The sequence below is a fragment of the Haliotis rufescens genome, unplaced genomic scaffold (genome assembly GCF_023055435.1).
Source record: "Haliotis rufescens isolate VD_foot unplaced genomic scaffold, xgHalRufe1.0.p SCAF_12, whole genome shotgun sequence".
Lineage (NCBI taxonomy): Eukaryota > Metazoa > Mollusca > Gastropoda > Lepetellida > Haliotidae > Haliotis > Haliotis rufescens.
Genome location: NW_025963802.1, coordinates 6,955,143 through 7,089,780, shown reverse-complemented (window position 1 = coordinate 7,089,780; position 134,638 = coordinate 6,955,143). Strand labels below are relative to the sequence as shown.

General features: G+C 37.5%; 8 protein-coding genes and 6 long non-coding RNA genes across 14 annotated transcripts; all 14 read left to right on the top strand.

Moving 5' to 3' along the window:
- Window positions 1-3,677: 3,677 nt before the first annotated feature.
- LOC125378387 (chorion peroxidase-like) lies at window positions 3,678-4,436 on the top strand. The gene is made up of 3 exons (XM_048393856.1): window positions 3,678-3,792; window positions 3,944-4,299; window positions 4,413-4,436. Exons 1-3 carry the CDS (start codon window positions 3,678-3,680, stop codon window positions 4,434-4,436), a joined length of 495 nt encoding a protein of 164 aa, XP_048249813.1.
- Window positions 4,437-19,379: 14,943 nt separating this feature from the next.
- Window positions 19,380-21,940, top strand: LOC124141284 (peroxidase-like protein 3). The gene is made up of 5 exons (XM_048393855.1): window positions 19,380-19,494; window positions 19,647-20,310; window positions 20,438-20,607; window positions 20,860-20,965; window positions 21,250-21,940. The coding sequence occupies exons 1-5, from the start codon at window positions 19,380-19,382 to the stop codon at window positions 21,308-21,310; spliced, it is 1,116 nt and encodes a 371-aa protein (XP_048249812.1). The 3' UTR covers window positions 21,311-21,940.
- Window positions 21,941-32,854: 10,914 nt separating this feature from the next.
- LOC124141285 (peroxidase-like protein 3) lies at window positions 32,855-75,066 on the top strand. The gene is made up of 9 exons (XM_048393854.1): window positions 32,855-33,011; window positions 33,141-33,207; window positions 33,506-33,600; window positions 33,763-33,858; window positions 33,982-34,074; window positions 34,202-34,865; window positions 34,987-35,156; window positions 73,967-74,072; window positions 74,356-75,066. The coding sequence occupies exons 1-9, from the start codon at window positions 32,855-32,857 to the stop codon at window positions 74,414-74,416; spliced, it is 1,509 nt and encodes a 502-aa protein (XP_048249811.1). The 3' UTR covers window positions 74,417-75,066.
- Window positions 39,092-48,123, top strand: LOC124141286 (chorion peroxidase-like). The gene is made up of 13 exons (XM_046509259.2): window positions 39,092-39,174; window positions 42,647-42,677; window positions 43,712-43,823; window positions 43,948-44,081; window positions 44,248-44,421; window positions 44,573-44,639; window positions 44,949-45,043; window positions 45,206-45,301; window positions 45,425-45,517; window positions 45,663-46,326; window positions 46,454-46,623; window positions 46,835-46,940; window positions 47,257-48,123. The coding sequence occupies exons 1-13, from the start codon at window positions 39,112-39,114 to the stop codon at window positions 47,315-47,317; spliced, it is 1,866 nt and encodes a 621-aa protein (XP_046365215.2). The 5' UTR covers window positions 39,092-39,111; the 3' UTR covers window positions 47,318-48,123.
- LOC124141287 lies at window positions 58,169-58,599 on the top strand. Its single transcript, XR_007220105.1, has 3 exons — window positions 58,169-58,179; window positions 58,303-58,395; window positions 58,543-58,599. It is a non-coding gene; the product is annotated as an uncharacterized LOC124141287 (long non-coding RNA).
- LOC124141290 lies at window positions 71,724-72,335 on the top strand. Its single transcript, XR_007220106.1, has 3 exons — window positions 71,724-71,771; window positions 72,049-72,143; window positions 72,297-72,335. It is a non-coding gene; the product is annotated as an uncharacterized LOC124141290 (long non-coding RNA).
- An 8,181-nt stretch (window positions 75,067-83,247) lies between the features above and the next one.
- LOC124141310 lies at window positions 83,248-84,444 on the top strand. Its single transcript, XR_006862032.2, has 4 exons — window positions 83,248-83,423; window positions 83,680-83,710; window positions 84,016-84,105; window positions 84,412-84,444. It is a non-coding gene; the product is annotated as an uncharacterized LOC124141310 (long non-coding RNA).
- A 961-nt stretch (window positions 84,445-85,405) lies between these two features.
- LOC124141288 (peroxidase-like protein 3) lies at window positions 85,406-88,112 on the top strand. Its single transcript, XM_048393853.1, has 8 exons — window positions 85,406-85,562; window positions 85,741-85,807; window positions 86,085-86,179; window positions 86,333-86,428; window positions 86,551-86,643; window positions 86,788-87,451; window positions 87,579-87,748; window positions 88,003-88,112. The coding sequence occupies exons 1-8, from the start codon at window positions 85,406-85,408 to the stop codon at window positions 88,110-88,112; spliced, it is 1,452 nt and encodes a 483-aa protein (XP_048249810.1).
- Window positions 88,113-97,475: 9,363 nt separating this feature from the next.
- LOC124141311 lies at window positions 97,476-98,152 on the top strand. The gene is made up of 3 exons (XR_006862033.2): window positions 97,476-97,567; window positions 97,876-97,987; window positions 98,102-98,152. It is a non-coding gene; the product is annotated as an uncharacterized LOC124141311 (long non-coding RNA).
- A 305-nt stretch (window positions 98,153-98,457) lies between these two features.
- LOC124141312 (peroxidase-like protein 3) lies at window positions 98,458-101,908 on the top strand. Its single transcript, XM_048393852.1, has 8 exons — window positions 98,458-98,614; window positions 98,793-98,859; window positions 99,169-99,263; window positions 99,417-99,512; window positions 99,875-100,538; window positions 100,666-100,835; window positions 101,090-101,195; window positions 101,479-101,908. The coding sequence occupies exons 1-8, from the start codon at window positions 98,458-98,460 to the stop codon at window positions 101,537-101,539; spliced, it is 1,416 nt and encodes a 471-aa protein (XP_048249809.1). The 3' UTR covers window positions 101,540-101,908.
- An 8,841-nt stretch (window positions 101,909-110,749) lies between these two features.
- LOC124141313 (myeloperoxidase-like) lies at window positions 110,750-114,619 on the top strand. Its single transcript, XM_048393851.1, has 12 exons — window positions 110,750-110,779; window positions 111,036-111,066; window positions 111,372-111,461; window positions 111,768-111,878; window positions 112,180-112,291; window positions 112,406-112,539; window positions 112,745-112,918; window positions 113,097-113,163; window positions 113,441-113,535; window positions 113,689-113,784; window positions 113,907-113,999; window positions 114,144-114,619. Exons 1-12 carry the CDS (start codon window positions 110,750-110,752, stop codon window positions 114,617-114,619), a joined length of 1,509 nt encoding a protein of 502 aa, XP_048249808.1.
- Window positions 114,620-114,998: 379 nt separating this feature from the next.
- On the top strand, window positions 114,999-115,972 carry LOC125378345. Its single transcript, XR_007220211.1, has 3 exons — window positions 114,999-115,103; window positions 115,358-115,463; window positions 115,747-115,972. It is a non-coding gene; the product is annotated as an uncharacterized LOC125378345 (long non-coding RNA).
- An 8,884-nt stretch (window positions 115,973-124,856) lies between these two features.
- LOC125378396 lies at window positions 124,857-126,053 on the top strand. Its single transcript, XR_007220236.1, has 4 exons — window positions 124,857-125,032; window positions 125,289-125,319; window positions 125,625-125,714; window positions 126,021-126,053. It is a non-coding gene; the product is annotated as an uncharacterized LOC125378396 (long non-coding RNA).
- A 1,321-nt stretch (window positions 126,054-127,374) lies between these two features.
- Window positions 127,375-130,243, top strand: LOC125378344 (peroxidase-like protein 3). The gene is made up of 8 exons (XM_048393792.1): window positions 127,375-127,416; window positions 127,694-127,788; window positions 127,942-128,037; window positions 128,160-128,252; window positions 128,397-129,060; window positions 129,188-129,357; window positions 129,612-129,717; window positions 130,001-130,243. Exons 1-8 carry the CDS (start codon window positions 127,394-127,396, stop codon window positions 130,059-130,061), a joined length of 1,308 nt encoding a protein of 435 aa, XP_048249749.1. The 5' UTR covers window positions 127,375-127,393; the 3' UTR covers window positions 130,062-130,243.
- Window positions 130,244-134,638: the final 4,395 nt, after the last annotated feature.

Here is a 134,638-nt window from a genome sequence, read left to right as displayed (position 1 = left end):
GTCACGTGACATATTTTGTGGAGAAGATCCTTAGAGATTGTTGGATACATTAATTATTTTATTAGTTTCTTAGGTCAATAAACAAGAAACTGATACATTCTCCAGTTTCAGTTCTTAGTTTTACACTACTATGACATATAATCATAACAATGCATGTCAATAATACCCTCTGATGAGAAGCTGTTTACCAACTGCCACACCAAGAACAATGGCGGTGATGACGCTGCTCCGGGATATTCAGCCTGCCTCCACATAATCCAAAATGTTTAGTTCCCCATGCAGATGTCGGATTATACCCACCAGGGGAGAGTGAATTAAAGGGTAATCTGTGTTGATTTAATCCAGGAATATGAGTATAAATACACGGTCCCATCTTTGGTGTATCAGACATTCCCACTTTGTACTGGACAGAAGCAGAAACGATGAAAGTTGTGTTGTTTGTGTGTATGTTGACCGCGGTCACTGCTGGAGAGGCGGACACAGAGGTAGGTTGTTTTTTGGTTCTTCTTCTTCTTCTTCTACTTTTTCTTTTTCTTCTTTTTCTCATTATCGGTATTAGTATTAATCTGGATACTGAATGTCTGTAGAAAATCAGTACATATAAGAAATATTATGTAATTTCTTACTATGGACTTATGGTTCTAAAACTGCTTTCTCTCATCATGTTCAAACTTACGGGTGGCCTACGGTGTTTGAAATTATCACATCTGTTTTACCCTAGACCAATTATTTAACCGATGTTCACTCATTTCCTTATAGGTAAACAACATCAAATCCGTCATTGAGCAACGTGAGTATAGTCTTTTAAAAATAATGAAATATATAATGACAAGCAATAGTGAAGGACCGAATAATACTATTTTAGTTCCTTCTGCTTGGGTGTAACTCACGCAATTGGGATCATGTTACATGCTGAAATAAAGAGTAACAGTTCTAAACATGCCAACCCTTCTGCTTACTATTATGCTTAGTCCTTCATTGTAGTGACGTAAATTTTTAAATGAATTTTACTAAATATAATTGGAATGCATTAAAGTATAGATATCATATTTTGTGAGCTGAGCTTTTTAAGTAAACTACCTTTCCTTCAGTCCAGGCAATACAATCAGATCTGTTTGGAATGGACCGTGAGACCAACAAGAAATTCCCTGATTTGTCCAAAACGAACAGTAAGTTCACACCGGGTACATTGTGACAAGTCGAGATATACATTTGATGTAACGATGGTTGGAGATAATAATGTTGTATTGAATTCTAAGATTGAAAGAGATATACAGACATAAGATGTGTAAATATGGTTTTGGATATACCCTGAACGATGCACATGAAATCTTTCTAACTTGAATGTTTTTTCGATTGCATTCATAATCTATGACAGCCCTATTTCTCTAAGCTGATGTTCAAACTTACTTACTTACCTATTAGATTATGTTGCTGGTGCGACACAAAGTTCACCAACGACGTGGGTTGACCACCAAGGAACAGTTAAAAGACAAACGCTGGACAGAGAAATCAGAATAATGGACATGATGTTCAGACTCCTGCATGGTAAGAAGTTTAATGTTCAACATTAACGGAATCACTATCCATGTTTTAGCGATTTGTTTTAACTGACAAATCTGATCATACTGTCTTATTTGTCAGTAAATACATTGAATTGGTCCCTACTTTAGTCCAGTTTTCATTATATTGTGAAGCATTATACCATGCTTGAGATATTCACTTTGTTTTGAAACAATATAACTTATATGTGTATACTTCAAAGGATTTATTGCATCTGAGTTATACCGATTACAAAGTCTGATTATTTAAAACAAATATTTTGCTGATACGCGTTCTCAAACATCATTATACAATATAGACCATCAAGTAGTTCAGATAGGGCGACCTTTGATAAGAATTACGAAGTAAAATGACACTTAAATTGTCCCATGATAGTAAGCAGTGTGTTGATGCCTTTACTTTGACGTAGGTGATGACGAAGACAATTATGTTGTTTGTACACTGGCTGACGCCGCCGAGACGTCTCAGATCTCTTTAGATGACATCAGCACATCCAAGTATCAAGACAAACACACCATTAGGTCAGTTTCGTACTAATTCCTTCGTTTGTGGTTGAGAGTTTAATGTAGTTGATACCTACACCAATTACCATCAGATTTGATAACAGCATTCACTTCCTCAGACGGCGCTCTATCGACTGCAAACAAGACGTCGGCTACCGGACAATGGACGGAAGTTGCAACAATGCTCGCTGGCCAGCCTGGGGATCCACCAACCAACCATTCAAGAGATTTATTGATCCTGCATATGATGATGGTAAAGAGCAGGTTTTCTTCTGATATCATATTGATATAAGAACTTAAAAATCATTGTTTCATGCTAATAACCATGGCAACTCATTAATAAACCAGACCGTTTGATAGCAAGTCTTGTAATTATTCCATTGACATTAAGTTATGCCCTTTCAATATCACACAACTAACCATGCACAAGGGAACTTTTAAAGCAAAGGTTTGGCTTTCCAGGCAAGTTCGTTCCCCGAATGAGAGGCGTTGATGGTTATCCCCTTCCCAGTCCACGTGCCATCAGTGTGGCCGTACATCCGGGAGTTGACAGTCCTTCTAACGACCACACGGTGATGGTGATGCAGTGGGGGCAGTTTGTGGACCATGATCTCACCGGAACTCCTCTCCATGCAGGTAGGTGCCAAGTGGCCAAAACTCTCTGCCTATTAAAGTGACCAGAAGTGTGATGTTGAAATCAGATAAACTGTGATATTTGTTTTTGTAATCCATATTTTTCGAACCTATTTTCATCATTAAGCTATCCATCTGTGAACTTTACAAATCCTCAAATTCCTTCAAGGTGATGTTCACTCCAAATGTTGCGATGGTCACACAATAGGAAAGATGCATTCTGATGTACAAGCTGGGTAAGCAATCAACATTCTATATTTTCCACACTTAATCATTATGTTTCGGTTAATCGAAATTACTGGTCGTCATATTTAGAACAGACTTTGAAATTACGTGGCATTGTAGACATTATTATAATTGGGATGAAAGAGAAAAAAGCCTTTCCATCACCATAAACCTCTACTGTAAAATCCCGAGTACATCACATACATGTGCTTGTGCATCATAACATATCATAAGCATTATCATAACAATGTTTGATTGGAACAAGGAAATATGTTAATTCTTTTGCTATTTCGCTGTTCCAGCGGCCCTTGTTTCCCGATCACCATGCCAGTAAATGAAGGACATTTCCAAAAGAAATGCCTGGAGTTCAAAAGATCAGCCCCAGCACCTGGAAGGAGTGAGTATATGAATACTAAGCTGTGAAGGTTACCTCATCTCAACATTGGGTTGTTCAGTCATTATTTATCTGTTCTTTCTAACATAACGTATTAAGTAACGAAGCCATAAACAGCACTGTATGATAATACCCATGTTTAATTGAAAATGTCACTTCCAGATACCCGGGAACAGTTGAACCTACTGACGTCCTTCGTGGACGCCTCTAACGTGTACGGCCTCAGTCAGGATCAGATCAATCACCTCAGGAACGGACGTAAGTCAGGCAATATTTAGTAATGAATTATAATTTGTGATAAAAGAAATATGTTACATTTTGACAGCATACCCCCGAGAGTAATTTTTACATACAAATTAATGTCGTCATTCAACTTTTCAGCCTACTTAAAAATCAAGGGAGATAACCTGTTGCCAGAATCCAACCAAGGCAACTGTCGAACAAGCAATACCAACGAATGGTGTTTTGAAGCTGGTAAATACAACTTATTAATGTATTTGAAGTAATATTTTCAGAGTCTGTTCATAAAGTACTTCACACATGACTATTTGGTACAATTGAAATGATATGGATAATTCATTTCACAACATTGTCACAACTTCTTTATAACTAACTTCATCATTAGGTGACGACCGTGTGAACGTGTTCCCTGGTCTGGCCGTGCTACACACCGTGTTTGTCCGAGAACACAACCGTCTTGTCAAAGAACTTGCTGATGTCATGCCATCGACCACTCCTGATGATGTCTTGTTTGAGGAGGCCAGAAAGATCGTGTCAGCCATCATCCAACAAGTCACCTACCGCGAATGGTTGCCCATTATTGTTGGGCCCTTGGCCATGAGGAAGTACAGACTGACCCCTGGCTTCAGCTTCAGGTACAACATCACCCAAAACCCCACCATCTACAACGTCTTTGCCACCGCCGCCTTCAGATACGGCCACTCCACCATTCCACGTTTCCTGACCCTCGGAGATCGACATGTACCCATAGAACAGCTCTTCAACAGACCTTCTGAAGTCATCAAAGATTTGGACACCGTGCTGAAGGCTATCCTCAAGGACAGACATCAGGAGGTTAACCGATTCATCAACAGTGGGATGACGGAGCATTTGTTTGAGACGTCGGGCAATAACGGCTTTGACATCGTGTCCTTAAACATTCAGAGAGGTCGTGACCATGGCCTGCCATCATACAACAACTTCCGCAAGGCATGCCAGCTATCGGAAGTGACTTCATTTGATGACAGTGTATTTGGTAAAGCAGGACCTGCTTTGAAAAGTGTATACAGGTTTGTCTTATTTAATTTACTCTTATATGTGAACAGAATTAGTGTAACAAATTTAAAAAATAAAGATAGTTTAACTCTTCTCTGACATTTCTCAAGATCTCCTTACATATGTGTATTCTTGCTTCAGTTCCCCTGATGACATCGACATATTTACCGGTGCAGTAGCTGAACAACACTTGCATGGCGGTGCAGTGGGCCCACTCCTCGCTTGTCTGATTGGTCAACAGTTTCATGATCTGAAATATGGCGACTCATTCTGGTTCGAAACATCTCATCCAAGAAAGGGCTTTACATCAGGTACTGTCAAATCTGTTTGTATTTCTGCGTGCTTGTATGGTTTGTTAACATATTTGTTTTATGTCAAAATATGTACTTATTAGATAACCTAACATACCTTTAAGATGAAAACGCTATACAATTTTGTTTGTGTGACGTTTCATTCTATTCATCAAAATGTTTTGCTGTTTCACTGACAATAGTGTGGAAAGATACTCTCTTGTTCTCCGAAGTGATTGTACATATAAATAATAATGACATTTTCTATTTCAGGGCAACTGTCTGAGATCCGACGAATGCGCTTTGCTAAAATTCTTTGTAGGAATTCAGGAGTGAAGTCCATCCAAAGAGATCCTTTTACAGTGTACTCAAAAGAAAGGTAGGCAATGAAGACATCTAGCTTCATCATTTGTCAGTAATTAATCATTTCACACAGACAGAACTCATATCAACATGCGACAGGGTATATCTGGCGTACTTCATTTAGTGAACATTGATCAGAATTGTATCCTGGATCCATTTACACCTCGTGACACACTTTGAATGTAACATATTCAGGCTCATTCAGTTATATAGGATACGAATGTCAAACCTGATCACATGAAGTATGTTGCTATCTTAATGGGATGACATAATTTTTGTATTTTACAGCAATCCCATGATACCCTGCAACGATCTTCCAACAATCGATTTAACCAAATGGCGGAGATGAGAAGTTGCTTGGCCTGTCCTTAGGTTCAACAATGAACCCGATTACTTGAAACATAAGATTTCTTGCGTGTGAGGTGTTCCAACACGTATATCCCACACTACTGGTCGTGGTTTGTAAGATGCATAAATCACAGAGGACATTACATTTTTGACATTTTTGTTCAGTTGTCTTCATTGTAAATATGTAATGCTAAGAACATTTGGGTAAAGCATTTCACTAATAATGCTGGAATAATTAAATAAAATGTCAGTTAACATTATACCTGATTATAATGCCTACACTTAATGAGAACAAAACAAATTGGTAACTAATTAAGTGTGTGAATCCATCAGTCACACCATCAAAGCGTTTAATCACAGTATACAAGTTGCATTAATATTGGCAGTGTATGTTTATGGCATTGTATAATATATTTGTCAAGGGCATAAACATATTCTACATGTTTGACTTGCACTATTTCATAGATCTATGAAGGAGGTGTATTTTATTCTTTATCATTGTATGATATTGTATAATATATTGTTGATGTCGTGCTTAAAAATTTGGACCCGTGAAGATTCCGGGGTAGAATAGGTCTTCAGCAACCCATGCTTGCCGTAAATGGTCACTATGCTTGTCGTAAAAGGCGACTAACGGGATCGGGTGGTCAGGCTCGCTGACTTGGTTGATGCATGTCATCGATGTCAATTGCGTGGATCGATGCTCATGATATCAATCACTGGATTGTCTGGTCCAGACTCGATTATTTACAGACCGCCTTCATATAGCTGGAATATTGCTGATTGCGGCGTTAAACAACAAACCAACCAACCAACCAACTTAAAAATTTGAAAATTTATATATAAAGTTCAATAGAAACAATATTGAACAATACTTGTATTCTATCATATATCACATTCAATTGTATTTGTTAATTTTACAACCGTTTTGTAATAAACACGTTCTCTTTTGTATTTCTGATTCATGATCTGTTAATTTCTTGGTTTCGCGCATTCATCTACCGTTTGGTTGGCTGATTGGCACATTGATACGTTTCACATTTGTGTTAATGTTTGGTATCATGGCATAGTGTCCAGGTTCTAGATACATATTGTTTCTAACCGAGCAGTGCCTTCTGTATGTGTATAGATCACATTGTCCCATACAGTACTTCCGATACAGGTATATAGCTCACATTGTCCCAGACAGTGCTTCCTATACACGTATTACACTTCACATTTCGCCGTCAGTGCTAACAACACACGCAGATAGTTCACATTATTCCAGACAGTGCTTTCTATAGATGTACATGTATATACTTCCCACTATCGCTTTCAGTGCTTCCTACAAACGCAGATAGTTCACATTGTCGCAGCCAGTGTTTGCTATACGTGTATATACAATGTAGTTTATTCTTTATATGTTTATTCTTCATATTGTCACAGATCATGTTTCCAATACGCGAATATATATATATATATATATATATATATATATGAAACAAACATAAAATATAAAAGATACATTAAATACATTGAAAGCACTGAACGTGCTATAGAGGGATTCAGATGCACATGTAGGTTACTCAACGAAGCAATGATTGTATTAATAGTTGACATATGCGGGTGGATAGATCGGGCATGGTTCTTACATATTTGGACAACCATGTTTGCCATATAAAGAAAAACAGATTATCCCGTAATCCGACTTCATGTTTACAATGAGAGCCATACAACAACCAGCTATATCGCGGAGTAAAATAGTTCCTCAAAAAGAGAAGTGGCATGAGCGTATGGATGTACAACTTGCTCTTCAGAAACATCTTACGCAGCACATGTCTTCAAATCATATCCTCATTAGATGAGAAAGTTCTGTAAAGAACTACCTCATTAAGTCAGTCACAATGACAGCGCGTCGTAATACATTTACAACAAGTACAAGACGTCAAAATGGCTGACACGATAAACGTGACGGGAGAGATTTCCGAAGTTGTTAATGAACTTGTGGCGGTTACATGTGTTAGTCATCATTGATCAACTGGCCGATCATTGAAAGGTGAATAAAGATGCGTCAAACAGACACAAAGGTAATTTCATAGATTGCTGGAGACGGTCATTGTCAGCCGAAGAGACGGATCGAGTCGATACTATGATAGTTTAGATGTGCATTTCTTCGTTTATTCATTAGGATAGGCCGTGGCGAGGATATTCGTAAACAATCATGTAGTGACGCTCTCTGACATTTCTCAATGTATACTGAAACGCTGAGATCAAGAATAAAGGTTCTAAATGATCATATAGAACACTTATGTATGTTTTCGTGCTGGGGAATTCCCAGGGGTTTCCCCAGGAATGTGGAAGTAGTCCGTCAGTGTTGACGTCATTTCAAGAACACGGTCTCGTGAAAAACGTATGAACGTCAAATTGTGTCGTTCATACACTTATGAACGTCAATTTCGAGGTCATGTGACCGTCCTCTCGTCCAATGGAAAAGCCGTATATCGTGTAAACTTCAAATTAAAAAAATATTACTGAATAAACGCTGTCATCAAGTGATCGATATATGGTCGTCTTTGAGTGAAAATAACTACAATTGATATCATTATTCCACACATATAATCATTCATTATCCCGTTGTCAATGAACACGATGAGCAGTTGTCGTGAGTTGGTGCTCTTCCATTGATCTGATTCGTTCATACGATAAGAATAAAGTTTATTGTTGCGTCACACGACATACCTTAATCAAGTGAAAATTGTAATACATGCATCTATTAAATATGTCAACATAGATCGTGTATTGTCCAGCCAAAACGACCTAAGAGACACATAAATGCAAATAATTTCATACTTTGAAGTTTACACTGTTTCTTTCATGCTGATTGGCTGAATGGGTAGTCACGTGATCTGTTTGGAGTTCACACACCTGTGAACGGACAAAAAAAAGTTCACACGAGGTGAACAATTTTTTGCGAAATTGATCGTGTGAACTTTTGCCGGAACTACTTTCCGGGGTTGCCCCGAATTTTCGATCGGTGTTTACGATCAACTCGTTTTTTCTATTTTCTCTACATTTATCAGCAATGTAATTAATTTAGTATTTTTGCTTGGTCTTGTAACATTTCATCTGACTATCAATGAATAAATGCTTTGGTTCTGGTGTTTGATGTCTAGCTGCTACATGAAACCAAATGGATTGTCCTTATGGTGATTTGGATATGGAATGGCTATCTTTCAATACTAATAATGCAAGAAAAGAAAATTAATTCTGTAAAATTACTGATGTGAACGAAATTGATTTATTGAGCGATATTGACTTTGATGCCTTGTTTTCAGAAATGACAGGAATCTAGCAACAATGAAAACAATGTAGTACCCTGCTCAGATGTAGCCGCTGACACAGAGCAAAGACTGCTTCTGATCAATCCCAAACTAAAACCTGATTCACTATCGCATCGGGAAAAAAATCTAAGCTTTTGAGAAACCATAAAACACCAACATAAATTTAAAAAAAACCCCAAACACTTGCCTGTTTTACCGATTGGTCAACGGAGACGAGAAAATATCCGCAGACGAAATTAGAAATATACTATTCCGGTTTCTGAGTTGGCCGACCTTCTCCGTGCATTCTAGGCCGAGAACCGGCGGCACACGAGGAGTGACGGGCCCAGAAATGAAGCTGGTCATACAGTAGGTCCATCTCAGGTGGCAAGAAACACCAGCTAGGCAAAATATTACAGCACACGCGACAAATCCCAAACTCCAAATATACACACTCTGACGTTGAAGATGTACACAAAACACATAAGTTTCAGAGCACTCGGTTCAATCCCCACCACTGCGATTATCCAAACACAAGCAACACATTCATAAATCGGTAATATTCCCAATTTGCTAGTGCTATGAGAGGGTTCACGCGCCGGGGTGTTTTCCATAACTGCCCCATAAACGTCATTTTCAACAGCATTAAGTATAAATTTCATCCATATGCTCCCGTTCGACTCGAAATGCTCCTCTTTACAAACTTATGTGATGTCATATATATAAATCCGCACTTGAAGGTTGATCTCGCCTCGGTGCATCGAGGCAATGTTTATATTTTTGTTAACCTTCCTGTAACCTATTGTTAAGATTTGATTTATCCCAAATATTGTTTGTTAATTTGGGGAAACGTATGTGACCGAGAGCCAGGAAATACCGGCAAAATAACATTGTTGCAATGTTCTTCGGCGAAACCAGAGGACTTCAAATTTAAGCAAACATTATTACGATATTATTCGGCGAGACTAGTAAACTACAGAGTATGAAATAATAAGAAGCCCGGGGGTTCACACAGTTTAACCACCGCTATTAAATCGTTCACACTTCAATGAACCCATCCAAACTGACGTTCAATTCTTAAGTAAATGCATATATATACATATATATAATTTATAAAGTGGAAAGACAGTATAATGACCACTCCCGCATTCATCAATGTATTTGCTTACATTTATACAACGTACATTTGGATCTAGAATTTGTTGTCTGTGTAGAGGGATTCGGTCTTTTAGTTGCATTCCAGTTTCTCCAATATAATGCTCACCACATCTCGCACATGTTAAAACATATATGACATCTTTACAGTGACAATTCATGTTGTTTTTAACAGTAAATAGTTTATCGTGGAAAAATTTAAATTTACAGTCTTCAATTATTATTGGGCAAGTTCCACATCGAGGTGTGTTCCACTTTGTTACACTGACGGTATTTGTATTTTGTGAGTATTTGGATGTACAGAGAACTTAAACTAGAACTTGGAGATTTTTAGGCTGTCTAGTACTGCCTATAAGTTTACACTTAGATAAACATGTTTTCATAGTTTTACTTTGCTGTAAAATTGGAATATTGGCTTTTATAAAGGGCATAATGTTACAGTTTCTAGGATTGTAGGTACACACAAATGGAAGAATGTCCGTGTCTGTATCTGTTTCTTTTGTTTTCATTAATGTTTCTCGTGGAATTTTCATTGCTTTATTTACAGCGTCTTTAACCACTCCACATGGATATCCTTGTAGTTGGTGATATGTCTTAATTCTTCTAATCCTCGGTTTCTTGTGTCCACATCCGAAACAATAGTACACACTCTTCTTGCCATCGAATATGGAATATCAATTTGAGTGTGCCGCGCATGACATGAATTGAATTGTAGGTATTGATGCATGTCCGTCGGCTTGTGGTATATATCTGTTTTCAATTGGACGCCCTGCTCAATGACTTTCACGTCAATAAATGAAATCTCATTGTGGTCACATTCCATAGAGAATGGATCGGATCCAGAATCTTCCGGAAACTCTTTCACTGTTTAGAACCAAATAATAAAACTGTCGTCCAGATATCTTCTCCATGTTTCACAAATATGTTTAGCTGTATTTACATCCACTACATCTGATAGAAATGGAGATTTTACTTTTGTCTTCCATACTGGGTGTAGTACTGTTGACTACTTTATTGTATCATCTGAGGTTTTCGCTAGGGTTATTGATTTGGTGTTTTTTAAAAGAACCTCGCGAGTCTGACCACTTGTCGATTCTATGTAGTATGGAACATGTCTTCACGTCAGAGTTACAAAGTAAGCAAGCTACACTGTTGGTATTACCCTCACTCCTGTTCCTAAATATAGGCTTCCTATAGACAGAATACCAGCATATCAAGAATATGTTTTTAGCAGAGAAAGCAGTCGAATGTTTGACGATTTTATTTCCGTTTTGCAAACTGACATAAACGCTGCAGTTATGAAATTAGCTGATATACTTATCTAGTGTGGGGAAAAGGCGGTGGCAGTCTGCAGATGGTCTAGAAATAAAACCTGTGAAGAGCAACCGTTATGGTTTGATGCAGAGTGCTGTCAACTTAAATCTAAGAAATACATGCTACTAAATCGTTTCAGATCATTCAAGAGTGACTCAAACTTAAAAGACTATTTATGTGCAAAAACTGAATTCAGAAAGAAGTGTAAAACTAAACAAAATGAGTATAAAATGCATATGAGTCAGAAATTAACCGAGGCTGCAAATATGGGTGATTGTAAAGAGTTCTGGAAGACTATAAAGCACTATTTGAGAAGTAACGCACGACAAGGTGATAAAACCTCTGACACTTGGTTTAGATATTTTAAGGATTTATTAAATCCAGCTTTTAACAGAGATGTGAATGAATTTGATAAATCAGTTCAGGAATTTGTAGATTCCCATTCATGTCAACATTGTAATAATATGCCTTTTACTGACCAGTTCTTATCAGGTGAAATTACTGAAAATTAAATTAAACAAGCTTTAAATGAGTTAAAAGTGGATAAAGCAGCTGGTGAGGATGGTATACCCCCTGAATATCTGAAAAGTATAACAAATATCATAAACACTTATCTCAGGCAGCTTTTAAATAAAATTCTAGATACTGGTGTTTTTCCAGATTCCTGGAATAAAGGAATGATTATTTCTGTACATAAATCTGGAAACATATCTGATCCAAGCAACAACTATTTCTCTCTTAAATGTGACTGGCAAATTGTTTTCTGTTGTAATTGAAAAAAAGTATTAGAACATGGTTAGATGTGAATGACCTGTTATCGGAATCCCAAGCTGGATTTAGACCCAACTATTCTCCATCAGACAATATATTTATTCTTCAATCTTTGTGTACAAAATATCTTAAAAAGGGACGTTTTTATTGTGCCGTTATCGATTTCAAAAAGGCTAAATTACTAAAGGATCAACAGGCAAATTGTCAAACGTTCTACATGCATGTACTCATCAGTTAAGGCATGTATCAAGACAGATAAAGGAATCACTGAATGTTTTGGAACTTCAGCTGGTGTAAGACAGGGCTGTGTACTCAGCCCTGTCCTATTTATATTTTTCATAAATGAACTTGTAACTGAAATGTATCATGAATGTGATTACGGAGTCTTTGTGTCACAAGATATAATGAATATAATGCTGTTACTATTTGCTGATGATATTGCTTTATTATCATTTTCAGTTAGTGGCCTCCAGAAACAGTTAAATGTTCTCAAGCTATATTGTGAGAAATGGGGCCTTGAAGTAAATTTGAAAAAGACAAATGTTATTGTTTTCAGAAAAGGTGGTATTTTAAATAAATTTGAAAAAGTGACGTGTGGTAATAAGACAGTCAATGTTGTTTCATATTATAAATAATTAGGATTGACTGTATTTTCTCGATTTTCATGGTCAACAGCATGTAAGCAGTTGGCTCTGCAAGCATCTAAAGCCTTGATTCCTGTCTATAGAGCTTTTAAAGAAAACAAATGTATATCTTTCCGAGTTGTTTCGGACATTCTTGACAGAAAAATAGCACCAATTCTTCTGTATGGTTCAGAAATATGGGGATGTCATTATAATGATTCCATAGAAAAAAATCATGCCATGTACTTTAAACGTTTTTTTAAGTGTCGGTAAATATGCCTCTAACAAAGCCATTCTAGGAGAAACTGGTCGTATCAGTCTTTTTGCTTCATCCCAGCTACGGGCAGTTAAATATTGGATAATGCTACTTCGTATGAATTCAAATAGATTTCCTCTTCATGGTTATAATATGTTAAAAGCCTTGGATGAAAATGGTAAATATTGTTTATGGGTGTCTGATATCAGGAATATTCTTTGTTTGTCTGGTTTTTCTCTTGCATGGATATCTCAAGGTGTTGGAAATGCTAAATTATTTATCTTCATGCTTAAGCAAAGATTACTTGATATATTTTCACAAGATTGGCACTGTCAAATATCATCCTCAAGGTTTTTATGCCATTATACGAATATAAAATCATTACTTGTTCCTGAAAATTATGTATCTGTACTTCAGGATAGAACTTTGAGAAGATCTTTGTGTAAATTACGTATATCATTACATAATTTTAATGTTAATAATCTCAGAAAGAAAAATGTACAAGATAAAGAAAGTAGTTTATGCCGTTATTGTAATGAAAGCTATGTTGAGGATGAGTTTCATGTACTTCTCATTTGTATTATCAGTTTCTCAGAAATAGATACCTCCCTATGATTTCAACTATGTACAAAGATGAACAGCTGATGAAAAATTTGTTGAACTCCCGCAATGCTAATACAATATCATCTCTGTCAATATTCCTGAAGAAGATTTTTGAAATTAGACATTAATATCATATGTAAACTTATTATTACCTTCACGTGACTGTACAATGTTGATACAAAACAAACCCCACTTCTGTACTATAGGTCATATGGCCTAAAATATTGAATAAACTTCTGTCTGTCTGTCTGTCTGTCTGTTTGAATATGTTTAGCTGTATTTACATCCACCAAATAATCTGCTTTGGAATATAACATTTCTTCTAAGTATCCCATTACCAGAGTGGCGTATGTGTGTGCTACTTTGTTCCCATGGCTGTTCCGTTTATTTGCTGATAAAACTTGTTGTTGAAATAGAACGTGCTGTTCTCCAGTATACATTTCAAAGATTCCATGATGAACGTATGCGTGAAATTTCAGTCAATGGCATCTGGATGCTTATTCAACTAATATTGCACTGCTTCAAGTCCTAGATCATGGGGTATATTAGTATACAAACTTTTCACATGAAAGGATACATTAAATACATTGAAAGCACTGAACGTGCTTTAGAGGGATACAGATGCACATGTAGGTTGCGCCACGAAGCAATGATTGTATTATATGAGAGTGGATAGATCGGGCATGGTTCTTTCATATTTGGACAGCCATGTTTGCCGAATAAACAAACACAGATTATCCCGTAATCCGCTGATGCTGATGATAATCCGTGATAAGTTTACATCTTGTTTTCACAACAAATCCGGGATTATATCAATGAATGGTGTTGATGTGGGCGTGTCGTCATCAACTGTAATTGAGTGGTATAATAATGCTGAGACAATTGGTAATTCGCTTCTCATCAGGAGTTATTCTTGACATGCTTTGTAGACAAGTGTTGGGACACATTGAAATAGTTTCCACGTTTTGTGTCTGGAGGATTTTCTAGTCCCCGCGTGTAATGAAATAACACATACAGGGTCAACTTTTGAAAATAATTGTCCATCATCGATATTGCTAATAGTAACTGACAATTCAATGTAATCGTAAATTTTCCACTTATTCATAAACACGAAGTCCAGTCGTACATTTTATGTTGTACACACATATCTCAATAATAATTCTGGAAAGTTAGTACTGGTTGTCAACGTTGATATATGCAACAGTCAGTATGTATGTTTCATCGAGTATGGATAAGCGAATCTTTGGCAGATAACATGGGCACGTGATACTTGAGACACGTATTGGATACCACTACTAAAACAACAACAAACTACTACTACTACTACTACTACTACTACTACTACTACTACTACTACTACTACTACTACTACTACTACTACTACTGCTACTTGAAAACTTAGCTGTGTGAATAAAAATGAATTTGAAAGATTTGCTTGTTTGATTTGTTGTTTTGTGTCCAGGCCAGACATTCCTGTAATTGACATTTTGATCATATTGGATACCACTACTGCAACATCGCAACTAAAACAACAACAACTACTACTACTTCTGCTACAACTACTACTACTACTACTACTACTACTACTACTACTACTACTACTACTACTACTACTACTTGAAAACTTCTCTGTGAAAATAAAAATGAATTAACCGCACTGAGCAGTATTCAAGCTATATGACGGCAGTCTGTAAATAATCGAGTCTAGACCAGACAATCCAGTGATTGACATTATGATCATCGATCTATGCAAAAGGGAAACGATGACATGCATCAATTATGTCAGCGAGCCTGATCATCCGATCCTGTTAGTCGCCTCTTACGGAATAAGAAAGAGATGGTGTATTGAAAATATGTCCTCAAAGTATATTATGAAAACGATTAAATTTACAGTAGCAAGTTAAAGTGAATATACTGATTAGATCCTTGTGATGTTCAAGCTAAAATAACTACATATCTGAAGGGAAGGGTCACGTGACATATTTTGTGGAGATGTTCCTTAGAGATTGTTGGATACATTAATTATTTTATTAGTTTCTTAGGTCAATTAACAAGAAACTTATACTTTCTCCAGTTTCAGTTCTTAGTTTTACATTACTATGACATATAATCATAACAATGCATGTCAATAATACCCTCTGATGAGAAGCAGTTTACCAACTGCCTCGTTATTGGTGTTTATACACCACACCAAGAACAATGGAGGTGATGACGCTGCTCCGGGATAATCAGCCTGCCTCCACTTAATCCAAAATGTTTAGTTCCCCCATGTAGATGTCGGATTATACCCACCAGGGGAGAGTGAATTAAAGGGTAATCTGTGTTGATTTAATCCAGGAATATGAGTATAAATACACGGTCCCATCTTTGGTGTATCAGACATTCCAACTTTGTACTGGACAGAAGCAGAAACGATGAAAGTTGTGTTGTTTGTGTGTATGTTGACCGTGGTCACTGCTGGAGAGGCGGACAAAGAGGTAGGTTGTTTTTGGGTTCTTCTTCTTCTACTTTTTCTTTTTATTCTTCTTCTCATTATCGGTATTAGTATTTATCTGGCTACTGAATGTCTGTAGAAAATCAATTCACATAAGAAATGTTATGTAATTTCTTACTATGGACTTATGGTTCTAAAACTGCTTTCTCTCATCATGTTCAAACTTATGGGTGACCAATGGTGTTTGAAATTATCACATCTGTTTTAACCTAGACCGATTATTTAACCGATGTTCACTCATTTCCTTATAGGTAAACAACATCAATTCCGTCATTGAGCAACGTGAGTATAGTCTTTTAAAAATAATGAAATAAATCTTGACAAGCAATAGTGAAGGATCGAATAATACTATTTTAGTTCCTTCTGCTTGGGTGTAACTCACGCAACTGGGATCATGTTACATGCTGAAATAAAGAGATATCAGTTCTAAACATGCGAACTTTCTACTAACTATTATGCTTAGTCCTTCAATGTAGTGACGTAAATTTTTAAATGAATTTTACTAAATATAATTTGAATGCATTAAAGTATAGATATTATATTTTGTTTAGCTGAGCTTTTTAAGTAAACTACCTTTCCTTCAGTCCAGGCAATACAATCAGATCTGTTTGGAATGGACCGTGAGACCAACAAGAAATTCCCTGATTTGTCCAAAACGAACAGTAAGTTCACACCGGGTACATTGTTACAAGTCGAGATACACATTTGATGTAACGATGGTTGGAGATAATAACGTTGTCTTGAATTCTAAGATTGAAAGAGATATACAGACATAAGATGAGTAAATATGGTTTTGGATATACCCTGAACGATGCACATGAAATCTTCTTAACTTGGTTTGATACTGCCAGATTGTTTCACATATCCGGTTTAACACAACTAGACAGAAGAAAATATAGGGTGGCGGAGTATGAATGTTTTTTCGATTGCATTCATAATCTATGACAGCCCTATTTCTCTATTCTGATGTTCAAACTTACTTACTTACCTATTAGATTATGTTGCTGGTGCGACACAAACTTCACCAACGACGTGGGGTGACAACCAAGGAACAGTTAAAGGACAAACGCTGGACAGAGAAATCAGAATAATGGACATCATGTTCAGATTCCTGCATGGTAAGAAGTTTAATGTTCAACATTAACGGCATCACTATCCATGATTTGGCGATTGGTTTAACTGACAAATCTGATCATACTGTATTTATTGTCAGTAAATACATTGAATTGGTCGCTACTTTAGTCCAGTTTTCATTATATTGTGAAGCATTATACCATGCTTTAGATACTCACTTTGTTTTGAAACAATATAACTTATATGTGTATACTTCAAAGGATTTATTGCATATGAGACACACCGATTACAAACTCTATTTATTTGAAACAAATATTTTGCTGATACGCGTCTTCAAACATCATTATACACTTTATAACATCAACTAGTTCAGATGTTGGGACCTTTGATAAGAATTCCGAAGTTAAATGACACTGAAATTGTCCCATGATAGTAAACAGTGTGTTGATGCCTTTACTTTGACGTAGGTGATGACGAAGACAAGTATGTTGTTTGTACACTGGCTGACGCCGCCGAGACGTCTCAGATCTCCTTAGACGACATCAGCACATCCAAGTATCAAGACAAACACACCATCAGGTCAGTTTCGTACTAATTCTCATCTATGGACACCTTCGTTTGTGGTTGAGAGTTTAATTTAGTTGATACCGACACCAATTACCATCAGATTTGATAACATCATTCACTTTCTCAGACGGCGCTCTATCGACTGCAAACAAGACGTAGGCTACCGGACAATGGACGGAAGTTGCAACAATGCTCGCTGGCCAACCTGGGGATCCACCAACCAACCATTCAAGAGATTTATTGATCCTGCATATGATGATGGTAAAGAGCAGGTTTTCTTCTGATATCAAATTGATATAAGAACTTAAAAATCATTATTTCATGCTAATAACCATGGCAATTAATTAATAAACCAGACCGTTTGATAGCAAGTCTTGTAATTATTCCATTGACATTTAGTTATGCCCTTTCAATATCACAACTAACTATGCGCAAGGGAACTTTTAAAGCAAAGGTTTGGCTTTCCAGGCAAGTTCGTTCCCCGAATGAGAGGCGTTGATGGTTATCCCCTTCCCAGTCCACGTGCCATCAGTGTGGCCGTACATCCGGGAGTTGACAGTCCTTCTAACGACCACACAGTGATGGTGATGCAGTGGGGGCAGTTTGTGGACCACGATCTCACCGGAACTCCTCTCCATGCAGGTAGGTGCCAAGTGGCCAAAACTCTCTGATTATCAAAGTGACCAGAAGTGTGATGTTGAAATCAGACAAACTGTGATATATTTGTTTTTGTAATCCATATTTTTCGAACCTATTTTCATCATTAAGCTATCCATCTGTGAACTTTACAAATCCTCATATTCCTTCAAGGTGATGTTCACTCCAAATGTTGCGATGGTCACACAACAGGAGAGATGCATTCTGATGTACAAGCTGGGTAAGCAATCAACATTCTATATTTTCCACACTTAATCATTCTGTTTCGGTTAATCGAAATTACTGGTCGTCATATTTAGAATGAAGAACAGACTTTGAAATTACGTGACATTGTAGACATTATTACAATTAGGATGAAAGAGACAAAAGCCTTTCCATCACCATAAACCTCTTCTGTAAAATCCCGAGTACATCACATACATGTGCTTGTGCATCATAACATATCACAAGCATTATCATAACAATGTTTGATTGGAACAAGGAAACATGTTAATTCTTTTGCTATTTCGCTGTTCCAGCGGCCCTTGTTTCCCGATCACCATGCCAGTAAATGAAGGACATTTCCAAAAGAACTGCATGGAGTTCAAAAGATCAGCCCCAGCACCTGGAAGGAGTGAGTATATGAATACTAAGCTGTGAAGGTTACCTCATCTCAATATTGGGTTGTTCAGTCATTTTCTATCTGTTCTTTTTAACACAACGTATTGAGTAACGAAGCCATAAACAGCACTGTATGATAATACCCATGTTTAATTGAAAACCATGTCACTTCCAGATACCCGGGAACAGTTGAACCTACTGACGTCCTTCGTGGACGCCTCTAACGTGTACGGCCTCAGTCAGGATCAGATCAATCACCTCAGGAACGGACGTAAGTCAGGCAATATTTAGCAATGAATTATAATTTGTGATAAAAGAAATATGTTACATTTTGACAGCATACCCCCGAGAGTAATTTTTACATACAAATAAATGTCGTCATTCAACTTTTCAGCCTACTTAAAAATCAAGGGAGATAACCTGTTGCCAGAATCCAACCAAGGCAACTGTCGAACAAGCAATACCAACGAATGGTGTTTTGAAGCTGGTAAATACAACTTATTAATGTATTCAAAGTAATATTTTCAGAGTCTGTTCATAAAGTACTTCACACATGACTATTTGGTACAATTTGAAATGATATGGATAATTCATTTCACAACATTGTCACAACTTCTTTATAACTAACTTTATCATCAGGTGACGACCGTGTGAACGTGTTCCCTGGTCTGGCCGTGCTACACACCGTGTTTGTCCGAGAACACAACCGTCTTGTCAAAGAACTTGCTGATGTCATGCCATCGACCACTCCTGATGATGTCTTGTTTGAGGAGGCCAGAAAGATCGTGTCAGCCATCATCCAACAAGTCACCTACCGCGAATGGTTGCCCATTATTGTTGGGCCCTTGGCCATGAGGAAGTACAGACTGACCCCTGGCTTTAGCTTCAGGTACAACATCACCCAAAACCCCACCATCTACAACGTTTTCGCCACCGCCGCCTTCAGATACGGCCACTCCACCATTCCACGTTTCCTGACCCTCGGAGATCGACATGTACCAATAGAACAGCTCTTCAACAGACCTTCTGAAGTCATCAAAGATCTGGACACCGTGCTGAAGGCTATCCTCAAGGACAGACATCAGGAGGTTAACCGCTTCATCAACAGTGGGATGACTGAGCATTTGTTTGAGACGTCGGGCAATAACGGCTTTGACATCGTGTCCTTAAACATTCAGAGAGGTCGTGACCATGGCCTGCCATCATACAACAACTTCCGCAAGGCATGCCAGCTATCGGAAGTGACTTCATTTGATGACAGTGTATTTGGTAAAGCAGGACCTGCTTTGAAAAGTGTATACAGGTTTGTCTTATCTAATTTACTCTTATATGTGAACAGAATTAGTGTAACAAATTTAAAAAATAAAGATAGTTTAACTCTTCTCTGACATTTCTCAAGATCTCCTTACATATGTGTATTCTTGCTTCAGTTTCCCTGATGACATCGACATATTTACCGGTGCAGTAGCTGAACAACACTTGCATGGCGGTGCAGTGGGCCCACTCCTCGCTTGTCTGATTGGTCAACAGTTTCATGATCTGAAATATGGCGACTCATTCTGGTTCGAAACATCTCATCCAAGAAAGGGCTTTACATCAGGTACTGTCAAATCTGTTTGTATTTCTGCGTGCTTGTATGGTTTGTTAACATATTTGTGTTATGTCAAAATATGTACTTATTAGATAACCTAACATACCTTTAAGATGAAAACGCTATACAATTTTGTTTGTGTGACGTTTCATTCAATTCATCAAAATGTTTTGCTGTTTCACTGACAATAGTGTGGAAAGATACTCTCTTGTTCTCCGAAGTGATTGTACATATAAATAATAATGGCATTTTCTATTTCAGGACAACTGTCTGAGATCCGACGAATGCGCTTTGCTAAAATTCTTTGTAGGAATTCAGGAGTGAAGTCCATCCAAAGAGATCCTTTTACAGTGTACTCAAAAGAAAGGTAGGCAATGAAGACATCTAGCTTCATCATTTGTCAGTAATTAAAAATTTCACACAGACGGAACTCATATTAACATGCGACAGGGTATATCTGGCGTACTTCATTTAGTGAACATTGATCAGAATTGTATCCTGGATCCATTTACACCTCGTGACACACTTTGAATGTAACATATTCAGGCTCATTCAGTTATATAGGATACGAATGTCAAACCTGATCACATGAAGTATGCTGACGGAAATGTTGCTATCTTAATAGGATGACATAATTTTTGTATTTTACAGCAATCCCATGATACCCTGCAACGATCTTCCAACAATCGATTTAACCAAATGGCGGAGATGAGAAGTTGCTTGGCCTGCCCTTAGGTTCAACAATGAACCCGATTACTTGAAACATAAGATTTTTTGCGTGTGAGGTGTTCCAACACGTATATCCCACACTACTGGTCGTGGTTTGTAAGATGCATAAATCACAGAATACATTACATTTTTGACATTTTTGTTCAGTTGTCTTCATAGTAAATATGTAATGCCAGAACATTTAGGTATGGCATTTCACTAATAATGCTGGAATTATTAAATGAAATGTCAGTTAACATTATACCTGATTATAATGCCTACACTTTATGAGAACAAAACAAATTGGTAACTAATTAAGTGTGTGAATCCATCAGTCACACCATCAAAGCGTTTAATCACAGTATACAAGTTGCATTAATATTGGCAGTGTATGTTTATGGCATTGTATAATATATTTGTCAGGGGCATAAACATATTCTACATGTTTGACTTGCACAATTTCATAGATCTATGAAGGAGGTGTATTTTATTCTTTGTCATTGTATGATATTGTATAATATATTGTTGATGTCGTGCTTAAAAATTTAGACCCGTGAAGATTCCGGGGTAGAATAGGTCTTCAGCAACCCATGCTTGCCGTAAATGGTGACTATGCTCGTCGTGAAAGGCGACTAACGGGATCGGGTGGTCAGGCTCGCTGACTTGGTTGATGCATGTCATCGATGTCAATTGCGTGGATCGATGCTCATGATATCAATCACTGGATTGTCTGGTCCAGACTCGATTATTTACAGACCGCCTTCATATAGCTGGAATATTGCTGATTGCGGCGTTAAACAACAAACCAACCAACGAACCAACTTAAAAAATTGAAAATTTATATATAAAGTTCAATAGAAACAATATTGAACAATACTTGTATTCTATCATATATCACATTCAATTGTATTTGTTAATTTTACAACCGTTTTGTAATAAACACGTTCTCTTTTGTATTTCTGATTCATGATCTGTTAATTTCTTGGTTTCGCGCATTCATCTACCGTTTGGTTGGCTGATTGGCACATTGATACGTTTCACATTTGTGTTAATGTTTGGTATCATGGCATAGTGTCCAGGTTCTAGATACATATTGTTTCTAACCGAGCAGTGCCTCCTGTATGTGTATAGATCACATTGTCCCATACAGTACTTCCGATACAGGTATATAGCTCACATTGTCCCAGACAGTGCTTCCTATACACGTATTACACTTCCCATTTCGCCGTCAGTGCTAACAACACACGCAAATAGTTCACATTATTCCAGACAGTGCTTTCTATAGATGTACATGTATATACTTCCCACTATCGCTTTCAGTGCTTCCTACAAACGCAGATAGTTCACATTGTCGCAGACAGTGTTTGCTATACGTGTATATACAATGTAGTTTATTCTTTATATGTTTATTCTTCATATTGTCACAGATCATGTTTCCAATACGCGAATATATATATATATATATATATATATATATATATATATATATATATATATATGAAACAAACATAAAATATAAAAGATACATTAAATACATTGAAAGCACTGAACGTGCTATAGAGGGATTCAGATGCACATGTAGGTTACTCAACGAAGCAATGATTGTATTAATAGTTGACATATGCGGGTGGATAGATCGGGCATGGTTCTTACATATTTGGACAACCATGTTTGCCATATAAAGAAAAACAGATTATCCCGTAATCCGACTTCATGTTTACAATGAGAGCCATACAACAACCAGCTATATCGCGGAGTAAAATAGTTCCTCAAAAAGAGAAGTGGCATGAGCGTATGGATGTACAACTTGCTCTTCAGAAACATCTTACGCAGCACATGTCTTCAAATCATATCCTCATTAGATGAGAAAGTTCTGTAAAGAACTACCTCATTAAGTCAGTCACAATGACAGCGCGTCGTAATACATTTACAACAAGTACAAGACGTCAAAATGGCTGACACGATAAACGTGACGGGAGAGATTTCCGAAGTTGTTAATGAACCTGTGGCGGTTACATGTGTTAGTCATCATTGATCAACTGGCCTCAATGTATACTGAAACGCTGAGACCAAGAATAAAGGTTCTAAATGATCATATAGAACACTTATGTATGTTTTCGTGCTGGGGAATTCCCAGGGGTTTCCCCAGGAATGTGGAAGTAGTCCGTCAGTGTTGACGTCATTTCAAGAACACGGTCTCGTGAAAAACGTATGAACGTCAAATTGTGTCGTTCATACACTTATGAACGTCAATTTCGAGGTCATGTGACCGTCCTCTCGTCCAATGGAAAAGCCGTATATCGTGTAAACTTCAAATTAAAAAAATATTACTGAATAAACGCTGTCATCAAGTGATCGATATATGGTCGTCTTTGAGTGAAAATAACTACAATTGATATCATTATTCCACACATATAATCATTCATTATCCCGTTGTCAATGAACACGCCTTGTTTTCGGAAATGACAGGAATCTAGCAACAATGAAAACAATGTAGTACCCTGCTCAGATGTAGCCGCTGACACAGAGCAAAGACTGCTTCTGATCAATCGCAAACTAAAACCTGATTCACTATCGCATCGGGGAAAAAATCTAAGCTTTTGAGAAACCATAAAACACCAACATAAATTTAAAAAACCCCCAAACACTTGCCTGTTTAACCGATTGGTCAACGGAGACGAGAAAATATCCGCAGACGAAATTAGAAATATACTATTCCGGTTTCTGAGTTGGCCGACCTTCTCCGTGCATTCTAGGCCGAGAACCGGCGGCACACGAGGAGTGACGGGCCCAGAAATGAAGCTGGTCATACAGTAGGTCCATCTCAGGTGGCAAGAAACACCAGCTAGGCAAAATATTACAGCACACGCGACAAATCCCAAACTCCAAATATAACACACTCTGACATTGAAAATGTACACAAAACACATAAGTTTCAGAGCACTCGGTTCAATCCCCACCACTGCGATTATCCAAACACAAGCAACACATTCATAAATCGGTAATATTCCCAATTTGCTAGTGCTATGAGAGGGTTCACGCGCCGGGGTGTTTTCCATAACTGCCCCATAAACGTCATTTTCAACAGCATTAAGTATAAATTTCATCCATATGCTCCCGCTCGACTCGAAATGCTCCTCTTTACAAACTTATGTGATGTCATATATATAAATCCGCACTTGAAGGTTGATCTCGCCTCGGTGCATCGAGGCAATGTTTATATTTTTGTTCACCTTCCTGTAACCCATTTTTAAGATTTGATTTATCCCAAATATTGTTTGTAAATTTGGGGAAACGTATGTGACCGAGAGCCAGGAAATACCGGCAAAATAACATTGTTGCAATGTTCTTCGGCGAAACCAGAGGACTTCAAATTTAAGCAAACATTATTACGATATTATTCGGCGAGACTAGTAAACTACAGAGTATGAAATAATAAGAAGCCCGGGGGTTCACACAGTTTAACCACCGCTATTAAATCGTTCACACTTCAATGAACCCATCCAAACTGACGTTCAATTCTTAAGTAAATGCATATATATACATATATATAATTTATAAAGTGGAAAGACAGTATAATGACCACTCCCGCATTCATCAATGTATTTGCTTACATTTATACAACGTACATTTGGATCTAGAATTTGTTGTCTGTGTAGAGGGATTCGGTCTTTTAGTTGCATTCCAGTTTCTCCAATACAGAGAACTTAAACTATAACTTGGAGATTTTTAGGCTGTCTAGTACTGCCTATAAGTTTACACTTAGATAAACATGTTTTCATAGTTTTACTTTGCTGTAAAATTGGAATATTGGCTTTTATAAAGGGCATAATGTTACAGTTTCTAGGATTGTAGGTACACACAAATGGAAGAATGTCCGTGTCTGTATCTGTTTCTTTTGTTTTCATTAATGTTTCTCGTGGAATTTTCATTGCTTTATTTACAGCGTCTTTAACCACGCCACATGGATATCCTTGTAGTTGGTGATATGTCTTAATTCTTCTAATCCTCGGTTTCTTGTGTCCACATCCGAAACAATAGTACACACTCTTCTTGCCATCGAATATGGAATATCAATTTGATTGTGCCGCGCATGACATGAATTGAATTGTAGGTATTGATGCATGTCCGTCGGCTTGTGGTATATATCTGTTTTCAATTGGACGCCCTGCTCAATAACTTTCACGTCAATAAATGAAATCTCATTGTGGTCACATTCCATAGAGAATGGATCGGATCCAGAATCTTCCGGAAACTCTTTCACTGTTTAGAACCAAATAATAAAACTGTCGTCCAGATATCTTCTCCATGTTTCACAAATATGTTTAGCTGTATTTACATCCACTACATCTGATAGAAATGGAGATTTTACTTTTGTCTCCCATACTGGGTGTAGTACTGTTGACTACTTTATTGTATCATCTGAGGTTTTCGCTAGGGTTATTGATTTGGTGTTTTTTAAAAGAACCGAGTCTGACCACTTGTCGATTCTATGTAGTATGGAACATGTCTTCACGTCAGAGTTACAAAGTAAGCAAGCTACACTGTTGGTATTACCCTCACTCCTGTTCCTAAATATAGGCTTCCTATAGACAGAATACCAGCATATCAAGAATATGTTTTTAGCAGAGAAAGCAGTCGAATGTTTGACGATTTTATTTCCGTTTTGCAAACTGACATAAACGCTGCAGTTATGAAATTAGCTGATATACTTATCTAGTGTGGGGAAAAGGCGGTGGCAGTCTGCAGATGGTCTAGAAAAAAACCCCCTGAAGAGCAACCGTTATGGTTTGATGCAGAGTGCTGTCAACTTAAATCTAAGAAATGCATGCTACTAAATCGTTTCAGATCATTCAAGAGTGACTCAAACTTAAAAGACTATTTATGTGCAAAAACTGAATTCAGAAAGAAGTGTAAAACTAAACAAAATGAGTAGAAAATGCATATGAGTCAGAAATTAACCGAGGCTGCAAATATGGGTGATTGTAAAGAGTTCTGGAAGACTATAAAGCACTATTTGAGAAGTAACGCACGACAAGTTGATATAACCCCTGACACTTGGTTTAGATATTTTAAGGATTTATTAAATCCAGCTTTTAACAGAGATGTGAATGAATTTGATAAATCAGTTCAGGAATTTGTAGATTCCCATTCATGTCAACATTGTAATGATATGCCTTTTACTGACCAGTTCTTATCAGGTGAAATTACTGAAAATTAAATTAAACAAGCTTTAAATGAGTTAAAAGTGGATAAAGCAGCTGGTGAGGATGGTATACCCCCTGAATATCTGAAAAGTATAACAAATTTCATAAACACTTATCTCAGGCAACTTTTAAATAAAATTCTAGATACTGGTGTTTTTCCAGATTCCTGGAATATAGGAATGATTATTTCTCTACATAAATCTGGAAACATATCTGATCCAAGCAACAACTATTTCTCTCTTAAATGTGACTGGCAAAATGTTTTCTGTTGTAATTGAAAAAAGTATAAGAACATGGTTAGATGTGAATGACCTGTTATCGGAATCCCAAGCTGGATTTAGACCCAACTATTCTCCATCAGACAATATATTTATTCTTCAATCTTTGTGTACAAAATACCTTATTAAACCTAAGGGCCGTTTTTATTGTGCCGTTATCGATTTCAAAAAGGCTAAATTACTAAAGGATCAACAGGCAAATTGTCAAACGTTCTACAGAGCATGTACTCATCAGTTAAGGCATGTATCAAGACAGATAAAGGAATCACTGAATGTTTTAGAACTTCAGCTGGTGTAAGACAGGGCTATGTACTCAGCCCTGTCCTATTTATATTTTTCATAAATGAACTTGTAACTGAAATGTATCATGAATGTGATTACGGAGTCTTTGTGTCACAAGATATAACTGATATAATGCTGTTACTATTTGCTGATGATATTGCTTTATTATCATTTTCAGTTAGTGGCCTCCAGAAACAGTTAAATGTTCTCAAGCTATATTGTGAGAAATGGGGCCTTGAAGTAAATTTGAAAAAGACAAATGTTATTGTTTTCAGAAAAGGTGGTATTTTAAATAAATTTGAAAGAGTGACGTGTGGTAATAAGACAGTCAATATTGTTTCATATTATAAATAATTAGGATTGACTGTATTTTCTCGATTATCATGGTCAACAGCATGTAAGCAGTTGGCTCTGCAAGCATCTAAAGCCTTGATTCCTGTCTATAGAGCTTTTAAAGAAAACAAGTTTATATAATTATTATCTTTCCGAGTTGTTTCGGACATTTTTGACAGAAAAATAGCACCAATTCTTCTGTATGGTTCAGAAATATGGGGATGTCATTATAATGATTCCATAGAAAAAATTCATGCCATGTACTTTAAACGTTTTTTTAAGTGTCGGTAAATATGCCTCTAACAAAGCCATTCTAGGAGAAACTGGTCGTATCAGTCTTTTTGCTTCATCCCAGCTACGGGCAGTTAAATATTGGATAATGCTACTTCGTATGAATTCAAATAGATTTCCTCTTCATTGTTATAATATGTTAAAAGCCTTGGATGAAAATGGTAAATATTGTTTATGGGTGTCTGATATCAGGAATATTCTTTGTTTGTCTGGTTTTTCTCTTGCATGGATATCTCAAGGTGTTGGAAATGCTAAATTATTTATCTTCATGCTTAAGCAAAGATTACTTGATATATTTTCACAAGATTGGCACTGTCAAATATCATCCTCAAGGTTTTTATGCCATTATACGAATATAAAATCATTACTTGTTCCTGAAAAATATGTATCTGTACTTCAGGATAGAACTTTGAGAAGATCTTTGTGTATATTACGTATATCATTACATAATTTTAATGTTAATAATCTCAGAAAGAAAAATGTACAAGATAAAGAAAGTAGTTTATGCCGTTATTGTAATGAAAGCTATGTTGAGGATGAGTTCCATGTACTTCTCATTTGTATTATCAGTTTCTTAGAAATAGATACCTCCCTATGATTTCAACTATGTACAAAGATGAACAGCTGATGGAAAATTTGTTGAACTCCCGCAATGCTACTACAATATCATCTCTGTCAATATTCCTGAAGAAGATTTTTGAAATTAGACATTAATATCATATGTAAACTTATTATTACCTTCACGTGACTGTACAATGTTGATACAAAACAAACCCCACTTCTGTACTATAGGTCATATGGCCTAAAATATTGAATAAACTTCTGTCTGTCTGTCTGTTTGAATATGTTTAGCTGTATTTACATCCACCAAATAATCTGCTTTGGAATATAACATTTCTTCTAAGTATCCCATTACCAGAGTGGCGTATGTGTGTGCTACTTTGTTCCCATGGCTGTTCCGTTTATTTGCTGATAAAACTTGTTGTTGAAATAGAACGTGCTGTTCTCCAGTATACATTTCATAGATTCCATGATGAACGTATGCGTGAAATTTCAGTCAATTGCATCTGGATGCTTATTCAACTAATATTGCACTGCTTCAAGTCCTAGATCATGGGGTATATTAGTATACAAACTTTTCACATCAAAGGATACATTAAATACATTAAAAGCACTGAACGTGCTATAGAGGGATACAGATGCACATGTAGGTTGCGCCACGAAGCAATGATTGTATTAATATTTGGCATATGAGAGTGGAAAGATCGGGCATGGTTCTTACATATTTGGACAGCCATGTTTGCCGAATAAACAAACACAGATTATCCCGTAATCCGCTGATGCTGATGATAATCCGTGATAAGTTTACATCTTGTTTTCACAACAAATCCGGGATTATATCAATGAATGGTGTTGATGTGGGCGTGTCGTCATCAACTGTAATTGAGTGGTATAATAATGCTGAGACAATTGGTAATTCGCTTCTCATCAGGAGTTGTTCTTGACATGTTTTGTAGACAAGTGTTGGGACACATTGAAATAGTTACCACGTTTTGTGTCTGGAGGATTTTCTAGTCCCCGCGTGTAATGAAATAATACATACAGGGTCAACTTTTGAAAATAATTGTCCATCATCGATATTGCTAATAGGAACTGACAATTCAATGTAATCGTAAATGTTCCACTTAATCATAAACACGAAGTCCAGTCGTACATTTTATGTACAGTTAGTACTGGTTGTCAACGTTGATATATGCAACAGTCAGTATGTATGTTTCATCGAGTATGGATAAGCGAATCTTTGGCAGATAACATGGGCACGTGATACTTGAGACACATATTGGATACCACTACTAAAACAACAACAAACTACTACTACTACTACTACTACTACTACTACTACTACTACTACTACTACTACTACTACTACTACTACACTACTACTACTACTACTACTACTACTACTTGAAAACCTAGCTGCGTGAATACAAATGAATAGGAAAGATTTGCTTGTTTGATTTGTTGTTTCGTGTCCAGGCCAGACATTCCTGTAATTGACATTTTGATCATATTGGATATTGCTATTTTTACTACTACTACTACTACTACTACTACTACTACTACTACTACTACTACTACTACTACTTGAAAACTTCTCTGTGTAAATAAAAATGAATTAACCACACTAAGCAGTATTCAAGCTATATGACGGCAGTCTGTAAATAATCGAGTCTAGACCAGACAATCCAGTGATTGACATTATGATCATCGATCTACGCAAAAGGGAAACGATGACATGCATCAATTATGTCAGCGAGCCTGACCATCCGATCCTGTTAGTCGCCTCTTACGGAATAAGAAAGAGATGGTGTATTGAAAATATGTCCTCAAAGTATATTATGAAAACGATTAAAATTACAGTAGCAAGTTAAAGTGAATATACTAATTAGATCCTTGTGATATTCAAGCTAAAATAACTACATATCTGAAGGGAAGGGTCACGTGACATATTTTGTGGAGAAGTTCCTTAGAGATTGTTGGATACATTAATTATTTTATTAGTTTCTTTGGTCAATTAACAAGAAACTTATACTTTCTCCAGTTTCAGTTCTTAGTTTTACATTACTATGACATATAATCATAACAATGCATGTCAATAATACCCTCTGATGAGAAGCAGTTTACCAACTGCCTCGTTATTGGTGTTTATACACCACACCAAGAACAATGGAGGTGATGACGCTGCTCCGGGATAATCAGCCTGCCTCCACATAATCCAAAATGTTTAGTTCCCCCATGTAGATGTCGGATTATACCCACCAGGGGAGGGTGAATTAAAGGGTAATCTGTGTTGATTTAATCCAGGAATATGAGTATAAATACACGGTCCCATCTTTGGTGTATCAGACATTCCCACTTTGTACTGGACAGAAGCAGAAACGATGAAAGTTGTGTTGTTTGTGTGTATGTTGACCGTGGTCACTGCTGGAGAGGCGGACAAAGAGGTAGGTTGTTTTTGGGTTCTTCTTCTACTTTTTCTTTTTATTCTTCTTCTCATTATCGGTATTAGTATTTATCTGGCCATTGAATGTCTGTAGAAAATCAGTACATATAAGAAATGTTATGTAATTTCTTACTATGGACTTATGGTTCTAAAACTGCTTTCTCTCATCATGTTCAAACTTATGGGTGACCAATGGTGTTTGAAATTATCACATCTGTTTTACCCTAGACCGATTATTTAACCGATGTTCACTCATTTCCCTATAGGTAAACAACATCAATTCCGTCATTGAGCAACGTGAGTATAGTCTTTTAAAAATAATGAAATAAATCTTGACAAGCAATAGTGAAGGATCGAATAATACTATTTTAGTTCCTTCTGCTTGGGTGTAACTCACGCAACTGGGATCATGTTACATGCTGAAATAAAGAGATATCAGTTCTAAACATGCGAACTTTCTACTAACTATTATGCTTAGTCCTTCAATGTAGTGACGTAAATTTTTAAATGAATTTTACTAAATATAATTTGAATGCATTAAAGTATAGATATTATATTTTGTTTAGCTGAGCTTTTTAAGTAAACTACCTTTCCTTCAGTCCAGGCAATACAATCAGATCTGTTTGGAATGGACCGTGAGACCAACAAGAAATTCCCTGACGATGTCACTGATTTGTCAAAAACGAACAGTAAGTTCACACCGGGTACATTGTTACAAGTCGAGATACACATTTGATGTAACGATGGTTGGAGAAAATAATGTTGTCTTGAATTCTAAGATTGAAAAAGATATACAGACATAAGATGAGTAAATATGGTTTGGGATATACCCTGAACGATGCACATGAAATCTTCTTAACTTGGTTTGATACTGCCAGATTGTTTCACATATCCGGTTTAACACAACTAGACAGAAGAAAATATAGGGTGGCGGAGTATGAATGTTTTTTCGATTGCATTCATAATCTATGACAGCCCTATTACTCTATGCTGATGTTCAAACTTACTTACTTACCTATGAGATTATGTTGCTGGTGCGACACAAACTTCACCAACGACGTGGGGTGACAACCAAGGAACAGTTAAAGGACAAACGCTGGACAGAGAAATCAGAATAATGGACATCATGTTCAGACTCCTGCATGGTAAGAAGTTTAATGTTCAACATTAACGGCATCACTATCCATGATTTGGCGATTGGTTTAACTGACAAATCTGATCATACTGTATTTATTGTCAGTAAATACATTGAATTGGTCGCTACTTTAGTCCAGTTTTCATTATATTGTGAAGCATTATACCATGCTTTAGATACTCACTTTGTTTTGAAACAATATAACTTATATGTGTATACTTCAAAGGATTTATTGCATATGAGACACACCGATTACAAATTCTATTTATTTGAAACAAATATTTTGCTGATACGCGTCTTCAAACATCATTATACACTTTATAACATCAACTAGTTCAGATGTTGGGACCTTTGATAAGAATTCCGAAGTAAAATGACACTGAAATTGTCCCATGATAGTAAACAGTGTGTTGATGCCTTTACTTTGACGTAGGTGATGACGAAGACAAGTATGTTGTTTGTACACTGGCTGACGCCGCCGAGACGTCTCAGATCTCTTTAGACGACATCAGCACATCCAAGTATCAAGACAAACACACCATCAGGTCAGTTTCGTACTAATTCTCATCTATGGACACCTTCGTTTGTGGTTGAGAGTTTAATTTAGTTGATGCCGACACCAATTACCATCAGATTTGATAACATCATTCACTTTCTCAGACGGCGCTCTATCGACTGCAAACAAGACGCCCGCTACCGGACAATGGACGGAAGTTGCAACAATGCTCGCTGGCCAACATGGGGATCCACCAACCAACCATTCAAGAGATTTATTGATCCTGCATATGATGATGGTAAAGAGCAGGTTTTCTTCTGATATCATATTGATATAAGAACTTAAAAATCATTATTTCATGCTAATAACCATGGCAATTAATTAATAAACCAGACCGTTTGATAGCAAGTCTTGTAATTATTCCATTGACATTTAGTTATGCCCTTTCAATATCACAACTAACTATGCGCAAGGGAACTATTAAAGCAAAGGTTTGGCTTTCCAGGCAAGTTCGTTCCCCGAATGAGAGGCGTTGATGGGTATCCCCTTCCCAGTCCACGTGCCATCAGTGTGGCCGTACATCCGGGAGTTGACAGTCCTTCTGACGACCACACAGTGATGGTGATGCAGTGGGGGCAGTTTGTGGACCATGATCTCACCGGAACTCCTCTCCATGCAGGTAGGTGCCAAGTGGCCAAAACTCTCTGACTATCAAAGTGACCAGAAGTGTGATGTTGAAATCAGACAAACTGTGATATATTTGTTTTTGTAATCCTTTAAACTTTACAAATCCTCATATTCTTTCAAGGTGATGTTCACTCCAAATGTTGCGATGGTCACACAGCAGGAGAGATGCATTCTGATGTACAAGCTGGGTAAGCAATCAACATTCTATATTTTCCACACTTAATCATTCTGTTTCGGGTAATCGAAATTACTGGTCTTCATATTTAAAATAAAGAACAGACTTTGAAATTACGTGGCATTGTAGACATTATTATAATTAGGATGAAAGAGAAAAAACCCTTTCCATCATCATAAACCTCTACTGTAAGATCCCGAGTACATCACATACATGTGCTTGTGCATCATAACATATCATAAGCATTATCATAACCACGTTTGATTGGAACAAGAAAACATGTCAATTCTTTTGCTATTTCGCTGTTCCAGCGGCCCTTGTTTCCCGATCACCATGCCAGTAAATGAAGGACATTTCCAAAAGAACTGCATGGAGTTTAAAAGATCAGCCCCAGCACCTGGAAGGAGTGAGTATATGAATACTAAGCTGTGAAGGTTACCTCATCTCAATATTGGGTTGTTCAGTCATTATTTATCTGTTCTTTCTAACACAACGTATTAAGTAACGAAGCCATAAACATCACTGTATGATAATACCCATGTTTAATTGAAAACCATGTCACTTCCAGATACACGAGAACAGTTGAACCTACTCACGTCCTTCGTGGACGCTTCTAACGTGTACGGCCTCAGTCAGGATCAGATCAATCACCTCAGGAACGGACGTAAGTCAGGCAATATTTAGCAATGAATTATAATTTGTGATAAAAGAAATATGTAACATTTTGACAGAATACCCCAGAGAGTAATTTGTACATACAAATTAATGTCGTCATTCAACTTTTCAGCCTTCTTGAAAATCAAGGGAGATAATCTGTTGCCAGAATCCAACCAAGGCAACTGTCGAACAAGAAATACCAACGAATGGTGTTTTGAAGCTGGTAAATACAACTTATTAATGTATTCGAAGTAATATTTTCAGAGTCTGTTCATAAAGTACTTGAAATGATATGGATAATTCATTTCACAACATTGTCACAACTTCTTTATAACTAACTTCATCATTAGGTGACGACCGTGTGAACGTGTTCCCTGGTCTGGCCGTGCTACACACCGTGTTTGTCCGAGAACACAATCGTCTTGTCAAAGAACTTGCTGATGTCATGCCATCGACCACTCCTGATGATGTCTTGTTTGAGGAGGCCAGAAAGATCGTGTCAGCCATCATCCAACAAGTCACCTACCGCGAATGGCTGCCCATTATTGTTGGGCCCTTGGCCATGAGGAAGTACAGACTGACCCCTGGCTTCAGCTTCAGGTACAACATCACCCAAAACCCCACCATCTACAACGTCTTTGCCACCGCCGCCTTCAGATACGGCCACTCCACCATTCCACGTTTCCTGACCCTCGGAGATCGACATGTACCAATAGAACAGCTCTTCAACAGACCTTCTGAAGTCATCAAAGATCTGGACACCGTGCTGAAGGCTATCCTCAAGGACAGACATCAGGAGGTTAACCGCTTCATCAACAGTGGGATGACTGAGCATTTGTTTGAGACGTCGGGAAATAACGGCTTTGACATCGTGTCCTTAAACATTCAGAGAGGTCGTGACCATGGCCTGCCATCATACAACAACTTCCGCAAGGCATGCCAGCTATCGGAAGTGACTTCATTTGATGACAGTGTATTTGGTAAAGCAGGACCTGCTTTGAAAAGTGTATACAGGTTTGTGTAATTTAATTTACTCTTATATGTGAACAGAATTAGTGTAACAAAGATTAAAGATACTTTAACTCTTCTCTGACATTTCTCAAGATCTCCTTACGTTTATGTATTCTTGCTTCAGATCCCCTGATGACATCGACGTCTTCACCGGTGCAGTAGCTGAACAACACGTGCATGGCGGAGCAGTGGGCCCACTCCTCGCTTGTCTGATTGGTCAACAGTTTCATGATCTGAAATATGGCGACTCATTCTGGTTCGAAACATCTCATCCAAGAAAGGGCTTTACATCAGGTACTGTCAAATCTGTTTGTATTTCTGCGTGCTTGTATGGTTTGTTAACATATTTGTTTTATGTCAAAATATGTACTTATTAGATAACTTAACATACCTTTAAGATGAAAACGCTATACAATATTGTTTGTGTGACGTTTCATTCAATGCATCAAAATGTTTTGCTGTTTCACTGACAATAGTGTGGAAAGATACTCTCTTGTTTTCCGAAGTGATTGTACATATAAATAATAATGACATTTTCTATTTCAGGACAACTGTCTGAGATCCGACGAATGCGCTTTGCCAAAATTCTTTGTAGGAATTCAGGAGTGAAGTCCATCCAAAGAGATCCTTTTACGGTGTACTCAAAAGAAAGGTAGGCAATGAAGACATCTAGCTTCATCATTTGTCAGTAATTAATTATTTCACACAGACAGAACTCATATTAACATGCGACAGGGTATATCTGGCGTACTTCATTTAGTGAACATTGATCAGAATTGTATCCTGGATCCATTTACAACTCGTGACACACTTTGAATGTAACATATTCAGGCTCATTCAGTTATATAGGATACGAATGTCAAACCTGATCACATGAAGTATGCTCACGGAAATGTTGCTATCTTAATGGGATGACACAATTTTTGTATTTTACAGCAATCCCATGATACCCTGCAACGATCTTCCAACAATCGATTTAACCAAATGGCGGAGATGAGAAGTTGCTTGGCCTGCCCTTAGGTTCAACAATGAACCCGATTACTTGAAACACAAGATTTTATGCGTGTGAGGTGTTCCAACACGTATATCCCACACTACTAGTCCTGGTTTGTAAGATGCATAAATCACAGAGTACATTACATTTTTGACATTTTTGTTCAGTTGTCTTCATAGTTAATATGTAATGCCAAGAACATTTGGGTATGGCATTTCACTAATAATGCTGGAATTATTAACTGAAATGTCAGTTAACATTATACCTGATTATAATGCCTACACTTAATGAGAACAAAACAAATTGGTAACCAATTAAGTGAGTGAATCCACCAGTCACATCATCAAAGCGTTTAATCACAGTATACAAGTTGCATTAATATTGGCAGTGTATGTTTATGGCATTGTATAATATATTTGTCAGGGGCATAAACATATTCTACATGTTTGACTTGCACTATTTCATAGATCTATGAAGGAGGTGTATTTTATTCTTTGTCATTGTATGATATTGTATATATATATTGTTGATGTCGTGCTTAAAAATTTAGACCCGTGAAGATTCCGGGGTAGAATAGGTCTTCAGCAACCCATGCTTGCCGTAAAAAGGTGACTATGCTTGTCGTAAAAGGCGACTAACGGGATCGAGTGGTCAGGCTCACTGACTTGGTTGATGCATGTCATCGATCCCAATTGCGTGGATCGATGCTCATGATATCAATCACTGGATTGTCTGGTCCAGACTCGATTATTTACAGACCGCCTTCATATTGCTGTAATATTGCTGATTGCGGCGTTAAACAACAAACCAACCAACCAACCAACTTAAACATTTGAAAATGTATAAATGATGTTCAATAGAAACAATATTGAACAATACTTGTATTCTATCATATATCACATTCAATTGTATTTGTTAATTTTACAACCGTTTTTTAATAAACACGTTCTCTTTTGTATTTCTGATTCATGATCTCTTAATTTCTTGGTTTCGCGCATTCATCTATCGTTTGGTAGGCTGATTAGCACATTGATACGTTTCACATTTGTGTTAATGTTTGGTATCATGGCATAGTGTCAAGGTTCTAGATACATATTGTTTCTAACAATACATGTTTCATATACATCTCACTGTTCCGAGCAGTGCCTCCTGTATGTGTATAGATCACATTGTCCCATACAGTACTTCCGATACAGGTATATAGCTCACGTTGTCCCAGACAGTGCTTCCTATACACGTATTACACTTCCCATTTCGCCGTCAGTGCTTCCAACACACGCAAATAGTTCACATTATTCCAGACAGTGCTTTCTATAAATGTACATGTATATACTTCCCACTATCGCTTTCAGTGCTTCCTACAAATGCAGATAGTTCACATTGTCGCACAGACGTGTATATACAATGTAGTTTACATTGTCACAGAAAGTGTTTCCTTTATATCTATATTCTTGATATTGTCACAGATCATGTTTCCCATACGCGAATGATAGTACACATTATCCTCGACAGTACTTCCTATACATGCATATATGTCTTTTCACCCAGATAGTGCTTATATATATGAAACAAACATAAAAGATAAAAGATACATTAAATACATTAAACGCACTGAACGTGCTTTAGAAGCATTCAGATGCACATGTAGGTTACTCAACGAAGCAATGATTGTATTAATAGTTGACATATGCGGGTGGATAGATCGGGCATGGTTCTTACATATTTGGACAACCATGTTTGCCATATAAACAAAAACAGATTATCCCGTAATCCACTGACGCTGATGATAATCCGTGATAAGTTTACATCTTGTTTTCACCACAATTCCTGGATTATATCAATGAATGGTGTTGATCTGGGCGTGTCGTCATCAATTGTAATTGTTCAAAGAGGGGTATAATAATACTGAGACCGTTGGTAATCCGCTTCTCATCACGAGTTGTTCTCGAAAGCTTTGTAGACAAGTGCTGGGAGACACACACATTCCAGTTGTTGCTACGTTTTGTGTCTAGAGGATTTTCTAGTCCCTGCATATAATGAAATAATACACATAGAGTCAACTTTTGAAACTATTTTTCCATTATCGTTCATTTGTTAACAGGACCTGACAATTGAATGTAATTGTTAATTGTACAGGTACTAATAAACACGAATTTGAGTCGTACATTTTATGTGGTACATAAATATCTCGATAATAATTGTAGAAAGTTTGTACTGGTTGTGAGCGTTGATACATGCAGCAGTCAGTTTGTTTTATCGAGTACTGAAAAGCGAAACTTTGGCAGATGACAAAGGCACGTGATACTTGAGACACATATTAGATACCACTACTGCAACAGCGCTACTAAAACTAAAACAACAAACCACTACTACCACAACTACTACTACTACTACTACTACTACTACTACTACTACTTCTTGAATACTTAGTCTAGACCAGACAAGCCAGTGATTGACATTATGATCATCGACCTACGCAAATGGGAAACGATGACATGCATGAACTAAGTCAGTGAGCCTGACCATACGTTCCTGTTAGTCGCCTCTTACGGAATTAGAAAGAGATGGTGTATTGAAAATATGTCCTCAAAGTATATTATGAGAACGATAACAGTTACAAAAGCAAGTTAAAGTGAATATACTAATTAGATCCTTGTGATATTCAAGCTAAAGGAACTACATATCTGAAGGGAAGGGTCACGTGACATATTTTGTGGAGAAGTTCATAAGAGATTGTGTGAGATATGAATTATTTTATTGGTATTTTAATCAAATTAACAAGAACCATACACTTTCTCCAGTTTCCTTGTGATATTCAAGCTAAAGGAACTACATATCTCAAGGGAAGGGTCACGTGACATATTTTGTGGAGAAGTTCATAAGAGATTGTGCGAGATATGAATTATTTTATTGGTATTTTAGTCAAATAACAAGAACCATACACTTTCTCCCGTTTCAGTTATTATTCATATATTACTATGATATATAATCTTAACAACACATGTCAATAATACCCCCTGATGAGAAACAGTTTACCAACTGCCTCGTTATTGTTGTTCCGGGATAATCAGCCTACGTCGACATAATCCAAGATGTTCAGCTCCAACATGTAGATATGTCGGATTATGCCCACCAGGCGAGAGCGAATTCTAGGGTAATCTGTGTTGACTTAATCCAGGAATATGAGTATATATACAAGGCCCCATCTTTGGTGTATCATACTTTCCCACTTTGTCCTTGACAGAAGCAGAAACTATGAAAGTTGTGTTGTTTGTGTGTATGTTGACCGTGGTCATTGCTGGCGAGGCGGACACAGAGGTAGGCCGTTTTTTTGTTCTTCTTCTTATTATTAACATGATATTTTATTGTCCCAAAAGGCAAAGGGATTGGGCACAAGTGCAACACTTATTACCGCATTCTCCCTATATGCAGTTAAACATAATACTAGTATTTCACAATTTACAATTGAAGCTTGACATTGTTAAAACATTGTGCGCAATATTGATTCAGTGCTCATATAAAGGATATGTACAATGTGCTGGAAAGTGAAGACAGTGTGCATCTCATTCATATGCAAATATTATATATTTTAGTTTTTACATATAGATTTAACAATACTAATGATTAACAATTTGGAAACAATAACATGCTATCTACTGAATCTGTGAGTCGTTTCTATATATTTGTGTACAGACAAGAATATTTTGTATTCAGGAAACCATTTAGGTTTGGGTGACCAAATAGAGTAATATGTAGAGTTTTTTGTCTTTCAAGATTATCGATAGCTGTCAGTAATGTCTCCCTAAAATCATCATATAAGGTACATTCGAAGAAGAACTGGAATGTATTTTCACAAGGAGCTCCGCATTTACAGTAAATAGTATCAGATAAGATAAAACGAAACAGGTCGGAATTTTGTGTGCTACAAATGTGTCTCCATCAGGTGTGCAATATGTTTGTATATCTCTTACCGCAATTATAGTGCATAGGTGGTGATGTAGGCTGCTCAGATGCGACAGAAGATATTGACGAACTATCCCTTATTTCTGATGGTAGATTATTCCATTGACCTAATGTATCTATAACATAAGACCTTTTAAACGTAGATATCCGTGCAAATGGTACTACATAATCACGGCGGTTTCTGAGATTATAATTGACGTTCTGTAACACAGGTGGTGGTATAAGATCAGTTTTATACGAAGGGCATTGCTTATTTATTGTTTTATACATAGTTACAAGTTTGTTGACGTTTCTTCTATACGCTAAAGGCTGCCATCCAGTTTCGTGATATAGGCTGCGACGGGAGGAAATTTTAGTTCATCCTTTTACTATTCTCATTTCATAGCATATGTCATTAATATAACTAAAAAATAACAATGTAACGTCAAAAACTGACCCCCTCTGCCAAACTCAGTCAAGTGCTTTAGAAATGTCACAGAAATCCATGCAAAATTATTCATGTATGTAGTTGAAAGGTAGTTGAGTGTCCTGGTACAAATCCTGATTGGTATTTACACAGCAAGTTATGACCGAAAAGATGATTATACAACCTCTTGAAAACGAGTCGCTCAAGAATCTTACTGAAACATGATAGTAGTGATACAGGTCTATAATTGTAAGGTGAAGTTTTATCCCCTTTCTTATATATAGGAATGACATATGCCAATTTCCATAAGTGTGGAAATTCGTGCTTAAGCACAGACAAATTGAACAATATTTTGCTATTGCATGGTCAATATGATTTAATAAGCGATGATTAATGTTATCTGGACGACTAGCCTTGTTTACTGGAAGTGACTTTATCAAATCGATTATCTCTTTATGTTCAACATGAAAATCTTGATGGATAGCATCACATTTGTTATAAGTATCAGGTAACACATGGTTACAATTATTGATATTTGTGACTGAACTGAAATGTTTATTTTGGAATCTGAAAAAGCGGGTGGCATACTTGAAACATCAGTGACCAAAGTGGGTATTGTTGTAGTTCCAGAATCCTTCAGAATAATCTAAGTAATTTCCAATAGTTGGAGTTATTTTCTTTTGATACAGTTGATAAAACCACATCTAAGTTACAATGAAAGTCCTCTTTTGCTTGTTTTCGGAGATTATTGACAGTGTTTTGTTTTTTTGTACCTTAGAAAGTCATTTGGTTTGCAGGATAATTTTATCGTATTTCTGAGTCTGTCTCTGATGTAGATTGCTCCTCCAATATGTGGAAACAATAAACTGGTTTAGTCGTTGATAATCACCTTGCTTGTAAAGTAAAGCATCTCTTACATAGGACTTTGTTAAGTTGACACAATTGGATAGAGTGACAAAAAACCACTTGTCGTCACTGATATCGACGCTAAAGTCTAAAACGCCGGCTTCTACAGTTTCGCTGTCCTGGCTTGTAACAATAGGGTCAATCAGAGTAGCAGAGGTTTGTGCAATACGCGTGTTTAATGAGATTACGTAGATCTTTACTCACCATTATATCGTGAAGGTGGTGTACATTGTTATTCAATCGTCGTTAAGATCTCCAATTAGAGCTGTACTTGATGAAATGTCCAGAGCTGTTTCCACTGAGTTGTCAAGATAATCCCATTATGATGTAGGGATGTTTGGCGGGCGATAAGTAACACACAATAACAAAATCTTTTGAGGCAGATATATTTGGAACCACATTATTTCATAATTGTGTAATTCTAAATCTATTCTATGTTTAACACTCAACGAATCACGAAAAAAGACCGCAATGCCTGCCCCAAAACATTCTCTATGTCTCTAAAACATTCTAACTTGGAACAGTAACTATCTATCAGTAGATCCGATGATTTTACAGATGTAGCTAAATGTGTTTCACTGACTTCTTCTACGTTTTCTTTGCATTTTTCTTCTCATCATTAGTGTAAGTATTTAACTGGCGATTGATGAATGTCTGTAGAAAATCAGTATATATAAGAAATATCATGTAATTTCTTACTATGGACCTATGCTTCTAAAAAACTGCTTTCTCTCATCATGTTGAAGCCCCACCTTGACTTTAAATAGCCCGCAAATAGCCGTGTGTATTACGTTGTTGAATTCAACTGACCAGGAAGATTGTTGAGGCATTGGCATTATGACAGATGCTCGTCATGGATGGAGAAAAAATGTATCTGAGAGAAACATTGTTGCTTTGAGCTTCGAGACAAAACATGTGTTAATGCCGAAGTAGTTTACAAGAGAGGATGATCTGTGTAGCCAGCGACCTGAATAAGCTTGATGAAAATGATTTTGAAATCCATTTTCACACACGTAACAGTAGTAATGTGAACAAACATTTATCTGAACATCGTTTCGAAGTACATGAGGCTGTCCGTATTTAAATATTTTTATCTTCATTGCGACGTGAAATAATATAATGTTTTCATTCCACGGTATCATTTAATGAAGATGTGAAGACGACATGGTAGGTAGGTTTTGAAAATAAAGACCTACGTGTTTGATGAAAAGTCTTGGAATTGTTTGATGGATATTTATTACTATTAAAAGTTACGTCCTTGTTGTCAAACGGCCCACGTGGATGGGTGTTTACATGACGTCTCCCGTTTACGCATTAACCAATGAAATTCGTGTGTCATCATGACGTCATATTGACCTGTCAGATCACGCGTATAAGCTCCGCCCACTAGAGTGCGGTAGCGACTACCGCAGAGGAGGTCTTAAAAAGCAACAGGAAGCTTACTCTTTTGGAAATTATCACATCTGTTTTACCCTTGGCTGATAATTTAACCTATTTTCACTCATTTCTTTTTAGGTTAACAACATCAATTCCGTGATTAAGCAACGTGAGTATAGTGTTTTAAAAATAGTGAAACAAATCTTGACAAGCAATAGTGAAGGATGGAATAATACACCTCTGCTTGGGTATAACTTACGCAACTGGCATCATGTTACATGCTAAAATAAAGAGACACCAGTTCTAAACATGACAACCTTTCTACTTACTATTGTACTTAGTTATTCAATGTAGTAACGTACATTTTGTGATATCAATTTTACTAATATAATTTGAATGCTTTAGTGTCCGGATATTATATTTAGTGAGATGAGACGGGGTACACATTTGTTGGAGAGAGTAATGTTGTCAATAAAAGTCAAGTTTCCACTCTTGCCGAACTAGGCTGGTATTATGGAGTTACATTTTGGCTGGACTAACGAGTCTATGCATAGTCCAATCAAAATAGTGCACCGAAATCGAAATCCGGTTAGTAGAGTGTCATGCAGATTTCGGTCGACTGCAGGATTTGCAAAGCATGTGCACAGCTAACTCGTTGTCAACAGATATTTTCTTAATCTTTTCATGTTTTTAATCAAGGTGCTCACGTGATTTGATGCACTTCGCAATGTAAGACTCGTTTTATCACAATATAGATCTTGATTATCGACCAGATCGTCTTGACTGGGCGCCACCGTTTTGTTTGAAACAAAGGCAAGTGATATTCAAGCCTAGTTCGGCAAGGGAGGAAACTGGACATTTAAAGTCAGTTAACTCTCTTGCCTCGGGAAGATGAGAGAAAACATACTACTGGACATCACGTTCAGACTCCTGCATTGTCCTACATTATCGGCATCACTATCCATGATTTGTCTATCTGACAAATCTGATCATACTTATACTCATACGTTTCAGAGGATTTATTGCATATTCGACATATCGATGACTAATTCCGATTATCTAAAACAAATATTTTGCTGATAAAAACATCATTATACAATTTAAAACATCAACTAGTTCAGATGTTGCGACTTCCGAAGTTAAAGGACACTGAAATTGTCCCATGATAGTAAGCAGTGTGTTGATGCCTTTACTTTGACGTAGGTGATGGCGAAGACAAGTATGTTGTTTGTACACTGGCTGACGCCGCCGAGACGTCTCAGATCTCTTTAGACGACATCAGCACATCCAAGTATCAAGACAAACACACCATCAGGTCAGTTATGTTCTAATTCTCACATATATTGACACCTTCGTTTGTATGTGAGAGTTCAATGTAGTTGATACTTACACCAATTATGATTGGACTAAAGGCTTGATAACATCATTCACTTTTACAGACGGCGCTCTATCGACTGCAAACAAGACGCCCGCTACCGGACAATGGACGGAAGTTGCAACAATGCTCGCTGGCCAACCTGGGGATCAACTAACCAACCATTCCAGAGATTTATTGATCCTGTATATGATGATGGTAAAGAACAGTTTTTTTTCTGATATCATATTGATATCAGAACTTAAAGTCATTTGGTAGAAAGTCTTGTAATTATTCCAATGGGGACATTTAGTTATGCCCCCTTATCAATATCACAACTAACCATACGTTAGTGAACTTTAAAAGGATAGGTTTGGCTTTCCAGGCAAGTTCGTTCCCCGAATGAGAGGCGTTGACGGTAATCCACTTCCCAGTCCACGCGCTGTCAGTGTGGCCGTACATCCGGATGTTGACAGTCCTTCTGACGACAACACGGTGATGGTGATGCAGTGGGGCCAGTTTGTGGACCACGACCTCACCGGAACTCCCCTCCATGCAGGTAGGTGCCAAGTGGCTAATACTCTCTGACCATCAAGTGACCAGAAGTGTGATTTTAAAATCAGACATATTTGTTTTTGTAATCCATATTATGTTTTAATCATTACGACATTCATCTCATTCTTTGTATTAACTTTACATCTTCTTTGGAGGTGATGTTCAATCTAAATGTTGCGATGGTCACACACCTGGAGAGATGCATTCTGATGTACGAGCTGGGTAAGCAATTAACATTCTATATTTTCCAAGCTTAAACATTTTGTTTGAGTTGGGGGAAATATCTATTCGTCATATTTGAAATAAATGAATCATAAACAATAGACTTTGAAATTACGCGACATTGTATACATGCTTATAATAAGGATGAAAGGGACACAGCCCTTTCCATAATTATAAAAGTCTACTGTAAGATTCCGACTTCATCATAAGCATGTGTTTGTGTATTATATCATATCATAAACATTATCATAACAATGTTTGATTGGGACAAGAAAACATGTTAATTCTTTTGCTATTTCGCTGTTCTAGCGGCCCTTGTTTCCCAATCACAATGCCAGTAAATGAAGGACATTTCCAAAAGAACTGCATGGAGTTCAAAAGATCAGCCCCAGCACCTGGAAGGCGTGAGTATATGAGTTCTAGGCTGTGTAGAGTACCTCATCTCAATATAGGATTGTTCTGTCATTATGTATCTGCTCTTTCTAATACACCTTATTAAGAAACGAAAACCACAAACAACACTGTATGATATACCCATGTTTAATTCAAAACCATGTCACTTCCAGATACCCGAGAACAGTTGAACCTACTGACGGCGTTCGTGGACGCCTCTAACGTGTACGGCCCCAGTCAGAATCAAATCAATCACCTCAGGAAAGGACGTAAGTCAGACACAGTTTTGTATTGAATTATAATTCGAAATAAAACAAATATGTTAAATTTCAACAGAATACTTAAGAGTCTAATTGGTAAATACAAAATAATGTCGTCATTCAACTTTTCAGCCTACATAAAAACCAAGGGAGATAACCTGTTATCAGAATCCAACCGAGGCAACTGTCGAACAAGCAATACCAACGAATGGTGTTTTGAAGCTGGTAAATACAACTTATTACTGTATTCGTAGTAATATTTTCAGAGTCTGTTCATAATGTACTTCACACATTACTATATGGTACAATTTCGAATGATATGGATAATTTATTTCACCACATTGTCAACTATAACTAACCTCATCATCAGGTGATGGCCGTGTGAACGTGTTCCCTGGTCTGGCCGTGCTACACACCGTGTTTGTCCGAGAACACAATCGTCTTGTCAAAGAACTTGCTGATGTCATGCCATCGACCACTCCTGATGATGTCTTGTTTGAGGAGGCCAGAAAGATCTTGTCAGCCATCATCCAACAAGTCACCTACCGCGAGTGGCTGCCCATTATTGTTGGGCCCTTGGCCATGAGGAAGTACAGACTGACACCTGGCTTCAGCTTCAGGTACAACTTCACCCAAAACCCCACCATCTACAACGTTTTTGCCACCGCCGCCTTCAGATACGGCCACTCCACCATTCCACGTTTCCTGACCCTCGGAGATCGACATGTACCAATAGAGGAACTCTTCAACAGACCTTCTGAAGTCATCAAAGATCTAGACACCGTGCTGAAGGCCATCCTCAAGGACAGAGATCAGGAGGTCAACCGCTTCATCAACAGTGGGATGACTGAGCATTTGTTTGAGACGTCGGGCAATAATGGCCTTGACATCGTGTCCTTGAACATTCAGAGAGGTCGTGACCATGGCCTGCCATCATACAACAGCTTCCGCAAGGCATGTCAGCTATCAAAAGTGACTTCATTTGATGACAGTATATTTGGTAAAGCAGGAGCTGCTTTGAAAAGTTTATACAGGTTTGTCTAATTTAATTTACTCTTATATGTGTACAGAATTAGTGAAACAAATTTATAAAATAAAGATACTTTAACCCTTATCTGACATTTCTCAAGATCTCCTTACATGTATTTATTCTTGCTTCAGTTCCCCTGATGACATCGACGTCTTCACCGGTGCAGTAGCTGAACAGCACGTGAATGGAGGCGCAGTGGGCCCTCTCCTCGCTTGTCTGATTGGTCAACAGTTTCATGACCTGAAATATGGCGACTCATTCTGGTTCGAAACATCCCACCCAAGAAAGGGCTTTACACCAGGTATAGATCAAATCTGTTTGTATTTCTGCGTGCTTGTGTGTTTTGTTAAGTTCATATTTTGACATCAAGAAAATATTTGATCAAATAATTAACATGCCTTCAAGATAAAAACGCTATACAATATTGTTTGTGTGAATTTTAATTCAAATCATCAAAATTCACTGACAATAGTAATTGTACATATAAATATTAATGGCATTTTCTATTTTAGAACAACTTTCTGAGATCCGACGAATGCGCTTTGCCAAAATTCTTTGTAGGAATTCAGGAGTGAAGTTTATCCAAAGAGATCCTTTTACAGTGTACTCAAACGAAAGGTAGGCAATGAAGCCATCTAGCTCGATTATATATCAGTAATTAATTATCTCATACAGACAGAATGCATTAAAACAAGAAACAGAGTATATTTGGCGTATTTCGTTACATGTTGTCACGTGATATGTCAAAATGTATATCAGTGTACAGTAATCAGAATTGTATCCTGGATCCATGTACAGCACGTGCCACACTTTGAATATGACATGTTAAGGCTCATTCAGTTATATAGGATACGAATGGCAAACCTGATCATATGAGGTATGCTCACGGAAATGTTGATATTTTAATGGGATAATACATTTTTGTATTTTACAGCAATCCTATGATATCCTGCAACGATCTTCCAACAATTGATTTAACCAAATGGCGGAGATGAGAAGTTTCTTGGCCTGCCCTTAGGTTGGACAAAAAGCTCCGAAAACTTTTAACATAATATTTTCTTCGTATGAGGTGTTCCAACATGTATAGCCAACACTACTGGTCCTGATTTGTAAGATCCATAAATCACCGAACACATTACATTTTTGACATTTCTGTTAAATTGTCATGATACTAAATATGTAAGTACATTTAGGTATAGCATTTCACTAATAATGCTGAAATGATGAACTGAAATATCAGATAAAATCAGTGACACTATCAAAGTATTTAATGATGGTATACAAGTAGCCATTGTATGATGTCCAATTTTTCTTAGGTTAATATTGGCAGTATATGTTTATGGTATTGTATAATTTATTCACATAAGAGCATAAACATATACTTCATGTATGACTTGCACTATTTCACAGATCTATAAAAGAGATGTTTTTCATTTCATGTCATTGTATGATATTGTATAATATATTTTTTGATGTTGTGCTAAAAACAACTATTGATATATGTGATCATGTGTGAGTGAGTGAGTGAGTATGGTTTTACGCCGCTTTTAGCAATATTCCAGCAATATCACGGCAGGGGACACCAGAAATAGGCTTCACACATTGTGCCCATGTCGGGAATCGAAGCGAGCGAACGCTTTAACCGCTAGGCTACCCGACCGCCCCTCATTATGTGTGAAAATTCATATATCGTGTTTAATAGAAACAATATTGAATAATACTTGTATTCTAACATGTATCACATTGAATTGTATTTGTTTGTTTTACAACTTATTTTGTAATAAACACCTTCTCTTTTGCATTTCTGTTTCATGGTCTCTTAATTTCTTGGTTTAATGTCACTCATCAACCGTTTGGTAGGCTCATTGGCACATTGATACGTTTCACATTTGTGTTAATGTTTGGTACCATGACATAGTATCCAGGTTCTAGATACATATTGTTTCTGACAATACATGTTCCATACACATGTCATTGTTCCGAGCAGTGCTTCCTGTAAGTGTATAGATCACACTGCCCCATACAGTACTTCCGATACATGTATATAGTCTACATTGTCCCAGCCAGTGCTTCCTATACATGTATTCCACTTCCCATTTCCACCGCCAGTGCTTCCCACACACGCAAATAGTTCACATTGTCCCAGACAGTGCTTGGTATACGTGCATGTAGTTTACATTGTCCCATTGTACATAATAGTTCTCATTCTCCAAGAGAGTGCTTCCATACAGGTACACCCTTACAAGTATACAATCATAAGACCAGGTGTTCGCATTCAGGGTGAGTATGTCCTGCCTTACCAATAGCTCTTTTCGAGACAATGTCAACCATATAAAAGCAATGGAAGCATGTGCACTTTTCAGGACAATGTGAACTGTATACGTGCATGGGTGTTACAGCCCGGGACAATACGTAATAGCATACTTAATGTGTATACGTATATTGCGCCAAATCCACCCATTGAAGCTTGCTGAAAGTGCACATTACCGTCTCTTAATATGTGTTTCAATGCTTGGCAGGACCAAAGCCCCCGAAACTCGCACAAGTCAAGCTGCCAAACACGATCATCCACCCATTCACTCCGCATGACCAACGCTGCTTAACGTCGCCTGATTTATGACTTGTGCTTTGTACACAGGACGACGTACCACAAATTTGAACTATATGTAAGGGGTAATAATGTTGGCATACAAAAATATCTCGCCAAAACTTTAGATTAGATTTTACATCATCTTCTTTGACTTTTCAAAGGCATTTGATAGAGTTAATCATGAAGTTTTATTAAAGAGTTTCAGAAGAGTAGGTCTTAAAGTCAAATTACCTGTATGTGTGTATTCAAATCTATCAGCATGTGTAAGGACTCCAACCGGTTTATCTGATTACTTTAGTGCGACGTAGGAACCCGTCAGGGAAGGTTCTTAAGCCCCACATTATTGGTAAACTTAACAAATGAATTAATATCTGATCTGGAAAGGAATGGGGAGGAAGCCATCTTTATAGCGGCTGATTTTGCAAGAACTTTGGCTTTTCTATATGCAGATACTGCTTTACAATTACAAATTAAATTAAATGTTTTAAGGAACTGTGAGCAATGAATATAAAAGGCACACGTCTTGAGGTTGTTAACTTTTACAGATATTAAGGGATTGTTTTTACCCCCAAATTATCATGGAGTAAAATCATTAGCTACCTCACTTCTCAGGGCAAGAAATCATTCATCAACATCAATAATTATCAAAAGAAATATGGGTATTTGTGATACGAAGACAACTTCAAAATATTTGACGGTATGATAGTTCCAATATAGTGTTATGGTTCTAAAATCTTGGGAAGTTCATATTACAATTCAATTGAAAATATGCAGACTTTATTCTGTAGAAGAATACTTTTAACAACATGGTAATAACATGGAAAGTGTGGCAGACTGGTTGACAATTTATTTACATGACAATAGCAATAAAATACCGGAGTAAATTAATTTACCTCAACAATAATAGACTACCATACATTACATTATGCTTAAATCTATTGATGCTGCTGGAAGACACACATGGGTTACTTCAATTAAGAATATTGTATTTCGCCTTGGATTTGGTGTAGTCTGGATTCAGCAGAACATGGGAAATGCTGATATGTTTTATGTGAAATTAAACGAAGCTCTCCAACAATTAATATCATCCTTGGAACATCATCGACGTGGAACTACTATGAACAATACATATCACGGTATTCGAAACCGGTATTGGAAACTGTTCCCTTGTGTCCAAACGCCATTACTTCACTGTTTTAATTCTCTTGTGGATGCAGGGGATGTTCCGCCTTGGTTCTGCAAAGGGCGAACAATACTTCTCCCAAAGAAAGGTGATCTGACTGACCCTAAAAACTTCCGCTCAATTACTTGTTTTAACACACAGTACAAACTATTTACAGGGTGTCTTACAGATCTCGTGTCATCGTACTGCGCTTCGAATGACATTATCTACATGGAGCAGTAAGGAGCCAGAAAGGGATGTTGGGGTTGTAAGGATCAATTGCTGGTTCAGAAATTGATCCTTAAAGAGGCTAAAAACTTACCACCGTAACCTCTCAATGTGTTGGATAGACTACAGAAAAGCTTATGATTCTGTACCTCACGAATGGATTTTGAAGTCACTGAAATGTATTGACCTCCCCGTGCGACTACTTGTTTTACTCAAGTCTTTAATGAATTGCTGGAACTCAACTTGAGATGTATTCGCATGGGCAGGTGGTGACTTCTGAACCTATTTCTACTAGACGAGGAATATTTCAGGTCGATTCTTTCAGTCCTTTGCTTTTCTGTTTGTCATTAAATCCTTTAAGCTTTTTGCTTAGCAAAGAGGAAGGTTATCATCCTGGACCTCCTCAGCACAGATCCCCAATACCCCTTACTCACCGCCTTTACATGGATGACATTGAACTTATTGCTAATGGAGGATCCACAATAAAAACAACAACCAGATTCTCCTTGCCGAGTCCTTTTCTAATGATATCGGCATGTCCTTTGGACTCAACATATGCAATATTCTTCATCTGGCAAGGTACAAGAGGGAGGATCAGTCAGTTAACTTGGAGGAGGAGTTATTGACCATCTCGTGGAAGGTCAGGCCTACACGTACTTAGGGATGCAGATTAGGGACAAACTCCAGAATGCCCATATCAAGGAAAAACTTCGGGCACAGTACAAATGTAGACTTTAGAAAATCTGGAGTTAAGAGCTGAAAGCTCGCAATAAAGTAAAAGCCACAAATACTTATGCTGTACCCGTCCTTTCATATTCTTTTGGTGTTGTTGATTGGATGAAAGAAGAAATAGGGTGTTGTCGGGGTAATGACACCCTCACACGAAGAATCATGTCAGACAATAGATCCCACCACCCTCGTTCTTCCCTCAATCGCTTATATTTACCAATCATTATGTGAGGACGTAGTTTGATTAACGTTGGGGCTCTTCATGATAGAATTTGTTTTGTGCACTTTTGCAAACATTTATTTGTCTGATGATCCTCTTGTGAAGCATGTCAAGACTCATGATGAAAACAAGGCATTCCACAGTTTTCTAAAACGAGCCAAGGATGTAGGACATAATCTCAATGTCGATGTTGATTTTGTTGATGGTTCTGCACTGCAGAAATGAGTGTCAACCAAGCGAAGTGACATATCAAGTCGGCCCATAATCAGTTTTTCAAGGAGAGGCTTTCTGAACGACCACTGCATCGAGTTTATGTGCAGTGTGCATAAAGATCAGCAATCCTGCAGAGTCCTTCGCTTGGATGAAGTCGCCTGGCCTGAAAAAGGAAACTGAAGGCTTTCTGTTTGCTGTCACTTCCCACTCGAAACCGTCAATGTGTGATTTTGCATCAAAATGTAAATATGAAATGTACATTATGTAATGAATTGAATGAGACTGTCCAACACATTGTCAGTGGATGCCCAATTTTGGCACAAACACAGTATCTTAAACGACGACATGATGGTGTAGCTCGATCGTTTTATTACCGTCTTCGCCATGCTTGTGGTTTTGACATAGAGGTCCACCCATGGTACGACCCAGAATATGTAGAGGGCGTCATAGAAAATGATAAATACAAAATTCTTTGGAAAAGGCCCACTTACAGCCTTAGACGTTTCCAGGCCAACAAACCTGATCTTGTCCTTTTTGATAAAACCAATGAAATCATTTATATCATTGAATTTTCTGTCCCCTTTGACACTAATGTGATTGAAAAGATTGAGGAAAAACATGGCAAATATACGGATCTCGCTTTCGAAATGTGACGCTTGCCGCGCAAGTACCAACTTGTCCGACTCCCCATTGTTCTCGGTGCCTTAGTTTAGGTACCTCCCAGTCTGTTGACTGACATCGGGAGAGTACCCGGGTTTGCTACCTGGAATACAGCCCTTCTGACAATCTGGGTAATGCAGAAGGCTGCAGTGTTGGGGAGTCTTCACATTCTCCGAAAGGTTCTGTGTGAGTTTGACTAGGCAGCGCTTCCTGGGAGAAGTCCCATTCACTGTCTGGGCTGCGTGTAGAGGGGGCGAGGGCCCTGAGCTGATGATGAGCCAAACCAGCCTGACTGTGCCAGGATCACCCAAACCCCTCTTTGCTGCATTTTGTTATTTTACTCTGAAAATAATAACAATGAATCATGTCTAACAATAAACATACCCCATTATATTAAGAGGCATGTATCAAAATTTAGATGTAATAATTTTGGATTATATGTTGAGATTGGAAGACACGATAATGTTCCTCATGATGAAAAATATTGCGAATTCGATTTGAAGAAAAATAAGACGATTTTAGAAGCTGAATACCATGTGATGAGGATGTGAAGGATACTCTCAGCTCATAAAGCAATATGTACATGAAAATCCATTTTATACAGATTTTCCAACAATTGCAAAATGTAACAAATGTCATATTTGGGATAACACTTTCTTAGTAAAGTACAGATTCTCGTATTTTTTGTGGTTGAGTCTTGTTACATTTGACCACTTTATAAATGGCATTGTGTATTCATAACTGAAAAATGTATCCACCTTATGAATTCATCAGAGAGACTTGTTATATTTAACATGAGTTTATTCTTAACTAAAACGTTAACAATGAGAAATGAGAAAACACTTATTTAAGACCTTTGTGTGTAGGATATTTAAATATTAGTATTATTCTATTGTGGGTCAATGGCCTTTGTTACTGAATAAACATGTCCCTCTGTGTGTTTTATATAGGTATTGCAATTCTCTGTCATCAAATCTTCGATATATAGTCACCTTTGAATGAAAATAACCACAATTGATATCATTATGTCACACAGGACATTACATGATGTGACTATAATCATTCATTATCCAGTTGTCAATGAACATGATGAGAAGTGGTAGTGCGTCGGTGCTCTTCCGTTGATCTGATTCTTTAATACAATAAGAATATAGTTTATTGTTGTGACACACGACATACCGTAATCATGTGCATATACTAATTCATGTATATATTAAAAATGTCAATATAGATGGTGTGTTGTCCAGCGAAAATGGCATATATGGGCACATAAAAGCAAGTAAATTCATGTATATCTTTATAAAGATACATCAAATATATTTACATACCTGTCAACTCTCACGCATCTCGCGTGAGTCTCACGCATTTATCACCTATGTCACGCTCGCACGCAAGGTTGGGAAATTCTCACGCATTCATATAAAAAGTAGATAAAAATATAATTTTTCAGAATACATGCTCTCTAAGTCCATTAAAATGGTCTTAAAATCATTCAAAACCAGTTTTCGCCCCCCTGCGCCCCCCACCAGGGTTTAGCCCTGGACCCAGCGGGGCTTGCAGCCCCTGCACCCTGGCTTCTCACTCATTTAGACATCCAGGGGTTGACAGCTATGTATTTAGAGCACTGAACGTGCTATTGATGGATACAGATGCACATGTATGTTGCTCTAAAAAGCAATGATTGTCTTAATATTTGACATATGAGAGTGGATAGATCGGGCATGGTTCTTACATATTTAGACAGTCATATTTGTTGAATAAACAAAACAGTTTATCCCGTAATCCACTGACGCTGATGAAAATGCATGATAGACTTTCATCTTGCTTTCATCACGAATCAGGGATTATATAAATGAATGGTGTTGATCTGGGCGTGTCGTCATCAATTGTAATTGTTCAAAGAGTGGTATAATAATAATGAGGCCGTTGGTAATCCGCTTCTCATCACGAGTTGTTCTTGACAAGCTTTGCAGACAAGTACTGGGAGACAAATGCATTGAAGTGGTCACTACGTTTTGTGTCTGGAGGATTTTCTAGTCCCTCAATGTAATGAAATAATACATATAGGATCAACTTTTTAAACTAATTGTCAATCATCGATATTGCTAATAGGAACTGACAATTACATGTAATTGCAAATTTTCCACTTATTCATAAACACGAAGTCCAGTCGTATATTTTATGTGGTACATACATATCTCAATTATAATTCTAGAAAGTTACTACTACTACTACTACTACTACTACTGCCACTACCACTACCACTACCACTACCACTACCACTACCACTACCTCTACCACTACTACTACTACTACTTAACTGCGAATAAAAATGAATTCGGGAGAGATGGTGTACTGAATATATGTTCTCAAAGTACATTAGTTTAGCGATTACAATAGCAAAACCGAATACAAAAACATGAGTACCATTAAAGCGAATACACTGATAAGGTTCTTGTGATGTTCAAGCTAAAAGAACTACATATCTCAAGCGAAGGGTCGCGTGACATATTTTATGGAGAAGTTCATAGAGATTGTGCGAAACATGAATGATTTTATTAGTATTTTTAGTCAATTAACAAGAAACTTACATTTTCTCCCGTTTCAGTTATTATTAATATGTTACTATTATATATAATCTCAACAATGCCCTCTGATAATACCCCCTGGTGGGAAACAGTTACCAACTGCCTCGTTATTGATGTTTATACACCACACCAAGAACAATGGCGGTGATGACGCTGCTCCGGGATAATCAGCCTGCCTCCGCATAATCCAAGATGTTTAGCTCCCCCATGTAGATATGTCGGATAATACCCAGCAGGGGAGTGTGAATTCTAGGGTGATCTGTGTTGATTTAATCCAGGAATATGAGTATAAATACAAGGTCCCATCTTTGGTGTATCAGACATTCCCACTTTGTACTGGACAGAAGCAGAAACGATGAAAGTTGTGTTGTTTGTTGGTATGTTGACCGTGGTCACTGCTGTAGAGGCGGACACAGAGGTAGGTTGTGTTTTGTTTCTTCTTTAATCTTTTCTTCTCATTATCAGTATTGGTATTTATCTGGCTAGTCATGAATGTCTGTAGAAAATCAGTATATATAAGAAATGTCATGTAATTACTTACTCTGGGTTTATTGTTCTGAAACTTCTTTCTCTCATCATGTTCAAAGTAACGGGTGGCATACGGTGTTTGAGATTATCACATCTGTTTTACCCTAGACCGATTATTTAACCTATGTTTACTCATTCCCTTATAGGTTAACCACATAGATTCCGTCATTGAGCAACGTGAGTATAGTGTTTTAAAAATTATGAACCAAATCTTGACAAGCTATAGTGAAGGATTGAATAATACTATTTTAGTTTCATCTGCTTGTGCGTTACTCACGCAACTGGCATCATGTAATATGCTGAAATAATGAGATATCTGTGTTAAAAATGCCAACTTTCTACTTACTATTATGCTTAGTCCTTCAATGTTGAGAAGGACCTTTGATGAAATCAATGTCACTAAATATAGTTTGAATGTTTTAATGTACGGATATTATATTTTGTGATACTAGTTGTTTGACTAAACTACCTTTCCTTCAGTCAAGGCAATACAATCAGATCTGGTTGGAATGGATCATGAGATGAACACGAAATTCCTTGACGATGTCACTGATGAGTCATCAACGAACAGTAAGTTCACACCGGTTACATTGTAACACTTCGGGGTACACATTTGAAGAAACGATTGTTGGAGATAATGATATTCTCTTGAATTCTAAGATTGAGAGATAAGATGAATAAATATGTGTTTGGGTATACCCTGAACGATGCACATGCAATGACTTGTGTTGATATTTCCAGACGGATTCAAAAACCCGGTTTAACGCCACTCGATAGAACAAAATATGGGGTGGCGAAGTATGAAAGTTTTTGTGATTGCATTCATAATCTGTGACAGCTCTATTTCTCTATACTCTGTACTTATTTTCCTATTAGATGTTGCTGGTGCGACACAAACTTCACCAACGACCTGGGGTGATCACCAAGGAATAGTTGATGGACAAACGCTGGACAGAGAAAACAGAATAATGGACATCTTGTTCAGACTCCTGCATGGTAAGAAGTCTCATTATTCAACATTGACGGCATCACAATCCAAGATTTGTCTATTGGGTTAACTGTCAAATCTGATCATACTTAAACTTATATGTTTCAGAGGATTTATTGCATATGGGACATACAGATGACAAATTCCGATTATTTAAAACAAATATTATACTGATACGCGTTCTCAAACATCCTTTCAATATAGAACATCATCCAGTTCAGATGGTGCGACCTTTGATCAGACTTTCGAAGTTAAAGTACTCTGAAATTATCCCATGATAGTAAGCAGTGTATTAATGCCTTTACTTTGACGTAGGTGATGACAAAGACAAGTATGTTGTTTGTACACTGGCTGACGCCGCCGAGACGTCTCAGATTTCCATAGAAGACATCAGCACATCCAAGTATCAAGACAAACACACCATCAGGTCAGTTTCGTACTAATTCTCATATATGGACACTTCGTTTGTGGTTGAGAGTTTAATATAGTTGATACCTACACCAATTATCATTAGACGTGATAACACCATTCACTTTAACAGACGGCGCTCTATCGACTGCAGACAAGACGCCCGCTACCGGACAATGGACGGAAGTTGCAACAATGCTCGCTGGCCAACCTGGGGTTCAACCAACCAACCATTCAAGAGATTTATTGATCCTGCATATGATGATGGTAAAGAACAGATTTTCTTCGCATTGATATTAGAACTTAAAAATCATTATTTCATGCTTATAACGAAGGCGATTTTCATAAATAAATCAGACCGTTTGGAAGCAAGTCTTGTAAGTATTCTAATGGGGACATTTAGTTATGCCCCATCAATATCACAACTAACCATACTTTAGTGAACTTTAAAAGCAAAGGTTTGACTTTTCAGGCAAGTTCGTTCCCCGAATGAGAGGCGTTGATGGTTATCCCCTTCCCAGTCCACGCGCCATCAGTGTGGCCGTCCATCCGGGAGTTGACAGTCCTTCTGACGACCACACGGTGATGGTGATGCAGTGGGGGCAGTTTGTGGACCACGATCTCACCGGAACTCCTCTCCATGCAGGTAGGTGCCAAATGGCCAATACCCTCTGACCATCACAGTGACCAGACGTGTGATGATGAAATCAGACAAACTGTGATATATTTGTTTTTGTGATCCATATTTTTCGAACCTATTTCAATAATTACGATATGCATCTAAATCTTTGTATTAACTTAACAAATCCTCATATTCCTTCAAGGTGATGTTCAATCTAAATGTTGCGATGGTCACACACCTGGAGAGATGCATTCTGATGTACGAGCTGGGTAAGCAATTAACATTCTATATTTTCCACACTTAATCATTCTGTTTGTGTTAATGGAAATAACTAGTCGTGATATTTGAAATAAATGAATCAGAAATAATATACTTTAAAATTACGTGACATTGTATACATGATTATAATAAGGATGAAAGAGAGACTACCTTTTCCATGATTATAAAAGTCTACTATAAGATATCGACTACATTATAAGCATGTGTTTGTGTATCATAACATATCATAAACATTATGATAACAATGGTTGATTGGAAATAGGAAACGTGTTAATTCTTTTGGTATTTCACTGTTCCAGCGGTCCTTGTTTCCCAATCACCATGCCAGTAAATGAAGGACATTTCCAAAAGAACTGCATGGAGTTCAAAAGATCAGCCCCAGCACCTGGAAGGAGTGAGTATATAAATACAAGGCTGTGAAGGTAGCCTCATCTCAACGTAGGATTGTTCTGTCATTATTTTATGCTCATCTTATTAAGTAACGAAAGCCATAAACAACACTGTATGATAACATCCATATTTAATTAAAAACCATGTGACTTCCAGATACTCGAGAACAGTTGAACCTACTGACGTCCTTTGTTGACGCCTCTAACGTGTACGGCCTCAGTCAGGATCAGATCAATCATCTCAGGAATGGACGTAAGTCAGGCAATATTTTGTTTTAAATAATAATTCATGATCAAACAAATATTTTAAAATTTGACAAAATACCCCAGAGAGTGATTGGTATAAACAAATTAATGTCGTCATTCAACTTTTCAGCCTACATGAAAATCAAGGGAGATAACCTGTTGCCAGAATCCAACCAAGGCAACTGTCGAACAAGCAATACCAACGAATGGTGTTTTGAAGCTGGTAAATACAACTTATTAATGTATCCGTAGTACTTTTTTTCAGAATCTGTTCATATTGTACTTCACACATGACTATTGGGTAAATTTCGAATGATATGGTTAATTTACAACACTGTCACAACTTCTTTATAACTAACTCCATCATCAGGTGACGACCGTGTGAACGTGTTCCCTGGTCTGGCCGTGCTACACACCGTGTTTGTCCGAGAACACAATCGTCTTGTCAAAGAACTTGCTCAAGTCATGCCATCGACCACTCCTGATGATGTCTTGTTTGAGGAGGCCAGAAAGATCGTGTCAGCCATCATCCAACAAGTCACCTACCGCGAATGGCTGCCCATTATTGTTGGGCCCTTGGCCATGATGAAGTACAGACTGACACCTGGCTTCAGCTTCAGGTACAACATCACCCAAAACCCCACCATCTACAACGTTTTCGCCACCGCCGCCTTCAGATACGGCCACTCCACCATTCCACGTTTCCTGACCCTCGGAGATCGACGTGTACCCATAGAACTGCTCTTCTTCCGACCTTCTGAGGTCATCAAAGATCTGGACACCGTGCTGAAGGCTATCCTCAAGGACAGACATCAGGAAGTTAACCGCTTCATCAACAGTGGGATGACTGAGCATTTGTTTGAGACGTCGGGCAATAATGGCTTTGACATCGTGTCCTTGAACATTCAGAGAGGTCGTGACCACGGCCTGCCATCATACAACAGCTTCCGCAAGGCATGTCAGCTATCGGAAGTGACTTCATTTGATGACAGTATATTTGGTAAAGCAGGAGCTGCTTTGAAAAGTGTATACAGGTTTGTCTAATTTAATTTACTCTTATATGTGTACAGAGTTATTGTAACAAATTTATTAAATAAAGATACTTTAACCCTTATTTGACATTTCTCAATATCTCCTTACGTTTATGTATTCTTGCTTCAGATCCCCTGATGACATCGACGTCTTCACCGGTGCAGTAGCTGAACAGCACGTGCATGGCGGTGCAGTGGGCCCTCTCCTCGCTTGTCTGATTGGTCAACAGTTCCATGACCTGAAATATGGCGACTCATTCTGGTTCGAAACATCCCACCCAAGAAAGGGCTTTACATTAGGTACCGTCCAGTCTGTTCCTGTGTGCTTGTATGTTTTGTTAAACTATTTTGTTGATGTCAAACTATGTACTTATGAGATAACTTAATATGCCTTTAAGATGAGAATGTTATATCATAATATGAATTTTATTGCATTTCTAATTCAAGATGTCAAAATGTTTTAGTGTTTCACTGACAATAGTTTGGAAAAAAGATACTCTCTTGCTGTCAGAAGTAATTGTATATATAAATATTTATTGCGCTTTCTATTTCAGGACAACTGTCTGAGATCCGACGAATGCGCTTTGCCAAAATTCTTTGTAGGAATTCAGGAGTGAAGTCCATCCAAAGAGATCCTTTTACAGTGTACTCAAAAGAAAGGTAGGCAATGAAGACATTCATCTCATTTGTTCGTCAGTAATTAATTATCTCGCACAGCGAGACCTCATATTAACATGCGACAGGGTATATCTGGCGTACTTCATTTAGTGAACATTAATCAGAATTGTATCCTGGATCCATTTACACCTCGTGACACACTTTGAATGTAACATATTCAAGCTCATTCAGTTATATCGGATACGAATATCAAACCAGATCATATGAAATATGCTGACGGAAATGTTAATATTTTAACTGGGTGACACATTTTTGTATTTCACAGCAATCCTTTGATACCCTGCAAAGATCTTCCAACAATCGATTTAACCAAATGGCGGAGATGAGAGGTTGCTTGGCCTACCCTTAAGTTCAACAAATAAACCCCGAAGACTTGAAACATAACATTTTGGTGTTCCACCATGTATAGCCCACACTACTAGTCCTGGTTTGTAAGATGCCTAAATCACAGAATACATTACATTTTTGACATTTGTGTTCAACTGTCTTCATACTAAATATGTAATGCCAAGTACATTTAGGTATGGCATTTCACTAATAATGCTGGAATTATTAACGGAAATGTCAGTTAACATTATACCTGATTATAATGCCTACACTTCATGAGAAGAAAACGAATTAGTAACCAATTAAGTTAGTAAATCCATCAATTACACCATCAAAGCGTTTAATCAAAGAATACAAGTAGCATTATTATTGGCAGTATATGTTTATGGCATTGTATAATTTATTCGTCAAGGACATAAACATATTCTATATGTATGACTTGCACTATTTCATCGATCTATAAAGGAGGTGTTTTTAATTTTTTGTCATTGTATGATATTGTATAATATATTGTTGATGTGGTGCTTAAAGCAACTATCAATATATGTGTGATCATGTGTGAAGATTCGTATATCATCTTTAATAGAAACAATATTGAACATTACTTGTGTTATATCATATATAACAATCAATTGTATTTGTTAATTTTTCAACCGTTTTGTAATAAACACGTTCTCTTTTGAATTTCTGATTCATTGTCTCTTAATTTGTTGGTTTGGTGTTATTCATCTACCGTTTGGTAGGCTGATTGGTACATTGATACGTTTCACATTTGTGTTAATGTTTGGTATGATGACATAGTATCCAGGGCCTAGATACATATTGTTTCTAACAATACATGTTCCATACAATCTCATTGTTCCGAGCAGTGCTTTCAGTAAGTGTATAGCTCACATTGTGACAATACTTCCCATACACGTATTACACTTCCCATTTTCGCTGCAAGTACTTCCTACACACGCAGATAGTTTACATTATTCCAGACAGCGCTTCCTATTCATTTATATACTTCCCATTGTCGCTGTCAGTGCTTTCTACAAACGCAGTGCTTGCTATTCGTGTATATAGTTATCACAGAGTGTGCCCCCTATTCCCGCATATAGTTCGCATCGTCCCAGGCAGAGTTTCCTAATATGTATATATATGTTTATTTATAATTACATATGTACATGTATAATAACCCACATTGTCCTTCGCGTACATATAGTTCACATTATTGATTGTACGGCACCCCGTGTACAAAGCACAGGTCACAAATCAGGCGACGTTAAGCAACGTTGCTCGTGGAAAGTTGATGGAAGGGTGACAGTGTTTGGCAGCATGGCTTGTGCGAGTTTCTAGGGCTTTGGTCAGCAGCATGGTATCGCATGGACGATGCGAACTATATGCGGGTATAGGAGGCACCCTCTGTGATAATGTGAACTATATATATGTATAGGAAGCACTGCTTTGGACCATGTGAACTCTATCCTTATACAGGAAGCAATATCAAGGACGAATAGCACTATATGCATGTATATCCACTGTCGAGGATAATGTGTACTATGAGGTACCGCGACAAAACTAGCATATGTGTAAACGGTCAAATGAATAATCGCATGACCCTTTACAAAGTGCGAGTAGCTAGGGAAGTGAATGTGACGTTAACCCTCATTTCACTTCATCTGACCTCTCAACGAGCATGTAGACATGTGCATGAATCAACAAACATTGATGTATGTAGCTTGTTTTATATTACAGATAATTACAGGGGCATATCTCTTATTTACTCACTGTGCAAAGTTCTGACATATATTCTGGATAAAATATTACAATCCTGGTGTGACATTAATAATATTATACACGAATATTAAGCCCTTAAGCTGGATTTAGATCCGGATAATTTTATATTGATCACTTTTTGGCATTACAGGCATTTGCACAAATATCTCTCCAAAAACTAATGGTAGATTTTATAGCATCCTCGTTGATTTTTCAAAGGCATTTGATAGAATAAATCATGAAGTTTTATTGAAGTTTATTTGCACTGATCACAATATCTTTGGTCTTCTAGAGATACACTGCACAAAGGAAAGCATAGAGACTATGTTCCCCGAGTACCGTGTCTACACGAACTGCAGAGGGTAAACTACCGAGAGGGCGTGTCTGTGTGTGTTCACACTTCACTATCACATGGTCTGCGCCGTGTTATTATTGACTACACAGACATGATATTTCTGTTACTTGATAGGAGTATATATAATCTCACACGTAATTTACTTGTTGGTTTTGTGCATCCTGTTAATATACTCAACAACAAAAGTTCCTGTGACACCAATATTTTAGTGTATTTTTCAAACAAGTAAAGTCTGGTTTTCAATATTGTAGTACATGCAAGGAAATCAAATCACAAAAACCCCAACTGCTACAGAAAAGCATGTATTCCATGCAAAAGATGACTTTTATGCAAGTCCCATGCATTTCCCTACCCAAGCATGGGTATGAAAACATGTGCGTTAACGGGATTCCATATGCATTGTTTAGCATCGTGCTGACAACAACCACTCAGAAAAACAACAAAATTACGTAACTATTCAACATTACGAAAAACAACGCCTGTCCGAAAATGAGCGTCTGCGTGTCATTGGTATGCTTGAAGCAGGATCGAGTCAACGTGATGTTGCAAGACAATTTAATGTCCACAGGAACACCATTTGATGTTTAAGGCAACGTTGGCAACAGACGAATGCAGTCAACCAATAATCGACAAGACAACTTGATTCGAACAACACACCTACGAAATCGATTCCAGCTAGCAACAGTGACTGCAAGAAGCATCTCTGGCCTTCAAGCACGTCTACAGTGGTGCAGACAGCGTCTATGCTGGACGGTCATGCACTGAGGACAAGTTCTATTCACTGACGAGTCTCGTTTTCACCTCATCCACAGCGATGGAGGCATTCGAGTGTACCGACGTCGAGGTGAACGTTACGTCAATCATTGTGTCATGGAAGAAGATCGGTTCGGGGGAGACAGCGTTATGGTATGGGGTGAGATTACAGAAAGACAGAGGACCTATTTGATAGTGGTAGAGATAAATCTCAATGGACAGCACTACCGCGATGAGATCATCGGCCCTGTTGTTCTACCGTTTTTGCGTCGTCATGGCCCGGTCATGACGTTTCAACATGACAACGCCCGGCCTCAAATTGCTCGACTTGTTCAGGATTCTCTTCAACAAAACAACGTGAATGTCATTCCCTGGCCGGCTCGCTCCCCTGATCTCTCACCAATCGAGCACATGTGGGATGAGATGGAGAGACAACCTTCGACGTGTTCCACAGACCCTGCAGGAACTTCGAAACATGCTCCAGCAGATATGGACAGATATCCCACAGGACTTTGTGCGACGCCTGGTCCATTCCATGAGACGAAGATGAGTTGCTTGCCAGAGGTGGACACACACGCTACTGATTATGTTTATTTATTGATTATGTCAATTATGTAATTTGATTGGTTTGATTTTGTTTTATGAAATCACGCTTTTTCTGAAGTCTGTATGGGAAATTAAACCATTTGAACACTTACAGGAGTCTTTTATCCATAGCAAACCGAATTTGTTTCAGATTTGGTAAAAAGCATAACTTTGCATTAAATCTTATTCAATGTCACAGGAACTTTTGTTGTTCAGTATACATTTGTACTTAGTAATGACAGACAATAGAGTCCCTAAGGGTATAGAGTACTTAGATAAAAGCTTGTCTGCTGTGTTACATGAACACCCAGATTGGGAAATTATTCTTCCTGGTGACTATAATGTACGGTGTGGTAATTTGATTGGTTGGTTGATTGGTTTGTCGTTTAACGCCGCACTCGGCAATATTCCAGCTATATGACGGCGGTCTGTAAATAATACAGTCTGGACCAGACAATCCAGTGAATAATATCATAAGCATTTGGATCGATGACATGCATCAACCAAGTCAGCGAGCCTGACCACCCAATCCCGTTAGTCGCCTTTTACGACAAACATAGTCACCTTTTACGACAAGCATGGGTTGCTGAAGACCTACATATATTCTACCCCGGAATCTTCACGGGTCTGGTAATTTGAAAGATTTTATTGTCGACGACAACAACATATTTATTACATGTTTATAAGACATGGAGTATGTATCGGATGCATTTGACGTGCCCCGCAGTACCAGAGATGATGTGTGTAATGATTACAGGAGGGATCTGGTAGACTTTTGTTGTACGTTTTCTGTCCATATTGTAAATGGACGATTTGCTGGGGATCATTTACTTGTTTTAAGGAAGGTGGCGCTAGTTTGGTTGATTATGTACTATGCTCAACTATTTTTTTTGACAAGCTATGAATCAGGTTACTTTCCTTTCCTACTTACCCTCTATGGATGTGATAGACAGGTCAATAATGTTAATGAAATGCATGTGAATAATATTCCCAGATATACATGGAGAAATGAAATATGTGATGCCTTCAAACATACTGTTTTTGAGTCATTGTCTGCACTTCACATGGATGAGTTTATGCATTTATTGTCTTTGAATGTTGATTTAGCTGTTGAAGCTTTGACCAATGCTGTACATAGTGGTTCTATTTCATGCGGATTACTTTCTAGGGCTAGATAATCAAAACTTGCATCTGGATAAAAAATGCAAGTTTAGAGTTATTGGTGATAAGGAGATTCTTTCTAAATATTCAACATAATCGCATTGACAAAGAAGACAAGTTGTGGTCCTCTTTCCACCCAGATTTGCCAAGAAGATTGGTTTGATTATATTAAGACTGAATATTTTAAACCATACTGATATACTTGTAGACTCGGATATCATTGAGCAGATAGATTAGGTTATAAATAACCATAATGAACAATTGTGTGATTTCTGTACTGATGATGATGTAAATAATATTCTTAATGATGATATTACACAGGAAGAGATCGAATCATTCATAAGAGATCTGAAGCAGGGTAAAGCTGCAGGACCAGATGGTATTACGGCTGACATGATCCAATGCTGCAGAACTGTTTTAATTCCATATTTGTTAGTTATGTATAATAATATTTTGTCAACGGGTAATTTTCCATCAGAATGGGCTGAGAGTGTTATTGTACCACTCCATAAAAAAAGGAAGCTTCGACTGTGTTAATAATTATAGCGGCATATCTTTGATGGATATTTTTGGGAAGTTATTCTGCTCTATTCTAAATGGGCGTCTTAAACGTTTTTCCGATCACTTTAACAGTATACCTGTGGCCCAGGCAGGAGTTAGGAAAGGCTATTGCACAACGGATAATAGTTTCACTTTGCAATGTCGTGTACAAAAGTATTTATCTAAAATTTGGGGACGTTTTTACTTTATTTATGTAAACTTCAAGAAAGCATTTGATTCTTTTAATAGGAAATTACTGTGGTATTCAATAATTAATAAAGGTATTCATCGTAAATTATTCTCTGTACTGAGACATATGTATTCGAATATAAACTCAATTGTAAGAGTATCCAACACTACTATTACTGATTATTTTGATAGTTTAAGTGGAGTCAGAGTTTTTATTTGCAATGTTGATTTCAGAATTTCTATCCATGATGGAAAATGCAGATGTAAGAGGTATATACATAGGTGTAGATTATTTGGAACTCCTGTTATTATTGTATGCTGATGATTTCTGTATTTTTTATTACAGTGTTATTGGTTTGCAAAGAAAGATTGATATTTTATGTAAATATAGTAAATCATGGGGCTTACAGATAAATATGGATAAGACAGAAATATTAGGTTTTTTTCTAAATGGTGGTTATTTACGACTTTATGAGAAGTGGTATTTTGATGGAGAGCTACTAAAGACATCAACCTATTATAATTTTTTAGGTATTATGTTTTCTACTAGGTTGACAATATGTACAAATACTCTTGTTTCAAAAGCCACTAAAGCTCAATTACAGCATAAATACCCAAATATTCCTGGAAATATGTTATTTAAGTTGTTTGATTGTAAGATAAAACCTTTTTTTGTTATATGGGGCGGAGGTGTGGGGCTGTAAGATTGTTGTTATACACGTATGGTTTCGGATATGGATGGGTTAGTCAAGATATTTGAGATATTTCATATTTTCTGTCGATGTTCAGACAGAGATTAGAAGATTGTGGAAAACAAAAAATTTTTAGTATTATCAATGATTCAAAACGACTTGCACATGATACGAATATTAAGTCATTGCTGACTGTTGAATATTATGTTACAAACATAAATGTTAGGGAATTAAGAAGATATATCTGCTTGTTGAGATTGCATGAACTGCCGTTGCGCTGTAATATCAGATGTAAAGAAGCTATAGCTGTTAACCGAATTTGTAGGATGTGTAATACTAAAAGCATTGAAGATGAACTCCATTTCATATTTGATTGCGATGCATATGTATTGTTGAGAAATTCATCAAACATCTGTCTGTCTGTCTGTCTCTCTGTCTGTCTCTCTGTCTCTCTGTCTGTCTATGGATATTGTTGTATCAACTGTGTACATGGGCTGATGGCCTTCGAAGCAGAAAATAAACTTACTTTCTGCTCAAGCCAAGAAATCACTCATCAACATCTTTAATTATCAAAAGAAATTCGGATATTTATCACATAAAGACAACTTCAAAACGTTTGACGGCATGATAGTTCCAATATTGTGTTATGGTGCTGAAATCTGGGGAACTTCATATAACAAGTAAATGGAAAGTACATAGACTGTATTCGGCAAACGATTTCCTAGATTTAATAATATTACTCTTAATAACATGGTTCTTGGAGAGTGTGGCAGACTGGCAGAGAATGTATTTACATGACAATAGATATAAAATACTGGACTATATTAATTCACCTCTACAATAATAGACTACCATATCAGATTTACATTATACTTATATCTATTGATAATGCTGGAAGACACACATGGGTTACTTCAATTATGAATATTATATTTCATCTAGGATTTGGTATAGTCTGGATTCAGCAGAACATGGGAGATGCTGAAATCTTTAAAACTAATTTAAACAAGGATCTTCAACAAATTGGCACTCATCCTTGGAAAGTTCATCAAAGTGCAAGTACTATAAACAATATACGTCACTTCACAATACTGAATCATATCTAACAATAAACATACCTCAATATATTAATTGGCATTTAGCAAAATTTAGATGAAATATTTTTGGATTATGTGTTCAGATTGGAAGACACAATAATATTCCTCATGATGAAAGATATTGCGAGTTCTGTTTGAAGAAAAATATGAGGAGTGTAGAAGATGAATACCGTGTGATGATGATATGTGAACGCTACTCCCAGTTCAGAAAGCAATATATACAACAATATTATACAGATAATCCAGGAACTGAAACATTATCCATCTTATGAATTCTTCAGAGAGAGGAGCGGTGGGGTAGCCTAGTGGTTAAAGTGTTCGCTCGTTACATCGAAGACACGGGCTCCATTCCCTACATGGATACAATGTGTGAAGCTCATTTCTGGTGTCCCACGCCTTGATATTGCTGGAAAATTGTCAAAAGCGGCGAAAAAAGATACTACCTCACTCACTCTTCAGAGATAACATTTGTCTATTTTCTTAACTTAAGGTTTTACAATGAGAAATGGGAAAACAAATATTTAATATCAACAACTGTGTATGCAGGATAATGAAGCATTCGTATTATTGTATCGTATTATTGTATGTATATGAATATATATACTTTTAAAAGATACATTTAGAACACTGAACGTGCTATAGAGGAATACAGATGCACATGTAGGTTGCTCTAAAAAGCAATGATTGTATTAATATTTGGCACATGAGAGCGGATAGATCGGGCATGGTTCTTACATATTTGGACAACCATGTTTGCCGAATACACAAAATCAGATTATCCCGTAATCCGCTGTCGCTGATGATAATCCGTGATAAGTTACAGTCTTGTTTTTACCACAAATCCGGGATTATATAAATGAATGGTGTTGATCTGGGCGTGTCCTCATCAACTGTAATTGTTCTAAGAGTGGTATCATTACAATGAGACAGTTGGTAATCCGCTTCTCATCACGAGTTGTTCTTGACAAGCTTTGCAGACAAGTACTGGGAGACAAATGCATTGAAGTGGTCACTACGTTTTGTGTCTGGAGGATTTTCTAGTCCCTCAATGTAATGAAATAATACATATAGGATCAACTTTTTAAACTAATTGTCAATCATCGATATTGCTAATAGGAACTGACAATTACATGTAATTGCAAATTTTCCACTTATTCATAAACACGAAGTCCAGTCGTACATTTTATGTGGTACATACATATCTCAATTATAATTCTAGAAAGTTTGTACTACTACTACTACTACTACTACTACTACTACTACTACTACTACTACTACTACTACTACTACTACTACTACTACTACTACTACTACCCCTTCTACTACTACCACTACTACTACTACTACTACTACAACTTAACTGCGAATAAAAATGAATTCGGAAAAGATGGTGTACTGAATATATGTTCTCAAAGTACATTTGTTTAGCGATTACAACAGCAAAACCGAATACAAAAACGTGAGTAACCTTAAAGCGAATACACTGATAAGGTTTTTGTGATGTTCAAGCTAAAAGAACTACATATCTCAAGGGAAGGGTCATGTGACATATCTTATGGAGAAGTTCATAGAGATTTTGGGAGACATGAATTATTTTATTTGTATTTTCAGTCAAAAAACAAGAAACTTACATTTTCTCCCGTTTCAGTTATTATTAATATGTTACTATTATATATAATCTCAACAATGCCCTCTGATAATACCCCCTGGTGAGAAACAGTTACCAACTGCCTCGTTATTGATGTTTATACACCACACCAAGAACAATGGCGGCGATGACGCTGCTCCGGGATAATCAGCCTGCCTCCGCATAATCCAAGATGTTTAGCTCCCCCATGTAGATATGTCGGATAATACCCAGCAGGGGAGTGTGAATTCTAGGGTAATCTGTGTTGATTTAATCCAGGAATATGAGTATAAATACAAGGTCCCATCTTTGGTGTATCAGACATTCCCACTTTGTACTGGACAGAAGCAGAAACGATGAAAGTTGTGTTGTTTGTTTGTATGTTGACCATGGTCACTGCTGGAGAGGCGGACACAGAGGTAGGTTGTGTTTTGTTTCTTCTTTTATCTTTTCTTCTCATTATCAGTATTGGTATTTATCTGGCTAGTCATGAATGTCTGTAGAAAATCAGTATATATAAGAAATGTCATGTAATTACTTACTCTGGGTTTATTGTTCTGAAACTTCTTTCTCTCATCATGTTTAAAGTAACGGGTGGCATACGGTGTTTGAGATTATCACATCTGTTTTACCCTAGACCGATTATTTAACCTATGTTTACTCATTCCCTTATAGGTTAACCACATAGATTCCGTCATTGAGCAACGTGAGTATAGTGTTTTAAAAATTATGAACCAAATCTTGACAAGCTATAGTGAAGGATTGAATAATACTATTTTAGTTTCATCTGCTTGGGCGTTACTCACGCAACTGGCATCATGTAATATGCTGAAATAATGAGATATCTGTGTTAAAGATGCCAAATTTCTACTTACTATTATGCTTAGTCCTTCAATGTAGAGACGGACCTTTGACGAAATCAATGTCACTAAATATAGTTTGAATGTTTTAATGTACGGATATTATATTTTGTGATACCTGTTGTTTGACTAAAAACTACCTTACCTTCAGTCAAGGCAATACAATCAGATCTGGTTGGAATGGATCATGAGATGAACACGAAATTCCTTGACGATGTCACTGATGAGTCATCAACGAACAGTAAGTTCACACCGGTTACATTGTTACACTTCGGGGTACACATTTGAAGAAGGGATTGTTGGAGATAATGATGTTCTCTTGAATTCTAAGATTGAGAGATAAGATGAATAAATATGTGTTTGGGTATACCCTGAAAGATGCACGTGAAATGACTTGTGTTGATATTTCCAGACATATTCAAAGACCCCGTTTAACGCCACTAAATAGAACAAAATGTGGGGTGGCAAAGTATGAAAGTTTTTGTGATTGCATTCATAATCTGTAACAACCCTATTTCTCTATACTCTGAACTTATTTACCTATTAGAGGGTGCGACAAAAACTTCACCAACGACTTGGGGTGACCACCAAGGAACAGTTGATGGACAAACGCTGGACAGAGAAAACAGAATTGACATCTTGTTCAGACTCCTGCATGGTAAGAAGTCTAATTATTCAACATTAACGGCATCACTATCCATGATTTGTCTATTGGGTTAACTGACAAATCTGATCATACATATGTTTCAGAGGATTTATTGCATATGGGACATACAGATGACAAATTCCGATTATTTAAAACAAATATTTTGCTGATACGCGTTCTCAAACATCATTATCCACTATAGAACATCATCCAGTTCAGATGGTGCGACCTTTGATCAGACTTTCGAAGTTAAAGTACTCTGAAATTGTCCCATGATAGTAAGCAGTGTATTAATGCCTTTACTTTGACGTAGGTGATGACGAAGACAAGTATGTTGTTTGTACACTGGCTGACGCCGCCGAGACGTCTCAGATTTCCATAGAAGACATCAGCACATCCAAGTATCAAGACAAACACACCATCAGGTCAGTTTCGTACTAACTCTCATCTATGGACACTTCGTTTGTGGTTGAGAGTTTAATATAGTTGATACCTACACCAATTATCATTAGACTTGATAACACCATTCACTTTTACAGACGGCGCTCTATCGACTGCAGACAAGACGCCCGCTACCGGACAAAAGACGGAAGTTGCAACAATGCTCGCTGGCCAACCTGGGGATCAACCAACCAACCATTCAAGAGATTTATTGATCCTGCATATGATGATGGTAAAGAACTGACTTTCTTCACATTGATATTAGAACTTAAAAATCATTATTTCATGCTTATGACCAGGGCGATTTTCATAAATAAATCAGACCGTTTGGAAGCAAGTCTTGTAAGTATTCCAATGGGGACATTTAGTTATGCCCCATCAATATTACAACTAACCATACTTTAGTGAACTTTAAAAGCAAAGGTTTGACTTTTCAGGCAAGTTCGTTCCCCGAATGAGAGGCGTTGATGGTTATCCCCTTCCCAGTCCACGCGCCATCAGTGTGGCCGTCCATCCGGGAGTTGACAGTCCTTCTGACGACCACACGGTGATGGTGATGCAGTGGGGGCAGTTTGTTGACCACGATCTCACCGGAACTCCTCTCCATGCAGGTAGGTGCCAAATGGCCAATACCCTCTGACCATCAAAGTGACCAGACGTGTGATGATGAAATCAGACAAACTGTGATATATTTGTTTTTGTGATCCATATTTTTCGAACCTATTTCAATAATTACGATATGCATCTAAATCTTTGTATTAACTTAACAAATCCTCATATTCCTTCAAGGTGATGTTCAATCTAAATGTTGCGATGGTCACACACCTGGAGAGATGCATTCTGATGTACGAGCTGGGTAAGCAATTAACATTCTATATTTTCCACACTTAATCATTCTGTTTGTGTTAATGGAAATAACTGGTCGAGATATTTGAAATAAATGAATCAGAAATAATAAACTTTAAAATTACGTGACATTGTATACATGTTTAGAATTGGGATGAAAGGGATACAACCTTTTCCATGATTATAAAAGTCTACCGTACGATTCCGACTATATCATAAGCATGTGTTTGTGTATCATAACATATCATAAACATTATCATAACAATGGTTGTATTTCACTGTTCCAGCGGTCCTTGTTTCCCAATCACCATGCCAGTAAATGAAGGACATTTCCAAAAGAACTGCATGGAGTTCAAAAGATCAGCCCCAGCACCTGGAAGGAGTGAGTATATGAATACAAGGCTGTGTAGGTTACCTCATTTCAATGAAGGATTGTTCTGTCATTATTTTTATGCTCATCTTATTAAGTAACGAAAGCCATAAACAACACTGTATGATAACATCCATATTTAATTTAAAACCATGTGACTTCCAGATACTCGAGAACAGTTGAACCTACTGACGTCCTTTGTGGACGCCTCTAACGTGTACGGCCTCAGTCAGGATCAGATCAATCATCTCAGGAATGGACGTAAGTCAGGCAATATTTTGTTTTAAATTATAATTCATGATCAAACAAATATTTTAAAATGTGGCAAATACCGTGGAGAGAAATTGGTATATACAAATAAATGTCGTCATTCAACTTTTCAGCCTACATGAAAACCAAGGGCGATAACCTGTTGCCAGAATCCAACCAAGGCAACTGTCGAACAAGCAATACCAACGAATGGTGTTTTGAAGCTGGTAAATACAACTTAATTATTAATGTATCCGTAGTACTATTTTCAGAATCTTTTTATATTGTACTTCACACATGACTATTTGGTACATTTCGAATGATAATTCACAACACTTTCACACCTTCTTTATAACTAACTCCATCATCAGGTGACGACCGTGTGAACGTGTTCCCTGGTCTGGCCGTGCTACACACCATGTTTGTCCGCGAACACAATCGTCTTGTCAAAGAACTTGCTGATGTCATGCCATCGACCACTCCTGATGATGTCTTGTTTGAGGAGGCCAGAAAGATCGTGTCAGCCATCATCCAACAAGTCACCTACCGCGAATGGCTGCCCATTATTGTTGGGCCCTTGGCCATGAGGAAGTACAGACTGACCCCTGGCTTCAGCTTCAGGTACAACTTCACCCAAAACCCCACCATCTACAACGTTTTCGCCACCGCCGCCTTCAGATACGGCCACTCCACAATTCCACGTTTCCTGACCCTCGGAGATCGACGTGTACCCATAGAACAGCTCTTCTTCAGACCTTCTGAGGTCATCAAAGATCTTGACACCGTGCTGAAGGCTATCCTCAAGGACAGACATCAGGAGGTTAACCGATTCATCAACAGTGGGATGACTGAGCATTTGTTTGAGACGTCGGGCAATAATGGCTTTGACATCGTGTCCTTGAACATTCAGAGAGGTCGTGACCACGGCCTGCCATCATACAACAGCTTCCGCAAGGCATGTCAGCTATCGGAAGTGACTTCATTTGATGACAGTATATTTGGTAAAGCAGGAGCTGCTTTGAAAAGTGTATACAGGTTTGTCTAATTTAATTTACTCTTGTATGTGTACAGAGTTATTGTAACAAATTTATTAAATAAAGATACTTTAACCCTTATTTGACATTTCTCAAGATCTCCTTACGTTTATGTATTCTTGCTTCAGATCCCCTGATGACATCGACGTCTTCACCGGTGCAGTAGCTGAACAGCACGTGCATGGCGGTGCAGTGGGCCCTCTCCTCGCTTGTCTGATTGGTCAACAGTTCCATGACCTGAAATATGGCGACTCATTCTGGTTCGAAACATCCCATCCAAGAAAGGGCTTTACATTAGGTACCGTCCAGTCTGTTCCTGTGTGCTTGTATGTTTTGTTAAACTATTTTGTTGATGTCAAACTATGTACTTATGAGATAACTTAATATGCCTTTAAGATGAGAATGTTATATCATAATATGAATTTTATTGCATTTCTAATTCAAGATGTCAAAATGTTTTAGTGTTTCACTGACAATAGTTTGGAAAAAAGATACTCTCTTGCTGTCAGAAGTAATTGTATATATAAATATTTATTGCGCTTTCTATTTCAGGACAACTGTCTGAGATCCGACGAATGCGCTTTGCTAAAATTCTTTGTAGGAATTCAGGAGTGAAGTCCATCCAAAGAGATCCTTTTACAGTGTACTCAAAAGAAAGGTAGGCAATGAAGACATTCATCTCCTTTGTTCGTCAGTAATTAATTATCTCGCACAGACAGACCTCATATTAACATGCGACAGGGTATATCTGGCGTACTTCATTTAGTGAACATTAATCAGAATTGTATCCTGGATCCATTTACACCTCGTGACACACTTTGAATGTAACAGATTCAAGCTCATTCAGTTATATAGGATACGAATATAAAACCAGATCATATGAAATATGCTGACGGAAATGTTAATATTTTAACTGGGTGACACATTTTTGTATTTCACAGCAATCCTTTGATACCCTGCAACGATCTTCCAACAATCGATTTAACCAAATGGCGGAGATGAGAGGTTGCTTGGCCTACCCTTAAGTTCAACAAATAAACCCCGAAGACTTGAAACATAGCATTTTGGTGTTCCACCATGTATAGCCCACACTACTAGTCCTGGTTTGTAAGATGCCTAAATCACAGAATACATTACATTTTTGACATTTGTGTTCAACTGTCTTCATACTAAATATGTAATGCCAAGTACATTGAGGTATGGCATTTCACTAATAATGCTGGAATTATTAACGGAAATGTCAGTTAACATTATACCTGATTATAATGCCTACACTTTATGAGAACAAAACGAATTAGTAACCAATTAAGTTAGTAAATCCATCAGTTACACCATCAAAGCGTTTAATCAAAGCATACAAGTAGCATTATTATTGGCAGTATATGTTTATGGCATTGTATAATTTATTCGTCAAGGACATAAACATATTCTATATGTATGACTTGCACTATTTCATAGATCTATAAAGGAGGTGTTTCTTATTTTTTGTCATTGTATGATATTGTATAATATATTGTTGATGTGGTGCTTAAAGCAACTATCAATATATGTGTGATCATGTGTGAAGATTCGTATATCATCTTTAATAGAAACAATATTGAACAATACTTGTGTTATATCATATATAACAATCAATTGTATTTGTTAATTTTTCAACCGTTTTGAAATAAACACGTTCTCTTTTGAATTTCTGATTCATTGTCTCTTAATTTGTTGGTTTGGTGTTATTCATCTACCGTTTGGTAGGCTGATTGGTACATTGATACGTTTCACATTTGTGTTAATGTTTGGTATGATGACATAGTATCCAGGGCCTAGATACATATTGTTTCTAACAATACATGTTCCATACAATCTCATTGTTCCGAGCAGTGCTTTCAGTAAGTGTATAGCTCACATTGTGCCAGACAGTACTTCCCATACACGTATTACACTTCCCATTTTCGCTGCAAGTACTTCCTACACACGCAAATAGTTTACATTATTCCAGAAAGCGCTTCCTATTCATGTATATACTTCCCATTGTCGCTGTCAGTGCTTTCTACAAACGCAGTGCTTGCTATTCGTGTATATAGTTATCACAGAGTGTGCCCCCTATTCCCGCATATAGTTCGCATCGTCCCAGGCAGAGTTTCCTAATATGTATATATATGTTTATTTATAATTACATATGTATAATAACCCCCACTGTCCTTAGCGTACATATAGTTCACATTATTGATTGTACGGCACCCCGTGTACAAAGCACAGGTCACAAATCAGGCGACGTTAAGCAACGTTGCTCGTGGAAAGTTGATGGAAGGGTGGCCGTGTTTGGCAGCATGGCTTGTGCGAGTTTCTAGGGCTTTGGTCAGCAGCATGGTATCGCATGGACGATGCGAACTATATGCGGGTATAGGAGGCACCCTCTGTGATAATGTGAACTATATATATGTATAGGAAGCACTGCTTTGGACCATGTGAACTCTATCCTTATACAGGAAGCAATATCAAGGACGAACAGCACTATATGCATGTATATCCACAGTGGAGGATAATGTGTACTATGAGGTACCGCGACAAAACTAGCATATGTGTAAGCGGTCAAATGAATAATCGCATGACCCTTTACAAAGTGCGAGTAGCTAGGGAAGTGAATGTGACGTTAACCCTCATTTCACTTCATCTGACCTCTCAACGAGCATGTAGACATGTGCATGAATCAACAAACATTGATGTATGTAGCTTGTTTTATATTACAGATAATTACAGGGGCATATCTCTTATTTACTCACTGTGCAAAGTTCTGACATATATTCTGGATAAAATATTACAATCCTGGTGTGACATTAATAATATTATACACGAATATTAAGCCCTTAAGCTGGATTTAGATCCGGATATTTTTCTATTGATCACTTTTTGGCATTACAGGCATTTGCACAAATATCTCTCCAAAAACTAATGGTAGATTTTATAGCATCCTCGTTGATTTTTCAAAGGCATTTGATAGAATAAATCATGAAGTTTTATTGAAGTTTATTTGCACTGATCACAATATCTTTGGTCTTCTAGAGATACACTGCACAAAGGAAAGCATAGAGACTATGTTCCCCGAGTACCGTGTCTACACGAACTGCAGAGGGTAAACTACCGAGAGGGCGTGTCTGTGTGTGTTCACACTTCACTATCACATGGTCTGCGCCGTGTTATTATTGACTACACAGACATGATATTTCTGTTACTTGATAAGTATATATAATCTCACACGTAATTTACTTGTTGGTTTTGTGCATCCTGTTAATATACTCAACAACAAAAGTTCCTGTGACATCAATATTTTAGTGTATTTTTCAAACAAGTTAAGTCTGGTTTTCAATATTGTAGTACATGCAAGGAAATCAAGTCACAAAAAAACCAACTGCTACAGAAAAGCATGTATTCCATGCAAAAGATGACTTTTATGCAAGTCCCATGCATTTCCCTACCCAAGCATGGGTATGAAAACATGTGCGTTAACGGGATTCCATATGCATTGTTTAGCATCGTGCTGACAACAACCACTCAGAAAAACAACAAAATTACGTAACTATTCAACATTACGAAAAACAACGCCTGTCCGAAAATGAGCGTCTGCGAGTCATTGGTATGCTTGAAGCAGGATCGAGTCAACGTGATGTTGCAAGACAATTTAATGTCCACAGGAACACCATTTGATGTTTAAGGCAACGTTGGCAACAGACGAATGCAGTCAACCAATAATCGACAAGACAACTTGATTCGAACAACACACCTACGAAATCGATTCCAGCCAGCAACAGTGACTGCAAGAAGCATCTCTGGCCTTCAAGCACGTCTACAGTGGTGCAGACAGCGTCTATGCTGGACGGTCATGCACTGAGGACAAGTTCTATTCACTGACGAGTCTCGTTTTCACCTCATCCACAGCGATGGAGGCATTCGAGTGTACCGACGTCGAGGTGAACGTTACGTCAATCATTGTGTCATGGAAGAAGATCGGTTCGGGGGCGACAGCGTTATGGTATGGGGTGAGATTACAGAAAGACAGAGGACCTGTTTGATAGTGGTAGAGATAAATCTCAATGGACAGCACTACCGCGATGAGATCATCGGCCCTGTTGTTCTACCGTTTTTGCGTCGTCATGGCCCGGTCATTACCTTTCAACATGACAACGCCCGGCCTCAAATTGCTCGACTTGTTCAGGATTCTCTTCAACAAAACAACGTGAATGTCATTCCCTGGCCGGCTCGCTCCCCTGATCTCTCACCAATCGAGCACATGTGGGATGAGATGGAGAGACAACCTTCGACGTGTTCCACAGACCCTGCAGGAACTTCGAAACATGCTCCAGCAGATATGGACAGATATCCCACAGGACTTTGTGCGACGCCTGGTCCATTCCATGAGACGAAGATGAGTTGCTTGCCAGAGGTGGACACACACGCTACTGATTATGTTTATTTATTGATTATGTCAATTATGTAATTTGATTGGTTTGATTTTGTTTTATGAAATCACGCTTTTTCTGAAGTCTGTGTGGGAAATTAAACCATTTGAACACTTACAGGAGTCTTTTATCCATAGCAAACCGAATTTGTTTCAGATTTGGTAAAAAGCATAACTTTGCATTAAATCTTATTCAATGTCACTTTTGTTGTTCAGTATACATTTGTACTTAGTAATGACAGACAATAGAGTCCCTAAGGGTATAGAGTACTTAGATAAAAGCTAGTCTGCTGTGTTATATGAACACCCAGATTGGGAAATTATTCTTCCTGGTGACTATAATGTACGCTATGGTAATTTGATTTGTTGGTTGATTGGTTTGTCGTTTAACGCCGCACTCGGCAATATTCCAACTATATGACGGCGGTCTGTAAATAATACAGTCTGGACCAGACAATCCAGTGAATAATATCATAAGCATTTGGATCGATGACATGCATCAACCGAGTCAGCGAGCCTGACCACCCAATCCCGTTAGTCGCCTTTTACGACAAACATAGTCACCTTTTACGACAAGCATGGGTTGCTGAAGACCTACATATATTCTACCCCGGAATCTTCACGGGTCTGGTAATTTGAAAGATTTTATTATCGACGACAACAACATATTTATAACATGTTTATAAGACATGGAGTATGTATCGGATGCATTTGACGTGCCCCGCAGTACCAGAGATGATGTGTGTAATGATTACAGGAGGGATCTGGTAGACTTTTGTTGTACGTTTTCTGTCCATATTGTAAATGGACGATTTGCTGGGGATCATTTACTTGTTTTAAGGAAGGTGGCGCTAGTTTGGTTGATTATGTACTATGCCCAACTATTTTTTTTGACAAGCTATGAATCAGGTCACTTTCCTTTCCTACTTACCCTCCATGGATGTGATAGACAGGTCAATAATGTTAATGAAATGCATGTGAATAATATTCCCAGATATACATGGAGAAATGAAATATGTGATGCCTTCAAACATACTGTTTTTGAGTCATTGTCTGCACTTCACATGGATGAGTTTATGCATTTATTGTCTTTGAATGTTGATTTAGCTGTTGAAGCTTTGACCAATGCTGTACATAGTGGTTCTATTTCATGCGGATTACTTTCTAGGGCTAGATAATCAAAACTTGCATCTGGATAAAAAATGCAAGTTTAGAGTTATTGGTGATAAGGAGATTCTTTCTAAATATTCAACATAATCGCATTGACAAAGAAGACAAGTTGTGGTCCTCTTTCCACCCAGATTTGCCAAGAAGATTGGTTTGATTATATTAAGACTGAATATTTTAAACCATACTGATATACTTGTAGACTCGGATATCATTGAGCAGATAGATTAGGTTATAAATAACCATAATGAACAATTGTGTGATTTCTGTACTGATGATGATGTAAATAATATTCTTAATGATGATATTACACAGGAAGAGATCGAATCATTCATAAGAGATCTGAAGCAGGGTAAAGCTGCAGGACCAGATGGTATTACGGCTGACATGATCCAATGCTGCAGAACTGTTTTAATTCCATATTTGTTAGTTATGTATAATAATATTTTGTCAACGGGTAATTTTCCATCAGAATGGGCTGAGAGTGTTATTGTACCACTCCATAAAAAAAGGAAGCTTCGACTGTGTTAATAATTATAGAGGCATATCTTTGATGGATAGTTTTGGGAAGTTATTCTGCTCTATTCTAAATGGGCGTCTTAAACGTTTTCCCGATCACTTTAACAGTATACCTGTGGCCCAGGCAGGAGTTAGGAAAGGCTATTGCACAACGGATAATAGTTTCACTTTGCAATGTCGTGTACAAAAGTATTTATCTAAAATTTGGGGACGTTTTTACTTTATTTATGTAAACTTCAAGAAAGCATTTGATTCTTTTAATAGGAAATTACTGTGGTATTCAATAATTAATAAAGGTATTCATCGTAAATTATTCTCTGTACTGAGAAATATGTATTCGAATATAAACTCAATTGTAAGAGTATCCAACACTACTATTACTGATTATTTTGATAGTTTAAGTGGAGTCAGATAAGTTTGTGTTATCAGCCCGTTTTTATTTGCAATGTTGATTTCAGAATTTCCATCATTGATGGAAAATGCAGATGTAAGAGGTATATACATAGGTGTAGATTATTTGGAACTCCTGTTATTATTGTATGCTGATGATTTCTGTATTTTTGATTACAGTGTTATTGGTTTGCAAAGAAAGATTGATATTTTATGTAAATATAGTAAATCATGGGGCTTACAGATAAATATGGATAAGACAGAAATATTAGTTTTTTTTTCTAAATGGTGGTTATTTACGACATTATGAGAAGTGGTATTTTGATGGAGAGCTACTAAAGACATCAACCTATTATAATTTTTTAGTTATTATGTTTTCTACTAGGTTGACAATATGTACAAATACTCTTGTTTCAAAAGCCACTAAAGCTCAATTACAGCATAAATACCCAAATATTCCTGGAAATATGTTATTTAAGTTGTTTGATTGTAAGATAAAACCTTTTTTTGTTATATGGGGCGGAGGTGTGGGGCTGTAAGATTGTTGTTATACACGTATGGTTTCGGATATGGAAGGGTTAGTCAAGATATTTGAGATATTTCATATTTTCTGTCGATGTTCAGACAGAGATTAGAAGATTGTGGAAAACAAAACATTTTTAGTATTATCAATAATTCAAAACGACTTGCACATTATACGAATATTAAGTCATTGCTGACTGTTGAATATTATGTTACAAACATAAATGTTAGGGAATTAAGAAGATATATCTGCTTGTTGAGATTGCATGAACTGCCGTTGCGCTGTAATATCAGATGTAAAGAAGCTATAGCTGTTAACCGAATTTGTAGGATGTGTAATACTAAAAGCATTGAAGATGAACTCCATTTCATATTTGATTGCGATGCATATGTATTGTTGAGAAATTCATCAAACATCTGTCTGTCTGTCTGTCTGTCTGTCTCTCTGTCTGTCTCTCTGTCTGTCTATGGATATTGTTGTATCAACTGTGTACATGGGCTGATGGCCTTCGAGCAGAAAATAAACTTACTTTCTGCTCAAGCCAAGAAATCACTCATCAACATCTTTAATTATCAAAAGAAATTCGGATATTTATCACATAAAGACAACTTCAAAACGTTTGAAGGCATGATAGTTCCAATATTGTGTTATGGTGCTGAAATCTGGGGAACTTCATATAACAAGTAAATGGAAAGAACATAGACTGTATTCGGCAAACGATTTCCTAGATTTAATAATATTACTCTTAATAACATGGTTCTTGGAGAGTGTGGCAGACTGGCAGAGAATGTATTTACATGACAATAGATATAAAATACTGGACTATATCACCTCTACAATAATAGACTACCATATCAGATTTACATTATACTTATATCTATTGATAATGCATGAAGACACACATGGGTTACTTCAATTATGAATATTATATTTCATCTAGGATTTGGTATAGTCTGGATTCAGCAGAACATGGAAGGATCTTCAACAAATTGGCACTCATCCTTGGAAAGTTCATCAAAGTGCAAGTACTATAAACAATATACGTCACTTCACAATACTGAATCATATCTAACAATAAACATACCTCAATATATTAATTGGCATTTAGCAAAATTTAGATGAAATATTTTTGGATTATGTGTTATATATACAACAATATTATACAGATAATCCAGGAACTGAAACATTATCCATCTTATGAATTCTTCAGAGAGAGGAGCGGTGGGGTAGCCTAGTGGTTAAAGTGTTCGCTCGTTACACCGAAGACACGGGCTCCATTCCCTACATGGATACAATGTGTGAAGCTCATTTCTGGTGTCCCACGCCTTGATATTGCTGGAAAATTGTCAAAAGCGGCGAAAAAAGATACTACCTCACTCACTCTTCAGAGATAACATTTGTCTATTTTCTTAACTTAAGGTTTTACAATGAGAAATGGGAAAACAAATATTTAATATCAACAACTGTGTATGCAGGATATTGAAGCATTCGTATTATTGTATCGTATTATTGTATGTATATGAATATATATACTTTTAAAAGATACATTTAGAACACTGAACGTGCTATAGAGGAATACAGATGCACATGTAGGTTGCTCTAAAAAGCAATGATTGTATTAATATTTGGCACATGAGAGCGGATAGATCGGGCATGGTTCTTACATATTTGGACAACCATGTTTGCCGAATACACTAAATCAGATTATCCCGTAATCCGCTGTCGCTGATGATAATCCGTGATAAGTTACAGTCTTGTTTTTACCACAAATCCGGGATTATATAAATGAATGGTGTTGATCTGGGCGTGTCCTCATCAACTGTAATTGTTCTTAGAGTGGTATCATTACAATGAGACAGTTGGTAATCCGCTTCTCATCACGAGTTGTTCTTGACAAGCTTTGCAGACAAGTACTGGGAGACAAATGCATTGAAATGGTCACTACGTTTTGTGTCTGGAGGATTTTCTAGTCCCTCAATGTAATGAAATAATACATATAGGATCAACTTTTTAAACTAATTGTCAATCATCGATATTGCTAATAGGAACTGACAATTGCATGTAATCGCAAATTTTCCACTTATTCATAAACACGAAGTCCAGTCGTACATTTTATGTGGTACATACATATCTCAATTATAATTCTAGAAAGTTTGTACTACTACTACTACTACTACTACTACTACTACTACTACTACTACTACTACTACTACTACTATTACTACTACTACTACTACTACTACTACCACTTCTACTACTACTACTACTACAACTTAACTGCGAATACAAATGAATTCGGAAGAGATGGTGTACTGAATATATGTTCTCAAAGTACATTTGTTTAGCGATTACAATAGCAAAACCGAATACAAAAACGTGAGTAACCTTAAAGCGAATACACTGATAAGGTTTTTGTGATGTTCAAGCTAACAGAACTACATATCTCAAGGGAAGGGTCATGTGACATATCTTATGGAGAAGTTCATAGAGATTTTGGGAGACATGAATTATTTTATTTGTATTTTCAGTCAAAAAACAAGAAACTTACATTTTCTCCCGTTTCAGTTATTATTAATATGTTACTATTATATATAATCTCAACAATGCCCTCTGATAATACCCCCTGGTGAGAAACAGTTACCAACTGCCTCGTTATTGATGTTTATACACCACACCAAGAACAATGGCGGCGATGACGCTGCTCCGGGATAATCAGCCTGCCTCCGCATAATCCAAGATGTTTAGCTCCCCCATGTAGATATGTCGGATAATATCCAGCAGGGGAGTGTGAATTCTAGGGTAATCTGTGTTGATTTAATCCAGGAATATGAGTATAAATACAAGGTCCCATCTTTGGTGTATCAGACATTCCCACTTTGTACTGGACAGAAGCAGAAACGATGAAAGTTGTGTTGTTTGTTTGTATGTTGACCGTGGTCACTGCTGGAGAGGCGGACACAGAGGTAGGTTGTGTTTTGTTTCTTCTTTTATCTTTTCTTCTCATTATCAGTATTGGTATTTATCTGGCTAGTCATGAATGTCTGTAGAAAATCAGTATATATAAGAAATGTCATGTAATTACTTACTCTGGGTTTATTGTTCTGAAACTTCTTTCTCTCATCATGTTCAAAGTAACGGGTGGCATACGGTGTTTGAGATTATCACATCTGTTTTACCCTAGACCGATTATTTAACCTATGTTTACTCATTCCCTTATAGGTTAACCACATAGATTCCGTCATTGAGCAACGTGAGTATAGTGTTTTAAAAATTATGAACCAAATCTTGACAAGCTATAGTGAAGGATTGAATAATACTATTTTAGTTTCATCTGCTTGGGCGTTACTCACGCAACTGGCATCATGTAATATGCTGAAATAATGAGATATCTGTGTTAAAGATGCCAAATTTCTACTTACTATTATGCTTAGTCCTTCAATGTAGAGACGGACCTTTGATGAAATCAATGTCACTAAATATAGTTTGAATGTTTTAATGTACGGATATTATATTTTGTGATACCAGTTGTTTGACTAAAAACTACCTTACCTTCAGTCAAGGCAATACAATCAGATCTGGTTGGAATGGATCATCAGATGAACACGAAATTCCTTGACGATGTCACTGATGAGTCATCAACGAACAGTAAGTTCACACCGGTTACATTGTTACACTTCGGGGTACACATTTGAAGAAGGGATTGTTGGAGATAATGATGTTCTCTTGAATTCTAAGATTAAGAGATAAGATGAATAAATATGTGTTTGGGTATACCCTGAAAGATGCACGTGAAATGACTTGTGTTGATATTTCCGGACATATTCAAAGACCCCGTTTAACGCCACTAAATAGAACAAAATATGGGGTGGCAAAGTATGAAAGTTTTTGTGATTGCATTCATAATCTGTAACAACCCTATTTCTCTATACTCTGAACTTATTTACCTATTAGAGGGTGCGACAAAAACTTCACCAACGACTTGGGGTGACCACCAAGGAACAGTTGATGGACAAACGCTGGACAGAGAAAACAGAATTGACATCTTGTTCAGACTCCTGCATGGTAAGAAGTCTAATTATTCAACATTAACGGCATCACTATCCATGATTTGTCTATTGGGTTAACTGACAAATCTGATCATACATATGTTTCAGAGGATTTATTGCATATGGGACATACAGATGACAAATTCCGATTATTTAAAACAAATATTTTGCTGATACGCGTTCTCAAACATCATTATCCACTATAGAACATCATCCAGTTCAGATGGTGCGACCTTTGATCAGACTTTCGAAGTTAAAGTACTCTGAAATTGTCCCATGATAGTAAGCAGTGTATTAATGCCTTTACTTTGACGTAGGTGATGACGAAGACAAGTATGTTGTTTGTACACTGGCTGACGCCGCCGAGACGTCTCAGATTTCCATAGAAGACATCAGCACATCCAAGTATCAAGACAAACACACCATCAGGTCAGTTTCGTACTAACTCTCATCTATGGACACTTCGTTTGTGGTTGAGAGTTTAATATAGTTGATACCTACACCAATTATCATTAGACTTGATAACACCATTCACTTTTACAGACGGCGCTCTATCGACTGCAGACAAGACGCCCGCTACCGGACAAAAGACGGAAGTTGCAACAATGCTCGCTGGCCAACCTGGGGATCAACCAACCAACCATTCAAGAGATTTATTGATCCTGCATATGATGATGGTAAAGAACTGACTTTCTTTACATTGATATTAGAACTTAAAAATCATTATTTCATGCTTATGACCAGGGCGATTTTCATAAATAAATCAGACCGTTTGGAAGCAAGTCTTGTAAGTATTCCAATGGAGACATTTAGTTATGCCCCATCAATATTACAACTAACCATACTTTAGTGAACTTTAAAAGCAAAGGTTTGGCTTTTCAGGCAAGTTCGTTCCCCGAATGAGAGGCGTTGATGGTTATCCCCTTCCCAGTCCACGCGCCATCAGTGTGGCCGTCCATCCGGGAGTTGACAGTCCTTCTGATGACCACACGGTGATGGTGATGCAGTGGGGGCAGTTTGTTGACCACGATCTCACCGGAACTCCTCTCCATGCAGGTAGGTGCCAAATGGCCAATACCCTCTGACCATCAAAGTGACCAGACGTGTGATGATGAAATCAGACAAACTGTGATATATTTGTTTTTGTGATCCATATTTTTCGAACCTATTTCAATAGTTACGATATGCATCTAAATCTTTGTATTAACTTAACAAATCCTCATATTCCTTCAAGGTGATGTTCAATCTAAATGTTGCGATGGTCACACACCTGGAGAGATGCATTCTGATGTACGAGCTGGGTAAGCAATTAACATTCTATATTTTCCACACTTAATCATTCTGTTTGTGTTAATGGAAATAACTGGTCGAGATATTTGAAATAAATGAATCAGAAATAATAAACTTTAAAATTACGTGACATTGTATACATGTTTAGAATTAGGATGAAAGGGATACAACCTTTTCCATGATTATAAAAGTCTACTGTACGATTCCGACTACATCATAAGCATGTGTTTGTGTATCATAACATATCATAAACATTATCATAACAATGGTTGTATTTCACTGTTCCAGTGGTCCTTGTTTCCCAATCCCCATGCCAGTAAATGAAGGACATTTCCAAAAGAACTGCATGGAGTTCAAAAGATCAGCCCCAGCACCTGGAAGGAGTGAGTATATGAATACAAGGCTGTGTAGGTTACCTCATTTCAATGAAGGATTGTTCTGTCATTATTTTTATGCTCATCTTATTAAGTAACGAAAGCCATAAACAACACTGTATGATAACATCCATATTTAATTTAAAACCATGTGACTTCCAGATACTCGAGAACAGTTGAACCTACTGACGTCCTTTGTGGACGCCTCTAACGTGTACGGACTCAGTCAGGATCAGATCAATCACCTCAGGAATGGACGTAAGTCAGGCAATATTTTGTTTTAAATTATAATTCATGATCAAACAAATATTTTAAAATGTGGCAAATACCGTGGAGAGAAATTGGTATATACAAATAAATGTCGTCATTCAACTTTTCAGCCTACATGAAAACCAAGGGCGATAACCTGTTGCCAGAATCCAACCAAGGCAACTGTCGAACAAGCAATACCAACGAATGGTGTTTTGAAGCTGGTAAATACAACTTAATTATTAATGTATCCGTAGTACTATTTTCAGAATCTTTTTATATTGTACTTCACACATGACTATTTGGTACATTTCGAATGATAATTCACAACACTTTCACACCTTCTTTATAACTAACTCCATCATCAGGTGACGACCGTGTGAACGTGTTCCCTGGTCTGGCCGTGCTACACACCATGTTTGTCCGCGAACACAATCGTCTTGTCAAAGAACTTGCTGATGTCATGCCATCGACCACTCCTGATGATGTCTTGTTTGAGGAGGCCAGAAAGATCGTGTCAGCCATCATCCAACAAGTCACCTACCGCGAATGGCTGCCCATTATTGTTGGGCCCTTGGCCATGAGGAAGTACAGACTGACCCCTGGCTTCAGCTTCAGGTACAACTTCACCCAAAACCCCACCATCTACAACGTTTTCGCCACCGCCGCCTTCAGATACGGCCACTCCACCATTCCACGTTTCCTGACCCTCGGAGATCGACGTGTACCCATAGAACAGCTCTTTTTCAGACCTTCTGAGGTCATCAAAGATTTGGACACCGTGCTGAAGGCTATCCTCAAGGACAGACATCAGGAGGTTAACCGATTCATCAACAGTGGGATGACTGAGCATTTGTTTGAGACGTCGGGCAATAATGGCTTTGACATCGTGTCCTTGAACATTCAGAGAGGTCGTGACCACGGCCTGCCATCATACAACAGCTTCCGCAAGGCATGTCAGCTATCGGAAGTGACTTCATTTGATGACAGTATATTTGGTAAAGCAGGAGCTGCTTTGAAAAGTGTATACAGGTTTGTCTAATTTAATTTACTCTTATATGTGTACAGAGTTATTGTAACAAATTTATTAAATAAAGATACTTTAACCCTTATTTGACATTTCTCAAGATCTCCTTACGTTTATGTATTCTTGCTTCAGATCCCCTGATGACATCGACGTCTTCACCGGTGCAGTAGCTGAACAGCACGTGCATGGCGGTGCAGTGGGCCCTCTCCTCGCTTGTCTGATTGGTCAACAGTTCCATGACCTGAAATATGGCGACTCATTCTGGTTCGAAACATCCCATCCAAGAAAGGGCTTTACATTAGGTACCGTCCAGTCTGTTCCTGTGTGCTTGTATGTTTTGTTAAACTATTTTGTTGATGTCAAACTATGTACTTATGAGATAACTTAATATGCCTTTAAGATGAGAATGTTATATCATAATATGAATTTTATTGCATTTCTAATTCAAGATGTCAAAATGTTTTAGTGTTTCACTGACAATAGTTTGGAAAAAAGATACTCTCTTGCTGTCAGAAGTAATTGTATATATAAATATTTATTGCGTTTTCTATTTCAGGACAACTGTCTGAGATCCGACGAATGCGCTTTGCCAAAATTCTTTGTAGGAATTCAGGAGTGAAGTCCATCCAAAGAGATCCTTTTACAGTGTTCTCAAAAGAAAGGTAGGCAATGAAGACATTCATCTCCTTTGTTCGTCAGTAATTAATTATCTCGCACAGACAGACCTCATATTAACATGCGACAGGGTATGTCTGGCGTACTTCATTTAGTGAACATTAATCAGAATTGTATCCTGGATCCATTTACACCTCGTGACACACTTTGAATGTAACATATTCAAGCTCATTCAGTTATATAGGATACGAATATCAAACCAGATCATATGAAATATGCTGACGGAAATGTTAATATTTTAACTGGGTGACACATTTTTGTATTTCACAGCAATCCTTTGATACCCTGCAACGATCTTCCAACAATCGATTTAACCAAATGGCGGAGATGAGAGGTTGCTTGGCCTACCCTTAAGTTCAACAAATAAACCCCGAAGACTTGAAACATAGCATTTTGGTGTTCCACCATGTATAGCCCACACTACTAGTCCTGGTTTGTAAGATGCCTAAATCACAGAATACATTACATTTTTGACATTTGTGTTCAACTGTCTTCATACTAAATATGTAATGCCAAGTACATTTAGGTATGGCATTTCACTAATAATGCTGGAATTATTAACGGAAATGTCAGTTAACATTATACCTGATTATAATGCCTACACTTTATGAGAACAAAACGAATTGGTAACCAATTAAGTTAGTAAATCCATCAGTTACACCATCAAAGCGTTTAATCAAAGCATACAAGTAGCATTATTATTGGCAGTATATGTTTATGGCATTGTATAATTTATTCGTCAAGGACATAAACATATTCTATATGTATGACTTGCACTATTTCATAGATCTATAAAGGAGGTGTTTCTTATTTTTTGTCATTGTATGATATTGTATAATATATTGTTGATGTGGTGCTTAAAGCAACTATCAATATATGTGTGATCATGTGTGAAGATTCGTATATCATCTTAGAAACAATATTGAACAATACTTGTGTTATATCATATATAACAATCAATTGTATTTGTTAATTTTTCAACCGTTTTGAAATAAACACGTTCTCTTTTGAATTTCTGATTCATTGTCTCTTAATTTGTTGGTTTGGTGTTATTCATCTACCGTTTGGTAGGCTGATTGGTACATTGATACGTTTCACATTTGTGTTAATGTTTGGTATGATGACATAGTATCCAGGGCCTAGATACATATTGTTTCTAACAATACATGTTCCATACAATCTCATTGTTCCGAGCAGTGCTTTCACTAAGTGTATAGCTCACATTATGCCAGACAGTACTTCCCATACACGTATATCACTTCCCATTTTCGCTGCAAGTACTTCCTACACACGCAAATAGTTTACATTATTCCAGAAAGCGCTTCCTATTCATATATATACTTCCCATTGTCGCTGTCAGTGCTTTCTACAAACGCAGTGCTTGCTATTCGTGTATATAGTTATCACAGAGTGTGCCCCCTATTCCCGCATATAGTTCGCATCGTCCCAGGCAGAGTTTCCTAATATGTATATATATGTTTATTTATAATTACATATGTATAATAACCCCCATTGTCCTTAGCGTACATATAGTTCACATTATTGATTGTACGGCACCCCGTGTACAAAGCACAGGTCACAAATCAGGCGACGTTAAGCAACGTTGCTCGTGGAAAGTTGATGGAAGGGTGGCCGTGTTTGGCAGCATGGCTTGTGCGAGTTTCTAGGGCTTTGGTCAGCAGCATGGTATCGCATGGACGATGCGAACTATATGCGGGTATAGGAGGCACCCTCTGTGATAATGTGAACTATATATATGTATAGGAAGCACTGCTTTGGACCATGTGAACTCTATCCTTATACAGGAAGCAATATCAAGGACGAACAGCACTATATGCATGTATATCCACTGTCGAGGATAATGTGTACTATGAGGTACCGCGACAAACTAGCATATGTGTAAGCGGTCAAATGAATAATCGCATGACCCTTTACAAAGTGCGAGTAGCTAGGGAAGTGAATGTGACGTTAACCCTCATTTCACTTCATCTGACCTCTCAACGACAAATAGACATGTGCATGAATCAACAAACATTGATGTATGTAGCTTGTTTTATATTACAGATAATTACAGGGGCATATCTCTTATTTACTCACTGTGCAAAGTTCTGACATATATTCTGGATAAAATATTACAATCCTGGTGTGACATTAATAATATTATACACGAATATTAAGCCCTTAAGCTGGATTTAGATCCGGATATTTTTCTATTGATCACTTTTTGGCATTACAGGCATTTGCACAAATATCTCTCCAAAAACTAATGGTAGATTTTATAGCATCTTCGTTGATTTTTCAAAGGCATTTGATAGAATAAATCATGAAGTTTTATTGAAGTTTATTTCCACTGATCACAGTATCTTTGGTCTTCTAGAGATACACTGCACAAAGGAAAGCATAGAGACTTTGTTCCCCGAGTACCGTGTCTACACGAACTGCAGAGGGTAAACTACCGAGAGGGCGTGTCTGTGTGTGTTCACACTTCACTATCACATGGTCTGCGCCGTGTTATTATTGACTACACAGACATGATATTTCTGTTACTTGATAAGAGTATATATAATCTCACACGTAATTTACTTGTTGGTTTTGTGCATCCTGTTAATATACTCAACAACAAAAGTTCCTGTGACACCAATATTTTAGTGTATTTTTCAAACAAGTATTGTTTAGCATCGTGCTGACAACAACCACTCAGAAAAGCAACAAAATTACGTAACTATTCAACATTACGAAAAACAACGCCTGTCCGAAAATGAGCGTCTGCGAGTCATTGATATGCTTGAAGCAGGATCGAGTCAACGTGATGTTGCAAGACAATTTAATGTCCACAGGACAGGTGTTTATGGCAACGTTGGCAACAGACGAATGCAGTCAGAGACCATCCTCGGAGTGGCAGGCCACGTGTAACCAATAATCGACAAGACAACTTGATTCGAACAACACACCTACGAAGTCGATTCTTTCCAGCTACAGTGACTGCAAGAAGCATCCCTGGCCTCCAAGCACGTCTACAGTGGTGCAGACAGCGTCACGCTGGACGGTCATGCACTGAGAACAAGTTCTATTCACTGACGAGTCTCGTTTTCACCTCAGCCACAGCGATGGAGGCATTCGAGTGTACCGACGTCGAGGTGAACGTTACGTCAATCATTGTGTCATGGAAGAAGATCGGTTCGGGGGCGGCAGCGTTATGGTATGGGGTGGGATTACAGCATGACAGAGGACCTGTTTGATAGTGGTAGAGATAAATCTCAATGGACAGCGCTACCGCGATGAGATCATCGGCCCTGTTGTTCTACCGTTTTTGCGTCGTCATGGCCCAGGCATTACCTTTCAACATGACAACGCCCGGCCTCAAATTGCTCGACTTGTTCAGGGTTCTCTTCAACAAAACAACGTGAATGTCATTCCCTGGCCGGCTCGCTCCCCTGATCTCTCACCAATCGAGCACATGTGGGATGAGATGGAGAGACAACCTTCGACGTGTTCCACAGACACTGCAGGAACTTCGAAACATGCTCCAGCAGATATGGACAGATATCCCACAGGACTTTGTGCGACGCCTGGTCCTTTCCATGAAACGAAGATGTGTTGCTTGCCAGAGGTGGACACACACGCTACTGATTATGTTTATTTATTGATTATGTCAATTATGTAATTCGATTGGTTTGATTATTTTTGATGAAATCACGCATTTTCTGAAGTCTGTATGGGAAATTAAACCATTTGAACACTTACAGGAGTCTTTTATCCATAGCAAACCGAAATTGTTTCAGATTTGGTAAAAAGCATAACTTTGCATTAAATCTTATTCAATGTCACAGGAACTTTTGTTGTTCAGTATACATTTGTACTTAGTAATGACAGACAATAGAGTCCCTAAGGGTCTAGAGTACTTAGATAAAAGCTTGTCTGCTGTGTTATATGAACATCCAGATTGGGAAATTATTCTTCCTGGTGACTATAATGTACGGTGTGGTAATTTGATTGGTTGGTTGATTGGTTTGTCGTTTAACGCCGCACTCAGCAATATTCCAGCTATATGACGGCGGTCTGTAAATAATACAGTCTGGACCAGACAATCCAGTGAATAATATCATGAGCATCGATCCACGCAATTGGGATCGATGACATGCATCAACCAAGTCAGCGAGCCTGACCACCCAATCCCATTAGTCGCATTTTACGACAAACTTAGTCACCTTTTACGACAAGCATTGGTTGCTGAAGACCTACATGTATTCTACCCCGGAATCTTCACGGGTCTGGTAATTTGAAAGATTTTATTATCGACGACAACAACAGATTTATTACATGTTTATAAGACATGGAGTATGTATCGGATGCATTTGACGTGCCCCGCAGTACCAGAGATGATGTGTGTAATGATTACAGGAGGGATCTGGTAGACTTCTGTAGTACGTTTTTTCTGTCCATATTGTAAATGGACGATTTGCTGGGGATCATTTACTTGTTTTAAGGAAGGTGGCGCTAGTTTGGTTGATTATGTACTATGCTCAACTATTTTTTTTGACAAGCTATGAATCAGGTCACTTTCCTTTCCTACTTACCCTCCATGGATGTGATAGACAGGTCAATAATGTTAATGCAATGCATGTGAATAATATTCCCAGATAAACATGGAGAAATGAAATATGTGATGCCTTCAAACATACTGTTTTTGAGTCATTGTCTGCACTTCACATGGATGAGTTTATGCATTTATTGTCTTTGAATGTTGATTTAGCTGTTGAAGCTTTGACCAATGCTGTACATAGTAGTTCTATTTCATGCGGATTACTTTCTAGGGCTAGATAATCAAAACTTACATCTGGATAAAAAATGCTACGATAAAGACTGTGAGGATATGAAGACTAAAAAGTTTAATGTATTAGACAAGTTTAGAGTTATTGGTGATAAGGAGATTCTTTCTAAATATTCAACATAATCGCATTGACAAAGAAGACAAGTTGTGGTCCTCTTTCCACCCAGATTTGCCAAGAAGATTGGTTTGATTATATTAAGACTGAATATTTTAAACCATACTGATATACTTGTGGACTCGGATATCATTGAGCAGATAGATTAGGTTATAAATAACTATAATGAACAATTGTGTGATTTCTGTACTGATGATGATATAATAATATTCTTAATGATGATATTACACAGGAAGAGATCGAATCATTCATAAGAGATCTGAAGCAGGGTAAAGCTGCAGGACCAGATGGTATTACGGCTGACATGATCCAATGCTGCAGAACTGTTTTAATTCCATATTTGTTAGTTATGTATAATACTATTTTGTCAACGGGTAATTTTCCATCAGAATGGGCTGAGAGTGTTATTGTACCACTCTTTAAAAAAGGAAGCTTCGACTGTGTTAATAATTAGAGACATATCTTTGATGGATATTTTTGGGAAGTTATTCGGCTCTATTCTAAATGGGCGTCTTAAACGTTTTTCCGATCACTTTAACAGTATACCTGTGGCCCAGGCAGGTGTTAGGAAAGGCTATTGCACAACGGATAATAGTTTCACTTTGCAATGTCGTGTACAAAAGTATTTATCTAAAATTTGGGGACGTTTTTACTTTATTTATGTAAACTTCAAGAAAGCATTTGATTCTTTTAATAGGAAATTACTGTGGTATTCAATAATTAATAAAGGTATTCATCGTAAATTATTCTCTGTACTGAGAAATATGTATTCGAATATAAAAGCAGCTTTAAGAGTATCCAACACTACTATTACTGATTATTTTGATAGTTTAAGTGGAGTCAGACAAGTTTGTGTTATCAGCCCGTTTTTATTTGCAATGTTGATTTCAGAATTTCAATCCATGATGGAAAATGCAGATGTAAGAGGTATATACATAGGTGTAGATTATTTGGAACTCCTGTTATTATTGTATGCTGATGATTTCTGTATTTTTGATTACAGTGTTATTGGTTTGCAAAGAAAGATTGATATTTTATGTAAATATAGTAAATCATGGGGCTTACAGATAAATATGGATAAGACAGAAATATTAGTTTTTTTTTCTAAATGGTGGTTATTTACGACATTATGAGAAGTGGTATTTTGATGGAGAGCTACTAAAGACATCAACCAATTATAATTTTTTAGGTATTATGTTTTCTACTAGGTTGACAGTATGTACAAATACTCTTGTTTCAAAAGCCACTAAAGCTCAATTACAGCATAAATACCCAAATATTCCTGGAAATATGTTATTTAAGTTGTTTGATTGTAAGATAAAACCTTTTTTGTTATCATCCTTGGAAAGTTCATCAAAGTGCAACTACTATAAACAATATACATCACTTCACAATACTGAATACTATCTAACAATAAACATAACTAAATATATTAATTGGCATTAAGCAAAATTTAGATGTAATATTTTTGGATTATGTGTTCAGATTGGAAGACACAATAATATTCCTCATGATGAAAGATATTGCGAATTATGTTTGAAGAAAAATAAGAGGAGTGTAGAAGATGAATACCGTGTGATAAGGATATGTGAACGCTACTCCCAGCTCAAAAAGCAATATATACAACAATATTATACAGATAATCCAGGAACTGAAACATTATCGCCCTTATGAATTCTTCAGAGAGAGGATCGGTGTGGTAACCTAGTGGTTAAATTGTTCGCTCGTCACACCGAAGACACGGGCTCGATTCCCCACATGGATACAATGTGTGAAGCTCATTTCTGGTGTCCAACGCCTTGATATTGCTGGAAAATTGTCAAAAGCGGCGTAAAAAGATGCTCCCTCACTCACCCTTCAGAGATAACATTTGTCTATTTTCTCAACTGAAGGTTTTACATTGAGAAATGGGAAAACAAGTATTTAATATTAACACCTGTGTATACAGGATATTAAAATATTCGTATTATTGTATCGTATTATTGTATGTATATGAATATATATACTTTTAAAAGATACATTAAAAGCACTGAACGTGCTATAGAGGAATGCAGATGCACATGTAGGTTGCTCTAAAAAGCAATGATTGTATTGATATTTGGCATATGAGAGCGGATAGATCGGGCATTGTTCTTACATATTTGGACAACCATGTTTGCCGAATACACAAAAACAGATTATCCCGTAATCTGCTGTCGCTGATGATAATCCATGATAAGTTTCCATCTTGTTAATCCGGGATTATATTAATGAATGGTGTTGATCTGGGCATGTCCTCATCAACTGTAATTGTTCTAAGAGTGGTATAATAACAATGAGACAGTTGGTAATCCGCTTCTCATCACGAGTTGTTCTTGACAAGCTTTGTGGACAAGTACTGGGAGACAAATGCATTGAAGTGGTCACTACGTTTTGTGTCTGGAGGATTTTCTAGTCCCTCGATGTAATGAAATAATACATATAGGATCAACATTTTAAACTAATTGTCAATCATTGATATTGCTAATAGGAACTAATTTTCCACTTATTCATAAACACGAAGTCAAGTCGTACATTTTATGTGGTACATACATATCTCAATTATAATTCTAGAAAGTTAGTACTGGTTGTCAACGTTGATATATGCAACAGTCAGTATGTATGTTTCATCGAGTATGGAAATGAGAAACTTTTGCAGATGACATGAGCACGTGACACTTGCGACACACATTCCATACCACTACTGCAACAGTGTTACTTAAACAACAAACTACTGCTACTACTACTACTACTACTACTACTACTACTACTACTACTACTACTACTACTACTACTACTACTACTACTTGCCCGTGAAGATTCCGGGGTAGAACTGGTCTTCAGCAACCCATACTTGTCGTAAAAGGCGACTATGCTTGTAAAATGCGACTAACGGGATCGGGTGGTCCGGCTCACTGACTTGGTTGATACATGTCATCGATCCTAATACTGCTACTACTACTACTACTACTACTACAACAACTACTACTACTACTACTACTACTCCTTCTACTACTACTACTACTACTACTACTACTACTACTACAACTTAACTGCGAATGAAAATGAATTCGGGAGAGATGGTGTACTGAATATATGTTCTCAAAGTACATTAGTAGAGCGATTACAACAGCAAGACCGAATACACAAACAAAAGTAACCCTAAAGCGAATACACTGATAAGGTCCTTGTGATGTTCAAGCTAAAAGAACTACATATCTCAAGGGAACGGTCACGTGACATATCTTATGGAGAAGTTCATAGTGATTGTGGGAGACATGAATTATTTTATTACTATTTTTAGTCAATTAACAAGAAACTTACATTTTCTCCGGTTTCAGTTATTATTAATATGTTACTATTATATATAATCTCAAAAATGCACTCTGTTAATACCCCCTGGTGAGAAACAGTTACCAACTGCCTCGTTATTGATGTTTATACACCACACCAAGAACAATGACGGTGATGACCCTGCTCCGGGATAATCAGCCTGCCTCCGCATAATCCAAGATGTTTAGCTCCCCCATGTAGATATGTCGGATAATACCCAGCAGGGGAGTGTGAATTCTGGGGTAATCTGTGTTGATTTAATCCAGGAATATGAGTATAAATACAAGGTCCCATCTTTGGTGTATCAGACATTCCCACTTTGTACTGGACAGAAGCAGAAACGATGAAAGTTGTGTTGTTTGTTTGTATGTTGACCGTGGTCACTGCTGGAGAGGCGGACACAGAGGTAGGTTGTGTTTTGTTTCTTCTCTTATCTTTTCTTCTCATTATCAGTATTGGTATTTATCTGGCTAGTCATGAATGTCTGTAGAAAATCAGTATATATAAGAAATGTCATGTAATTACTTACTCTGGGTTTATTGTTCTGAAACTTCTTTCTCTCATCATGTTCAAAGTAACGGGTGGCATACGGTGTTTGAGATTATCACATCTGTTTTACCCTAGACCGATTATTTAACCTATGTTTACTCATTCCCTTATAGGTTAACCACATAGATTCCGTCATTGAGCAACGTGAGTATAGTGTTTTAAAAATTATGAACCAAATCTTGACAAGCTATAGTGAAGGATTGAATAATACTATTTTAGTTTCATCTGCTTGGGCGTTACTCACGCAACTGGCATCATGTAATATGCAAGAGATAAGATGAATAAATATGTGTTTGGGTATACCCTGAACGATGCACATGCAATGACTTGTGTTGATATTTCCAGACGGATTCAAAAACCCGGTTTAACGCCACTCGATAGAACAAAATATGGGGTGGCGAAGTATGAAAGTTTTTGTGATTGCATTCATAATCTGTGACAGCCCTATTTCTCTATACTCTGTACTTATTTACCTATTAGATGTTGCTGGTGCGTTACAAACTTCACCAACGACTTCGGGTGACCACCAAGGAATAGTTGATGGACAAACGCTGGACAGAGAAAACAGAATAATGGACATCTTGTTCAGACTCCTGCATGGTAAGAAGTCTCATTATTCAACATTAACGGCATCACTATCCATGATTTGTCTATTGGGTTAACTGACAAATCTGATCATACTTAAACTTATATGTTTCAGGGGATTTATTGCATATGGGACATACAGATGACAAATTCCGATTATTTAAAACAAATATTATGCTGATACGCGTTCTCAAACATCATTTTCAATATAGAACATCATCCAGTTCAGATGGTGCGACCTTTGATCAGACTTTCGAAGTTAAAGTACTCTGAAATTGTCCCATGATAGCAGGCAGTGTATTAATGCCTTTACTTTGAAGTAGGTGATGAGGAAGACAAGTATGTTGTTTGTACACTGGCTGACGCCGCCGAGACGTCTCAGATCTCCTTAGAAGACATCAGCACATCCAAGTATCAAGACAAACACACCATCAGGTCAGTTTCGTACTAATTCTCATATATGGACACTTCGTTTGTGGTTGAGAGTTTAATGTAGTTGATACATACACCAATTATCATTGGACTTGATAACACCATTCACTTTTACAGACGGCGCTCTATCGACTGCAGACAAGACGCCCGCTACCGGACAATGGACGGAAGTTGCAACAATGTTCGCTTGTCAACCTGGGGTTCAACCAACCAACCATTCAAGAGATTTATTGATCCTGCATATGATGATGGTAAAGAACAGATTTTCTTCACATTGATATTAGAACTTAAAAATCATTATTTCATGCTTATAACCAAGGCGATTTTCATAAATAAATCAGACCGTTTGGAAGCAAGTCTTGTAAGTATTCCAATGGGGACATTTAGTTATGCCCCATCAATATCACAACTAACCATACTTTAGTGAACTTTAAAAGCAAAGGTTTGACTTTTCAGGCAAGTTCGTTCCCCGAATGAGAGGCGTTGATGGTTATCCCCTTCCCAGTCCACGCGCCATCAGTGTGGCCGTCCATCCGGGAGTTGACAGTCCTTCTGACGACCACACGGTGATGGTGATGCAGTGGGGGCAATTTGTGGACCACGATCTCACCGGAACTCCTCTTCATGAAGGTACGTGCCAAATGGCCAATACCCTCTGACCATCAAAGTGACCAGACGTGTGATGATGAAATCAGACAAACTGTGATATATTTGTTTTTGTGATCCATATTTTTCGAACCTATTTCAATAATTACGATATGCATCTAAATCTTTGTATTAACTTAACAAATCCTTATATTCCTTCAAGGTGATGTTCAATCTAAATGTTGCGATGGTCACACACCTGGAGAGATGCATTCTGATGTACGAGCTGGGTAAGCAATTAACATTCTATATTTTCCACACTTAATCATTCTGTTTGTGTTAATGGACATAACTAGTCGTGATATTTTAAATGAATGAATCAGAAATAATATACTTTAAAATTACGTGATATTGTATACATGATTATAATAAGGATGAAAGGGAGACTACCTTTTCCATGATTATAAAAGTCTACTATAAGATTCCGACTACATCATAAGCATGTGTTTGTGTATCATAACATATCATAAACATTATGATAACAATGGTTGATTTGAAATAGGAAACGTGTTAATTCTTTTGGTATTTCACTGTTCCAGCGGTCCTTGTTTCCCAATCACCATGCCAGTAAATGAAGGACATTTCCAAAAGAACTGCATGGAGTTCAAAAGATCAGCCCCAGCACCTGGAAGGAGTGAGTATATGAATACAAGGCTGTGAAGGTAGCCTCATCTCAACGTAGGATTGTTCTGTCATTATTTTTATGCTCATCTTATTAAGTAACGAAAGCCATAAACAACACTGTATGATAACATCCATATTTAATTAAAAACCATGTGACTTCCAGATACTCGAGAACAGTTGAACCTACTGACGTCCTTTGTGGACGCCTCTAACGTGTACGGACTCAGTCAGGATCAGATCAATCACCTCAGGAATGGACGTAAGTCAGGCAATATTTTGTTTTAAATTATAATTCATGATCAAACAAATATTTTAAAATTTGACAAAATACCCCAGAGAGTAATTGGTATATACAAATTAATGTCGTCATTCAACTTTTCAGCCTACATGAAAATCAAGGGAGATAACCTGTTGCCAGAATCCAACCAAGGCAACTGTCGAACAAGCAATACCAACGAATGGTGTTTTAAAGCTGGTAAATACAACTTATTAATGTATCCGTAGTACTTTTTTCAGAATCTGTTCATATTGTACTTCACACATGACCATTTGGTAATTTTCGAATGATATGGTTAATTTACAACACTGTCACAACTTCTTTATAACTAACTCCATCATCAGGTGACGACCGTGTGAACGTGTTCCCTGGTCTGGCCGTGCTACACACCGTGTTTGTCCGCGAACACAATCGTCTTGTCAAAGAACTTGCTGATGTCATGCCATCGACCATTCCTGATGATGTCTTGTTTGAAGAGGCCAGAAAGATCGTGTCAGCCATCATCCAACAAGTCACCTACCGCGAATGGCTGCCCATTATTGTTGGGCCCTTGGCCATGAGGAAGTACAGACTGACCCCTGGCTTCAGCTTCAGGTACAACTTCACCCAAAACCCCACCATCTACAACGTTTTCGCCACCGCCGCCTTCAGATACGGCCACTCCACCATTCCACGTTTCCTGACCCTCGGAGATCGACGTGTACCCATAGAACAGCTCTTCTTCAGGCCTTCTGAGGTCATCAAAGATCTGGACACCGTGCTGAAGGCTATCCTCAAGGACAGACATCAGGAGGTTAACCGATTCATCAACAGTGGGATGACTGAGCATTTGTTTGAGACGTCGGGCAATAATAGCTTTGACATCGTGTCCTTGAACATTCAGAGAGGTCGTGACCACGGCCTGCCATCATACAACAGCTTTCGCAAGGCATGTCAGCTATGGGAAGTGACTTCATTTGATGACAGTATATTTGGTAAAGCAGGAGCTGCTTTGAAAAGTGTATACAGGTTTGTCTAATTTAATTTACTCTTATATGTGTACAGAGTTATTGTAACAAATTTATTTAATAAAGATACTTTAACCCTTATTTGACATTTCTCAAGATCTCCTTACGTTTATGTATTCTTGCTTCAGATCCCCTGATGACATCGACGTCTTCACCGGTGCAGTAGCTGAACAGCACGTGCATGGCGGTGCAGTGGGCCCTCTCCTCGCTTGTCTGATTGGTCAACAGTTCCATGACCTGAAATATGGCGACTCATTCTGGTTCGAAACATCCCATCCAAGAAAGGGCTTTACATTAGGTACCGTCCAGTCTGTTCCTGTGTGCTTGTATGTTTTGTTAAACTATTTTGTTGATGTCAAACTATGTACTTATGAGATAACTTAATATGCCTTTAAGATGAGAATGTTATATCATAATATGAATTTTATTGCATTTCTAGTTCAAGATGTCAAAATGTTTTAGTGTTTCACTGACAATAGTTTGGAAAAAAGATACTCTCTTGCTGTCAGAAGTAATTGTATATATAAATATTTATTGCGTTTTCTATTTCAGGACAACTGTCTGAGATCCGACGAATGCGCTTTGCCAAAATTCTTTGTAGGAATTCAGGAGTGAAGTTTATCCAAAGAGATCCTTTTACAGTGTACTCAAAAGAAAGGTAGGCAATGAAGACATTCATCTCCTTTGTGCGTCAGTAATTAATTATCTCGCACAGACAGACCTCATATCAACATGCGACAGGGTATATCTGGCGTACTTCATTTAGTGAACATTGATCAGAATTGTATCCTGGATCCATTTACACCTCGTGACACACTTTGAATGTAACATATTCAAGCTCATTCAGTTATATAGGATACGAATATCAAACCAGATCATATGAAATATGCTGACGGAAATGTTAATATTTTAACTGGGTGACACATTTTTGTATTTCACAGCAATCCTTTGATACCCTGCAACGATCTTCCAACAATCGATTTAACCAAATGGCGGAGATGAGAGGTTGCTTGGCCTACCCTTAAGTTCAACAAATAAACCCCGAAGACTTGAAACATAGCATTTTGGTGTTCCACCATGTATAGCCCACACTACTAGTCCTGGTTTGTAAGATGCCTAAATCACAGAATACATTACATTTTTGACATTTGTGTTCAACTGTCTTCATACTACATATGTAATGCCAAGTACATTTAGGTATGGCATTTCACTAATAATGCTGGAATTATTAACGGAAATGTCAGTTAACATTATACCTGATTATAATGCCTACACTTTATGAGAACAAAACGAATTGGTAACCAATTAAGTTAGTAAATCCATCAGTTACACCATCAAAGCGTTTAATCAAAGCATACAAGTAGCATTATTATTGGCAGTATATGTTTATGGCATTGTATAATTTATTCATCAAGGACATAAACATATTCTATATGTATGACTTGCACTATTTCATAGATCTATAAAGGAGGTGTTTTGTATTTTTTGTCATTGTATGATATTGTATAATATATTATTGATGTGGTGCTTAAAGCAACTATCAATATATGTGTGATCATGTGTGAAGATTCGTATATCATTTTGAACAATACTTATGTTATATCATATATAACAATCAATTGTATTTGTTAATTTTTCAACCGTTTTGAAATAAACACGTTCTCTTTTGAATTTCTGATTCATTGTCTCTTAATTTGTTGGTTTGGTGTTATTCATCTACCGTTTGGTAGGCTGATTGGTACATTGATACGTTTCACATTTGTGTTAATGTTTGGTATGATGACATAGTATCCAGGGCCTAGATACATATTGTTTCTAACAATACATGTTCCATACAATCTCATATTGTTCCGAGCAGTGCTTTCACTAAGTGTATAGCTCACATTCCAGACAGTACTTCCCATACACGTATATCACTTCCCATTTTCGCTGCAAGTACTTCCTTCGCACGCAAATAGTTTACATTATTCCAGAAAGCGCTTCCTATTCATTTATATACTTCCCATTGTCGCTGTCAGTGCTTTCTACAAACGCAGTGCTTGCTATTCGTGTATATAGTTATCACAGAGTGTGCCCCATATTCCCGCATATAGTTCGCATCGTCCCAGGCAGAGTTTCCTAATATGTATATATATGTTTATTTATAATTACATATGTATAATAACCCCCATTGTCCTTAGCGTACATATAGTTCACATTATTGATTGTACGGCACCCCGTGTACAAAGCACAGGTCACAAATCAGGCGACGTTAAGCAACGTTGCTCGTGGAAAGTTGATGGAAGGGTGACCGTGTTTGGCAGCATGGCTTGTGCGAGTTTCTAGGGCTTTGGTCAGCAGCATGGTATCGCATGGACGATGCGAACTAAATGCGGGTATAGGAGGCACCCTCTGTGATAATGTGAACTATATATATGTATAGGAAGCACTGCTTTGGACCATGTGAACTCTATCCTTATACAGGAAGCAATATCAAGGACGAATAGAACTATATGCATGTATATCCACTGTGGAGGATAATGTGTACTATGAGGTACCGCGACAAAACTAGCATATGTGTAAGCGGTCAAATGAATAATCGCATGACCCTTTACAAAGTGCGAGTAGCTAGGGAAGTGAATGTGACGTTAACCCTCATTTCACTTCATCTGACCTCTCAACGACAAATAGACATGTGCATGAATCAACAAACATTGATGTATGTAGCTTGTTTTATATTACAGATAATTACAGGGGCATATCTCTTATTTACTCACTGTGAAAAGTTCTGACATATATTCTGGATGAAATATTACAATCCTGGTGTGACATTAATAATATTATACACGAATATTAAGCCCTTAAGCTGGATTTAGATCCGGATATTTTTCTATTGATCACTTTTTGGCATTACAGGCATTTGCACAAATATCTCTCCAAAAACTAATGGTAGATTTTATAGCATCTTCGTTGATTTTTCAAAGGCATTTGATAGAATAAATCATGAAGTTTTATTGAAGTTTATTTCCACTGATCACAGTATCTTTGGTCTTCTAGAGATACACTGCACAAAGGAAAGCATAGAGACTATGTTCCCCGAGTACCGTGTCTACACGAACTGCAGAGGGTAAACTACCGAGAGGGCGTGTCTGTGTGTGTTCACACTTCACTATCACATGGTCTGCGCCGTGTTATTATTGACTACACAGACATGATATTTCTGTTACTTGATAAGAGTATATATAATCTCACACGTAATTTACTTGTTGGTTTTGTGCATCCTGTTAATAAACTCAACAACAAAAGTTCCTGTGACACCAATATTTTAGTGTATGTTTCAAACAAGTAAAGTCTGGTTTTCAATATTGTAGTACATGCAAGGAAATCAAGTCACAAAAACCCCAACTGCTACAGAAAAGCATGTATTCCATGCAAAAGATGACTTTTATGCAAGTTCCATGCATTTCACAACCCAAGCATGGGTATGAAAACATGTGCGTTAACGGGATTCCATTTGCATTGTTTAGCATCGTGCTGACAACAACCACTCAGAAAAACAACAAAATTACGTAACTATTCAACATTACGAAAAACAACGCCTGTCCGAAAATGAGCGTCTGCGAGTCATTGGTATGCTTGAAGCAGGATCGAGTCAACGTGATGTTGCAAGACAATTTAATGTCCACAGGACAGGTGTTTATGGCAACGTTGGCAACAGACGAATGCAGTCAGAGACCATCCTCGGGGTGGCAGGCCACGTGTAACCAATAATCGACAAGACAACTTGATTCGAACAACATACCTACGAAGTCGATTCCAGCCAGCAACAGTGACTGCAAGAAGCATCCCTGGCCTTCAAGCACGTCTACAGTGGTGCAGACAACGTCTACGCTGGACGGTCATGCACTGAGAACAAGTTCTATTCACTGACGAGTCTCGTTTTCACCTCATCCACAGCGATGGAGGCATTCGCGTGTACCGACGTCGAGGTGAACGTTACGTCAATCATTGTGTCATGGAAGAAGATCGGTTCGGGGGCGGCAGCGTTATGGTATGGGGTGGGATTACAGCAAGACAGAGGACCTGTTTGATAGTGGTAGAGATAAATCTCAATGGACAGCGCTACCGCGACGAGATCATCAACCCTGTTGTTCTACCGTTTTTGCGTCGTCATGGCCCAGGCATTACCTTTCAACATGACAACGCCCGGCCTCAAATTGCTCGACTTGTTCAGGATTCTCTTCAACAAAACAACGTGAATGTCATTCCCTGGCCGGCTCGCTCCCCTGATCTCTCACCAATCGAGCACATGTGGGATGAGATGGAGAGACAACCTTCGACGTGTTCCACAGACCCTGCAGGAACTTCGAAACATGCTCCAGCAGATATGGACAGATATCCCACAGGACTTTGTGCAACGCCTGGTCTATTCCATGAAACGAAGATGTGTTGCTTGCCAGAGGTGGACACACACGCTACTGATTATGTTTATTTATTGATTATGTCAATTATGTAATTTGATTGGTTTGATTTTTTTTATGAAATCACGCTTTTTCTGAAGTCTGTATGGGAAATTAACCATTTGAACAGTCTTTTATCCATAGCAAACCGAAATTGTTTCGGATTTTGTAAAAAGCATAACTTTGCATTAAATCTTATTCAATGTCACAGGAACTTTTGTTGTTCAGTATACATTTGTACTTAGTAATGACAGACAATAGAGTCCCTAAGGGTCTAGAGTACTTAGATAAAAGCTTGTCTGCTGTGTTACATGAACACCCAGATTGGGAAATTATTCTTCCTGGTGACTATAATGTACGCTGTGGTAATTTGATTGGTTGGTTGATTGGTTTGTCGTTTAACGCCGCGCTCAGCAATATTCCAGCTATATGACGGCGGTCTGTAAATAATACAGTCTGGACCAGACAATCCAGTGAATAATATCATGAGCATCGATCCACGCAATTGGGATCGATGACATGCATCAACCAAATCAGCGAGCCTGACCACCCAATGCCGATAGTCGCATTTTACGACAAACTTAGTCACCTTTTACGACAAGCATTGGTTGCTGAAGACCTACATGTATTCTACCCCGGAATCTTCACGGGTCTGGTAATTTGAAAGATTTTATTATCGACGACAACGACAGATTTATTACATGTTTATAAGAAGTATGTATCGGATGCATTTGACGTGCCCCGCAGTACCAGAGATGATGTGTGTAATGATTACAGGAGGGATCTGGTAGACTTTTGTTGTACGTTTTCTGTCCATATTGTAAATGGACGATTTGCTGGGAATCATTTACTTGTTTTAAGGAAGGTGGCGCTAGTTTGGTTGATTATGTACTATGCTCAACTATTTTTTTTCACAAGCTATGAATCAGGTCACTTTCCTTTCCTACTTACCCTCCATGGATGTGATAGACAGGTCAATAATGTTAATGCAATGCATGTGAATAATATTCCCAGATATACATGGAGAAATGAAATATGTGATGCCTTCAAACATAATGTTTTTGAGTCATTGTCTGCACTTCACATGGATGAGTTTATGCATTTATTGTCTTTGAATGTTGATTTAGCTGTTGAAGCTTTGACCAATGCTGTACATAGTGGTTCTATTTCATGCGGATTACTTTCTAGGGCTAGATAATCAAAACTTACATCTGGATAAAAAATGCTACGATAAAGACTGTGAGGATATGAAGACTAAAAAGTTTAATGTATTAGACAAGTTATTGGTGATAAGGAGATTCTTTCTAAATATTCAACATAATCGCATTGACAAAGAAGACAAGTTGTGGTCCTCTTTCCACCCAGATTTGCCAAGAAGATTGGTTTGATTATATTAAGACTGAATATTTTAAACCATACTGATATACTTGTGGACTCGGATATCATTGAGCAGATAGATTAGGTTATAAATAACTATAATGAACAATTGTGTGATTTCTGTACTGATGATGATATAATAATATTCTTAATGATGATATTACACAGGAAGAGATCGAATCATTCATAAGAGATCTGAAGCAGGGTAAAGCTGCAGGACCAGATGGTATTACGGCTGACATGATCCAATGCTGCAGAACTGTTTTAATTCCATATTTGTTAGTTATGTATAATACTATTTTGTCAACGGGTAATTTTCCATCAGAATGGGCTGAGAGTGTTATTGTACCACTCTTTAAAAAAGGAAGCTTCGACTGTGTTAATAATTAGAGACATATCTTTGATGGATATTTTTGGGAAGTTATTCGGCTCTATTCTAAATGGGCGTCTTAAACGTTTTTCCGATCACTTTAACAGTATACCTGTGGCCCAGGCAGGTGTTAGGAAAGGCTATTGCACAACGGATAATAGTTTCACTTTGCAATGTCGTGTACAAAAGTATTTATCTAAAATTTGGGGACGTTTTTACTGTATTTATGTAAACTTCAAGAAAGCATTTGATTCTTTTAATAGGAAATTACTGTGGTATTCAATAATTAATAAAGGTATTCATCGTAAATTATTCTCTGTACTGAGAAATATGTATTCGAATATAAAAGCAGCTTTAAGAGTGTCCAACACTACTATTACTGATTATTTTGATAGTTTAAGTAGAGTCAGACAAGTTTGTGTTATCAGCCCGTTTTTATTTGCAATGTTGATTTCAGAATTTCCATCATTGATGGAAAATGCAGATGTAAGAGGTATATACATAGGTGTAGATTATTTGGAACTCGTGTTATTATTGTATGCTGATGATTTCTGTATTTTTGATTACAGTGTTATTGGTTTGCAAAGAAAGATTGATATTTTATGTAAATATAGTAAATCATGGGGCTTACAGATAAATATGGATAAGACAGAAATATTAGTTTTTTTTTCTAAATGGTGGTTATTTACGACATTATGAGAAGTGGTATTTTGATGGAGAGCTACTAAAGACATCAACCTATTATAATTTTTTAGGTATTATGTTTTCTACTAGGTTGACAGTATGTACAAATACTCTTGTTTCAAAAGCCACTAAAGCTCAATTACAGCATAAACACCCAAATATTCCTGGAAATATGTTATTTAAGTTGTTTGATTGTAAGATAAAACCTTTTTTGTTATACGGGGCGGAGGTGTGGGGCTGTAAGATTGTTGTTATACACGTATGGTTTCGGATATGGATGGGTTAGTCAAGATATTGGAGATTTTTCATATTTTCTGTCGATGTTCAGACAGAGATTAGAAGATTGTGGAAAACAAAACATATTTAGTATTATCAATGATTCAAAACGACTTGCACATGATACGAATATTAAGTCATTGCTGACTGTTGAATATGATGTTACAAACATCAATGTTAGGGAATTAAGAAGATATATCTGCTTGTTGAGATTGCATGAACTGCCGTTGCGCTGTAATATCAGATGTAAAGAAGCTATAACTGTTAACCGAATTTGTAGGATGTGTAATACTAAAAGCATTGAAGATGAACTCCATTTCATATTTGATTGCGCGGCATATGTATTGTTGAGAAATTCATCAAACATCTGTCTGTCTGTCTGTCTGTCTGTCTGTCTGTCTGTCTGTCTGTCTGACTGTCTATGGATATTGTTGTATCAACTGTGTACATGGGCCGACGGCCTTCGAAGCAGAAAATAAACTTACTTTCTGCTCAAGCCAAGAAATCACTCATCAACATCTTTAATTATCAAAAGAAATTCGGATATTTATCACATGAAGACAACTTGAAAACGTTTGACGGCATGATAGTTCCAATATTGTGTTATGGTGCTGAAATCTGGGGAATTTCATATAACAAGTAAATGGAAAGTACATAGACTGTATTCGGCAAACGATTTCCTAGATTTAATAATATTACTCTTAATAACATGGTTCTTGGAGAGTGTGGCAGACTGGCAGAGAATGTATTTACATGACAATAGATATAAAATACTGGACTATATTAATTCACCTCTACAATAATAGACTACCATATCAGATTTACATTATACTTATATCTATTGATAATGCTGGAAGACACACATGGGTTACTTCAATTATGAATATTATATTTCATCTAGGATTTGGTATAGTCTGGATTCAGCAGAACATGGGAGATGCTGAAATCTTTAAAACTAATTTAAACAAGGATCTTCAACAAATTGGCACTCATCCTTGGAAAGTTCATCAAAGTGCAAGTACTATAAACAATATACGTCACTTCACAATACTGAATCATATCTAACAATAAACATACCTCAATATATTAATTGGCATTTAGCAAAATTTAGATGAAATATTTTTGGATTATGTGTTCAGATTGGAAGACACAATAATATTCCTCATGATGAAAGATATTGCGAGTTCTGTTTGAAGAAAAATATGAGGAGTGTAGAAGATGAATACCGTGTGATGATGATATGTGAACGCTACTCCCAGTTCAGAAAGCAATATATACAACAATATTATACAGATAATCCAGGAACTGAAACATTATCCATCTTATGAATTCTTCAGAGAGAGGAGCGGTGGGGTAGCCTAGTGGTTAAAGTGTTCGCTCGTTACACCGAAGACACGGGCTCCATTCCCTACATGGATACAATGTGTGAAGCTCATTTCTGGTGTCCCACGCCTTGATATTGCTGGAAAATTGTCAAAAGCGGCGAAAAAAGATACTACCTCACTCACTCTTCAGAGATAACATTTGTCTATTTTCTTAACTTAAGGTTTTACAATGAGAAATGGGAAAACAAATATTTAATATCAACAACTGTGTATGCAGGATAATGAAGCATTCGTATTATTGTATCGTATTATTGTATGTATATGAATATATATACTTTTAAAAGATACATTTAGAACACTGAACGTGCTATAGAGGAATACAGATGCACATGTAGGTTGCTCTAAACAGCAATGATTGTATTAATATTTGGCACATGAGAGCGGATAGATCGGGCATGGTTCTTACATATTTGGACAACCATGTTTGCCGAATACACTAAATCAGATTATCCCGTAATCCGCTGTCGCTGATGATAATCCGTGATAAGTTACAGTCTTGTTTTTACCACAAATCCGGGATTATATAAATGAATGGTGTTGATCTGGGCGTGTCCTCATCAACTGTAATTGTTCTAAGAGTGGTATCATTACAATGAGACAGTTGGTAATCCGCTTCTCATCACGAGTTGTTCTTGACAAGCTTTGCAGACAAGTACTGGGAGACAAATGCATTGAAATGGTCACTACGTTTTGTGTCTGGAGGATTTTCTAGTCCCTCAATGTAATGAAATAATACATATAGGATCAACTTTTTAAACTAATTGTCAATCATCGATATTGCTAATAGGAACTGACAATTACATGTAATCGCAAATTTTCCACTTATTCATAAACACGAAGTCCAGTCGTACATTTTATGTGGTACATACATATCTCAATTATAATTCTAGAAAGTTTGTACTACTACTACTACTACTACTACTACTACTACTACTACTACTACTACTACTACTACTACTACTACTACTACTACTACTACCACTACTACTACTACCACTACTACTACTACTACTACTACAACTTAACTGCGAATAAAAATGAATTCGGAAGAGATGGTGTACTGAATATATGTTCTCTAAGTACATTTGTTTAGCGATTACAATAGCAAAACCGAATACAAAAACGTGAGTAACCTTAAAGCGAATACACTGATAAGGTTTTTGTGATGTTCAAGCTAAAAGAACTACATATCTCAAGGGAAGGGTCACGTGACATATCTTATGGAGAAGTTCATAGAGATTTTGGGAGACATGAATTATTTTATTTGTATTTTCAGTCAAAAAACAAGAAACTTACATTTTCTCCCGTTTCAGTTATTATTAATATGTTACTATTATATATAATCTCAACAATGCCCTCTGATAATACCCCCTGGTGAGAAACAGTTACCAACTACCTCGTTATTGATGTTTATACACCACACCAAGAACAATGGCGGCGATGACGCTGCTCCGGGATAATCAGCCTGCCTCCGCATAATCCAAGATGTTTAGCTCCCCCATGTAGATATGTCGGATAATACCCAGCAGGGGAGTGTGAATTCTAGGGTAATCTGTGTTGATTTAATCCAGGAATATGAGTATAAATACAAGGTCCCATCTTTGGTGTATCAGACATTCCCACTTTGTACTGGACAGAAGCAGAAACGATGAAAGTTGTGTTGTTTGTTTGTATGTTGACCATGGTCACTGCTGGAGAGGCGGACACAGAGGTAGGTTGTGTTTTGTTTCTTCTTTTATCTTTTCTTCTCATTATCAGTATTGGTATTTATCTGGCTAGTCATGAATGTCTGTAGAAAATCAGTATATATAAGAAATGTCATGTAATTACTTACTCTGGGTTTATTGTTCTAAAACTTCTTTCTCTCATCATGTTTAAAGTAACGGGTGGCATACGGTGTTTGAGATTATCACATCTGTTTTACCCTAGACCGATTATTTAACCTATGTTTACTCATTCCCTTATAGGTTAACCACATAGATTCCGTCATTGAGCAACGTGAGTATAGTGTTTTAAAAATTATGAACCAAATCTTGACAAGCTATAGTGAAGGATTGAATAATACTATTTTAGTTTCATCTGCTTGGGCGTTACTCACGCAACTGGCATCATGTAATATGCTGAAATAATGAGATATCTGTGTTAAAGATGCCAAATTTCTACTTACTATTATGCTTAGTCCTTCAATGTAGAGACGGACCTTTGATGAAATCAATGTCACTAAATATAGTTTGAATGTTTTAATGTACGGATATTATATTTTGTGATACCAGTTGTTTGACTAAAAACTACCTTACCTTCAGTCAAGGCAATACAATCAGATCTGGTTGGAATGGATCATCAGATGAACACGAAATTCCTTGACGATGTCACTGATGAGTCATCAACGAACAGTAAGTTCACACCGGTTGTATTGTTACACTTCGGGGTACACATTTGAAGAAGGGATTGTTGGAGATAATGATGTTCTCTTGAATTCTAAGATTGAGAGATAAGATGAATAAATATGTGTTTGGGTATACCCTGAAAGATGCACGTGAAATGACTTGTGTTGATATTTCCAGACATATTCAAAGACCCCGTTTAACGCCACTAAATAGAACAAAATGTGGGGTGGCAAAGTATGAAAGTTTTTGTGATTGCATTCATAATCTGTAACAACCCTATATCTCTATACTCTGAACTTATTTACCTATTAGAGGGTGCGACAAAAACTTCACCAACGACTTGGGGTGACCACCAAGGAATAGTTGATGGACAAACGCTGGACAGAGAAAACAGAATTGACATCTTGTTCAGACTCCTGCATGGTAAGAAGTCTAATTATTCAACATTAACGGCATCACTATCCATGATTTGTCTATTGGGTTAACTGACAAATCTGATCATACATATGTTTCAGAGGATTTATTGCATATGGGACATACAGATGACAAATTCCGATTATTTAAAACAAATATTTTGCTGATACGCGTTCTCAAACATCATTATCCACTATAGAACATCATCCAGTTCAGATGGTGCGACCTTTGATCAGACTTTCGAAGTTAAAGTACTCTGAAATTGTCCCATGATAGTAAGCAGTGTATTAATGCCTTTACTTTGACGTAGGTGATGACAAAGACAAGTATGTTGTTTGTACACTGGCTGACGCCGCCGAGACGTCTCAGATTTCCATAGAAGACATCAGCACATCCAAGTATCAAGACAAACACACCATCAGGTCAGTTTCGTACTAACTCTCATCTATGGACACTTCGTTTGTGGTTGAGAGTTTAATATAGTTGATACCTACACCAATTATCATTAGACTTGATAACACCATTCACTTTTACAGACGGCGCTCTATCGACTGCAGACAAGACGCCCGCTACCGGACAATGGACGGAAGTTGCAACAATGCTCGCTGGCCAACCTGGGGATCAACCAACCAACCATTCAAGAGATTTATTGATCCTGCATATGATGATGGTAAAGAACTGACTTTCTTCACATTGATATTAGAACTTAAAAATCATTATTTCATGCTTATGACCAGGGCGATTTTCATAAATAAATCAGACCGTTTGGAAGCAAGTCTTGTAAGTATTCCAATGGGGACATTTAGTTATGCCCCATCAATATTACAACTAACCATACTTTAGTGAACTTTAAAAGCAAAGGTTTGACTTTTCAGGCAAGTTCGTTCCCCGAATGAGAGGCGTTGATGGTTATCCCCTTCCCAGTCCACGCGCCATCAGTGTGGCCGTCCATCCGGGAGTTGACAGTCCTTCTGACGACCACACGGTGATGGTGATGCAGTGGGGGCAGTTTGTTGACCACGATCTCACCGGAACTCCTCTCCATGCAGGTAGGTGCCAAATGGCCAATACCCTCTGACCATCAAAGTGACCAGACGTGTGATGATGAAATCAGACAAACTGTGATATATTTGTTTTTGTGATCCATATTTTTCGAACCTATTTCAATAATTACGATATGCATCTAAATCTTTGTATTAACTTAACAAATCCTCATATTCCTTCAAGGTGATGTTCAATCAAAATGTTGCGATGGTCACACACCTGGAGAGATGCATTCTGATGTACGAGCTGGGTAAGCAATTAACATTCTATATTTTCCACACTTAATCATTCTGTTTGTGTTAATGGAAATAACTGGTCGAGATATTTGAAATAAATGAATCAGAAATAATAAACTTTAAAATTACGTGACATTGTATACATGTTTAGAATTGGGATGAAAGGGATACAACCTTTTCCATGATTATAAAAGTCTACCGTACGATTCCGACTATATCATAAGCATGTGTTTGTGTATCATAACATATCATAAACATTATCATAACAATGGTTGTATTTCACTGTTCCAGCGGTCCTTGTTTCCCAATCACCATGCCAGTAAATGAAGGACATTTCCAAAAGAACTGCATGGAGTTCAAAAGATCAGCCCCAGCACCTGGAAGGAGTGAGTATATGAATACAAGGCTGTGTAGGTTACCTCATTTCAATGAAGGATTGTTCTGTCATTATTTTTATGCTCATCTTATTAAGTAACGAAAGCCATAAACAGCACTGTATGATAACATCCATATTTAATTTAAAACCATGTGACTTCCAGATACTCGAGAACAGTTGAACCTACTGACGTCCTTTGTGGACGCCTCTAACGTGTACGGCCTCAGTCAGGATCAGATCAATCACCTCAGGAATGGACGTAAGTCAGGCAATATTTTGTTTTAAATTATAATTCATGATCAAACAAATATTTTAAAATGTGGCAAATACCGTGGAGAGAAATTGGTATATACAAATAAATGTCGTCATTCAACTTTTCAGCCTACATGAAAACCAAGGGCGATAACCTGTTGCCAGAATCCAACCAAGGCAACTGTCGAACAAGCAATACCAACGAATGGTGTTTTGAAGCTGGTAAATACAACTTAATTATTAATGTATCCGTAGTACTATTTTCAGAATCTTTTTATATTGTACTTCACACATGACTATTTGGTACATTTCGAATGATAATTCACAACACTTTCACACCTTCTTTATAACTAACTCCATCATCAGGTGACGACCGTGTGAACGTGTTCCCTGGTCTGGCCGTGCTACACACCATGTTTGTCCGCGAACACAATCGTCTTGTCAAAGAACTTGCTGATGTCATGCCATCGACCACTCCTGATGATGTCTTGTTTGAGGAGGCCAGAAAGATCGTGTCAGCCATCATCCAACAAGTCACCTACCGCGAATGGCTGCCCATTATTGTTGGGCCCTTGGCCATGAGGAAGTACAGACTGACCCCTGGCTTTAGCTTCAGGTACAACTTCACCCAAAACCCCACCATCTACAACGCTTTCGCCACCGCCGCCTTCAGATACGGCCACTCCACCATTCCACGTTTCCTGACCCTCGGAGATCGACGTGTACCCATAGAACAGCTCTTCTTCAGACCTTCTGAGGTCATCAAAGATCTGGACACCGTGCTGAAGGCTATCCTCAAGGACAGACATCAGGAGGTTAACCGATTCATCAACAAGGGATGACTGAGCATTTGTTTGAGACGTCGGGCAATAATGGCTTTGACATCGTGTCCTTGAACATTCAGAGAGGTCGTGACCACGGCCTGCCATCATACAACAGCTTCCGCAAGGCATGTCAGCTATGGGAAGTGACTTCATTTGATGACAGTATATTTGGTAAAGCAGGAGCTGCTTTGAAAAGTGTATACAGGTTTGTCTAATTTAATTTACTCTTGTATGTGTACAGAGTTATTGTAACAAATTTATTAAATAAAGATACTTTAACCCTTATTTGACATTTCTCAAGATCTCCTTACGTTTATGTATTCTTGCTTCAGATCCCCTGATGACATCGACGTCTTCACCGGTGCAGTAGCTGAACAGCACGTGCATGGCGGTGTAGTGGGCCCTCTCCTCGCTTGTCTGATTGGTCAACAGTTCCATGACCTGAAATATGGCGACTCATTCTGGTTCGAAACATCCCATCCAAGAAAGGGCTTTACATTAGGTACCGTCCAGTCTGTTCCTGTGTGCTTGTATGTTTTGTTAAACTATTTTGTTGATGTCAAACTATGTACTTATGAGATAACTTAATATGCCTTTAAGATGAGAATGTTATATCATAATATGAATTTTATTGCATTTCTAATTCAAGATGTCAAAATGTTTTAGTGTTTCACTGACAATAGTTTGGAAAAAAGATACTCTCTTGCTGTCAGAAGTAATTGTATATATAAATATTTATTGCGTTTTCTATTTCAGGACAACTGTCTGAGATCCGACGAATGCGCTTTGCCAAAATTCTTTGTAGGAATTCAGGAGTGAAGTCCATCCAAAGAGATCCTTTTACAGTGTACTCAAAAGAAAGGTAGGCAATGAAGACATTCATCTCCTTTGTTCGTCAGTAATTAATTATCTCGCACAGACAGACCTCATATTAACATGCGACAGGGTATATCTGGCGTACTTCATTTAGTGAACATTAATCAGAATTGTATCCTGGATCCATTTACACCTCGTGACACACTTTGAATGTAACATATTCAAGCTCATTCAGTTATATAGGATACGAATATAAAACCAGATCATATGAAATATGCTGACGGAAATGTTAATATTTTAACTGGGTGACACATTTTTGTATTTCACAGCAATCCTTTGATACCCTGCAACGATCTTCCAACAATCGATTTAACCAAATGGCGGAGATGAGAGGTTGCTTGGCCTACCCTTAAGTTCAACAAATAAACCCCGAAGACTTGAAACATAGCATTTTGGTGTTCCACCATGTATAGCCCACACTACTAGTCCTGGTTTGTAAGATGCCTAAATCACAGAATACATTACATTTTTGACATTTGTGTTCAACTGTCTTCATACTAAATAAGTAATGCCAAGTACATTGAGGTATGGCATTTCACTAATAATGCTGGAATTATTAACGGAAATGTCAGTTAACATTATACCTGATTATAATGCCTACACTTTATGAGAACAAAACGAATTAGTAACCAATTAAGTTAGTAAATCCATCAGTTACACCATCAAAGCGTTTAATCAAAGCATACAAGTAGCATTATTATTGGCAGTATATGTTTATGGCATTGTATAATTTATTCGTCAAGGACATAAACATATTCTATATGTATGACTTGCACTATTTCATAGATCTATAAAGGAGGTGTTTCTTATTTTTTGTCATTGTATGATATTGTATAATATATTGTTGATGTGGTGCTTAAAGCAACTATCAATATATGTGTGATCATGTGTGAAGATTCGTATATCATCTTTAATAGAAACAATATTGAACAATACTTGTGTTATATCATATATAACAATCAATTGTATTTGTTAATTTTTCAACCGTTTTGAAATAAACACGTTCTCTTTTGAATTTCTGATTCATTGTCTCTTAATTTGTTGGTTTGGTGTTATTCATCTACCGTTTGGTAGGCTGATTGGTACATTGATACGTTTCACATTTGTGTTAATGTTTGGTATGATGACATAGTATCCAGGGCCTAGATACATATTGTTTCTAACAATACATGTTCCATACAATCTCATTGTTCCGAGCAGTGCTTTCAGTAAGTGTATAGCTCACATTGTGCCAGACAGTACTTCCCATACACGTATTACACTTCCCATTTTCGCTGCAAGTACTTCCTACACACGCAAATAGTTTACATTATTCCAGAAAGCGCTTCCTATTCATTTATATACTTCCCATTGTCGCTGTCAGTGCTTTCTACAAACGCAGTGCTTGCTATTCGTGTATATAGTTATTACAGAGTGTGCCCCCTATTCCCGCATATAGTTCGCATCGTCCCAGGCAGAGTTTCCTAATATGTATATATATGTTTATTTATAATTACATATGTATAATAACCCCCACTGTCCTTAGCGTACATATAGTTCACATTATTGATTGTACGGCACCCCGTGTACAAAGCACAGGTCACAAATCAGGCGACGTTAAGCAACGTTGCTCGTGGAAAGTTGATGGAAGGGTGACCGTGTTTGGCAGCATGGCTTGTGCGAGTTTCTAGGGCTTTGGTCAGCAGCATGGTATCGCATGGACGATGCGAACTATATGCGGGTATAGGAGGCACCCTCTGTGATAATGTGAACTATATATATGTATAGGAAGCACTGCTTTGGACCATGTGAACTCTATCCTTATACAGGAAGCAATATCAAGGACGAACAGCACTATATGCATGTATATCCACTGTGGAGGATAATGTGTACTATGAGGTACCGCGACAAAACTAGCATATGTGTAAGCGGTCAAATGAATAATCGCATGACCCTTTACAAAGTGCGAGTAGCTAGGGAAGTGAATGTGACGTTAACCCTCATTTCACTTCATCTGACCTCTCAACGAGCATGTAGACATGTGCATGAATCAACAAACATTAATGTATGTAGCTTGTTTTATATTACAGATAATTACAGGGGCATATCTCTTATTTACTCACTGTGCAAAGTTCTGACATATATTCTGGATAAAATATTACAATCCTGGTGTGACATTAATAATATTATACACGAATATTAAGCCCTTAAGCTGGATTTAGATCCGGATATTTTTCTATTGATCACTTTTTGGCATTACAGGCATTACAGGCATTTGCACAAATATCTCTCCAAAAACTAATGGTAGATTTTATAGCATCTTCGTTGATTTTTCAAAGGCATTTGATAGAATAAATCATGAAGTTTTATTGAAGTTTATTTGCACTGATCACAATATCTTTGGTCTTCTAGAGATACACTGCACAAAGGAAAGCATAGAGACTATGTTCCCCGAGTACCGTGTCTACACGAACTGCAGAGGGTAAACTACCGAGAGGGCGTGTCTGTGTGTGTTCACACTTCACTATCACATGGTCTGCGCCGTGTTATTATTGACTACACAGACATGATATTTCTGTTACTTGATAAGAGTATATATAATCTCACACGTAATTTACTTGTTGGTTTTGTGCATCCTGTTAATATACTCAACAACAAAAGTGCCTGTGACACCAATATTTTAGTGTATTTTTCAAACAAGTAAAGTCTGGTTTTCAATATTGTAGTACATGCAAGGAAATCAAATCACAAAAAACCCAACTGCTACAGAAAAGCATGTATTCCATGCAAAAGATGACTTTTATGCAAGTCCCATGCATTTCCCTACCCAAGCATGGGTATGAAAACATGTGCGTTAACGGGATTCCATATGCATTGTTTAGCATCGTGCTGACAACAGCCACTCAGAAAAACAACAAAATTACGTAACTATTCAACATTACGAAAAACAACGCCTGTCCGAAAATGAGCGTCTGCGAGTCATTGGTATGCTTGAAGCAGGATCGAGTCAACGTGATGTTGCAAGACAATTTAATGTCCACAGGAACACCATTTGATGTTTAAGGCAACGTTGGCAACAGACGAATGCAGTCAACCAATAATCGACAAGACAACTTGATTCGAACAACACACCTACGAAATCGATTCCAGCCAGCAACAGTGACTGCAAGAAGCATCTCTGGCCTTCAAGCACGTCTACAGTGGTGCAGACAGCGTCTATGCTGGACGGTCATGCACTGAGGACAAGTTCTATTCACTGACGAGTCTCGTTTTCACCTCATCCACAGCGATGGAGGCATTCGAGTATACCGACGTCGAGGTGAACGTTACGTCAATCATTGTGTCATGGAAGAAGATCGGTTCGGGGGCGACAGCGTTATGGTATGGGGTGAGATTACAGAAAGACAGAGGACCTGTTTGATAGTGGTAGAGATAAATCTCAATGGACAGCACTACCGCGATGAGATCATCGGCCCTGTTGTTCTACCGTTTTTGCGTCGTCATGGCCCGGTCATGACCTTTCAACATGACAACGCCCGGCCTCAAATTGCTCGACTTGTTCAGGATTCTCTTCAACAAAACAACGTGAATGTCATTCCCTGGCCGGCTCGCTCCCCTGATCTCTCACCAATCGAGCACATGTGGGATGAGATGGAGAGACAACCTTCGACGTGTTCCACAGACCCTGCAGGAACTTCGAAACATGCTCCAGCAGATATGGACAGATATCCCACAGGACTTTGTGCGACGCCTGGTCCATTCCATGAGACGAAGATGAGTTGCTTGCCAGAGGTGGACACACACGCTACTGATTATGTTTATTTATTGATTATGTCAATTATGTAATTTGATTGGTTTGATTTTGTTTTATGAAATCACGCTTTTTCTGAAGTCTGTATGGGAAATTAAACCATTTGAACACGTACAGGAGTCTTTTATCCATAGCAAACCGAATTTGTTTCAGATTTGGTAAAAAGCATAACTTTGCATTAAATCTTATTCAATGTCACTTTTGTTGTTCAGTATACATTTGTACTTAGTAATGACAGACAATAGAGTCCCTAAGGGTATAGAGTACTTAGATAAAAGCTTGTCTGCTGTGTTATATGAACACCCAGATTGGGAAATTATTCTTCCTGGTGACTATAATGTACGGTATGGTAATTTGATTTGTTGGTTGATTGGTTTGTCGTTTAACGCCGCACTCGGCAATATTCCAGCTATATGACGGCGGTCTGTAAATAATACAGTCTGGACCAGACAATCCAGTGAATAATATCATAAGCATTTGGATCGATGACATGCATCAACCGAGTCAGCGAGCCTGACCACCCAATCCCGTTAGTCGCCTTTTACGACAAACATAGTCACCTTTTACGACAAGCATGGGTTGCTGAAGACCTACATATATTCTACCCCGGAATCTTCACGGGTCTGGTAATTTGAAAGATTTTATTATCGACGACAACAACATATTTATAACATGTTTATAAGACATGGAGTATGTATCGGATGCATTTGACGTGCCCCGCAGTACCAGAGATGATGTGTGTAATGATTACGGGAGGGATCTGGTAGACTTTTGTTGTACGTTTTCTGTCCATATTGTAAATAGACGATTTGCTGGGGATCATTTACTTGTTTTAAGGAAGGTGGCGCTAGTTTGGTTGATTATGTACTATGCCCAACTATTTTTTTTGACAAGCTATGAATCAGGTCACTTTCCTTTCCTACTTACCCTCCATGGATGTGATAGACAGGTCAATAATGTTAATGAAATGCATGTGAATAATATTCCCAGATATACATGGAGAAATGAAATATGTGATGCCTTCAAACATAATGTTTTTGAGTCATTGTCTGCACTTCACATGGATGAGTTTATGCATTTATTGTCTTTGAATGTTGATTTAGCTGTTGAAGCTTTGACCAATGCTGTACATAGTGGTTCTATTTCATGCGGATTACTTTCTAGGGCTAGATAATCAAAAATTGCATCTGGATAAAAAATGCAAGTTTAGAGTTATTGGTGATAAGGAGATTCTTTCTAAATATTCAACATAATCGCATTGACAAAGAAGACAAGTTGTGGTCCTCTTTCCACCCAGATTTGCCAAGAAGATTGGTTTGATTATATTAAGACTGAATATTTTAAACCATACTGATATACTTGTAGACTCGGATATCATTGAGCAGATAGATTAGGTTATAAATAACCATAATGAACAATTGTGTGATTTCTGTACTGATGATGATGTAAATAATATTCTTAATGATGATATTACACAGGAAGAGATCGAATCATTCATAAGAGATCTGAAGCAGGGTAAAGCTGCAGGACCAGATGGTATTACGGCTGACATGATCCAATGCTGCAGAACTGTTTTAATTCCATATTTGTTAGTTATGTATAATACTATTTTGTCAACGGGTAATTTTCCATCAGAATGGGCTGAGAGTGTTATTGTACCACTCCATAAAAAAAGGAAGCTTCGACTGTGTTAATAATTATAGAGGCATATCTTTGATGGATAGTTTTGGGAAGTTATTCTGCTCTATTCTAAATGGGCGTCTTAAACGTTTTTCCGATCACTTTAACAGTATACCTGTGGCCCAGGCAGGAGTTAGGAAAGGCTATTGCACAACGGATAATAGTTTCACTTTGCAATGTCGTGTACAAAAGTATTTATCTAAAATTTGGGGACGTTTTTACTTTATTTATGTAAACTTCAAGAAAGCATTTGATTCTTTTAATAGGAAATTACTGTGGTATTCAATAATTAATAAAGGTATTCATCGTAAATTATTCTCTGTACTGAGAAATATGTATTCGAATATAAACTCAATTGTAAGAGTATCCAACACTACTATTACTGATTATACTGATAGTTTAAGTGGAGTCAGATAAGTTTGTGTTATCAGCCCGTTTTTATTTGCAATGTTGATTTCAGAATTTCCATCATTGATGGAAAATGCAGATGTAAGAGGTATATACATAGGTGTAGATTATTTGGAACTCCTGTTATTATTGTATGCTGATGATTTCTGTATTTTTGATTACAGTGTTATTGGTTTGCAAAGAAAGATTGATATTTTATGTAAATATAGTAAATCATGGGGCTTACAGATAAATATGGATAAGACAGAAATATTAGTTTTTTTTTCTAAATGGTGGTTATTTACGACATTATGAGAAGTGGTATTTTGATGGAGAGCTACTAAAGACATCAACCTATTATATTCTTTTAGTTATTATGTTTTCTACTAGGTTGACAATATGTACAAATACTCTTGTTTCAAAAGCCACTAAAGCTCAATTACAGCATAAATACCCAAATATTCCTGGAAATATGTTATTTAAGTTGTTTGATTGTAAGATGAAACCTTTTTTTGTTATATGGGGCGGAGGTGTGGGGCTGTAAGATTGTTGTTATACACGTATGGTTTCGGATATGGAAGGGTTAGTCAAGATATTTGAGATATTTCATATTTTCTGTCGATGTTCAGACAGAGATTAGAAGATTGTGGAAAACAAAACATTTTTAGTATTATCAATGATTCAAAACGACTTGCACATGATACGAATATTAAGTCATTGCTGACTGTTGAATATTATGTTACAAACATAAATGTTAGGGAATTAAGAAGATATATCTGCTTGTTGAGATTGCATGAACTGCCGTTGCGCTGTAATATCAGATGTAAAGAAGCTATAACTGTTAACCGAATTTGTAGGATGTGTAATACTAAAAGCATTGAAGATGAACTCCATTTCATATTTGATTGCGATGCATATGTATTGTTGAGAAATTCATCAAACATCTGTCTGTCTGTCTGTCTGTCTGTCTCTCTGTCTGTCTCTCTGTCTGTCTATGGATATTGTTGTATCAACTGTGTACATGGGCTGATGGCCTTCGAAGCAGAAAATAAACTTACTTTCTGCTCAAGCCAAGAAATCACTCATCAACATCTTTAATTATCAAAAGAAATTCGGATATTTATCACATAAAGACAACTTCAAAACGTTTGACGGCATGATAGTTCCAATATTGTGTTATGGTGCTGAAATCTGGGGAACTTCATATAACAAGTAAATGGAAAGTACATAGACTGTATTCGGCAAACGATTTCCTAGATTTAATAATATTACTCTTAATAACATGGTTCTTGGAGAGTGTGGCAGACTGGCAGAGAATGTATTTACATGACAATAGATATAAAATACTGGACTATATTAATTCACCTCTACAATAATAGACTACCATATCAGATTTACATTATACTTATATCTATTGATAATGCTGGAAGACACACATGGGTTACTTCAATTATGAATATTATATTTCATCTAGGATTTGGTATAGTCTGGATTCAGCAGAACATGGGAGATGCTGAAATCTTTAAAACTAATTTAAACAAGGATCTTCAACAAATTGGCACTCATCCTTGGAAAGTTCATCAAAGTGCAAGTACTATAAACAATATACGTCACTTCACAATACTGAATCATATCTAACAATAAACATACCTCAATATATTAATTGGCATTTAGCAAAATTTAGATGAAATATTTTTGGATTATGTGTTCAGATTGGAAGACACAATAATATTCCTCATGATGAAAGATATTGCGAGTTCTGTTTGAAGAAAAATATGAGGAGTGTAGAAGATGAATACCGTGTGATGATGATATGTGAACGCTACTCCCAGTTCAGAAAGCAATATATACAACAATATTATACAGATAATCCAGGAACTGAAACATTATCCATCTTATGAATTCTTCAGAGAGAGAGGAGCGGTGGGGTAGCCTAGTGGTTAAAGTGTTCGCTCGTTACATCGAAGACACGGGCTCCATTCCCTACATGGATACAATGTGTGAAGCTCATTTCTGGTGTCCCACGCCTTGATATTGCTGGAAAATTGTCAAAAGCGGCGAAAAAAGATACTACCTCACTCACTCTTCAGAGATAACATTTGTCTATTTTCTTAACTTAAGGTTTTACAATGAGAAATGGGAAAACAAATATTTAATATCAACAACTGTGTATGCAGGATATTGAAGCATTCGTATTATTGTATCGTATTATTGTATGTATATGAATATATATACTTTTAAAAGATACATTTAGAACACTGAACGTGCTATAGAGGAATACAGATGCACATGTAGGTTGCTCTAAAAAGCAATGATTGTATTAATATTTGGCACATGAGAGCGAATAGATCGGGCATGGTTCTTACATATTTGGACAACCATGTTTGCCGAATACACTAAATCAGATTATCCCGTAATCCGCTGTCGCTGATGATAATCCGTGATAAGTTACAGTCTTGTTTTTACCACAAATCCGGGATTATATAAATGAATGGTGTTGATCTGGGCGTGTCCTCATCAACTGTAATTGTTCTAAGAGTGGTATCATTACAATGAGACAGTTGGTAATCCGCTTCTCATCACGAGTTGTTCTTGACAAGCTTTGCAGACAAGTACTGGGAGACAAATGCATTGAAATGGTCACTACGTTTTGTGTCTGGAGGATTTTCTAGTCCCTCAATGTAATGAAATAATACATATAGGATCAACTTTTTAAACTAATTGTCAATCATCGATATTGCTAATAGGAACTGACAATTACATGTAATCGCAAATTTTCCACTTATTCATAAACACGAAGTCCAGTCGTACATTTTATGTGGTACATACATATCTCAATTATAATTCTAGAAAGTTTGCACTACTACTACTACTACTACTACTACTACTACTACTACTACTACTACTACTACTACTACTACTACTACTACTACTACTACTACTACTACTACTACTACTATTACTACTACTACTACTACTACCACTTCTACTACTACTACTACTACAACTTAACTGCGAATACAAATGAATTCGGAAGAGATGGTGTACTGAATATATGTTCTCAAAGTACATTTGTTTAGCGATTACAATAGCAAAACCGAATACAAAAACGTGAGTAACCTTAAAGCGAATACACTGATAAGGTTTTTGTGATGTTCAAGCTAAAAGAACTACATATCTCAAGGGAAGGGTCACGTGACATATCTTATGGAGAAGTTCATAGAGATTTTGGGAGACATGAATTATTTTATTTGTATTTTCAGTCAAAAAACAAGAAACTTACATTTTCTCCCGTTTCAGTTATTATTAATATGTTACTATTATATATAATCTCAACAATGCCCTCTGATAATACCCCCTGGTGAGAAACAGTTACCAACTGCCTCGTTATTGATGTTTATACACCACACCAAGAACAATGGCGGCGATGACGCTGCTCCGGGATAATCAGCCTGCCTCCACTTAATCCAAGATGTTTAGCTCCCCCATGTAGATATGTCGGATAATACCCAGCAGGGGAGTGTGAATTCTAGGGTAATCTGTGTTGATTTAATCCAGGAATATGAGTATAAATACAAGGTCCCATCTTTGGTGTATCAGACATTCCCACTTTGTACTGGACAGAAGCAGAAACGATGAAAGTTGTGTTGTTTGTTTGTATGTTGACCGTGGTCACTGCTGGAGAGGCGGACACAGAGGTAGGTTGTGTTTTGTTTCTTCTTTTATCTTTTCTTCTCATTATCAGTATTGGTATTTATCTGGCTAGTCATGAATGTCTGTAGAAAATCAGTATATATAAGAAATGTCATGTAATTACTTACTCTGGGTTTATTGTTCTGAAACTTCTTTCTCTCATCATGTTCAAAGTAACGGGTGGCATACGGTGTTTGAGATTATCACATCTGTTTTACCCTAGACCGATTATTTAACCTATGTTTACTCATTCCCTTATAGGTTAACCACATAGATTCCGTCATTGAGCAACGTGAGTATAGTGTTTTAAAAATTATGAACCAAATCTTGACAAGCTATAGTGAAGGATTGAATAATACTATTTTAGTTTCATCTGCTTGGGCGTTACTCACGCAACTGGCATCATGTAATATGCTGAAATAATGAGATATCTGTGTTAAAGATGCCAAATTTCTACTTACTATTATGCTTAGTCCTTCAATGTAGAGACGGACCTTTGACGAAATCAATGTCACTAAATATAGATTGAATGTTTTAATGTACGGATATTATATTTTGTGATACCAGTTGTTTGACTAAAAACTACCTTACCTTCAGTCAAGGCAATACAATCAGATCTGGTTGGAATGGATCATCAGATGAACACGAAATTCCTTGACGATGTCACTGATGAGTCATCAACGAACAGTAAGTTCACACCGGTTACATTGTTACACTTCGGGGTACACATTTGAAGAAGGGATTGTTGGAGATAATGATGTTCTCTTGAATTCTAAGATTAAGAGATAAGATGAATAAATATGTGTTTGGGTATACCCTGAAAGATGCACGTGAAATGACTTGTGTTGATATTTCCAGACATATTCAAAGACCCCGTTTAACGCCACTAAATAGAACAAAATGTGGGGTGGCAAAGTATGAAAGTTTTTGTGATTGCATTCATAATCTGTAACAACCCTATTTCTCTATACTCTGAACTTATTTACCTATTAGAGGGTGCGACAAAAACTTCACCAACGACTTGGGGTGACCACCAAGGAACAGTTGATGGACAAACGCTGGACAGAGAAAACAGAATTGACATCTTGTTCAGACTCCTGCATGGTAAGAAGTCTAATTATTCAACATTAACGGCATCACTATCCATGATTTGTCTATTGGGTTAACTGACAAATCTGATCATACATATGTTTCAGAGGATTTATTGCATATGGGACATACAGATGACAAATTCCGATTATTTAAAACAAATATTTTGCTGATACGCGTTCTCAAACATCATTATCCACTATAGAACATCATCCAGTTCAGATGGTGCGACCTTTGATCAGACTTTCGAAGTTAAAGTACTCTGAAATTGTCCCATGATAGTAAGCAGTGTATTAATGCCTTTACTTTGACGTAGGTGATGACGAAGACAAGTATGTTGTTTGTACACTGGCTGACGCCGCCGAGACGTCTCAGATTTCCATAGAAGACATCAGCACATCCAAGTATCAAGACAAACACACCATCAGGTCAGTTTCGTACTAACTCTCATCTATGGACACTTCGTTTGTGGTTGAGAGTTTAATATAGTTGATACCTACACCAATTATCATTAGACTTGATAACACCATTCACTTTTACAGACGGCGCTCTATCGACTGCAGACAAGACGCCCGCTACCGGACAATGGACGGAAGTTGCAACAATGCTCGCTGGCCAACCTGGGGATCAACCAACCAACCATTCAAGAGATTTATTGATCCTGCATATGATGATGGTAAAGAACTGACTTTCTTCACATTGATATTAGAACTTAAAAATCATTATTTCATGCTTATGACCAGGGCGATTTTCATAAATAAATCAGACCGTTTGGAAGCAAGTCTTGTAAGTATTCCAATGGGGACATTTAGTTATGCCCCATCAATATTACAACTAACCATACTTTAGTGAACTTTAAAAGCAAAGGTTTGACTTTTCAGGCAAGTTCGTTCCCCGAATGAGAGGCGTTGATGGTTATCCCCTCCCCAGTCCACGCGCCATCAGTGTGGCCGTCCATCCGGGAGTTGACAGTCCTTCTGATGACCACACGGTGATGGTGATGCAGTGGGGGCAGTTTGTTGACCACGATCTCACCGGAACTCCTCTCCATGCAGGTAGGTGCCAAATGGCCAATACCCTCTGACCATCAAAGTGACCAGACGTGTGATGATGAAATCAGACAAACTGTGATATATTTGTTTTTGTGATCCATATTTTTCGAACCTATTTCAATAATTACGATATGCATCTAAATCTTTGTATTAACTTAACAAATCCTCATATTCCTTCAAGGTGATGTTCAATCTAAATGTTGCGATGGTCACACACCTGGAGAGATGCATTCTGATGTACGAGCTGGGTAAGCAATTAACATTCTATATTTTCCACACTTAATCATTCTGTTTGTGTTAATGGAAATAACTGGTCGAGATATTTGAAATAAATGAATCAGAAATAATAAACTTTAAAATTACGTGACATTGTATACATGTTTAGAATTGGGATGAAAGGGATACAACCTTTTCCATGATTATAAAAGTCTACCGTACGATTCCGACTATATCATAAGCATGTGTTTGTGTATCATAACATATCATAAACATTATCATAACAATGGTTGTATTTCACTGTTCCAGCGGTCCTTGTTTCCCAATCACCATGCCAGTAAATGAAGGACATTTCCAAAAGAACTGCATGGAGTTCAAAAGATCAGCCCCAGCACCTGGAAGGAGTGAGTATATGAATACAAGGCTGTGTAGGTTACCTCATTTCAATGAAGGATTGTTCTGTCATTATTTTTATGCTCATCTTATTAAGTAACGAAAGCCATAAACAACACTGTATGATAACATCCATATTTAATTTAAAACCATGTGACTTCCAGATACTCGAGAACAGTTGAACCTACTGACGTCCTTTGTGGACGCCTCTAACGTGTACGGACTCAGTCAGGATCAGATCAATCACCTCAGGAATGGACGTAAGTCAGGCAATATTTTGTTTTAAATTATAATTCATGATCAAACAAATATTTTAAAATGTGGCAAATACCGTGGAGAGAAATTGGTATATACAAATAAATGTTGTCATTCAACTTTTCAGCCTACATGAAAACCAAGGGCGATAACCTGTTGCCAGAATCCAACCAAGGCAACTGTCGAACAAGCAATACCAACGAATGGTGTTTTGAAGCTGGTAAATACAACTTAATTATTAATGTATCCGTAGTACTATTTTCAGAATCTTTTTATATTGTACTTCACACATGACTATTTGGTACATTTCGAATGATAATTCACAACACTTTCACACCTTCTTTATAACTAACTCCATCATCAGGTGACGACCGTGTGAACGTGTTCCCTGGTCTGGCCGTGCTACACACCATGTTTGTCCGCGAACACAATCGTCTTGTCAAAGAACTTGCTGATGTCATGCCATCGACCACTCCTGATGATGTCTTGTTTGAGGAGGCCAGAAAGATCGTGTCAGCCATCATCCAACAAGTCACCTACCGCGAATGGCTGCCCATTATTGTTGGGCCCTTGGCCATGAGGAAGTACAGACTGACCCCTGGCTTCAGCTTCAGGTACAACTTCACCCAAAACCCCACCATCTACAACGTTTTCGCCACCGCCGCCTTCAGATACGGCCACTCCACCATTCCACGTTTCCTGACCCTCGGAGATCGACGTGTACCCATAGAACAGCTCTTCTTCAGACCTTCTGAGGTCATCAAAGATCTGGACACCGTGCTGAAGGCTATCCTCAAGGACAGACATCAGGAGGTTAACCGATTCATCAACAGTGGGATGACTGAGCATTTGTTTGAGACGTCGGGCAATAATGGCTTTGACATCGTGTCCTTGAACATTCAGAGAGGTCGTGACCACGGCCTGCCATCATACAACAGCTTCCGCAAGGCATGTCAGCTATGGGAAGTGACTTCATTTGATGACAGTATATTTGGTAAAGCAGGAGCTGCTTTGAAAAGTGTATACAGGTTTGTCTAATTTAATTTACTCTTATATGTGTACAGAGTTATTGTAACAAATTTATTAAATAAAGATACTTTAACCCTTATTTGACATTTCTCAAGATCTCCTTACGTTTATGTATTCTTGCTTCAGATCCCCTGATGACATCGACGTCTTCACCGGTGCAGTAGCTGAACAGCACGTGCATGGCGGTGCAGTGGGCCCTCTCCTCGCTTGTCTGATTGGTCAACAGTTCCATGACCTGAAATATGGCGACTCATTCTGGTTCGAAACATCCCATCCAAGAAAGGGCTTTACATTAGGTACCGTCCAGTCTGTTCCTGTGTGCTTGTATGTTTTGTTAAACTATTTTGTTGATGTCAAACTATGTACTTATGAGATAACTTAATATGCCTTTAAGATGAGAATGTTATATCATTATATGAATTTTATTGCATTTCTAATTCAAGATGTCAAAATGTTTTAGTGTTTCACTGACAATAGTTTGGAAAAAAGATACTCTCTTGCTGTCAGAAGTAATTGTATATATAAATATTTATTGCGTTTTCTATTTCAGGACAACTGTCTGAGATCCGACGAATGCGCTTTGCCAAAATTCTTTGTAGGAATTCAGGAGTGAAGTCCATCCAAAGAGATCCTTTTACAGTGTACTCAAAAGAAAGGTAGGCAATGAAGACATTCATCTCCTTTGTTCGTCAGTAATTAATTATCTCGCACAGACAGACCTCATATTAACATGCGACAGGGTATATCTGGCGTACTTCATTTAGTGAACATTAATCAGAATTGTATCCTGGATCCATTTACACCTCGTGACACACTTTGAATGTAACATATTCAAGCTCATTCAGTTATATAGGATACGAATATAAAACCAGATCATATGAAATATGCTGACGGAAATGTTAATATTTTAACTGGGTGACACATTTTTGTATTTCACAGCAATCCTTTGATACCCTGCAACGATCTTCCAACAATCGATTTAACCAAATGGCGGAGATGAGAGGTTGCTTGGCCTACCCTTAAGTTCAACAAATAAACCCCGAAGACTTGAAACATAGCATTTTGGTGTTCCACCATGTATAGCCCACACTACTAGTCCTGGTTTGTAAGATGCCTAAATCACAGAATACATTACATTTTTGACATTTGTGTTCAACTGTCTTCATACTAAATATGTAATGCCAAGTACATTGAGGTATGGCATTTCACTTATAATGCTGGAATTATTAACGGAAATGTCAGTTAACATTATACCTGATTATAATGCCTACACTTTATGAGAACAAAACGAATTGGTAACCAATTAAGTTAGTAAATCCATCAGTTACACCATCAAAGCGTTTAATCAAAGCATACAAGTAGCATTATTATTGGCAGTATATGTTTATGGCATTGTATAATTTATTCGTCAAGGACATAAACATATTCTATATGTATGACTTGCACTATTTCATAGATCTATAAAGGAGGTGTTTCTTATTTTTTGTCATTGTATGATATTGTATAATATATTGTTGATGTGGTGCTTAAAGCAACTATCAATTTATGTGTGATCATGTGTGAAGATTCGTATATCATCTTAAATAGAAACAATATTGAACAATACTTGTGTTATATCATATATAACAATCAATTGTATTTGTTAATTTTTCAACCGTTTTGAAATAAACACGTTCTCTTTTGAATTTCTGATTCATTGTCTCTTAATTTGTTGGTTTGGTGTTATTCATCTACCGTTTGGTAGGCTGATTGGTACATTGATACGTTTCACATTTGTGTTAATGTTTGGTATGATGACATAGTATCCAGGGCCTAGATACATATTGTTTCTAACAATACATGTTCCATACAATCTCATTGTTCCGAGCAGTGCTTTCAGTAAGTGTATAGCTCACATTGTGCCAGACAGTACTTCCCATACACGTATTACACTTCCCATTTTCGCTGCAAGTACTTCCTACACACGCAAATAGTTTACATTATTCCAGAAAGCGCTTCCTATTCATATATATACTTCCCATTGTCGCTGTCAGTGCTTTCTACAAACGCAGTGCTTGCTATTCGTGTATATAGTTATCACAGAGTGTGCCCCCTATTCCCGCATATAGTTCGCATCGTCCCAGGCAGAGTTTCCTAATATGTATATATATGTTTATTTATAATTACATATGTATAATAACCCCCATTGTCCTTAGCGTACATATAGTTCACATTGTTGATTGTACGGCACCCCGTGTACAAAGCACAGGTCACAAATCAGGCGACGTTAAGCAACGTTGCTCGTGGAAAGTTGATGGAAGGGTGGCCGTGTTTGGCAGCATGGCTTGTGCGAGTTTCTAGGGCTTTGGTCAGCAGCATGGTATCGCATGGACGATGCGAACTATATGCGGGTGTAGGAGGCACCCTCTGTGATAATGTGAACTATATATATGTATAGGAAGCACTGCTTTGGACCATGTGAACTCTATCCTTATACAGGAAGCAATATCAAGGACGAACAGCACTATATGCATGTATATCCACTGTGGAGGGTAATGTGTACTATGAGGTACCGCGACAAAACTAGCATATGTGTAAGCGGTCAAATGAATAATCGCATGACCCTTTACAAAGTGCGAGTAGCTAGGGAAGTGAATGTGACGTTAACCCTCATTTCACTTCATCTGACCTCTCAACGAGCATGTAGACATGTGCATTAATTAACAAACATTGATGTATGTAGCTTGTTTTATATTACAGATAATTACAGGGGCATATCTCTTATTTACTCACTGTGCAAAGTTCTGACATATATTCTGGATAAAATATTACAATCCTGGTGTGACATTAATAATATTATACACGAATATTAAGCCCTTAAGCTGGATTTAGATCCGGATATTTTTCTATTGATCACTTTTTGGCATTACAGGCATTTGCACAAATATCTCTCCAAAAACTAATGGTAGATTTTATAGCATCTTCGTTGATTTTTCAAAGGCATTTGATAGAATAAATCATGAAGTTTTATTGAAGTTTATTTCCACTGATCACAGTATCTTTGGTCTTCTAGAGATACACTGCACAAAGGAAAGCATAGAGACCATGTTCCCCGAGTACCGTGTCTACACGAACTGCAGAGGGTAAACTACCGAGAGGGCGTGTCTGTGTGTGTTCACACTTCACTATCACATGGTCTGCGCCGTGTTATTATTGACTACACAGACATGATATTTCTGTTACTTGATAGGAGTATATATAATCTCACACGTAATTTACTTGTTGGTTTTGTGCATCCTGTTAATATACTCAACAACAAAAGTTCCTGTGACATCAATATTTTAGTGTATTTTTCAAACAAGTTAAGTCTGGTTTTCAATATTGTAGTACATGCAAGGAAATCAAGTCACAAAAAAACCAACTGCTACAGAAAAGCATGTATTCCATGCAAAAGATGACTTTTATGCAAGTCCCATGCATTTCACTACCCAAGCATGGGTATGAAAACATGTGCGTTAACGGGATTCCATATGCATTGTTTAGCATCGTGCTGACAACAACCACTCAGAAAAACAACAAAATTACGTAACTATTCAACATTACGAAAAACAACGCCTGTCCGAAAATGAGCGTGTGCGAGTCATTGGTATGCTTGAAGCAGGATCGAGTCAACGTGATGTTGCAAGACAATTTAATGTCCACAGGAACACCATTTGGTGTTTATGGCAACGTTGGCAACAGACGAATGCAGTCAGAGACCATCCTCGGAGTGGCAGGCCACGTGTAACCAATAATCGACAAGACAACTTGATTCGAACAACACACCTACGAAATCGATTCCAGCCAGCAACAGTGACTGCAAGAAGCATCTCTGGCCTTCAAGCACGTCTACAGTGGTGCAGACAGCGTCTATGCTGGACGGTCATGCACTTAGGACAAGTTCTATTCACTGACGAGTCTCGTTTTCACCTCATCCACAGCGATGGAGGCATTCGAGTGTACCGACGTCGAGGTGAACGTTACGTCAATCATTGTGTCATGGAAGAAGATCGGTTCGGGGGCGACAGCGTTATGGTATGGGGTGAGATTACAGAAAGACAGAGGACCTGTTTGATAGTGGTAGAGATAAATCTCAATGGACAGCACTACCGCGATGAGATCATCGGCCCTGTTGTTCTACCGTTTTTGCGTCGTCATGGCCCGGTCATGACCTTTCAACATGACAACGCCCGGCCTCAAATTGCTCGACTTGTTCAGGATTCTCTTCAACAAAACAACGTGAATGTCATTCCCTGGCCGGCTCGCTCCCCTGATCTCTCACCAATCGAGCACATGTGGGATGAGATGGAGAGACAACCTTCGACGTGTTCCACAGACCCTGCAGGAACTTCGAAACATGCTCCAGCAGATATGGACAGATATCCCACAGGACTTTGTGCGACGCCTGGTCCATTCCATGAGACGAAGATGAGTTGCTTGCCAGAGGTGGACACACACGCTACTGATTATGTTTATTTATTGATTATGTCAATTATGTAATTCGATTGGTTTGATTTTGTTTTATGAAATCACGCTTTTTCTGAAGTCTGTATGGGAAATTAAACCATTTGAACACTTACAGGAGTCTTTTATCCATAGCAAACCGAATTTGTTTCAGATTTGGTAAAAAGCATAACTTTGCATTAAATCTTATTCAATGTCACAGGAACTTTTGTTGTTCAGTATACATTTGTACTTAGTAATGACAGACAATAGAGTCCCTAAGGGTATAGAGTACTTAGATAAAAGCTTGTCTGCTGTGTTACATGAACACCCAGATTGGGAAATTATTCTTCCTGGTGACTATAATGTACGGTGTGGTAATTTGATTGGTTGGTTGATTGGTTTGTCGTTTAACGCCGCACTCGGCAATATTCCAGCTATATGACGGCGGTCTGTAAATAATACAGTCTGGACCAGACAATCCAGTGAATAATATCATAAGCATTTGGATCGATGACATTCATCAACCAAATCAGCGAGCCTGACCACCCAATCCCATTAGTCGCCTTTTACGACAAACATAGTCACCTTTTACGACAAGCATGGGTTGCTGAAGACCTACATATATTCTACCCCGGAATCTTCACGGGTCTGGTAATTTGAAAGATTTTATTATCGACGACAACAACAGATTTATTACATATTTATAAGACATGGAGTATGTATCGGATGCATTTGACGTGCCCCGCAGTACCAGAGATGATGTGTGTAATGATTACAGGAGGGATCTGGTAGACTTTTGTTGTACGTTTTCTGTCCATATTGTAAATGGACGATTTGCTGGGGATCATTTACTTGTTTTAAGGAAGGTGGCGCTAGTTTGGTTGATTATGTACTATGCCCAACTATTTTTTTTGACAAGCTATGAATCAGGTCACTTTCCTTTCCTACTTACCCTCCATGGATGTGATAGACAGGTCAATAATGTTAATGAAATGCATGTGAATAATATTCCCAGATATACATGGAGAAATGAAATATGTGATGCCTTCAAACATAATGTTTTTGAGTCATTGTCTGCACTTCACATGGATGAGTTTATGCATTTATTGTCTT

What these genes read in the sequence shown, in the direction of transcription:
- LOC124141284 (XM_048393855.1), top strand. Translation starts at nt 19,380, where the DNA reads ATGTCGTCATTCAACTTTTCAGCCTACTTAAAAATCAAGGGAGATAAC. An exon ending in CGAATGGTGTTTTGAAGCTG is followed by an intron (nt 19,495 to 19,646) that starts GTAAATACAACT and finishes CTTTATCATCAG; the next exon opens with GTGACGACCGTGTGAACGTG. An exon ending in AAGAAAGGGCTTTACATCAG is followed by an intron (nt 20,608 to 20,859) that starts GTACTGTCAAAT and finishes TTTCTATTTCAG; the next exon opens with GACAACTGTCTGAGATCCGA.
- LOC124141286 (XM_046509259.2), top strand. Translation starts at nt 39,112, where the DNA reads ATGAAAGTTGTGTTGTTTGTGTGTATGTTGACCGTGGTCATTGCTGGC. An exon ending in CGGAACTCCCCTCCATGCAG is followed by an intron (nt 44,422 to 44,572) that starts GTAGGTGCCAAG and finishes TCTTCTTTGGAG; the next exon opens with GTGATGTTCAATCTAAATGT. An exon ending in GCTTTGAAAAGTTTATACAG is followed by an intron (nt 46,327 to 46,453) that starts GTTTGTCTAATT and finishes TTCTTGCTTCAG; the next exon opens with TTCCCCTGATGACATCGACG.
- LOC124141313 (XM_048393851.1), top strand. Translation starts at nt 110,750, where the DNA reads ATGGTCACTGCTGGAGAGGCGGACACAGAG. An exon ending in AGATTCCGTCATTGAGCAAC is followed by an intron (nt 111,067 to 111,371) that starts GTGAGTATAGTG and finishes CCTTACCTTCAG; the next exon opens with TCAAGGCAATACAATCAGAT. An exon ending in CAAGACAAACACACCATCAG is followed by an intron (nt 112,292 to 112,405) that starts GTCAGTTTCGTA and finishes TCACTTTTACAG; the next exon opens with ACGGCGCTCTATCGACTGCA.
- LOC124141312 (XM_048393852.1), top strand. Translation starts at nt 98,458, where the DNA reads ATGAGAGGCGTTGATGGTTATCCCCTTCCCAGTCCACGCGCCATCAGT. An exon ending in AGCCCCAGCACCTGGAAGGA is followed by an intron (nt 99,264 to 99,416) that starts GTGAGTATATGA and finishes TGTGACTTCCAG; the next exon opens with ATACTCGAGAACAGTTGAAC. An exon ending in ACAGTGTACTCAAAAGAAAG is followed by an intron (nt 101,196 to 101,478) that starts GTAGGCAATGAA and finishes TGTATTTCACAG; the next exon opens with CAATCCTTTGATACCCTGCA.
- LOC125378387 (XM_048393856.1), top strand. Translation starts at nt 3,678, where the DNA reads ATGTCGTCATTCAACTTTTCAGCCTACTTAAAAATCAAGGGAGATAAC. An exon ending in CGAATGGTGTTTTGAAGCTG is followed by an intron (nt 3,793 to 3,943) that starts GTAAATACAACT and finishes CTTCATCATTAG; the next exon opens with GTGACGACCGTGTGAACGTG. An exon ending in TGACCCTCGGAGATCGACAT is followed by an intron (nt 4,300 to 4,412) that starts GTACCCATAGAA and finishes ATTCATCAACAG; the next exon opens with TGGGATGACGGAGCATTTGT.
- LOC125378344 (XM_048393792.1), top strand. Translation starts at nt 127,394, where the DNA reads ATGCATTCTGATGTACGAGCTGG. An exon ending in CATTCTGATGTACGAGCTGG is followed by an intron (nt 127,417 to 127,693) that starts GTAAGCAATTAA and finishes TCACTGTTCCAG; the next exon opens with CGGTCCTTGTTTCCCAATCA. An exon ending in CGAATGGTGTTTTGAAGCTG is followed by an intron (nt 128,253 to 128,396) that starts GTAAATACAACT and finishes CTCCATCATCAG; the next exon opens with GTGACGACCGTGTGAACGTG.
- LOC124141285 (XM_048393854.1), top strand. Translation starts at nt 32,855, where the DNA reads ATGAGAGGCGTTGATGGGTATCCCCTTCCCAGTCCACGTGCCATCAGT. An exon ending in CGAATGGTGTTTTGAAGCTG is followed by an intron (nt 34,075 to 34,201) that starts GTAAATACAACT and finishes CTTCATCATTAG; the next exon opens with GTGACGACCGTGTGAACGTG. An exon ending in GCTTTGAAAAGTGTATACAG is followed by an intron (nt 34,866 to 34,986) that starts GTTTGTGTAATT and finishes TTCTTGCTTCAG; the next exon opens with ATCCCCTGATGACATCGACG.
- LOC124141288 (XM_048393853.1), top strand. Translation starts at nt 85,406, where the DNA reads ATGAGAGGCGTTGATGGTTATCCCCTTCCCAGTCCACGCGCCATCAGT. An exon ending in GCTTTGAAAAGTGTATACAG is followed by an intron (nt 87,452 to 87,578) that starts GTTTGTCTAATT and finishes TTCTTGCTTCAG; the next exon opens with ATCCCCTGATGACATCGACG. An exon ending in AAGAAAGGGCTTTACATTAG is followed by an intron (nt 87,749 to 88,002) that starts GTACCGTCCAGT and finishes TTTCTATTTCAG; the next exon opens with GACAACTGTCTGAGATCCGA.